Source organism: Monomorium pharaonis, chromosome 4, assembly GCF_013373865.1.
Source record: "Monomorium pharaonis isolate MP-MQ-018 chromosome 4, ASM1337386v2, whole genome shotgun sequence".
NCBI classification, from domain to species: domain Eukaryota; kingdom Metazoa; phylum Arthropoda; class Insecta; order Hymenoptera; family Formicidae; genus Monomorium; species Monomorium pharaonis.
In genome coordinates, this window is record NC_050470.1 from 15,526,050 (window position 1) to 15,669,109 (window position 143,060).

General features: G+C 37.2%; 4 protein-coding genes and 3 long non-coding RNA genes across 7 annotated transcripts; 3 read left to right on the top strand and 4 right to left on the bottom strand.

Moving 5' to 3' along the window:
- Positions 1-16,652: 16,652 nt before the first annotated feature.
- Positions 16,653-23,621, bottom strand: LOC118645298. Its single transcript, XR_004963050.1, has 2 exons — positions 23,391-23,621; positions 16,653-20,700 (listed from the first exon to the last, which is right to left on the bottom strand). It is a non-coding gene; the product is annotated as an uncharacterized LOC118645298 (long non-coding RNA).
- A 5,413-nt stretch (positions 23,622-29,034) lies between these two features.
- Positions 29,035-106,138, bottom strand: LOC105839577 (general odorant-binding protein 72). Its single transcript, XM_012685993.3, has 6 exons — positions 105,687-106,138; positions 103,700-103,778; positions 75,457-75,548; positions 67,312-67,423; positions 54,190-54,324; positions 29,035-29,308 (listed from the first exon to the last, which is right to left on the bottom strand). Exons 1-5 carry the CDS (start codon positions 105,750-105,752, stop codon positions 54,239-54,241), a joined length of 435 nt encoding a protein of 144 aa, XP_012541447.1. The 5' UTR covers positions 105,753-106,138; the 3' UTR covers positions 29,035-29,308; positions 54,190-54,238.
- On the top strand, positions 40,346-41,809 carry LOC105835165. Its single transcript, XR_003626562.2, has 2 exons — positions 40,346-40,807; positions 40,871-41,809. It is a non-coding gene; the product is annotated as a putative nuclease HARBI1 (long non-coding RNA).
- Positions 43,200-44,029, bottom strand: LOC105835162. The gene is made up of 2 exons (XM_036285731.1): positions 43,612-44,029; positions 43,200-43,527 (listed from the first exon to the last, which is right to left on the bottom strand). The coding sequence occupies exons 1-2, from the start codon at positions 43,742-43,744 to the stop codon at positions 43,358-43,360; spliced, it is 303 nt and encodes a 100-aa protein (XP_036141624.1). The 5' UTR covers positions 43,745-44,029; the 3' UTR covers positions 43,200-43,357.
- On the top strand, positions 49,445-53,132 carry LOC105839579. The gene is made up of 3 exons (XR_001139309.3): positions 49,445-52,106; positions 52,208-52,440; positions 52,535-53,132. It is a non-coding gene; the product is annotated as an uncharacterized LOC105839579 (long non-coding RNA).
- Positions 68,603-75,431, bottom strand: LOC114255262. Its single transcript, XM_028193536.2, has 4 exons — positions 74,927-75,431; positions 72,817-72,827; positions 71,010-71,029; positions 68,603-68,825 (listed from the first exon to the last, which is right to left on the bottom strand). Exons 1-4 carry the CDS (start codon positions 75,005-75,007, stop codon positions 68,626-68,628), a joined length of 312 nt encoding a protein of 103 aa, XP_028049337.1. The 5' UTR covers positions 75,008-75,431; the 3' UTR covers positions 68,603-68,625.
- LOC118645166 lies at positions 72,978-74,609 on the top strand. Its single transcript, XM_036285730.1, has one exon. It carries the CDS (start codon positions 73,684-73,686, stop codon positions 74,491-74,493), a length of 810 nt encoding a protein of 269 aa, XP_036141623.1. The 5' UTR covers positions 72,978-73,683; the 3' UTR covers positions 74,494-74,609.
- Positions 106,139-143,060: the final 36,922 nt, after the last annotated feature.

A 143,060-nucleotide genomic window follows, 5' to 3' on the forward strand; every position in this document is an offset into this window, starting at 1 on the left:
AAAGGCTGTCATCGGTCGGCTGTCGGTGTAGAGGGGTATTTGCCAATACCCGTTTTTAAGGTCGATCGTGGATAGGTACCTCGCCTCCCGTAGTTGGTCTAATATGTGCTGTACCGGTGGGAGTGGATATGCGTCTCTTTCGGTTACCTCGTTCACTTTCCGGAAATCTATGCAGAATCTGTAGCGGCCGTCTTTCTTTTTGGCTAGTACGATCCCGGAGTTCCATGGGCTGCTTGTTGCCTCTATGCAGCCTTCCTGGATCATGTTGTCGATTTCTTCATCGATGATCTTCTGCATTGCCGGGTTGTAGGTGCGGTATCGTTGGCGAATCGGCTCTTGTCCTGGTTTTAAGCGGATGTGGTGTTCCGTCAATGGAGTCGTTCCTCGGCATTGTGCGAATTTCGGCAGGTATTCTTGTAACAGGTCTTGTAGCTTCCGTTGTTGGTCCTTCGAGCATTGTGAAAGTCCCGTTGTCGCGGTTTCCGGTGTGTGTGGCTCTATGCTTGCTGCTTCCGGCATCGACCAATGGAAGCCTGCCTTGCGTAGTAGTATTATGCCGGCTATCACGTCCAGGGCCATCCCGGGTAGCACGTGGAACGTCTGCCGGCCTTTATACTGTCCCAGACGGATCGGAATGTTAATTTCTTCTATTATCTTATTTGTTCGTCCGTCGGCCAGGAATACGGATGCGGTGATGGGCCGGCTGTGTCCGTGTGGTCTGACTTTGTCTGCCGTCTCTTCGGAGATGTAGGATAGAACGGCTCCGCAGTCCAGGAGCGCGGTGTGGGGCTGTCCTGCCAGGCTGATCATTCCCCGCGGTCGTGGGTCGTTCGGATTGTGGCGGGGGTCTACGCTCGGAAGGTGCGGTATTAGGCGGTTTCTTCTTCCGTGGCGGTTGCCGGCCGTGGTGCCCCCTTTGCTTCCTCGGCCCTGGTAGCGTTTCCCGGTGTCCCATGGCAGTTTCTTGTCAGAACGCCTTCTTTCCCGCACTGGGAGCAGAAAAGTTTCGGTGGTCTCTTGCAGAAACGGCGTGTGTGGCCGCGCTGGCCGCAGCCCCAGCAGCAGTCTTGCGGACTGTACCCTGGCGATATGGCGGCGGTGGGGTTGGCGGTGGCTTTTGGCTTCTCCTTCCCTGGTCGGGCTGGTGGTTGATAGGTTGCCTCATATCGGCGGGCCCGCTCGTAGTCGTCAGCGAGTTGTAATAGCCCTGGAAGGTCGGTGAAGTCGGCCCTCCGGATGTACAGGTGATATTCCGGCCGTAGATTCTGGTAAGTCCGCTCGAGCCGGTCTTCCGGGGGCATACGTCCGTGCCGGCGCATCAGCGTTTGTAGCGCGGTGACGTATTCCCGTGCTGTCTCGCTCGGGCCCTGGGTGCGTCTGGCGATGTCTGCTTCGAGCTCGAATCGTGTTCTGGAGGGTACAAAGTATCGCCGGAAGTCTTCCTCGAATTCGGCCCATCCTTGCCACTCGTCTCGGTTATTGCGGTACCATAAAAGCGCTTGGTCCTTGAACAGCAGTGGGAGGCATCGTTGTAGTTGCGCGTGTGTCAGTGCGTAACTCAGGCGGAGGTCTTCGAGCCTCTCCAGGAAGGCGAGTCCGTCCTTCCCATCGAATTGACACCCCCATTTGCGGACGGTGTCAGCTGTTCGCGCGGCCGGTGATCATCCCGCGAGGATGATCTTCGCGGTGCCGGTTATCCCCTCACTCCGGGGTCCCCGGCGGTGGTGCGGGACCACTCACCTCGTGGTCGGGACGAGGATCGTGTCGGTGTGTCGTCGCTCACTTCGCGACTCGGGAGACACTCACTTCGTGTCGACGGAATTTCAGGTTAGGTTCGCACTCACTCCGTGCTCTGGGAGGCCAGGTTCAATTCACCTGGAGGAAACGATCAGCTCAGTCCGCTGATCGGGAAGATCTGCCTTCTCTCGATCGGTGGAGGGCTTTTATACCCTCCACACGATGACGAGAGGGGCAGGAAAGTAAGGAGCGGGGTGCCTACACGAGGTAGAGGGTAACGACCTCGTATGTTTTCACCTCGGTTATCTCGATCGCGGATAACGGCTCGTTACAAAGGTTACCGTTTAATTGGGCGTAGCCCTTTCTGACCTGGCGGTTCCCGAAAGAAAGCTGCATCGCAAACGACACGGCACCTTCGCCGCAAGTGTAAAGTACTGCCTTGTAACTACAGAGAATAAACACTTCTTTTGTTAAATACTAATAACAAGTGTGTTGGTAACTCGAGGATCCTGCCAACGAAAGCCTCCTTTCACGAGTTTCTACTCCTAAGGCAGCAACGAATCCAATAAGATCATTTGTCGCACCGCAAGGTACGGCAAAATCATTTTGTTGCACCGCAAGGTACAACAAAATTGGAGGCACACAAATAATTAATTCATATATTATCATTGAAACCACATACCTAATAATAAACAGTTGGAAAAATGATTTGTTTCAAACAGCATTCTTAAATTACTATTTTGAAATATTGTTGAATCATGTACTGAGCCTGGCCATTGAGCTACAATACTAATTATTTCTTTATTCGCATTTGCCACAACTTGTTCAATCTGTTCCAATATATTTATAACAGATTGCTTTCGTAAACAAAACCTTCTAAAAAAATTTAATTCATTGTATTCTTCAAAATAGTTGGCACGCACATGTATATTTCGTAGTATATAAACAATTATATTGAATGCATCTAATTCATCATCTTCTAATTCATCGAAATTTAAGTCCATTTTTCTGGTTCAATAAAATCTTTAATAACTCGTGCACGAAAAGTTTTTGGTCGACTTATAGTATATCAAAATGATAACACGATACACAATCAATGCTAATAACCTTTCTGTCCCTTAACTCTTTAAGTGGTACTGAAATCATCGCTTAAGATAAGCTCAAATTAAAGTTATAGGTGTCACTTATACTTTGGTGCAACAAACTTAAAATTTCAAGTATTGCTTAAAGCCAAAATAACGTTGGTGCAACCGGGCCCTAATGCACTATATAAAGCTTAGATCACAGGCGATTAAAGTATTATATATAATAATAATATCGCTAAGTAAAAATAATATGATAAACAGGTCAATGTATCGAGCCAAGACAAAGTTTTTTAATACATTATAATTTATAAGATAAACATTATATAATTATAACCGCGACTAATAACACTGTGTTAAAAATTGTTAAATTTCGAAACGTTTCGACTATACTAGTCCTCTTCAGTCATAATAAATTACCAATATGTATGAACTTAAACATGAATGAAATAATGGACACAAAAATATAATTAAAACAGTTAAAAATGATGATTATTGAACAACCATAAAACAGCGCATTGCGTATCAAAACGTGTCATAATAATTAAAACCGTGAACCAATAAAAAATACAATTAAATGAATAATAAAATAAAAAGTTATAAAATTTTTTTTTCCGTAAATCGGTTTTCATATTAAAATAAATCTATAAAATCAACAACGATAGAAACCGTGTTATGAATATAATGCAATATGATCGACAATTAGTGCAAAGGAACAATCGCAAATCAACGTATCGAAACAAGCAAACACAATGGATGAGACAGATAATGTATCAGGTAATTACATATAATACATTGCATACATTGTTTTAATCAATATAAAAAGTTATATTATTTTTGCAAAAAGCTAACGTTTTTTTCAAGTGTTACGTCCGGCTAAGTAACTCGCGCCGTCCGTCACGAACGTACGAAGCGTCGTGCCGCGAGACGCGTTGCCATGGTGGCCGGGCGCTGACATGTTCACGCGCTTTCACTGCCGGGCCCAGGGTATCACATGCCCCGAGCATGCGGTCCGCACTGGCGGCACGCATGCGTTAATCAAAAGCATTAATTGCCAGCGAACCATTATAGATAGCGTAAAAATTCCAAAAGGGGAGTAATCCTTCCCTTAGCCAGGTCTTTTCCGAGGCGCCTCGGCCCCAGATTGTTAATGGTAACCACGAAGATTAATTAATTAGTTTAATTCGTTAATGACTCGTTATAGAGGAGGCGGGCCTCTACTCTCGCGTGCGCCGGTGCATCTGCAATCGCGCAGGAATGCTTGGCGCGGGGCAACGGGGCCCGAACACCCTTAATTAATTAATAAACGGCTTCGATGGATTTCGGACACGAGGAGGAGCACGCGGTACCTCCATGGTTGCGAAATCTCATATCCCGAAATCCATTGTGAAAACCGCGAATCAGGAATGCGGTTGATTAAAAAGAGCGGGCGATAGTTACACGCCGCGCGAGTGAGGAATATGAGCGCGGGGACAGAATCTCATTTGACAAAAGTAGAATCAAACACAATAGTTAACTAATTACCGAAATAGTTGACAGGCGTCAAGTGATTTAGGACCCGCTCATAGCCCTTTACCCCCGATCATCCTCATTTTTGCGTATATAAGGCGGGATTTTCGAGCGAAATCCAGATTTGCTTCCTCGATTTCGTTAGAGTACGTAGTGAGTCGCAGAGATAAATTTACGTTTTCGGACTTAGATTATTTTCAAGAGAAATAAATTCGCGCTTTTCGGACTTTGATTATTTCGGAGTGATTTCACACTTCGAACTTAGCCGTTTGAGTGAAAATCAGCTTGTGCTTTCGGGTTTTCATTACTTCGGAGTGACTTCACATTTCGAATTTAGCTGTTGAGTGAAAATTTACTTGCGCATTGAGTTTAGATTATTTCCGAGTGAAAATTAATTCACGCTATTGAACTGAGACAATTTTCGAAAGAAATTGAATTCGCGTATTCGGACTTAGTTTCTCTGTGAATTCAAAATATATTAATTTATGTAAATCGAGGTGGCAATTTCCGTACCTAATTATTTCATACCTTTTTGTTTAATTTAGATTTGGTTGCGAGAGAACGCGATAATACTTGTAAAGGTGCTAGTTCTAGAGTAATCTTTTTTTTTATATAAAGTGAGTAGTTTATTTCTACATCCGAGCGAACTATCTTATTTTAATTTTTTTTTCTTTCTTTTTTCTTTTCTTCACTTCTCGGAAAGTTATACGGAGGAGAGGGAAGTTCATTAGCGCATCCACGCCGATCACCATTGCATGAGCGCTCCCTAGCGCTCCCTCAGAAGGATCGGGTGCAAGCTCTCTCTCTCTCTCTCTCGTTTCTTTTTTTCTTTTACTTGTCTAAGCGTTTCTCCGTATCGAGGCGATCTTTTTCGCGATAGCGTTGTACTGAGGAGAGGAGAATCAATTGCGCGTCGGGAGGGACCGCGACGCCCGCGTTCCTTCTCCGATAGCGCAGCCACTCCGGTCACCCCTGCGCGAAGATTTTCAGTGACTTATAATGTATTAACGATAGAAGAAATTCGAAGTTCTCTATCATATACAAGAGAAAATCATTTCTAGTTAACCATACTAACGATACTTGACATAACATTGATCTCTAATTACCTATAATTACCGTAGAATTTGCATCGAATAATTTATCCTGAAGTCGTTAGATCAAACGTGAATATTTTTCTATCGTGTTATTTTACAAAGAGTGCATATTAGGGATAGTATTTCGTGCATTTCGTAATTTTCTAATAAGATGGTTACGAAAGGAGAATGTATAAAGAATCAATCGTGATAAATCTTCGTTAATTTAATATTCCATAAACAACGATGAGAGAATTTGATGCGGCAAATATTATATTATTTGCAGGTTCCATACGTTTCCATCGCTTTCTCTCTTTCGACTTTCTTATTTACAAAAGTTTATTACGATTTAAATTTGTCCTATTTTTATTAATAATTCATAATCTCGTCATGTAATCGCGAGTGTGCGTAGCAGCCATCGACGCGAGCTTAGGCGCGGTACGGCGAGACGTGGGAACGGCGACGACGCCACGCTTCTTCTTCGTTCCCCCGCCGCCGCTGGCAGCCAATGCTTGAAACAGTAGGCCGTGCTATGGCTCGAGCGGCTCGAGCTCTTCCTTCGGCGCGCAAGGCGCGTTCTCATTCGCATAATTTAAAAAATTTATATCTCGATTATTAGCAGACCAAACCCGCAACAATATTGAACTTTTATGTTCATCTCGATCCTATCTACCTTTTTATGAACAGTGACCAGTATGCTCTGGGACTCCCTGTATATATATATAGGGTGTAATGTAATCGGAAGCCATCCCGTAATGGAAAAATAGACGGGATCGAGATGAACATAAAAGTCCAATATTGTCTTGGGTTAGGTCTATCAATAATCGAGATATAAATTTTTCAAATTGTACGAATGAGAGCGCGCCGTGTGAAGAGCCGAGACGCTCGAGCTGTAGCGCGGCCCACTGTGTCGAGCATTGGCTGCCGGCGGCGGGGGGAAGAAGGAGAAGCGGTGCCGCTGCCTGTGCTTCGCCGCCCTCGCGTCTCACTGCACTGCGCCAATACTCGTGGCAATGGCAGCTATGCACATTCGCGATTACTTGACAAATTAGGACAGTTAGCAAAGATATGACAAATTAAAACCGTAATAAACTGCTGTGATTAAGAAAGTCGAAAGAGCGAAAGCGATAGATACTTATGGAATCTACAAATAATCTAATTTCTATCGTAATTGTGAATAAGTAAATTAATAAAAGTTTTTCGTACATTCACGAAAGATTCTTTCTTTTTCTTAAATATCTTATTTACAGTATCATACAATTTTAACTTTGTTTCTTATCGAATTGTGTCGTACTGTTAAATCCTTGATAAAAACATTAATAAAAAATTAACATAAATTTACAATTGATTCTTAAAGTGATAATTTTCTTTTATAAGTGTATTATAATATTTGCCGCATCAAATTCTCTCATCGTTTCTTATTGTTTTTTTTCCATGGAATGTTAAATTAACAAAGGTTTACAATTAATATCTACGATTAATATCTACGATTGATTCTTCATACATTCTCATTTCGTAAATATTTAATTAGAAAATTATAAAATGCGCGATATATCCATATAATATGTTACACTCATTGTTCATAACACGATAGAAAAATATCTCTTGATGTAACGATTTCACAATAGATTATGCCTTCTACGATAATTATGCTTAGAGATGTTCAATATCAAATGTTATTAATATAACGAAGAGTTTTTCTTTCATAACGATAGGGAACTCGGAATTTCTTTTATCTTTAATTACATTATTAATTACGACAGATTTTTACTGATTGATTCAGAATAGATATCAAGAAAAATACAAAAATCTAATTGGTTTCTCTTTCGTAATCCATTACTTGTCTGAAAAAAAAGAATTTCAAGAAGTGATATCATTGTCTATCGTTCTCTCGTTTCCTGTTAGGAAAGTATATTTTCTCGTTGGAATATGACAAAATATCTACGGAGACATCGTGTTTAATAGTTCTGTTGGAATATTTCGTAAACTTAAGTTCTCTATTGTATAATAACGAAAGAAAACGCTGTGTTGTTAACCATACTGGTGACATTAACATCTCCAAGTATAATTACGATCGTATCGTATAATTTAATCACGAAATCGTTAGATCAGGCATGATACAAGATATTTAAGGAAAAGAAAGAATCTTTCGTGAATGAACGAAAAACTTTTATTAATTTACTTATTCACAATTACGATAGAAATTAGATTATTTGTAGATTCCATAAGTATCTATCGCTTTCGCTCTTTCGACTTTCTTAATGACAGCAGGTTTTAATTTGTCATATCTTTGTTAACTCCTAATTTGTCAAGTAATCGCGAATGTGCATAGCTGCTATCGCCACGAGTGTTAGCGCGGTGCGATGAGACGTGAAGGCGGCGAAGCACAGGCAGCGGCACCGCTTCTCCTTCTTCCCCCCGCCGCCGGCAGCCAATGCTCGACACAGTGGGCCGCGCTACAGCTCGAGCGTCTCGGCTCTTCACACGGCGCGCTCTCATTCGTACAATTTGAAAAATTTATATCTCGATTATTGATAGACCTAACCCAAGACAATATTGGACTTTTATGTTCATCTCGATCCCATATATCTTTCCATTACGGGATGGCTTCCGATTACATTACACCCTGTATATATATATATATTTTTTTTTGCATCAATTACACTTTTATATAGGACAATATAAGATATTATTACATTATATAATTTTGTTTCAGCATCGACACAATCAAAAAAGGCGTCAATTTTAATAAGCAACCAAACAAATGATAAGACAATAATAAAAAAAAATGTACCAGAATTTTTAAAATCTTTATTTGAGACCTCAACTATTCGGAATAGAGCAGATCTCACCTGGTGGCCGGGTGTCTGAAAAAGGCGCACGGAGAGAGAGAAGAGAGGGCAGTAACTCCCCCTTCTCCCTTTTAAGTCTAGCAATCGGTTGCGTCATGTGCCGTGCACGAACGCGTTAAGACCTGCGTTTTTGGCGACAGGACGACGCCAGACGCTTTCTCTTTCTATCCGTAGGTTCATCGGTCTTTTTCACTCTTTCTTCCATCCCCTCCTACGTGGCGATGGGACCACGCGGGGGGCTTGAGATTCCGGTTTTTTGACTCAGTACAGTTTTGTCCTTCACTCGAGAATAGCATATACAGGCGCTAGTGACAATTGAGAGCGAATACAGTGACGTGGATCTGTACTCACAGAGAAGCAGCGGAGGGCTGTGATCACTTTCAAGGCGGTTATCACTATCTTTCACTCAAGAGTGATCCCAGTTCCCTCTCCACATCGCCTTCACGAGCGTCCCTTCAGTAAATTGAAGACACGCGCCGATCCACGTGTGGCCCCGTTAGTGCGCACTGGAGAGGGGACATTTCGTGGGCCGACTTGAAGAGCAAGGCGGCACACCCCCCTGGACGGGATTACGACTTTTACAGACTCTTACAGATTCTGCAAGGTATCTCATCTGGCTTTAACCAAAGAGCGGCGTCCTGCACGTGGCGATGACCTGCTCATTCGCTCACGTGCGCGCCACGGATCACGGCATTATAAAGAGCGGCTGCAGTGTGTGGCGGCGATCAAGCGGCGATCGAGCCGCTACCACATGTAAGCCACGGCGCTAAACGCCTTGCTAGCATAGCCATCGCACACTTCATCTCGAGTGTGCCTGCGCATGCGGCGGCAAATTCGCCATATTGTCGAGCGCGGTGGCATTACCGCGTGACCCCACGCGGCGAGCGTTACTGCACAAATACCCATATCGAATACGCATCGGGCAGAGAGGGGTCCCACCCCCCCTTTTTGTTATGATTTTCATAATACGAATTTCTCTTTCCAAACAACAATATTTCTTCTACGCCGCCGCGCAATGTAACGGACCGTATTTCCCACGCGGGCTTAGTCTGCTAGGATCGGGTGTGAGAAGGTCCCTGAGACAATAGACGCAGTTTTTCTTCCGAAAATAAAGAATAGATATATTTCAATGTTTCGTAATTATGTACAGGTGATTTACAGACGATGGTGTGTCGGTATGTATAACGAGTCGTGTGACGAAGTGTGCTATTTACAAGTGTGGTGTGTGTGTGTGTGTGTGTGTGTGTGTGTGTGTATGTAGGTTCTCGTGTCGCGGGCAAAACAGCTGTTTTGCCGTTGTGTGTGCGTTTCGCTCGGTGGTGATCGCGGTGTGCGGTGTCCGGGCCGGTGGGCAATGCCCTGGCGCGCGAAACGGTGCTTCGTGGCGCGGTGAGGTGAGCGGTATGGCGGGCGGTAACTGCCGGTGCCTCGAGACCGGTGGTGCGCGGTGTGCGGCGCGAAGCGCGGGGTGTTCACGCTGCGTGATGATTTCTTTGCGATTTTTGAGGAAACACCTGGTCGATCTCGAGATCTCTCGAGGGAGGCGGAGAGCTCTCCACCCCCGTTGTGTTCGAACCTGGTGATCGGGCGATTAAGGAAAGTCCGTAGCCGAGAACTCTCGGCGAAGGCGGAGTACGCTCTACCCTCTGCTACGGAGACGACTAGGATCTGGAGTGCGAGCGGTACCGAGAGCTCTCGGTTAAGGCGGAGAACACTCTACCCTATTTGCCGGTCGCAGGAAGCTTCTCAGGATCGTACTCTGGTCGGAATCGGGACCCAGCGTACGGTTGGAGCGAGAAGTGTCGCAGCCTCCACCGGAGCGGCTTTTTATACCCGCTCGGGTGGAGGATCGGGGATCCTCGCGGATCTTCAGGTCTCTCCGCACTTGCTCCCTCCCCCGTGGAGGTTGGGAGCGTGCGGGGAAATACGCGGAGCGGAGACGAGATCTCGTCTCGACGCTTTTAATGCGGATGATTAGGACGGGCCGGTGCCCGTTTGTGCGGTCCGGCGGATGTTCGGCCGGACCGCGCGCGGTCGGTGGTGCCGGCGGACGGGAGGTTCGTTACATCACCCCCCCCCCCCGCTAGATAGCGCCTGCATTCGAGGCGCCTATGGCCCCGCTGTGGAGGCATAAGATTTCTCCTTACAGGAGCGTAGTCGGCCTACGCGGTCGAAGCGTAGATGCCAGTGACGGTTGCCTAGGCGGGCTTTATACTGGCGGCTGACGTGAACTGCAAAGTGCGGTACGTCCACGGTGATCCCCGGTGCTACCTCGACGAGGATGGGCGGTGGAGGAGCCGGACCATACACCCGCACAGGCTCCAGGGTCGGACGCGGAGGTGGTGGCGTGGTTGCTGGTGGTCGCCGTGGCCTGGTCGGTGGTGGTTCGGTGAGCCAGGCGTTTTTCTCCGTATTCCGCCGGTCCGACGGCTGTACTAACCGTCCCTTCCGGTAGCCTACCAGTGCGACCTTAGGTGCCGGTGGTTCTGGTGGCGGTGGTGCGGTGTTGGCGCTGAGTCGGTCAAATCCGGGTTGCGCCGGATCGTATCCCTCAGGCTCCTCCAGGAATGCATTTATCGCAGCGAGGATCTCGTCTCGGTCCATTGTTTCGAGCGAAGTGAGATGCTCTCTGTTTCGCGCCTCTGGTACAGCTCTGCGGGGCCCCCTCTTTTCTTTCTTTTTCGGTCGTTTTTGTTATTGGGTCGTTGTCTCTTATTCCTCAGATGTGTTTACATCTTCGGTGACGGCTGCTTGCGGAGGGTCGGCGACCTTTAAATCCTGTGTATGTATGTGCCGGTACCATTTTCTGTTCGATCCTCGCAGATCAACTATAACGGGGGAGACGATGCGACGCACCTCCAAGGGTCCAATGAATTTTGGCGCTAATTTGGCATTAAACGCGTCCGCGCGTTTGGAGAGGGGGTGGTCACGCTTCCACACCCACTCTCCTATTTTCGGTCGCCAGTCGCGGCGGCGTAGATTGTAATATTTTTCCTGATGTTGGAAGGCGCGTGCGGTCTTGATTCGCACGAGCTCGTACGCTTCCTGCAGGCGTTGCTGCAGGGAGTGTCGCGAAGTTCGCCCCTCGGTGGTGGGCTCGGTGGGTCGCCGTAATTCGCGCCCGTAGAGAAGGAACGCGGGCGAGTAGCCCGTGGCGTCGTGTCGTGCGGTGTTATACGCGAACTGGAATTCCCCGATATGCTCATCCCACGCACGGTGATTCCGACGGACGTATTGCGCCATCATCGTTTTAATGATACGGTTCGTGCGTTCGACGGGGTTGCAGTGAGGAGCGTACGCCGGGGCCAGTCGGTGGCGGATGCCGCTCCTCACGAGTAACTGCTCAAATAATGACGACCGCAGCTGCGTCCCGTTATCGGAGAGGATCTCCTCAGGGCACCCGTGGCGGAGGATAATGGCCTCGGAAAGGCTAGAAACGACACTGCTCGCGGAAGCGCGTCGAAGTGTGCGTACCTCGAGCCACCGGGTGAAGCGGTCCTGCATCGTCAGCACCCAGGTGTTCCCTCGCGTTGTGCGGGGCAGCGGGCCAATCAGGTCGATGGTCACCTGCTGCCAGGGTCGCGTGACCGTCGTGGGGTGTAACAGGCCGGCGGGACGTGTTTGAGCGGGCTTATGCGCCAGGCATTCGCGGCAGCGGCGGACGTATCGCGAGATTTCGCCGAACATACCCGGCCAGTAATAGTGCTCCGCGATGCGCGCGATCGTTTTCGCGACCCCCAGGTGTCCCGCGGTCGGTTCGTCGTGGTACCGCCGCAGTAGTTCGCCGCGTTCTTTCGTGGGTACGCATTCCTTCCACTGGGTTTCCGGTGGGGTGTCTCGAAAGTCCAGCGTGTGGAGCAGGTGCTTGCGAAGGCGGTTGCCCTCGATCCGGAGGTCGGGATGTTCGCGGGGTGCGTTTCTTACGGCTCGCCATGTGCGACGGTACCACGCGCAGTCTGGTAGGGTAACAGCGTGCGTAGCAGGTCGGCGAGAGAGCGCGTCTGCCACTCGGTTCAGCGTGCCCTTACGGTATTGAATTTCGAAATCGTATTGCTGGAGCTCGAATGCCCAGCGCCCGAGTCTCCCAGTCGGTGAATCGATGTGACTCAACCACCGCAAGGATTGGTGGTCGGTGATGACTTTGAACCGGTACCCCTCCAAGTAGCAGCGCATTCTCCGTATGCCCCAAACGACCGCGAGACATTCCAGTTCGGTCGCGCTATAATTCCGTTCGGCGGAATTTAACGTGCGGCTAGCGTATGCAATGACTCGCTCCCCCTCGGGAAAGTTCTGCGTCAGCACGGCGCCCAGCCCTGTTGTGCTCGCGTCGGTCTGTAGGACGAACTGTCGGGAGAAATCGGGGCAGGCGAGTACCGGGGCGGTGGTCAGGGTGCGTTTGAGGTCGTTAAAGGCTTCCTGATGCTTCGCGCCCCACTCCCATGGTGCGTTTTTTTTCGTCAGGGCGGTCAGGGGTGCCGCGACGGAGGCGAAGTTCTTCACAAACCGACGGTACCATGACGCGATCCCGAGGAACTGACGTACTTGTTTTACGTTCCTCGGGGGTTCCCATTCTGCGATGGCCTTGGTCTTGTCGGGGTCGGTGCGTATTCCCTCGCGGTCTACCACATGCCCCAAGTACGTGAGCTGGTCGACGCAGAACTTACATTTATCGGGGTTCAGGCGGAGGCGCGCCTCGCGGAGACGGCGGAACACTTCCTGTATCGTCCGGATATGTTCGTCGAACGTGCTGTTGACGATGATAATATCGTCTAGATATACGAAGACGTGCGGCTCGAGTTCGGGCCCCAGGACCGCGTCCAACAGGCGTTGGAAGGTCGCGGGGGCGGAGTGTAGGCCGAACGGCATCACTCGAAATTGGAATAGGCCTTTTCCGGGAACGGTGAACGCGGTCACCGGGCGGCTGGCGGTGTCGAGCGGTACCTGCCAGTACCCGCTTTTTAGGTCTAACGTGGTCAGATACTTTGCCCCCCGGAGCTTGTCGAGAGTGGCTGCAATCTGTGGCAGTGGGTAGGCATCTGGTTCGGTGACCTCGTTCACGCGGCGGAAGTCCACGCAGAAGCGAGGTTTGCCGTCCTTTTTCTTGACGATCACGATCGGGGAGCTCCACGCGCTGTGAGAGGGCTCAATTACCCCTTCGCGGAGCATCCCCTCTACTTCGGTGTCGATGATGGTCTGCATGGCCGGGTTGCGCGGTCGGTACCGTTGCTTGATCGGTGGGTGACCATGTACGCGGATTGTGTGCTGGACGCGGTCGGTGGGTCCGCGCACGTCTTCGAAAAGCGGTAATTCCGTGTCTAGGAATTCGCGGAGGCGCCGCTGCTCGTTTGGGGTGAGGTTCCCGCGGCACGCCCCCGCCACTCGCCGCGGTGTGGCAGCGTAAGCGCGCTTGATCGGCGGCGGAGGGATGGCTCGGCGCAGCCGTGCCCAGAAGTCGACGCCGGCCAAGATTTCGGCGTCGAGGCCCGGCATGATTTGAAAATCGTGCCAGATCTCGGGGCCGGACGTCGAAACCGGCAGGGTCATGTAGCCCGTGATGTGGGTGCTTGACCCGTTGGCCAGGTGGACGCGACCGGTGGCCGATTTTGTCGGGAATCCGTCGGTTTCTAGTATGGCGGCGGTCTGGGGGCTGACGAAAGAGGCCTCTGAGCCGGTGTCCAGGAGCGCGAGGAACGGACGGCCGCGGATCCGTAGCGGTAGGTGCGGTCGCGGTTTATAACTTATTCGGAGGGACGGGGCGCGACCGCGCTTCCCTCGGCCCTGGTGGCGGTTCCCGGTGGCGGATGACAGTCCCTTGTTAATACCCCGTCTTTCCCACACTGTGAACAAAATTTCCGCGGTATGCGTCGGCAGTCGAATCTGGTGTGTCCGCGTTGCTTGCATCGCCAGCAGCATTCATTTTTGTCGTAGCTCGTCGCGGCGGCGACGATTTCCTTCTGCGGGGTCTGTCGCGCTTTGCACTGCTCTTCGAGTGTCTCGAAATTCTCGGCGCGTGTCAATAAGTCATTTGGACGGTGAATTTCCTCGCGGCGTACGTAGAGTTTGTATCGCGGCTCCATATTCTCGTACAACATGTCGAGCTGCTCGATGGTAGAATAGCCCCCCGCGCGTCGCATCATCGTAAGTATTTCAGTCGCGAATTTTCGGTATTTTTCTCCCGGTTTCTGTGTACGCGCCTGTATTTCGCGGCGGAGTTGTGTGATGTAGCGGTGGGGCAGATAGTAGTCGCGGAATTCGCGTACGAAATCGTCCTAGGCCCCCCAGTTTTGCCGGTTGTTTCTGTACCAGAGGAGAGCCTCTCCTTTGAGTAGTTCCGGGAGTCCGCGGAGCAGCTGGCGGTCGTCGTATTCGTACCCGGTCTTTAATTCGTCTATTCGTTCTAGGAAAGACATCGGATCCTTTCCGTCGAAGTGGCATCCCCACTTACGGATCTGATTTATGGCTTTAGCGGTAGATTCGCGGGTGCTTTCGGTCGCGGGCGTGTCGATTATAATGCGTGGCGCGTCCGTCGATGTTCCCGGCGGTAATGACATGGCGGGGAATTCCCCCGGGTGTTGGGTGACATAGTCGCTCAGGCGACGACGGATTTCGTCGAGCGTTCCGCTCGTATCGAGGCCGAGCCGGCGTAGCGTGGCGATTAGTTCGTCTTTCGGTGTGAGGTAGATCCACGTTTTCGGCATGGCTGGTCTATTGTCTCACGGCACGTGTTTCCTCGAGTCCCTGTTCGGGCGCCAATGTAACGGACCGTATTTCCCACGCGGGCTTAGTCTGCTAGGATCGGGTGTGAGAAGGTCCCTGAGACAATAGACGCAGTTTTTCTTCCGAAAATAAAGAATAGATATATTTCAATGTTTCGTAATTATGTACAGGTGATTTACAGACGATGGTGTGTCGGTATGTATAACGAGTCGTGTGACGAAGTGTGCTATTTACAAGTGTGGTGTGTGTGTGTGTGTGTGTGTGTGTGTGTGTGTATGTAGGTTCTCGTGTCGCGGGCAAAACAGCTGTTTTGCCGTTGTGTGTGCGTTTCGCTCGGTGGTGATCGCGGTGTGCGGTGTCCGGGCCGGTGGGCAATGCCCTGGCGCGCGAAACGGTGCTTCGTGGCGCGGTGAGGTGAGCGGTATGGCGGGCGGTAACTGCCGGTGCCTCGAGACCGGTGGTGCGCGGTGTGCGGCGCGAAGCGCGGGGTGTTTACGCTGCGTGATGATTTCTTTGCGATTTTTGAGGAAACACCTGGTCGATCTCGAGATCTCTCGAGGGAGGCGGAGAGCTCTCCACCCCCGTTGTGTTCGAACCTGGTGATCGGGCGATTAAGGAAAGTCCGTAGCCGAGAACTCTCGGCGAAGGCGGAGTACGCTCTACCCTCTGCTACGGAGACGACTAGGATCTGGAGTGCGAGCGGTACCGAGAGCTCTCGGTTAAGGCGGAGAACACTCTACCCTATTTGCCGGTCGCAGGAAGCTTCTCAGGATCGTACTCTGGTTGGAATCGGGACCCAGCGTACGGTTGGAGCGAGAAGTGTCGCAGCCTCCACCGGAGCGGCTTTTTATACCCGCTCGGGTGGAGGATCGGGGATCCTCGCGGATCTTCGGGTCTCCCCGCACTTGCTCCCTCCCCCGTGGAGGTTGGGAGCGTGCGGGGAAATACGCGGAGCGGAGACGAGATCTCGTCTCGACGCTTTTAATGCGGATGATTAGAACGGGCCGGTGCCCGTTTGTGCGGTCCGGCGGATGTTCGGCCGGACCGCGCGCGGTCAGTGGTGCCGGTGGACGGGAGGTTCGTTACACGAGTAAAATAAGCTATAATTAATATTTTGAGAAGCCGATAGTTAGATAGTTCTCTCTTTCTTTTTTTTTGGTTTTGTTTCCTTTAATTTTATAGATTTTAACCACGGAGCTCTTTCAGCCAATTACTTTAGCTTTTCCTTTTTGTTGTTATGTTTTATTATCAGTAAATGTTATCTTACTTGGCATTAATTACTAAGTGAATCTTAATGTTTTTTAATCTGAATTCTCTCGTTATGAATTAATTTATGTTATTAACCTTGGCTTGATCTATTTATGATGAAATAAGTATTGAGATTAATTTAAATGAAATTCCACGTGGCCTTCTTTCGCATGACCTTACCTCTTATTATTATTCCTACTAGCAATTCACTTGGGTAAGCAACGAAATACAGTCCTTACTAAATTAAAAATACAAAACATCAACAAATAAAGGTGCACTATCGGAAGCAGAACTTTCTAACGGTAATTTATCTACATCTTCAAAATCAAGATCTTTAAAACAACACAACATTGAAAATATAACATGTAAGTTTACTTTAAAAATTTTGACATGCGTTAATTTGTTATTTGCTTTTTTATTTTATTTCATTACGATTTATAAAATCATTTGATTTGGATTTTTAAAAATATAAAGCTAAACTTCCGAAAGCCAATTTTAATAAAGAACCTTTGCCTGGATCTTTACTTGCATGTTTGAAATCAAAACCTTCAAAACAGCCTAGCATTAAAAGTATAACATGTAAGTTTAAAAATCTTTACATACGTTAATTCTTTACATATGTGTTTTTATTTTATTACGGTTTATTATTTAATTTATTCCATCAATTTGTTTCTTGAATTTAATTTGAATAACAATTGTACGGTCAGCCCAGTTTTTTTAAGCATAAAATGACAAAATGTGATTGTCTTAAAAATAAAGCATTTTTTTAACTCGTAACTACAAAGTTTTACAAACTTTATAAAAAATTAAAAAACATTATAAAAATGACATTAATTGTGACAACTATATACAATTCGACATTTTGGTTGCACAAGTGTGCTTGGCTGTATAATTATTATGCAATAGATTTTAAGTTTATGTAGATTGAGTTTTAGTCTTTGGATTTTCATATAGGATAAGTTAGAACACTACCACAATTATTAAATTTTAATATCATGTATATTGTTTCATTCTTACTTAAGATTATATTTTTGATATTATTTTGTGTATTGTTTAAAATAAATTTTAACGCAAATATTAGGCACAAAAATCTAGTTGGACGTAGAATTAGTTTTATTATTTGTGTTAAAAACTAGATTTTAAATTGTGTTAAAAAAAATTGTTTAAGAATACAATCAAGAATATACCTTTTGAAGGACAAATTGTTTAAAATTATTCTACACATTAATAGTATTCTAAAGTTTCTAAAATTAAAGAATAAGTTTATTTAAAGTGTCATTTATGAATTATATTAAAAATTGTGAATATTATTTTATTTAAAGCACATACAGAATAAGTTAAGCTATTAATTAAAGTTGTGATTTGATTCTTAGTTTGATTTTTAAATTAAAAAAAATTTATATTTTTGTAGCCACAAATGCTAATGAAAATGTTAACCCGACATATCAAGTGGAAGTGAAAAATCGCAGCTATAGATGTAGTAAGTTATTATTTGTTACTGAACAATTGTACTGAATAACTGAATTGTTCGAAAAAATTTAAGACAAATTAACAATAGAAAATCACTTTAATAATTTTTTTATAATGTCACTGACTTTGAATCTCACTGACCGAAGAGCGATTTCTAAAGTATTATAAATTGATAAACACGAAGTTAAATCACCTTATTAATATAACGAAAAATAGTAAAGGAATATCTGAAATGATAAATGAAAAGGAGAGTCTTTTGCCAAACTTACCTTTAAAAACTGTCCAAGATTTTGAAGAATTTGAACAAAATCTCAAGTTTTTAGAAGTACAAAAATCATATGTAAGCAGATTATTAACCATATTTTTTTTAATTACCTTCTTTAAATGCATTGTGAATAAGAATGATATATATTTTTTTATGTTAACAGATTCGCGAAATAAAAATGATTGGAGGATTTGACTCTGCCAAATTATATAAATAAAATGTTATGTGTTGCAGAAACTATATCAAAAATAAAAAACGTCCCTAAGAATGAGGTTGAAATGATTATTAAAAGGTGGTTGCAGCACACTACTGATCGAATAAAAAATCGTACTTAGATTTAAAAAAATATAATAAATATTATGTCGGGATCGCTAGAATGACGGACTCTAGCTCCGGCATAGCTGAGGTGGCGGGTTTGCTCCCAGTGATTAAACAGTAAAAGATTAAAACATTTTTAGATAGAATATTAAAAGAATAAGACTGGGTCCTGTCTTCTATCTATAGGTATTGATACGAATAAAAAGATTAAAGCTCTATTTTTCATTCTCCGGTTAAAGCTTAACCTAAGATTTGAAATTATTTCTATCTTTATCGTATCTCTTGGTAAGATAAAGAAAGAAATAATTTTAAACCTTAGGTTGTAACCGATCATCACCTCGTTGGGTAACAAATTCGCTTCGGAAAATCAAGAAAACAAACCTTTAGAAGACTCTCGTCCACGTCCTATTGATCGCCAGCTCCTTTTACCACCAAGAAGCAAGGAATCTCCGTCCGTCGCTCGCTGCGTTAACCGCCTGTCGTTTGCCGTCGGATAAATAATATATGCGCTGGTATAATAACTCAGCACAACACTTTCACCAAATGTTAATTTTAGCACTCTACGCTTTCACGAGCGTATCTACTTTGCTATTGGTTCGAATAATCTTTATTTTTCTTTGTTTCAGGAAATGCTGCTTTTGCCGTCGGATCGCCGCTGACTCTCCGGATCGCCTCGTCCCTCCAAGGATGTGCTCAGGTACGTTGGTATATACTTTTCGCATGAACAGGATACCCCGGATGTTTAATATTCAGGACTTTATTTTCAGGAACCCCTCGGATTCGTCGTAGGATCTCATGCAGGTAAGAAACAGGTAAGTATTCACTACACTGTGTATTTGGTTTTATATTCACAAAAATAAATTATTTATTAAAACGTAACACTTATCCTATTAACAGCACTCCCGTACGCGTCGCCTTATCACATTCGTTTCGCAACTTACTTATGCGCTGTCGCGCTATGAACACTCGCCCGAACGCGTCGCTTTTTCACAAACGTTTCGTTATGAGCGCGTTTTATTCGTTCGGTGCTAGGCTTTGTATATCCTAGTTCCCCGTCGCCTACTCGCATTCGGCGAACGGTCGTGACTCTATTGTTAACGCGGTTGCGCTTCCGCGGAACTTGTCTGATTGCACTAAGCTAATCTTTTTTCGCGAGTTAAAACTACGCGGGATGTTACCCGTGACGATCTCGGGCTCCAACAAGCTGGAGGGATGCCGCTGCGTCCCGATTTATACCGGCGTGCCCCTCCAGTAACGCTCGACCAATCAGCGCTCAGGTTTTCATTCCCCCGACATCTCGGCCAATAGCGTGCTGTGGTGTGTAGCGGATGGTGAGATGTCCCCTCCAGGTCGTCTCCGCCAATCCTGGCACGAGTGGCAGTGCCGCTGCTGAAGCTCCCCACTCCTTACTCGCGGACCAATGAGGTTATTCCATCTTTGACTGTGGCGCTTGCCACATCTGCTGTCCGATTTTCACACAAAGTGTATTCAGAGCATCTGAGGATGCGTATCGATATATGCCATATGTTTAAAAGCACGCCGCCTCTCAAATACAGGTGCACTTTTCGGTGCCACCGCCTGCACTTTTTCTGTTTTCACGCAGGAGCTGTTTTATCACTTAAAACTACCTTATATGCTATGTTTATACTAGGTTACTATAAAATACATGCAAAAAGCATAAGAAATAAGAAACGTAATATTCAAAATAAACTTTATGACAATAAACAACAAAAAATAGTATTTCTGCAATTCTTTCTGCAGTTCGCGCATTACTTGTAAATAATAAGAAAAGAATAAATCAACGCGAGCACTCGTAGCTCGATTCGCACAATAAACAAAATTCGACTTGTTTGCGTGAGTCGCGCTAACTCACTAATTTTATGCGCTTTATGATGATTATGTATAACGCCAAAGTCTATCGTCTAGTGACTTTCCTTTACAAAGCCTTGTGTGTAACAGGCAAGAATAATCTGTCGCGATCTTATCTTTACACCGCGATTTCTGTTGAACAAAAAACATGCTTTACACTTAACCTCTAAATTCGTACGCAATTCACGTATCGACAACAAAACACTAAAATTATATATTAAATGAAAAACATGAACTTATACTATAATAACGAAAAGTTAAGCAAGATAGAATATTAAAACTAATGAATACAAAAAAAAATAAACTAAAAAAAAATACTTTGAGAAATAATCTCTTAGCTCTATGTAGCTTGTTCCCATTCGTCTGGTCTCTCGGCGTAAGGTTTTTCCCCCTGCATCCGCTGGAGCCTGACGCTAGTCGCTCTGAGGCCGCTCCACTCCTTTCCCGGTGTCACTGCGAACGCGGGAACTGCACTCACGATCTGCGCTGCGCCTGCAGTTGTTGTTGGCGTCGGTTCGGCTTGGGCGTCCCCTCTAGGCGGTTTCAAGGTTAAGCCTTAACTGGGGAATGAAAAATTGAGTCTAACCCAGCCAAGCGAGATTAAGCATATCGAGCAAATTAATGCACTGCATGTATGTTGTGAACTTGCCCACAATTTGCTGTCATTATAATTTAATGTGGAACGAAGTTAACATCAGGAGAGCAAATAACCTTCATGAGTTTATAAAATTATAAGTGCATGCATTGAGGAATAATAAACTTGTCACATTGACAGCAATTGTGCATGCATGTTGACAACTTACCGTCAGTTTGTTGAATTCTAATGTAGAATTTTACATGATGTCAGAACGACAGACAGTTTGAGGAAACACCTTGGCTTTAGTTTGATAAAATTAATAGGGAATAAGTGACAGCAAAATAACAACACGTTGCCTTTATTTGGCTATCTGGGAATGTTCAGTTTCACAACTTATTTTAACCGGAGTTTAACTATTTGTCTCTTTTTGAAAAAACTTACTTAAAAAGACAGATAGTTTAACTCCGGTTAAAGTAAGTTGTGAAACTGAGCTTAAGAAAACTAGAATTGACCAAAGTGCCAACATAATTTAAAATATTCTCCTAAGGCTCGGATTGATGACACATTAAACTTCGGCAAATAAATAATAAATATTGTGATTTCTCTAATGTTTAAAGGCGGGATCCCACGGCACGTCAAACCTTGGCGATGAGCCATGGCTTGGCGAGCATAATTCGTTGCTTGCCATTCGTCGCATAGCAGATAGCTTACCATAGGACCTCGCCTTAAGATAGTTTGTAAGAGTTGCGTATTGTATAAGTGTAACATCTGTTTTTTTATCCTTGTTTTAGAGCGCCCTGGCGAAAAAAATTTCTACAAATTTCTAAAAAACTACAAAAATTTACAAAAGTGTTCTAATTCTAGCATTTTTTTGTAGTTTTTAGAAAAATGCTAGAATTGGAACACTTGTAAATTTTTGTAGTTTTTTAGAATTTTGTAGAAAATTGTTCCGCCAGGGCAGGGCGATTAATAACAGGATGAATCTATTACGAAAAAAATTACGCAAAACTACAACAAATTATGCGTTATTATTACTTATTATGCTAAAGTGTGAGAATTGGAACACTATTATAGATATTCACAAAATATTGTAGAAATCCGTTGCTTTATTTGAACACGTGTTTTTATTAAAAACTACGATTAATTACTATCTAGTTCTAAAAAAATGTTAGAAGTTATAATTGTATTAAAAAATCTACAATAAATTACAACTTATTATGTAATTAAAAAGTGTAGTTATCGTATATTTGCACGTAAATGTTCTATGAATATCTACGAGTGTTCCAATTTTTGCACTTTAGTATAAGAAGTAATAATTTCTTGTGGAATTAGCGTTGTTTCTTGTAAATATTTTTCCGCCAGGATTATTTTATGTTTTTATTGTTTGTTACCTGACATTATGCAAGAGGTTTTAATCTCGGCGTTTCTCAATATTTAATAAATTTTTTAAATATTTAAGATAGTCAACCTGTAAGAGTTGTGCAATTTAGTTTATAAGTCTGACATCTGCTTAATTGTTTTTATCTTTCTGTTTTAAAGTAGTATATTCTTAACTTTTTTTATTTTTAACTGTGATTTATACGTAATTAAAAAAATGTGATTGAAAAAAAGGTTTTGGTTTACAGACCAAAGAAATGGGTCTGTTTTTTTCAGCTGCACTGTTGAACTGGTGCAATAAATTAGAGTGAAAAACATATATGTTTTCCCATTCTAACTTATTGCACTAGTTCAACAGTGTAGCTGAGAAAAACAGACCCAATATCTACAAATATATATATATATATATATATATATATATATATATATATAAAACAGAGAGAAACCTAAAAGCGACCACTGCGGCCTTTTTCGCGCGACCAATATTTGACTAGCATTAACAAAAAGCAAAAATGGTAATCCTAATGGCGATTTCCTCAATCAGACTTCTCTCTGCATATGCATAAATGCATTTCCCTGTTTCCTTCTGTCTAGCGCCAACTTTCCGCTTATCTTTCATTGCACTTTCATCATTGTATCCTCTATACATAAAATAAGAAATACGTATTAAACGTATTTTTAGAGATGAAACATCAGATTTCGCTTCAGTTTCAGCAACGTTATCGAGATAGCTTTGACGAGATCCTGAAGTTCTCGCGCTGCTAAGCGTAATAATATCATGGTGCAATGTACGTGTATGAATGTTTTAATATTATGTGTGCAATGTGTTAATATTGTTTCTTTAGCTTATGTGTGCAATAATATCATGTGTATGAGCGAAATAATATCATGTGTGCAATCGTACGTAAAGAAATATATAAATTTATTTTATTTTCAAGTCACGAATGATTTACATATGATTTATTTACTTTTTTATAAATATAAATATTATACCATTTGTACGCTTTGATAGAACTTTGATCATCATAGATTTAATTTCGTACATTTATTTAATTTCAGAGGTAATCGAAATTTAACATAACAATAAAACCATAATCTACTATAGCAATAAAACGAATCAAATTGATGCAAAAAAAATAAATAATGCTAACACGCTGACAAAACGTATAACTGGACTATACAAATAAGGGTTTCTGTAAAAAAATGGAAGAAAAAAAACATTTATAATGTTGTTTCAATTAAGTCATAATATTGTTTCAATTAAACTAGTATAAAGTAATTGTGCATGATACATACCCAATTAGTGTTATCAATGTTGTGATGAAAATGTCCAAATTCAGGCTAATATAGAAGGTGGTGAAAACATACAATGTTGTCAGATTGTTTAATAAATTCAACTGGATGTTATATCCTAGCAACTGCAAGTTCACACAAATTTAATTAACATTTTTATAATAACTGTGCAGTTAGATACATTAAATATCAATCTGTTTACTCACGTTTAACATTAAAAGAAAATTAGTGATCAGGTGCCCAAAAGTGAAAATTAAAATAGACCCAAGTATCGCTGTACATATATTAATTTAGTTAGAATTAAATTTTATAATTATAAATAAAATAAATTAACAAAAAAAATAATGCAAAGTTATTACAAAACATCCGAGTCGAAATATGGACCCTCCGAATGTCCTGCGTTCACTCGAAGTCCTTTGAAAAAGCGTATGCCGCGCGCCGTACTGCGCATCCTGTTTATAACCTACACTGGCGCAAAAAAAAAACGAAACAAAATTTTTGACCGATTTTTAGGCAATCTTCAAAGTGATGCAACTTTGCGAAAAATTATCCAAATTACATGTACTCTTTTTTAAATTAAAGGACAAAGACTCTACTTTGAGAATCCGTACGCGAAAGTTTGATTTGTTAAGTGTAAACCTTTTGTATCGCATGAAAACCAAACATGTGTTTTTTAATTGAAAAAAGTAAAAGTTTGTTATCATTTTGCACAAGTTTCTCGTTAAAATCTTGCTAATATTAATTCATATTCTTAAAGTTCATTCTTTTCTAAGCAATTTAAAAAAAAAATACATGTCGATACGATGTTTTTTGTTGATTGCACGCGAGTTTGAAATTTGCACTGCATTTGAAGGTATTTTAGCGAATAAATACGGTATTTTTTGAATATCATGAATTTTGAGTATCAATATTGCACATTGATTTTATTCGTGTTGAACTCAATCATACCGCTGTCATCAAAGTGACCCGATCTACACTACGTGGAGAATGACGATCGGATTTTGTACATCATGTGGCTCTGAAATTCATCGGTGGAAATTTGTACTTACTGATCTGAATATAACGGATAGCTGACGCACCAATTTTACTGAAGTCAACAGAAGATCACATTCATCTATACTCATAAACCCACACATACACGTAAACATACATATACACATACTCATACATAAAAAATAAAAGTTTAAATTTTATTTTTAAAAATCAGCCTTTTCGGGGCCACATGATGTACAAAATCCGATCGTCATTCTCCACGTAGTGTAGATCGGGTCACTTTGATGACAGCGGTATGATTGAGTTCAACACGAATAAAATCAATGTGCAATATTGATACTCAAAATTCATGATATTCAAAAAATACCGTATTTATTCGCTAAAATACCTTAAAATGCAGTGCAAATTTCAAACTCGTGTGCAATCAACAAAAAACATCGTATCGACATGTTTTTTTTTAAATTGCTTAGAAAAGAATGAACTTTAAGAATCTGAATTAATATTAGCAAGATTTTAACGAGAAACTTGTGCAAAATAATAACAAACTTTTACTTTTTTCAATTAAACAACACATGTTTGGTTTTCATGCGATACAAAAAGTTCGCACTTAACAAATCAAACTTTTGCGTAGGGATTCTCAAAGTAGAATTTTTGCCCTTTAATTTAAAAAAAAGTACATGTAATTTGGATGATTTTTCGCAAAGTTGCATCACTTTGAAAATTACCTAAAAATCGGCCAAAAATTTTGGTTTTTTTTGCGCCAATGTATTTGGACTCTACTTCGAGGTTTTGTTATTTCAAGATTAGTATATATAAACTGCCATGTAACTGGGTAACGGAGGTTTGGCAACATACGCAAATGGTTATTACGTGACCCTCCGTTTATTCTCCGTAACTCTCGAGAAGAGTGCGACATCTATATTTCGACTCGGGATTTAAGAAATGATTTAAGTTTAAATAGATTATCATATAATAGATTATCATATAAACAATATGCAATAATATAAACAATATATGCAAAACTTACGTAGAAATGGCGTAACTTTCAAAAGTATAAAACAGCAAAAAGTGAGGATTATTTCATCGATGACATCAAAACGTGAAACTGTTCTAAATCGTATCCCGAACAGAATACAGAGTATTAGGTAACATATACATACCACGTTTATTGCTATATACGCTTTTAATATATTTTTATATAAATAGAGACTCCTAAAAAAAAACTCGAGGTTAAAATGTTTGTGAAAATAGGTGTCGTTTTAAGGTGCGGTCGACTTGCCGCTACGAATACTTCGAAGCATTCTTTGATTGATTAATTTATAAAATTTATTCTTTTGATTGGTTAGGCGGCGTCTACAATGGGATCTTAAAACGTAAGATTTAAGAAATTGACCAATCACAGTCGAATTTTATAAGAATACTCAATTGTGATTGGTCAATTTCTTAAATCTTACGTCTTAAGATCCCATTGTAGACGCCGCCCTAATCTTCGACGCTTCGAAGCATTTGTAGCGGCAACTCGATCGCAGCCTATAAAAGGTCTCATAAAAATAGAGTCCCTATATATATATATATACAGAGAGTCATGCCATCTCGGTCATTGTCTTGATTGGTCTCGACAAAACATGGCGTCACCAATAGAAGAAACGAAAATAAAACATTGAAAAAATACGTAATGAGAAAATAAGATCATGAGAATAAAAGAGTATAAAAGTGGAAGCATATAAAATTACAGGAGCCATAAGGCAGAATGCAGAAGCCATAGCGCATGCGCTATAGTATTACTTTATCTGTCCATGGCAAAATGTAATACTGCATTCTGCCTTATGGCTCCTGTAATTTTATGTGCTTCCACCTTTAGAATACAAGAATGTGAAAGCATCTGCGCGAAAGTATGAAAAAGCAAGAGAACATATGAAAGTATGAAAGGATGAAATCGCAAGAATGCGGGAATAACAACATAAGCGAGAGATAAAAAGCATAACAAAATTTAAAATATAATACTCACATTTGTGACTTTTATTTTATTAAAATTATATTTTTTTTATCTTTTTTCCTTCTTTTTTCTTTCCAATTAAATTAAAGTCTTTAAAATATATTTTGAATTAATTTAACTTTTTTTTATTACACATTCTAATGCGTAATTAATATTTAGATTCTAAATATTAATTACGCAATCTGTTTTTTATAATACAGATTCTTCTATTGGATAACAACGCGCTAACATTTTTGTTAGCGCGTTCTGAATACGGGCCAAGGCCGATCGAGTTGCCGCTACAAATGCTTCGAAGCGTCGAAGATTAGGGCGGCGTCTACAATGGGATCTTAAGACGTAAGATTTAAGAAATTGACCAATCACAATTGAGTATTCTTATAAAATTCGACTGTGATTGGTCAATTTCTTAAATCTTACGTTTTAAGATCCCATTGTAGACGCCGCCTAACCAATCAAAAGAATAAATTTTATAAATTAATCAATCAAAGAATGCTTCGAAGTATTCGTAGCGGCAAGTCGACCGCACCTTAAAACGACACCTATTTTCACAAACATTTTAACCTCGAGTTTTTTTTTAGGAGTCTCTATTTATATAAAAATATATTAAAAGCGTATATAGCAATAAACGTGGTATGTATATGTTACCTAATACTCTGTATTCTGTTCGGGATACGATTTAGAACAGTTTCACGTTTTGATGTCATCGATGAAATAATCCTCACTTTTTGCTGTTTTATACTTTTGAAAGTTACGCCATTTCTACGTAAGTTTTGCATATATTGTTTATATTATTGCATATTGTTTATATGATAATCTATTATATGATAATCTATTTAAACTTAAATCATTTCTTAAATCCCGAGTCGAAATATAGATGTCGCACTCTTCTCGAGAGTTACGGAGAATAAACGGAGGGTCACGTAATAAGTATAAGTATACTGTGGCCAAGGTCTATAGGCAGAATACAGAAGCTATAGCGTATGCGCTATAGTATTACATTCTGCCATGGACAGATAAAATAAAATCTTAATACAAATTAAAATTTAAAATAGACTGATATAAACTACTTGATATAAATGGAGTAAATGTATAATGTCATCATATAAATTCTGTTGAGGAGTTGTATTAATAATTCAAGTGAATTTCTATTATAATAGTTGATCAACAAAGTATAAAATCCTCTAGCTTCGTTTCTTCTGCCGTTTAGCATCTTGAAAGCTGGAAAAAGAAAAAAAATATAAAAAAACAATTTAAAATATAAAAAAGAGTTCGAGAATGCCGAGAAACAACTTAACAGATGCGTCGAGAGTTCGAGAATGCCGAATACAAAGTAACAATGAATCTAATTGGGCTGTTCTTTTTCGCTGCACTGCTGCACTGATGCGATAAGTTGGAATGAGAAAACGTTTATCTGTCTTACTCTAATTATTAGAGTCTAATATATTGTACCAGTGCAGCAGTGTAGCAAAAAAAACAAGCTCTTTTTTTCAGTTTTCTCTCTTTATATCTACGAACAAGTATTGTTTTGATTCTGTATGTTTTTTTAATAAGCCAAGTGATTATTTAATATTTTATGACATATTTTACATTTAGACAGCAGTCCTCCTGTTGATTCTACTGCTATCAACCGATCTTTTAAAAGAAGATCCTGAAGCCACTCATGACGGAACTTTTGGGTATATTGTGGCTTAGGCATCTAAAAATAACATTAAGTTGATATACAATCAAATCCCTGCGTACATTTTGGCTCAGAAGTTATTTGATTTACTTACTGCTGTAATAATAATAAATAAAATTTTATGATGGCAGACTATAATGATAATAATAACTTTAACTTTTTTTCCTATGCAACTAATTAATTTATAAACAGCTTTACTTAACATTTGATAACTGCATGTACTGATATGTGATAATCTGAAGAATCTCAAGATAGGCGCCAACAAATCACGTGACAACGCCCTCCGATGGCTCTGATTGGCTGGCATCAATTAGGGCTGCATTCCAAAATTCAATTTAATCGATAACTAAATAGCTAAGTACGTAACGTAAATTTTAATTACCAAGGTAGAATTTTTGAACGCAGTCCTGCATTGCTGTCACGTGACACGTAACGTTGTGGCGCTTTTTGAACTTATTGACGTATTTTTTGTACAAAAATTATAATTAAATTTTCCTACTAAAATTATACTGTTTCACAAAGCAAATATATACCAGATTTTATACTAGATACTAAAACAATTTTTGGACACTAAATGTTTTTAATTATACTAGATCTGTTATAATTATACTAAGTTGGCAATACTGCCGCGCATCATCACGGACGAAATATAGACAAAGTCCTTGCCCCGTTTAGTCCTGAATGGCAGGACCACCCCTCGAATTACTAAAGCGAGCCTAAGATTTTTTAGGCGCCTCCAGAACCAATGCAATCGACAATCGCGAAAATAAATATTGTTTCTCATTCAATTATGGTTTTTTTAATCTCGCGAAGGCGTTCCCTTCCCTTTGTTTCATATTCCTCGCTATTACAACTCCACTCACAAGTTATGGTCCTGAAGAACGGCTTCCGCTCGGCCTCCACGCCCTCTAGGACGTAACAGTTATACTTATTTAAATTCTTCTGATACCTTCTCTCATAGTAAATGGCATCTTACTATATACATTGAGCATTATTATTTATTTTTTACTAAAAATTAGACATTAGACATACAGATGCGCCCATCACGAACAATATTTAATTTTTTACTTTCTACTTTTTACTTTTCACAAATAAATTGTAACAATAACCATTTATATAAATTATTTGTTAACTCCGCGATGACAGCCGTTTACAAAGTTAGTGCAGTAAGAGAACCAATCAGCGTCGTGAAAAAGAGATGACAATATTTTGATAGTTGCGAGTATCGACTTTATGCCTTTTTTAGGAGTGAATCTGAAATATATAATTACTGTATTTGTATAAATAAATAAAAATCTCGAAAAATAGTTGATACTAGGAGCGATCTAACTCGGGAGCTCCGAGGGGGAAGAAGGTGTAGGCAGGGGATATGATGTCACGCGGATTGGACAGTCTCGCGGCGCGGGGAAATTGCTGACACAGGATTTTCGGGGTCCGCGACCGTCCCCGGTAAACAACTGAATGAGAGAGGGGGGAATGGGGATCCGCGCCCGCCGTCACCGCCGCTGCCGCCACCGCAGCCATCGCCGCGGTGCTCACGCTCTTCCTCTATTGCGAATCTGTGTCTCTCGCCCGTACGCGATATCTCCAACTGTACGCCTATACAGTCTCATCATTCCGACTCTTTTCTCTTTCATCCGTTGCGCTCACTCTTTCATACACAGTCTCCCATTAACATATATGCGTTCCGACTTATCGTACTTTATCTATGTACCTCCTACTCAGTTCTGCACATGTCATTATACCGCAAAGGAATAGGAAAGAGAGAAAATAAGTTAGAATAATTATTTATAATTTTTTTTCATTTATTTATTTTGTAACGCATCGTATACAATATTGTCTGATGCATAAACCATCAGTTCGCAATTTACGAGCAAAGTTTTTATACATATTTCATTTAATAATTTGACTGCATCGCACTCGTTATGAATATTATTTCGCTGCAAACAGTTTACAAATTGATTATATTTTTGTTTTCGTACAGCTATCGAACCGCGTTGTATATCTATACCCACAAAACAATTCGATATACAATGTATATGTATATTATTTATATACATTTATGTATATTGTATATATTATGTATATGGTTTTATATTACACCGTACATCTATTGCATATAAAATATATATGCAAATTTTATTATACAAGGAAAATATCCATTGCAGATCGGAAGTATATACACATGTACATTATTCTCATATTACATGTATATACATTATATATGTCCATTTATCATTCATTACATATACATTTGTTAATATGAACAAATAAGAGGTATTTTTTCCCGGGATTATGAACAAAGAGTGTAAAATATTATATGGATATATCCCGCATTTTGTAATTTTTTAACTAAATATTTACGAAAAGAGAATGTATGAAGTATCAATCGTAGATATGAATCATGATAAACTTTAATTTAACATTTTATAGAAAAAAAACGATGAGAGAATTTGATGCGGCAAATATTATAATACACTTATAAAAGAAAATCATCAATTTGAGAATCAATCGTGAATTTATAGTAAATTTTTATCAATGTTATCATCAAGGATTTATTAGTACGATACAATTCGATAAGAAACAAAGTTAGAATTGTATGATACTGTAAATAAGATATTTCAAAAAAAGAAAGACTCTATCGTAAATATACGAAAAACTTTTATTAATTTACTTATTCACAATTACGATAGAAATTAGATTATTTGTAGATTCTATAAGTTTCTATCGCTTTCCTCTCTTTCGACTTTCTTAATCACAGAAGTTTATTACGGTTTTAATTTGTCCTATATTTGCTAACTCCTAATTTGTCAAGTAATCGCGAATGTGCGTAACGGTCATCGCCACAAGTGTCGGCGCGGTACGGCGAGACGCGAGGGCGGCGAAGCACAGGGAGCGGTGCCGCTTCTTCTCCTTCCCCCCGCCGCCGGCAGCCAATGCTCGACACAGTGGGTCGCGCTACAGCTCGAGCGTCTCGGCTCTTCGCACGGCGCGCTCTCATTCGTAGAATTTGAAAAATTAATATCTCGATTATTGGTAGACCTAACCCAAGACAATATTAGACTTTTATGTTTATTTCGATCCCGTCTATTACGGGATGACGGTCACATTTCACCCTGTATACATTTAACATACAAGATTTTTTTTTCACATTATGAAAAAAAATGCATATACATAGAATGTCCGATGTTATGTGAGTATTGAACCGTTATCAAACCGCATCGCACAGATAAAGACCCCTATTAAATTTCTTCATTCATCTATCGAACCACGGACGAACTGCTATCGAATTACATCATACAGCTATTGAACCACTATTGAATCGCTGTCAAACCACATCATATAGCTATTGCATCATATTAAACCGCTATCGAACCGCACCATACAGCTATTGAACCACTATTAAACCGATATTAAACCGCTATCAATCTGCTATCGCTATTAAACTAGCATTAAACTACATCAAACATCTACAGGGAAAGGATACAAATAAACATTTTACTGCGTTTATATTTTCTTTATTTTAAAAAAGTTTCGCATTTATTTTCGTGTTGCAACCACCAGTTAAATATTTTAAATACATTTTGTAAAGCGCAATTCTTAACATGTTTTTTCACATCGTATAGTATTACTAACATCTAGATTATTCAAAGATTCAATATCTTCGTAATCCGCATCCAACGTCTTGATGTATACATTATTATCGATATCGAGTATGTCCGCCAATCATTCTCGTTTCTGAAGTCCCTTAACGTATACGATAGCATTGTCGTTATCCTCTTCCGATTATACACAGCAGATGTAATCAGACGTTTCGCCATACTGTACGGGATTATCCCGTCTTTCCATCACAATCCATGATGATAGGCAATCAGCCAAGAAACGCAAGACTTGTCGGATTTTATAAGAACATGCCATGGGATTCGCAGAAATGTAATGCGGCTCCTTTTGTCCGTACCGCCACTTTCTTTACAATAAATTTTTTATTGACAATGAATCCCTGCAGATCCACAAATGTCGGTACAATCATAACAAGTAACTTTTCAAGACTGTAAAGGTGCTTCCGCGACCTACACATAAGTCGGGTTGCTTATGGGGCATGCTTTACCGGTAAGGGTAATATCGGCAGGATAAGATTAAATCGCAAGTCCAGCGGAAAATGAGGCAAAAGAAATTAAATTTTACTATTTCTGATATAATGTATAACTAATAATATGATAAAAATCTATATTTAATGATACAAATATTTGCCTTAACCTAACATAAATAAAATTTAATAAATATTTAAAATTATAATTATAAAACAAATATTTTGAAAAATATGCTTATATAATAAATATTTGTAACCACAATTTTTTAACGCAATCTTACACATTAAATAGTTTCTTTTGTTTAATTATAAGAAGAGTAATCTCTGAAAAATAAGTTACGATTTCTATTATTAAAAATATATTTTCCAAAAATTGATACTTTAGTTCGTAAAAGGGTAAATAAGTTTTGTTTCTTTTGTAGAACGTGATTGGACCTGGATTTAAAAGATTATCCATTTGTTTTCATAAAAGAAAGTCTTTTACAAAGATAATAAAAGAAACCGTAGTCTGGATGTCTCGAAAATTTTGGAGCGCAAAATGCTGTCACTATGTTTGATTTTTTCTATTCGATATAGATAAGGATCATGTTCGTTAACTGCATTTGAATTTTAATAGACGCTATATGTTGTTTATTCGATTGTTTCTCTCCCTGCACTTCTTGCGTCGTAGCCCCCCGATCGTTTTCTGTTTGACAGACATTGGCGTGAGTGACAGAGGTTAAAACGCGTTAAAATTCAAGATATATCATAATGGAACCGGAACGAAATCATTATTCGTTCAAAAAATTAACAGACATGATTCTTATTTACGGCGAGTGTCGAAAGAATCAAAGGCAAGCAGCTGCACTTTACACCTAAAGGTTTTCGGACTGACGACACCTAGACCACGGTTTTTTTCATCGTCTTTATCAACGGCTAGAAACAAATGGGCATTTCTATAAATCAAACAAGTCGATCCATGTTCCACAAAGAAACCAAGAGGCAATTGAAGCTGTTCAACAAGCTCTTGAGGCAAATCCTCATACAAGCACAAGAGCAATTGCCACAGATTTGAACATGCATCATGTTACGGTTTATAAAATAATTAAACATTCGCTGGGTTTGCATCCATTCAAACAACATACAACACAAACTTAAACGTGGTGATATGCAACGACGTTTAAATCTTTGTGAATGGATTATTGATCACGTAAATTTCAATTTTCTATTTTTTTATTATTTTATAATACCAGACATATTATACCAGACACGTTGTTACCATTTATCGACTTGCATCGTCAATTTTATACTAAATTATTCAGTTTTTACAGGTAGATTTCAAGATGCTGGAAATGATATATTTTTAAAAAATATTTTTTGGAGTGATGAAGCAATTTTCAGAAGTGATGGATGCATAAACCGTCATAATGAACATCATTATGCACAGCACAATCTACATTGTATAAAAGAAAAAAATATTCAAGGCACTCTAAATATGTAGCTTGGAGTCATAGAAAACCACGTACTTAGCTTTGAATTTATTAACGAAATGTGGATGCACATTATTATTCACAATTTCTTCTCCACCGGCTTGATGAGCTTTTGGAAGCTGTTCCACTAGCTAATAGGCTAGAAATGATTTTTTAACAAGATGGACATCCCGCCCACACTTCTCTTTTGGTGAAAAGAGTTTTAAAATTTCCTAGAAAAATGGATCGGACTTCATGGTCCTCAGGAATGACCACCACGTTCTTCGGATCTTACGCCCATGGATTTTTTGTGTGGAGTAGAGTCCGACCGAAACCACTTTTTTTTGTTTCGGCCGAAACCGAAAACGAATATTCGGTCTTCTCTGAATTTCGGCCGAAACCGAAACCGAAAACCAAAACTTTTGAAAAAATTTATAAAATATTATATATATAACTTAAGAGATTGTTGGAAAAATGTATATTTAATATTTAAGTATTCTGTTATCGAATAAGCTTTTTATCAGTTATTAAATAAGCTTTTATTTAAGAATGTATTAATACTTTATTATTTATTATATTTTATTACAATATAAATGTATTTTTTAGAAAAAACAAAAACATCTTTTAAAAAGTCAACTCTTTAATAAAAATTATATTAGATACATTGCAGTATAACGATAAAGTTATACATCACAGTTTTATTATTTAACATTATATTAAAACTTAATAATCAAAATTAAATAATTTTATGTTGTAACATAAAAATAAAAGTTTCTCGGCATTTTTTCCCAATAAATTACTGCGTCTATCTACATAAATCTGCTCAATAAAGCTGAATAGTTGTTCGCTTACTACAGAAGTCAGCGGAGCTGATAAATATTTATTTGCAGCCTTTTGTAATTGTTTGAATGAAAACGGATAAGAGATAAGAGATGGTGCAACCGCTGGCGGCACCGAATTTCGGCTGACACCGAAATTTACTCTTAATTTCGGCCGAAACCGAAACCGAAAACCAATGCTAAATATGCGCAGAGTCGCGTTATATTTAGAAGAAGATGGTGGTTACATTGAGCACTTATTATAAGAATATTTTAGTATAAAAATATTAATATTTAACCTTTTTTCGTATTAAATTGTATTATTTGTTCAATAATCATTCAATGTTTATTAATTTTATTATTACGTTATTATCAATATTTGTATCATTAAACATATTTTTTATCTGTATTATTGAATTATACTTAAAGGAGTGTTTCCATTAAACATTTACTATAAACATATTTTTAAATAAAAAATATTTAACTTTATTTTATAAATTTGTTGTATTATATGTTCAATGGTTGTTTAATATTTATTAATTTTATTATTAATATTTGTATTATTAAACACATCTATATTATTAAACATATCTTTCATCTATATTATTGAACTATACCTGAGTAAAAATCGATTTCCCTTGCTTCAGCGTTGCAATCTGAGATTTCCTACGAAAAATGATTCCTACGAAAAATTTTCGCATACGAAAGTGATGCTGCGCGTTTACTGATAATGACAACTAAAAGTATCAATTAATAAAAGTTATAGCGCCTCTTTCGTATGCGAAAATCTTTCGATCGAAAATATATCAAAAAGATATCGAAAATATAAATTCGAAAATAGAACTCAGATTGCAAGTCCGACGGTGAGTGAAACAAGGGGAATCGAATTTTACTCAAGTATAGTTCAATAATATAGATGAAAGATATGTTTAATAATATAGATGTGTTTAATAATATAAATATTAATAATGCCGTAATAATAAAATTAATAAACATTAAAAAATTAAAATTAATAAACATTAAACAAATGATACTACAAATTTATAAAACAAAGTTAAATATTTTTTATTTAAGAATATGCTTATAATAAATGTTTAATGTAACCACTTCTTCCAAACACAACACAATTCTGTGCATAAAACTTTCTCTCAGCGTGCAGGAGTACTTTCTGCACATTTTAGAAATTTCATTTTTTAAGAATCTTAATTTTTCAGCAATGTTTCATATACTTCGTTTTTTAAGAAGTCCCACAAAAAGTTCATAGATATGAATTCTAGAGAATAATGAGCACTTCTGAATACCATGCAGTTCGATCTCCCACTCTAAAAAAATTTTTTAATTGAAATGATTCTAGCCAAAAACGAAGGGCAGGATATCCATTCTGTTGAAATATCATTTCTAGTCTATTCGCGGCACATCTTCAAAAAGTTTATTGAAACGATGGAAAAGAAATTCTGAATAATAAACATGCATCCACATTTTCTTGAACAAATTCGAGATCGATAATGTAATAAGTTTCTAGCCACGTATTCGTCCATCGGCCTTAAATATTTTTTTATACAGTACGGATTGCAAGTATTATAAATGTGTAAAATTGTTTTACACTTAGAAGAAATTGATTACATATCAAATATTTATTATATAAGCATTTCAGATAAGAAACATTTTTTGTTCAAATATGTTTATCAAATTTTATGTTAGATTAGGTCAGGTATTATTATTATTTAATTAGTAAATATATATTCCATATCATATTATTGAATTTTACACTATAACAAGTTATACAATTCAATTTCTTTTGCCTCATTCCCCGCTAGACTTGCGATTTAATCTTATCCTGCCGATATTACTTTACCGGTAAAGCATGCCCCTCCCGATAGGCAACCCGACTTAGGGTAGGTTGTTCCACCTTCAGGTATCCGATAATTTAACTGACAGTTAAAAGTCTGACTTGCGTTGTTCCACTTTTCGGCAAAATTTATCTTCCTCCCAATCAGCAAAACAATATTTAAAAAATGTTTTTAATAGTATTTAAAAAACATTTGAAAAAACATTTCTAAAAACGTTAAAAATAATGAGATAAGTTCCCTTATTTAAATTAAAAAACGTTTTTTTAAATGTTTGGACAATATTTTTTTAATTTAATAAATATTTGTTTTAAAATTTAAGAAAATGTTTTTTTGACATTTGTTAAATGATTTTTTAAATATTTACTAAACATATTTACAACAAAAGCAAAAAATTGATTGCATTATTAAATAATTTTGATAAATTCAACGTAACCTCATCAATCTAATAAATTTCTACGATAATTTTGTAAAGGGGAGAAGACTATACAGTGGCGCTCAAAAAAATAGAGCCACCTCTAACGGAAACAGAATGAATCATATTATTACCAGTTATTCTTATTTACACATGAGGCACAGCAATTTGTGGCCGTTAGACGAGTGTAGAGAAGACATTGATGCTAGTTTATTGTCGTGGAAAAGTGTTGTGTGATACGAAAAGTTGAACGTAACCTAAAGGTCAGTATTAATTGGGTCAATATAATAGAGCCATCTTATTTCACATTTATTTAAAATATATTATTCATACTATATTATTATTAATAAATGAATAATATGTACTAAATATATTATTCATTTATTTAAAATATATTATTCGTACTTTTAAATGGGAAGAGCAAAGCATACAAGTAATGATGAACGCGAACAAATATTTCAAATGTGGAAAATGGTTCAATAATGAATAAGATTGCAAAACAGTTAAATGTTTCTCGAAAACGCGTTCAGAATGCAATTAAGAAAGCGAAACAAACAAAACCAACACCTGAAAATCGAGGAAGGCCTCGAAAAACTTCTGCGCGCTTTGACCGAGAAATTATATTACAAGTTAAAAGGGACCTTTCTTGAGTGTGCCACGCTTGAAAGAGATGATATCCAGTCAATATAATATTAAACTATCAACATCAACTATAAAAAGAAGACTGTGTGATGCAAAACTTAATGGTCGCATTGCTAAGAAAAAATCACATGTGCATAAACGAAATATTGCAAAAAGATTAACTTTTGCTAAAAGCCACAGAGAAAAAGACGACAAATGGTGGCATAATGTATTGTGGTCCGATGAATCAAAGTTTAATAGGTTCTCTTCGGATGGAAAAGTAGATGTGCGACGACCACCAAATCAAGAAAACAATCCTAAGTACACTTTAAAAACTGTGAAACATGGTGGCGGCAATGTTACTGTCTGGGGATGTTTCTCCTGGTATGGCGTTGGTCCATTATTTCGAATCAATGGCATTATGAATGCAGAAATGTACAAACACATTCTTAAAGATGTTATGTTACCGTATGCCAGAAGTGAGATGCCCTTGATACGGAAATTTATGCACGACAACGATCCGAAACATACTGCTAATATAATAAAAAAGTTTATTGAGACGGAAAAAATTTCCATTTTGGAATGGCCACCGCAGAGTCCGGATCTAAATCCGATAGAAAACCTGTGGAATACAATTGATAAAAGAATCGATCGTTCGAAAGCTACAAATCTTGACAACCTTTGGGAGGAAATCCAAAAAGCTTGGTATTCAATTTCTGAAGAAGAATGTAGATGTTTAGTAGGCTCTATGGGTAGAAGATGTCGAGCTGTTTTGAAAAACAAAGGGTTCCCTACAAAGTATTAGAGCACCAAAATAACAAAAAATATTTTTGTTAATTAGTTAAACCTAATAAACAAGTGAACTTATTAAGTGGCTCTATTATTTTGGCCTAATTAATTAAAAGCAAAAGATTTGCATTAGAATTATTTTATCTTGTTCGCGTCAGTAGAGATAAAATGTGATAAAATTCTGGTCAATAGTCATTCCTTATAATATGTAAAATTGCTTATTCTATAATAAAAATATATTTTGCTTTAAAATTTTAAGTTATTTCCCTAATATTGCACTGGCTCTATTTTTTTGAGCGCCACTGTACATGTTTCAGCCAAGCCACAGTACCTGTTAAAACATATTTAATTTCTACGCCTGAAAAAACGGTCACCCATTCAAGTGTCAACCACTCCCGACGTTGCTTGACTTCGAAGATCGTACGCATCCTAATGCTTCGTGATGATCCATGAATACTTTATGTTAATGTATACATATTTGTTATACATTATTTCAATAGATGTTGTCAGAAGGATGAAACATGTATAGTTAACTTATATTTTTATAAATAAATATAAAGTATTACAATTTTATACTGATTTTTATATATGTAAAATAGTATGTGAAATATGAAATCTATTTTTGCTCTGTTCGTAAAAAAATAAAAAATAAATGTCATTTCTTATAATTTTTGAGTATTGTTAATATGCCATATTGTTTCAATAAGTGCAATGTTGTCTTAATCTCCACTTTCTTTAAGTTCCGATGTTTCAATCTGTGCAGAGGTTTTATTTATACGCTTTTGATGAGACTTTTTTATTACATAGATTCACTTCCTCTTTATACTTGATTTACGCTACATAATTAGTGAAGCTCCCCAACCATAATTTAAATATTTTTTAAAATATTATTTTAAACAACTTTTTAAATGGAAAATATTTATTACATAAACATTAAATAAATGTTACGTAAATATTATTTTAAACAATTTATTAAAATATTAATTAATAATAATAAACATTAATTAAATATTATATAAATATTTGTTCTAAATTATTATAATTATTGTAACTTAAATATTAAATTAATATTCGATAAATAAATATAAAATATTATTTAAAATAATTTTTTAAAGATAAAGTAAATATATAACGTAAACATTAAATAAATGTTATATAAATATTATTTTAAACGATTTATTAAATTGTTAAATTAATATTAAATAAATATGAATTAAACATTATATAAATATTTGTTCTAAATTATTATTTTAAATAATTAATCAATGTAACATAAATATTATATTAATATTTAAAAAATATTTTTAAAGTATTATACTTTAAATATTATTTTAAAGATGAAATAAATATTACATAAATATTAAATAAATAATGTTACGTAAATATTATTTTAAACGATTTATTAAAATGTAAAGTCAATATATTAAATAAATATTAATTAATATGTGTCCTAAATCATTATTTTAAATAATTAATGATTAAAATATAAATATCAAATTAATATTAAATAAATATATTTTTAAGTTTTATTTGAGATATTTTTTTAATATAAAATAAATATTAAATAAACATTAAATAAATATTGCGTAAATAATTTTCTTAAACTATTATTTTTAATAAAAAATTAATTATTTTTAAATATTAAATGAACATTAAATAAACATTTTATAAATATTTTTTCAAAATCGTTATTTAAAATGAATAATTTATGTAAAATAAATATTAAATAAATATTAAATAAATATTATTTGTACCATATAAACATTAATAATGTAAAAATAATTAAAAGTAAATATTTGAAAAACATTTAAAAAATATTGCTTGCTGAGTGGGCTGGTAAATGGCCAATACCGACAGATAAATTACTCGGTGCTCTGACTACCGTGTAAGCCACTTAATCAACAGATAAGTGTACATACTACGGTGGAAACAGAAAAATGGAAGATTGAAGCACAGTAGAGCACTGTATTACTGTGGATTGGAGTGTAGGTTAGATTGTCCGAAATTTTATATTATTATATAAAAAATGGAACCAGAATTGTGTGAAAATCCATTAGTTTATGAAGACGAAGATGATAATGAAACTGATGAAGAAATAATAATAGTGATTCGTAAACGATACACAGTTCGTCCGCGTCCAGATTTTATTAACGAATATGATGATATAGAATTTAGAAGACGATTTCGATTTCACAAAGGCTGTTCAGATGATTTTAGGTCTCATCGAAGAAAGAATAAGGAGCAAAATTGACAGGTAAATATTAAACTTTTTTTTTTAAGGTTAATTTGTGTAATTTATACATATGCTTTATATGTAAGCAAAGTTATTCATGCAGCTATATTTTTATAATATCATGTCAATAAATAATATATTTTATAATATATTAGTAAATATACATAATATACATAATATATACATAATATATTTTTATTTTAAAAACCATGCTGTATCACCATTACACCAGCTATTACTTACTTAAGATTCTATGCAACTGGAACCTTTCAAGTTGCAATTGGTGATTTTGGTGATATTCATAAATCCACCATGTGCAGGATTATAAAAAAGGTTTCAGAAGTTATAGTTTTTCTTTACGTCCACAATATGTCAATTGTCCTAATTCTAATCAAGATTTAAGGCGTACGAAAGAAAATTTCTACAATATTGCTCGTTTCCCTAAGGTTATAGGAGCTATTGACTGTACTCATGTTAAAATACAATCGCCAGGTATGTATCAAGTAAAATAATAAATAGCAAATTTATAGTATTATATCTTGCTTATATTTGCAGGTGGAAAAGAGGCAGAAGTATATAGAAATAGAAAAGGAATATTTTCTATAAATATACAGGCTGTTTGCGACAGAACTTTAAAATTTTTAGATATTGTAGCACGGTAGCCTGGTTTAACCCATGATTCTACCCATGATATTTAATGCTAGCAGAATATGTGCAAGATTTCTTAATGGTGAAATGGAAGATGCTTTTTTACTTGGAGACAGTGGCTATGCTTGTTCCAATTTTTTGTTGACACCACTGCTTGGAACACATACTCAAGGTGAGCAAATACATATATAATGAATCCCAAATACGAACACGAAATGTTGTTGAACGAAGTTTTGGAGTATGGAAACGAAGATTTGCTGCACTGGCATTTGATTTTGGAATGCAACCCTTAACTACAAAAACTGTAATAGTAGCTACTGCAGTACTACATAATATTGTAAGATGTAGGAGAGCCTGATCCTCGATTTGATGAAGATATTGAAGCTGTAATTGAGGAATTGGAAATCCAAAATGTACAATACCATAATGACATCAATAATGCTAATGCACGGCTATCATTAATTGATGTATATTTTGCACGGTAACATTTTCTATATAATAAATTATAAAATATAATAAAAAATATTTTTTAATGACTATTTTTACTAATTTTTGTTTACAATTTTGTTCGTTAAAATGTATCATGGTTAAAATTAATTTATTCGAGATTGGAATCATGATTAGAAATTAAAAATTAATATCAGAAATGGAAAATTGTAAATATAATTTTTATTTACGAATGATTTATCATGATTAGAAATGGAAAATTAATATCAAAAATGGAAAATTGTAAATATAATTTTTATTTAAGAATGATTTATGTTTAAGAATGATGATCATGAAAATTTATTTGTAGTTAATGTAACTGTATTTTATAATTTTATTTTTTATTAATAACTCAGTTTTTACATGTTTTATTACATAATGTATTGTAATATAGTAAATAAAAAAATTGTATTATTATATTTATAGTATAACTTCCAATTTATATCTAAATATATGAACAATATAGTAAATAAAATATATAATAAAATAAAATATTTTATATGTAACTTACAAGGGAACTTCGTGAACCCGTAAATTCTGATTTTAACGAAATTTGGCATAAATGTAGAGGGGTGAATACATGAATTTAGAAATTTTTAGTTGGTGCCTAAAAACGGTTTGAAAGGGTGAAACCACCCTTCAAAGTTAAGGCATTTTTGCGGTTTTTCGATATATCTCGTAAACTAAACAAAATATTGTTATGAGTGACACACTCATAACGATAAAAAAGGTGTCAGTAGCACGATGACGTAAGTCGATCAGCTGCAGCAGTCAGCATCGAGCGCATTGCACGAGGTTTCGCGCAATCCGCTCGACAATTGGCGCAATGCTCCTTAGACAGCACTTGCTGTCTAAGCAAGAATTTGGAATACTGACCGATTTATGCCCTCACGCAATTCTCCCCTTTTTTCGATCCAACTACCGAATTATCGGATATATAAACCGGCGAAAGAAAGTGAGGGACGGATCAATCCAAAGTAGACAAACTAAGATAACACACGACACTCTGCTTTGCGGGGGTCGTGTATCGCCGAGATAAATCATTGTAAATACACAACCACGACACTCTGCCTTGCGGGGTCGCTATTCATTTTTTGAAAAAAATTTTTTTTTTTTATAAATAGCATAGTTAAATAAAGGTATTTATACTGTAAAACTTTCATATGAAACATTTTTTTATATTTTGTTTAATTTACGAGATATATCGAAAAACCGCAAAAATCGTCTCAACTTTGGAGGGTGATTTCACCGTTTTTGGGCACCAACTAAAAATTTCTAAATTCATGTATTCATCCCCTCTACATTTATGCTAAGTTTCATTAAAATCTGAATTTTCGAGTTCGCGAGGTTCCCTTGTCAGTTTTTACCTTGCAGTTTTTTATTTAAAAAAATATTTTATATGTAACTCAGACTTTTTGCAGTTTTTTTAATTCAGCTTCTTTGATCTTTTTATGTAAATCCTTCATTTCACTCTCAAACTTGGCAGCCTTTAATTGTTCTGTATTTATTTCAAGTTCTGACAATAATTGGTTTTCTTTAATTTCTAACTCTTTTTTTTAATATCTTTATCTTCATTTGATGAAGTTCTTTCTTCATTTCTTGATCTCGTTCTGAGGTTTGCGTGATCTGTTGTGATTTCTTTAACCTTTTGTTAATATGTAGTTCTGGCGTTATTGTCTTTCTTAACATAGAAACACCACCGTCTTTAAAAATATTTCTTTTTTTGCTAATCTTTACATTAAGATTTTTATTTTCAGGCATTTTACTTTCTTCATTGTTCTCTTCATTGTTTTCATCATTTATTAAGAATTCTTCATCTGTTTTTTTGTTAAATGATCTTATAAAATTATTCTGTTAAAAAGTGTTATTAGTTATTTTATTTCTACATTAAAATGCGTATCTATATATTTACAACATACATACCATTTCCATATTAATGTATATAGTGTCATCTGTATTTATAGTATTTATAGTATCATTTGTATTTGTGTCATTTGTGTTTGTAGTGTCTGTAAAATGTTCTGTATGCATTTCTCTATGTAGGTTTGCATTTTCTTTGTAGGTTTCTGCTAAAAATCCTATAAAATATTTTCAAAATTATATTAAATAAAAAAATATACATTTTGTACATAATATAATGTTGTAAAATAATATACAAGTACCTGATGATTGATCACTATTCCATACAGATGGTAGACCTTCTGTAGATGATGGCAGAATTGCAAGAATTGTTTTTTCAATACCAGTTGAAGGTCGAATTTCTGGTTTATCTCCGCCAGTTTTAAATTGTTCCATTCTATTATGAGCTAATTTCTTTTTAATATTTTTTTTATATCTTTATACTTTGCTTTTAAAGTTTTTTTTGATCGAAAGACTTCACCAGAACTAGAATTAAATGCTTTAGCTACATTTTCCCATGCAGCATCTTTTTCTCGTCAAATTGTAGCATCTGTTTTTTTACCTTCTATTATATTTTAAAAATCCTGTACTATTAAAGTTAATATTTCAATTTCTTTATTGGAGAAATTTGAACTTCTTTCTCTCTTTTTTAGTTCGGCCATCAATTTAATATAAATTATTAATATTTATAGGATATTTTAAGTTTATAATTTATTTGTTACACTTTACTTACATTTTATTACTATTTTCAAAAATTAATTAGTCCGCCAGAAAATAAAATGATTAATTATATGCTTCCAATGAGTCAGGTTATAATACTGTTTATGCATATGGTTGCTAACAAACGTGACAATAGCTCTATACAGACGTGACAATAGCTCACTTACCTGTAGTCAACTACCAATAGGATAAATAATGATAAAACAACGCTCATGTAAAAGCTACTGGTAAACTGTCCGGTAAGATTTATCCTAAAGGTAGTAACCTGCCGAGTAAGCTGAAATTTATCGAAAGATGGAACAACCTACCCTTACTGACGTATAGGTCGCGGAAGAACTCTACATTAACGTCAAATATCTCAGCTTTATCAGTTTAATGTTACATAATTTTACGCACTACGTTGGACGACGGACAGTATTCAATCACAAGATTATGTAAGATGAGAAAATAAGATAGTGTTCGCGGGAATATTCTCTTTGCAATTAAATTCTATGCGCACATCTACGCTAGCACTCTTGACGGATTTGTTTTGTCAATGACCGCAAAGGTCCTTTTCCAGGAATGTGATTACATTGAGCACCGTTTCACCCTTATGTCCATAATAAGATTTACAAAACGTCGATGTATGTCATACAGAATGGCATATCTACACAGAAAAAAATGAATCCTTACTGCAAGTAAATTTTTATTCTTGCTATATACTTTGACATAAGCATGAAATGCTATCATCAACTAGAAATATTTATTTATATCCATAACAAATAAATTTAGGTAAAGTATATTTTATTGTTAAGATGGTATTTTTTTTCTAAAATCGTACATGATTAAAACCAACTTAGGTACATATAATAATTTGAAAGTTATTTATTCTTGGATTAAAAATAACATGCTATATTGCGTTAGCAATTAAGCTTGTATGGAGTATATTTTATTCTTAAGATGGTATTCTTTTTACTGCCAACCGCTACCTGGCGTGTTATCTCGTGAACAAAATACAATTTCTTATAAATAAAAGGGGTTCGCCAAGAGCGCGGAAGGAAGTAAGATTTCGCCATCCACATATAAAATTGGCTAAAATTTGTCAGTCTATAAAAAGGATCGAGAAAAATGAAAAGGATAGAATTGTGAAAACTTTTATTTCAGAAAAATAATATGTTTAAATTAAATTAAATTTATTTGGAATAAAGTTGACAAAAAGACTCATTGAGAGAAAAATTATAATTAATAAAAGCCCATTTAGTATTGAACTAATGTGATTATATTCACTAATTAAAGCAAATTTTGTTTTCAATAAAAAATTTTTTTAATGTTAATTAAGACTAATTTATTCTTAATTGAAGAATATTTATTCTTGGCGCTATTTTAAGTATAAAATATTCTTAAATTAAGGCATTTTTGCATTTTTTTAAGAATATATTTTTTTGTGTGTAGATTTATGAAAGTCTAAATTCAAAATTCATCGTATGGATAAAATACAAAGTTTAGATAAAGTTTTACGTTGGTCAAATCACAGTCATCAAAGATTATTGCATCTTCAGACATGATATTTTTTTCGACCAGTCTGCAGTGCAAAGATAACGAAGCGCATTTTCTCGAGTTGAATTGCAGTTTTGACAGCCCATGAATGTTTCGTCGTACTCTGCAACAAGAGGTACTCGTACAGATCCCAAGAGCGAAAACACATACTTAGACATTGCCCACTCTCCAAAGCTCGCAGCAAAGATAATTTGTTGACCTCATTTAACGTAACATGTGGTATTCGCCACTGTGCTTTGAATAATTCAATTTCCGGTTGAGCCATAGAATTTCCAACGATAGAATTGTTATCGTTACGCGCTTGTATCAAAATCAATTTGTGACGAGCAATAACAATCACACGTTTGTAATCCTCGCAAAAGCTCAATAATAATACACTAAGCGATATGCAAAAGTTGAAGTATCCTTCCGATAGATTATACAAAAATTGTCATCCTGTATTTTGAATAATTACTGCTTTGTCATATGATAACGATACATAGTTCTTGAGGGTGCTGGTTATTTCACGTTTCTGTTGCGATCAATTTCCACATTGTTAAATTCGTATCAAATTTCATCAAACATGAATGCCACGCAATTATTTCTGAGATTTGTCTCATCCTTATTCTTGTCCTTATTGTTTTTCTTCTTCATCACCAACCTTCTTTCGATGTAGAAAAAATTTTCACATGGCAACGTGTATAAATCTTGCTGTTGTATGGGTATTCTTATTTCATCACTGTACCCAAACGTGGTGTTGGCGGATTGTACGTGTGAGTCAATCTTGACGATGCTATCGTCAAAGATAGGGTCACCTCCAATGTTCAAGATGTTAGATATTTTAAATATTTCGTACGACGAATCCCAATGATTTTAAAAATTCAACGTTTGATGCGGTAAGTTTTTTTTTTTATCAAACAATCAAATATTTTTAATTTATGTAAAATTTATGTCACATCGTCGAATATTCTTGATTGGTGTAAAAATCGTGTCTTGCACCTGCTCACTCAACACGAGCATCTCACGTTATCATCTTCGTACGTGTAATCTAATGGTAATCGTCTCTCTGTGAAAATCGAGTAATCGACTGTCCTGATTCACAATGCGAATCGTCATATCAGTAATGCTCCGTGCAACAATTGGAAGATAATGATCTGTGCAGGCGTTTCCGATATCCTGGTGGTACCCTCGGTAAAAACTCGTGTATCGTGTGTACACACTTGTCGTTGCTGTATGCACCTGCAGTCACGTTACATTCTATGCAAATATTGTTTACGTTTATGATATTTATATGTGCATCCGATTCATGCCACAATCGTGATTCAAGAATGGGGCTCAATAAAAATCGCAACAGCGATCCAATATTGTTAGATTTAATGAAATTTATCCGATAAACACACATAATCTCGCTCTTCATTGTATTATTGTTGGCACGAATCACCAGCGGATGCTCACTCTCTTCTTCATCTTCCTTGCGAAACGTCCTCTTTTCCACAACATCAGATGATATTGGAAAATTGTTCGTTTCAAATATCTATCTATATAATGCAATTCATATGATCCTTTGGGAATCGTAATTTTCTTGTCGTCTTTGCCGTAGTAAAATTTGTTATTCGACGAATTTACATTAGGTATGGTATAATATGTTTCAAAATCTATAAGGCCAAGCTCTTAATCGTTATCGCTCAAATCTACAACTGGAAAATAGTTTACCGCGATTATATGGAAATAGAATACCGCATTATTCATTTATTTATACAAGTTTTTTTCGAAATCATTTTTGGCGAGGGTCCGGAATTGGGTGTTTAACTCTATGTATTTACAGAGCCATGGAGATTGTGCGAATTTAAACACGCGGTGGATATGTATTTTAACATAGCGTCCCACATGTATCCAGGGAAAGTGTAATAATGCGTGGGATTGAGATCATAACTTTCGATACATTTATCGCGGAAATTTTCAAAAATGTCGGCTAACAACAACATATCCGTTTTCAAATATAGATCGCTGTATTCACCTAATGTTTGAACGGAGAACCACTTCCAGACATTCTCAGCTTGCGCGTAATCGCTCTCGGATACTATGTTAGAGATCAGGGAATTGTAAAATGATTCGCTCAGTGGTAAACACGTGTCCTTTAGCTTGTCCACACAATTCGCATACTCATACGGAAATACACTTTTTCATGTCAGTAAATCGAAGATAAGTGTAGAAATTCGGAACGTACAATTTTTAATCGTTAGATAAGTGTAAAAATTCGGAACGTACAATTTTTAAATTTTTTTTTGCCTAGAAATGATGCCAATTTTTTAAGACTAATATTTAAAAATTTATACAAATCAATAAACCGTAGTTTTATATAATTGCGTGGGTCTAATTTATCAGTTATGTCTATGACATGTTTTATGAAAAAAATGTACTTTTCTTTTGTGATGGGGAATATGTCGGTCTTCCCTTTAAACGTCGTGACTATTTCCTTAATAATAAAATGCGAATTGTACCCAGATAAATTATGAAAAATAACCGGCATATATGCATTTTGGTAATTTAGATTACAGGGAGAATGCGCGGAACCGCGATAACGACCGGTCAAGTGGCAATGATTCGCGCACCCGCGTATCATCCGACGCGAACGACTTATCGTAGATATGACACCGCGTTGCGCTATGGTATGCATCCAATTGTTCCTTCGATAACGTTTCCATGGGAACATTAGTGGATAAACGAGTTTTAACATTATACACTAATTCTTCGAGTTGTTTTGTGAACCATGCGACGCAATGTTTATCGCGACGAAATCGATGGATAACGCGTCGTCGTATAAGGATCGCACGTAGTATCCGATGCTAAATACTTCATGTTGCTGATACGTGTACTGTTGCGAAGCGGGATCACTCCGCGGAAACTGATACGCTCTTTGCAACAAACCGAAAAGAACCGGGAATGGAGTAGGGCGAGGTACAAAGAACGTACTGATCCTTTCTTTAATTAAAGGGACCGTTTACATTAGAGGGTAAAAAAAATCGATTTTTTTTCTTGCTTAAATCGATTGTATTTCATCCGCAGAACATGCTCCTGAAATCCCAAGTATAGATTCAAATTGTATCAGGCCGAAATGAGCACGTGCAGTGCGCACGTCCCGAGCGCTCCGAACGGGACAGCAAGTAAAAATCCCTAACGGTCTTTGAAAAGGTACATTGCCTACTCGGAAAGAATTACTTGAGAGGTGTTTAGGTGGGTATACACAAAATGCCAATGAAAGTTTTAATGCGATGATTTGGCAACTGGTCTCAAAACACTTCCATTGCGGCCGCAAAATCATTGAAATTGCTGCCTACATAGCTGCTGGAATTTTCAATGAAGGCTATTTGTCGGTTCTAAGAATCATGTCATGCATGGAAATAATTATTGGACCAGTATGCAGAGATGTTGCGGATAGAATAAACGAAAATCGCACGATTAGCCAAAATCGTCGTAGCAGATCTGTTGCGCAGAAAACGCGTACTTACTACAAACAATGGCTGTTGGAGAAGAATGAATTGTATGAGGACACTGAAGACATTTATATGGAGCAGGGATAGTAGATTAATCGAAAAGTACGGATGAACAATCATTAGCAAGCTTTTACCAACCTTTTTCTTTGATTGGAAACTTTAAACGCGTTTTTCTCGAAACCACTTTTTTCGAAACTGCGTACACGGTTTTAAAAAAACTAATCGACGGATCCACTTCTATTTTTTTTTAATTAAAGGTTATTAAATTATCTTCTGTGTGAACCTAAAATATAAATTAAAAGTCGTGTAAAAAAAAGTTATTTTAAAAAAGTCAAAAATTTTTCACAAAAAATCAATTTTTTTTTCAAAATGCCATTTTTATAAATTTTTTGTAATAAATGTATGGCTTTTTTAAGTTCACTTAGAAGCTATACTCATAAACTTTACAAAAAACTTTGGTTTTTTCCTTTCAGTCAATTCTATTGGATGTTATCGTGTACGCAGTGTGGAAGGAATTTTTTAAGGCAGTTGTGCATTTTTGCTTACAACTTATAATTAAATAAATAAAATTTTATAATAAAAATTGTTTTGAGTACCTAAAGACATGCATAATAAGTGAAAAAAATCGCAAAAAGATCCATTGCTTAGTTTCATTAGAAAAAAAATCATAAATAAATGCTTAATTTTGGCCTCCTAATATAGACGGCCCCCTTAAACACGCGGCTTTATTAATTATTTTCGGAGCCGAGCGGTGGTCACATTGACTGGATATCGAATAATCGCGACGAATATACGGTTACACCGATAGCGATTCTCGTGCAATGTACGAAATGGATGATCGTCACGTTTGGACGTTCGCACGAAGAGTGGTGTCAGGAGAACACCAGGTTTCGGAATGCCGGAAAACGAAATTCGCAAATTTTCGCCGATGTTCGAAGCTCGGCGTGAACGACGCATGATGGGCGCGTAGCTTGCTGTGCGAAGCGCGGATCTCGTCAATTCGAGGCAAATTCTTATGATTGTTACAATACTCATTCCGCAACATGTACTACGCTTGCTCTGCATCATGTTGTGTCTTACGCAGCACTCGAGGTTTGCGTAGACGACGAAGAGCACTCATTCCTTTGTTTATATTCCAGAAATTCAACTATTTGTCGTCTTCAGTGGCAATATGATAGCGCAGCCGTTCATTTTCTGATAGTCCACAGCGTGTGATTGCAGCCTCTTTCGTACAAAGAAAAATAGTGCAAGCACCTATAAAAATAAAGAAAAAAGTTTTAATTACTTTTTTGCTGGAACATTGGCTTGAAGAATATTCTTTTCTATGTAGTATACATACCGATCGCAAATGGTTTTTTTTTTTCCCCATTATGTTTGCTCAGTTGTGAGCTGATGAGGCAGGGCAGATTTTTTATCCAGGCAAAGTGACTCACGCTGTCTTCGCGCGAATTTTGCACGTATAATAAGTTAACGTGCTTCTTTTTTTGTCGTTGTTGACACATTGTTGAGTCTCCCAAATTTCTCAATACCCTTTAGTGTAACGGGAAACTCGATGTTATCGAACTTTAGAATCGTCGTATAATGAGTGTATGACTCTGTTTCTGAATTTTTTTCAGCAGGGTGCAGAGCGGCGACCACTGACCACGCGAAGCATGCATTGTCTTTCAAATTAACGTTAACAACTGCACGCTTCATCATTATTTCTTGCGGTAATGTCACGTAACATCTCACATGTAGAGTATTGTACTTATTTATATTTATAGTCAAATTTAAGATTCGCGAAAACGCCCACCCGCTATCGCGTTCCTGAAACTCTTCGAGCGACGTCAATGTGGGCTCGAAAATGCGTTGCTCGTACTACTTGTCTAAATCTGACATTTGGAATAGTTTACTGTTTTTCGTGTTTATACTTTTGTTGGCACGTTTTTTGTCTGTTACAAACACACCGTTAAATGCAGTGTTTACTTTCGCACCGTTGTGTTTTTCTAGAGCGTCCCACACTCGCTCGAACACTGTACCCTCTGCGTCTTCTGAAAACGTTCACGGTTTGATGTAATTTACATTATTTATCACACCGGTTAGAATGGGATTTTCAAATGCTGTATCTATCTTTCGCCACACGAGTCTGTCCGCGTTATTACTAGTGCTTGCGTAATTACCACCTACATGCACAAAACGTCTCTCTACTCGACCTTTTTCACCCTCGAGTCGGGCGATCCTCGCCACCAATGATTGTCTTTGTTCGACGGCAAATCAAGGACGCTTGACGCTATATTCCTCGAGCTGTTGTATAAATTCGTCACATCGCTGCAACCATGTAAAGCATTCGCCCAAAGTAGTAACCCTGTCGGCTTGGTCCAACAGCTTGCGTTTCTCCTGCTTGAAATTATTCTCCATTTTTTTATGTCTTCACTTTTTTTTTTAAAACAAAACCACACAATCTTTAATTGAACACTTGCATGTAATTCGGTAGCACCAAATGCAACATTTATATATTGTCTTTAATTTCAAAGTGCATTAGTCTTTTTTTCACGCACAATAAAAATGCGCACTTCCTTCTCTTGCTCAGATATCTTCATCTATGTTGTATAATTTTATACTAAGAAAGTGTTTACGCACATTGGACACATGTTGTCTGGAATTATTACCCGGGTTGACGACAGTTTCAAGTGCGTTAATTCACATTCACTCGAATTATTTTTTCATGTTGCGCTCGGATCATAAACTTTGCATCAAATGTGATACCATGCGCTTCCTGATCAGTTATATATAATCTCTTCATTTCTTTGTTTTAATTAAAGCATTGTCATATTAACATTTACTATCTATTGTTGCAGCAGTTGTACATCTACGCTCTGCAAGATTTGCCTTCTTCTAATGCGCGATTTTTGAATGATCTCATCAGAAGGTGTCAAATGATTTATGTATGTGTCTAAAACGTATTTTTGTCACAGCAGCGGCGCTTGACTTTTGCAAGATTCTTCGAATGTACGTGCGATTTTTGATCTCATCAGAAGGTATCAAATGATGTACGTGTCTAAAACGTATTTTGTCACAGCTGCACATCGGCGCTTGACTTTTGCAAGATTTACATTCTTTGAATATATGATTTTTTTAATGATCTTATCAGAAAATATGTATCAAATGGAGACTATGGGATTTGTTCCCAATACTATTAGTGGGGTATGTCGAGGGGTATGCAATATAAAGAGAGTTCCGATTTTGTTATTGCATCACCCGTTTGCTAAAAGACGGACAGCAAAGGTTTCTGAAACATTACAGCTCAGTCAATCGGTGAAAGACGAACTTCTCAAAGATAAGCTATTACGTTCCGATCCAGCAAAATAAAGCGTTTAATAAACCGTAAGTAATTTTACTTTTTAAATTTTTGTTTTCTATATTTCCTTCTACATTTATCCGCATTTTATTTCTAATTCCCCCTGTATTCTTTTTACAGAATATTATCGTAACCGCGTTATAATCCACGCATCTTGGGAAGGAGATATGCCTTGACTGCTAAAGCATATAAATATTTGGATATAGGAATCGGCGTGGGGCTTGAGCCTTTTGTGGAAATGGTTCTTGGTGACAACAAAGGCAATGAAACACTGCTGTCATATCACACATGGATAATAATGATTGAAAAACGTATGGATGTCAAGCGACTCCTGCAGTCAGCCACCACTACATCGCTATGGATTAATAACGTTCTTATAGAACTTGTCAAAATACGTAACGAGAGTGCCGTAAAATTCAATGCCTTAAATAACAAAATTATATACACGAAACCATCGACTGTACAATTTTTACTAAACTTGAAGATGTTATCAATAATGCATATTTTAAGTTGTCGCAAGATATGTATGTAGTAAAAGAACGATATAATCAATTTGTAAATTGTTTGTAGCGAAATAATATTCATAGCGAGTGCGATGCAGTCAAATTATTAAATGAAATATGTTTAAAAACTTCGTTCGTAGATTACGAACTGATGGCTTATGCATCAGATAATATTGTATACAATGCGTTACGAAATGAAAAAAATTTGTAAATAATTGTTCTAACATATTTTCTCTCTTTCCTATTCCTTTGCGGTACAATGGCGTGTGTAAAACTGAGTAAGAGGTACATAGATAAGGTGCGATGGGTGAGAACACAACATTAATGGGAGATGTGTATGAAAGAGTGAACGCAACGGATGAAAGAGAAAGTGCCGGAATGATAAGACTGTATGGGCGTACGATTGGTGATATCGCGTACGGACGAAAGAGACAGATACACAATAGAGAAAGAGCATGAGCACCGCGGCAATGGCGGCGGCGGGCGCGGATCCCGAAAATTCTGTGTCAGTAATTTCCTGCGCCGCGAGACCCACTGATCCGTGTGACGTCGTGCTCCCCGCGCGCCTACAAGTTTGCCCCGCACCCCCGCTTCTTCCTCGGAGCTTCCGAGTTAAATCGCTCTTAGTATCGATTACTTTGAAAATATATTAATTTTGTGCAACTTAATTTTATAACATGATAAAGTTATTCTTTTAATAACCTTAAGGGGATGCTAAAGTGTCCGTCAAACTTAATCGGGGCTGATAATGTAGAGTCATTCGTGCATATCATTAACAAAATATGTATATCGTATTTTTTTTATAGATTTGGAAATCTTTTTCCAGAATTAAAGAACACGTATTAATATTATCTTATGAACCAGATTTTATACCGAAAATAAACAAAATGTTTCTCAGACTGCTCTTTTTTTAACTGATATCTGAATTTTCAGTTTATAAAACTAATATTTTTTTCTACACTTTTAATCTTAGTTTGAATTGCACAATATTGTTTGTATATGTTATCCCTAATGGAATGCGGTTTTATTTTGTACATAGATTTTATATACTATGCAAATATTGTCATCAACAGCTCTACGTATAAAAAACAATTTTTTTTCGTTTTTGATATCAAATCGACGGTATTCCTACAGATTTTGGTGCGTACTTTAATTCTGTAAAAGAGTTTTGTGATTCTATAAAGCCAATTAAAAGATGAGTTTAATTTAAAAATGTCGGTAAAACAGACGACTTTAAGATCCCCTTAAATGTAACATCTTCCTTCAGCTCACCTTATAGCTTCTTGTTGAACGCAATCACATTTTCTGCGTTTGGTTTTAATTAAGGAAATAAGAAGTGATTTGGATCCGTTTGATAGCTGCACTTCACAAATTGATAAGTAGTATCACAATCATCAACACCAGATGCTGTAAAAACAAAAAAATTATTTACACATAATATATTCCTTTTTTATATTGCAATCTAACTTTGTATTAACCCATTTCGGCCCAAATATCCATTATTTCTTCTCCACGTTCAATGCTCAAGCTTTTTACATATACGTCGTAAAAAAAAAACTCGACATAGAGTTTTCGATAGTCTGAAACTCCTCTTTCAAATGCCGGCGTCAGAATTGACCTACAAAGTGAGTAAAAAGAGTTATGGCCTGTTATTCCAAAAAAGAACAATATTTTTCGACATTTTTTTCTGAAAATTCCATATTTGGGATGCGAAAATGTTTTGCAGAATTATTGCAATAAGCATAAATTGTGGAATAGATGCAAATTTGCGATGGTATTTTCTTCGACCCGTCAGCAACTTCGTCGTGATTCTACTTACTCTATCTTAATTTTCTCAATTGTTGGGCGCCAAGCGCGACACTTCGCGCCGCAAAAAATTCACAAATTTATTAATCGCAACGGCTAATTGCCCAATAGCCCGCTCGAAATGGTAGAGGGGCGGAGTTCTTAATTTAAGAGGTTTTCTTGGAGAGTGAAAGATATCTGCTCTTTAAAATCCCATTACAAATTCAAAAATTCAACATCGCAGATTTAATATTACGGATCAAAGATGGAAAATAATCAAAAGATGGAAAAACTGTATATAACCGAAATATTTTCGATTTTCTTGTTTTTCTCATAAAATTTTCTCAAAATACTTTAAATACTTAAAAATACATAAGCTTGTTATTTTATGTGAGTCGAAATTATAATAATACATAATCAATACAAATAGTGACGGTTTCTTTCAAAAAATGTGAAATAAAAGTCATATATCATCAAATAATGTAGAAAAGCCATAAGCAAGTGCTGGTATTTCATCATGCTCATATCTACGCATACACCTATGTACATTATATTTATATACAGGGTGAATTTTAATGGATGTCCCGGTCTTTTACCATCAGAGATTTACCGACGATAACTTATCGACTGCATCTCTAAAGATTCGGACGACCCATCCCAGTGAATACATTTTATAGCGGCAATATAACATGGTTACAAGTAATTTAACATTGTTATTCTTGTGATATGTAGGTGCTATATGACATGGAAATAACCTGTTACGTAATATTTGTTATACGCAAGTGATATAGCTGTTATACATCGTTTTGGCGTTACAGTTATTCAACCAAAATTGTATAATCGTAACATAACACGTTCGTATCAATATTATTACGGGACGATGCGTCGCAGTTGACAGAAATCAGACAACATTATATCATCCTGAATGATAGATCTATTTGATAATAAAAAAAATTATTATAAAGATAATGTTTTCAAAAATAACGGTTTGTCTACAATTACTGCGCACAAAAAATGCACAAAATCGAAATTCATCATGTGCTGAACAAAAACAGAATAATAAATGTATACTATTCAATTTTTTCTTAGAATTACGATCTATATAGTTAATCATTTAATTAATCATTTGAACGCTTCAAAGATTAGTGCTAAATAGATCGCAATTTCCATCAAATTAATTATTAAGGTTATGGAAAAAGATAAATTTAACAATGAAATTAATAAGTAAATAAATTAATGCTATTTATTTTTAATATGTTTTGCAAAAGTTAATTGCTTTTATAAAAAATAATATAGTTGCGTCAGTTTATAACATTTAAGTATATGTAGACAATAACAAGTACCCATATCGATGAGTCAACTTGGCGTAGCAGGTAGAGTACAAGGTTCTTCATCCTAAGGTCCCGGGTTCAAACCTAGCAGCGGCAAGTAAGAATAAAATAAAAAATTACATAATTTAAATTTAATTAATTAATAAAAATTTATTTTAAATGTAGTATGTGCTGTTGATAAAAATAATTTAAAAAAAATGAAATTTTTATTTTATTTTATTTTTCTTTGTAACTGTTGTGTAACGGTTAGATAACATGTAATTATAACATGTTATATTGCTGAGTCGGAAATTGTAACTTACATGTAAGTTACGTGTAATTTCAGAGTAACGTAACCTGTTATATTCGGTTACATTGCTGTTACACTGTTGCTATATTACTGTGTTCACTGGGATAGGTGACAGTGAGTGGGTATTATTAGTTTTCCTTAATATAAAATATTTAAATACTTTTTAACTTGTCGTCGACCCAAGGAGTTGTCACCGAGATGCAGTCTTTAGAGATACAGTCGGTAAGTTTTACCATCGATAAATCTTTGATGGTAAAAGGCCGGGACATCCATTAAAATTCACCCTGTATATACATAAATATATATGACTTTCTTCTTTTTTTAAAGAATATTTTTGCAATTTTTGTTTCAAGAAATTTTATGGCTTATAAATTTTGTAATCTATTAAAATCACATAGAAATTGTTTAAAAAAATAAAAAATACAAAAAAATTAAAATTTAAAAAAATACAAAAAAATTTTTTAAGTACAAAAAATTAAAAAAAAAAGATTGTTTAATTCACATTTACTTCTTCAGATGAAAGTCGGGCAACGGCAATACATTTTGACGGTTAAAGAATGTGAAAAAAGAAAAAATCATATATATGTATGTATATACATATATATGTACATATATATGAAGTACATAGGTGTATGCGTAGATGAGCATGATGAAATATCAGCAATGAAAATTTGTTTATGACTTTTCTACATTATTTGACGTTAAATCATGTTTTTTCGCACTTTTTGAAAGAAACCGCCATTATTTGTATTGATTATTTATTGTTATAATCTCGATTCACATAAAATAACAAGTTTATGTATTTTTAAAATATTTTAAGAAGATTTTGCGAGAAAAAAGCAAGAAAATAAAAAATATTTCGGTTATATGGTTTTTTTATCTTTTGACCGCCATGTTAAATTTTGGAAAAATTGCAATAGGATTTAAAAGAGCAGATATCCATTTTACGATCCCTATTGCAATGGTCTTGCATAACATTTTTACATCTAAAATATAGAATTTTCGGAAAAAAGTGTCGAAAAGTATTCCTGTTTTTTGGAAAAATGGACCATAATTTTTTTTACCCGCTTTGTAGGTCAATTCTGATTCGGTCTGATGCCGCCATTCGAAAGAGAAGATTTCAGACTATCAAAAACTCTATGTCGAGTATCTTTTCTACGACTATGTAAAAAGTTTGAGCGTTGAACGCAGAGAAAAAATAATGGACATTTGGGCCGAAATGGGTTAACCTATGGCTTCTGTTAACCCATTATAACCCATTGTTAACTCAGCAGTGATATCATCTAAGTAACATATAAAATCTTATAGTGTCGTAAAAAAAGCATTTTCTGAATAAAAGAGTTGAAAAAATTATTTGTTTATAACAAAATTGGGGAATTATTCAGTTTAGAAAAAGCAGCTCCGATGATTTTAACCTTGACATATGTTATCAAGATCACCCTTCTGACAAGGGAACGGACAGAACTGTCCCTCACCGATTTTAGTGAGCTTTGGATATGTTGTAGAACATAAAAAAATATTAGACCCATATTTTTTTTAGCGGCGTATCTCAACGTTTAGGGGTTGAAACCACCCCTTGAAAATAATGCGTTTTTGGCGAATATCTTTGAAAATATAAGGTTTATGAAAAAATGATTTATGCAAAAGTTTTATGGTATTTTATATTCTTTATAATAGTATATTTAAATTTTCCAAAAATGTCAAACTTTTAATTTATCCCACCCTCACGGCTTTTTTTAAATTTTGAAAATTTTGTAAGGACAAAAATTAAAGAGCATGAAAAGCCAAATCCATCCAAATGTAATAATATATGGGTTCCATCGTTCTCAATTATTGGCAAAACGAGATGATAATCTCGTGCTATAGGCGCCGTGTTAGAAGTTGCGTTATTTCTTTAGTCGCGTCACATTCAATAACTGTTTCTCCTGCGTATATTTTTATATTAGAACATAAAAATCTTAATTACATAATACTCAACGTATTACACGATATAAAGTATAAATGCATATATATAACAAAAGTAGCATATATATACGTATGTGCGTACGTACATTTTCATTGTTACAAATGCGAATATAGATTAATATAAAGCAAAATATTATTTTAATATTTAAAACTGCAAATACAATATAACAAAATATATAATATTAAGAGAAAAGTATAAAATATAAACTGCAATAACTATTTGCATAATTATATTATTTACACTATATGCACATAGCACACTCTGATAATAAAGATAATATAATTATATAATTTAATTTAATTTTTAACATAAATTAAGGAATTAAAAATAATTTGCATTTAATAATAATAATCAACTTAAAAACAAAAAAAAGGTTTGTTCCAAAAAATTTTTGGAATAAAACATATTTAAATTGAAATAAAATATTTTATTTGGCGGAACTTATACAGAATACCGACATTGGTCACAAGGCTAAGAAAAAACCGCCAAAAAATCTTATCAGTATTAATCAAATACGATATTTATAAATTATTCTATTTAATACTAGAAAATATACATGCATATTTAATATATAAAAAGTGTTAACGTTTTTATAAATTTACAAAAAAATTATGTGGGGACTATATATGTATGGGGACTAAAAATCTCCTTTTTATTAAAAAGATCTTCCTTTTAATGAAAATATACGTACGCACTAACGTATATACACACATATATATACAGGGTGAGTTTTAATGGCTGTCCCAACTTTTTACCATAAGACATGGAATTACCGACTGCAATCTTAGTATACACATGTACGACATATGCATGTGCAAATGCCGTACATGTGTGTACTAAGATGCAATCGGTAATTCCATCTCTAATGGTAAAAAGTTGGGACAGCCATAAAAACTCACCTTGTATATATATATATGTATTATATTTGCCACTTTTTTTTTGTAATATTAAGAAACAGTCAAATATGAAAACAAACTTTTTTTATGTTTCTAAAGGATATCAGAAAAATTGCATTTGCAATTTTATAAAAACATGAAGCAAATACATTTCTAAAATATTTAAGATGAAAAGTTATAATTAAAATGTTAATGAAATATTTCTATACTATCCGATCCTTACAATATTTCACCAATGTTACATCCCGTGTGGGATGCTACTTTTGTTATATATATGCATTTATGCTTTATACCGTGTAATACGTTGAGTATTATGTAATTAAGATTAATCCGTTTTTGTGTTCTAATATAAAAATATACGCGAGGGAGGCAGTGATTGAATGTGACGCGACTAAAGAAATAACGCAACTTCTAGCGCGGCGCCTATATCACAAGATTATCATCTCGTTTTGTCAATAATTGAGAATAATGGAATTAATATATTATTATATTTGGAAGGATTTGACTTTTAATGCTCTTTAATTTCTGTTCTTACAAAATTTTCAAAATTTTGAAAAAAGGGGTGGGAGTGGGGTAAATTAAAAAGTTTGAAATTTTTAGAAAATCTAAATATACTATTGGAAAGAGTATAAAATACCATAAAACTTGTATAAATCATTTTTTCATAAACTTTATATTTTCAAAGATATTCGCCAAAAACGAAAAAACGCGTTATTTTCGAAAGGTGATTTCAACCCCTAAACGTCGAGATACGCCGCTAAAAAAAATATGGGTCTAATATTTTTTCATGTTCTACAACATATCTAAAGCTCATTAAAATCGGTGAGGGACAGTTCTGTCCGTTCCCTTGTGAGTGACCTTCCAAAGATTTTAGCCGTCGCTCGTGATTTGTTAAGAAGTTATTAACAAAAAAGTTTTATAAATACGACACATAATTATTCAGTATAGAGGTATATCAGACGAGTTTGCAACTTTCCACGTGTAGCGAGGTCCACACTCCCCCCTGCTTACAAGAATACGAAGAATAAGGATCCGTCTAAATCAAGTTTCAGGAAGACATGGTTACGGCTTTCTCATTCGGAGAACAAGATAAAATCAAGAGAAATGCAGAAAAATAACTAGTTATAAACAAGTGGATATAATTTGCTCACGTTCAAAATGGCTACGCGTAAATTTGCCCACGTTCAAAATGGCCACGCGTAAATTTGACCACGTTTGAAATGGCCACGTTCGAAATGACCACGGGAAATATTGCACCTAGTTCAATTTGCCCACGTTCAGAACAGCCATTTTCGAAATGGCCACGTATGTTTTACTTAAGCATACGCAGCGATCATATCCTCATGTTTTTTAGTCAAAAGCGCATGCTCTGTCTAGCACAAACCATACAAAAAAATACGTAAATATTAATTAAGAAACCCAGCGAGAAACGATAATGAATTCGATACCAATTCAACATCAAATCGACATCGAAATGATTTCGATGTCGATTCGATGTACTATTTCTCACTGGGTCCAGCGAGAAACAATAATAAATTCGACATCAATTTGACGTCGAATCGACATAGAAATAATGATTTCGATTCGATGTACTATTTCTCTCTGTAGATATTTAAATATCTACATACATATTTTAACGAGCACCTTGTTTTGCGTGGAAAGTCGCAAACCCATGTGGTGCAGAGAATGCTTTGCAAACACACACACACACACACACACACACACACACACACACACACACACACACACACACACACACACACACACACACACACACACACACACACAAGAGGTGCAAAGGGGGGCCTTCGGCTCACCGTCCCGAACCCACCCCGTCCAAATCGCTAACCCATGTGCATTGTATTGGAAATCAAGTAAAGCATACGTGGCCGTTTTGGACGTGGCCGTTTCAAAGGGAGCGGTGCACTTGCAGACGGTTCAAATGGACACATTTGGGGCATTTGGATACTGTGCTTTTAGACACGATATCTTGCGCACGTTTCAAATGACCACGGTGTATCTGCACACGGTACATTTGCACACTGTGCATTTGGACACAAAAGAAATTTTATTAAAAATTTACACCAGTTACATGTACACGTAAAATTTGGCCACCAGATATTTGCACACAAAAAAATGCCCACCGTTCACTTGGACACGTAAAAGTTGCACACCATTCATTTGCACACCGCTTACTTGCGCACCATTAACTTGCACATTGTTCACTTGCCCACCATTAATTTGCATTCCAAGAAATACGCACCGATCATTTGTACGTTGAAAGATGCATACCGATCATTTGCACACAAAAAGATGCGTACTGATCATTTGCACACGGAAAGATGCGCACTGATCATTTGCACACGGAAAGATGCACACTGATCATTTGCACACCGTTCAATTGCACACTGTTCAATGAAACGTATATTAAATATTTATACATTATGGCTGCGTTTGCAATGTGTACATGGGTTAGCGACTTGGATGGGGTGGGTGCGGGAGGGAGGCCTTCAGCAGTTGCCGCTGGTCGACGACGAAAGTAGTAAATAGTAAAATAATTCTCGAACAATACTAATCAGTGACATGTATAACTCATAATAACAATAAACGTTATTTATTATTTTATTATAATAATAACATTCGTACATTTATTATTTCAGAGGATAATTTTGCAAATCAATAAACAAAACATTAAAATTCTACTTTAATATTAAATGACGTAAAACTATATAATGCACTGATAGCCTTGTTTAACTTTCTGATTTACATAGTGCGGATATGTTTAACTATTTTGTAAATTATGGATTATAATTTGTACAATAATGATAATCTTCATAAAAATATTTAAAACAGAAATATTCGTCGCACCATGCACAGCGCATAAAAGCAGCCATTCCACAAATACTACATTTGGGTACATGCTTTTCATTTTATAAGTAATAGAACTCTACAGGATTTTGAAATTCGCCAGGATGTATTTCTACATCCGCTTTTAAACCTAGCATATTGGAAAAGATTTTTGAATCTAGGTAAAGAAAGTTGATTATGGGTTAATGATTGCAAATTAATTATTTCGTTATGGGAGTGCAAATTGACATCTCTCTCTTAAAGAATTATATTATCTGAAAATGTTCGCACAAAATTTTTCCAAATCCGGAATCCAAACACATCTAAAGGCTGAATGAGTCGTTTTTTTTTGGAATGGTTAAAAGTTGTACCACTTTGTCTTGTGGAATCAACTGCTGTAGCTGACTCGGGCAGTGTCCCGTCAATAAATCGAGTAGTAGCATGCTTTTACGACCAGTATTCGATAAATACACTTCGCTGAACCAAGTTTTGAAATGTTCAGATGTAAGTTTTCCTGATTTTGAAGTTTGGATGTAATCATTAATTGGACGAAAAAGAGTTTTTTGCACTCTAGGACCAAATGTTCCCGTGGATTTCTTTAAAACCATGTACAGTGGTGAAAGAAAACGTCTGCTTGCCGAAATAATCGGCATTATAGTGTCGTAGAAGATACCGATTTAACCGTTGCTTCAACTATTTTTGCACCCAATTGCGTTAATGTTCGTCCAGAATGTATTTCAAAGTTGAAGCCACTCTTATCTGCATTATAAACTTCTTTAACTCCGATGGCTGGGATGTTAGATTCTACATTTGAAACAAACGATTCTGCGATATCTTATAGATTATTAATATTTTTAAGCATAAATCGCGTTCTGAATGTTGTTATTTTGCGAGAAACAATTCCATGCACATTCTTGAATTTCCAAATCTAATATTTACTTGCCTTAAATTCAAGTAGATATCTATTTGGCTTTTTGCTTCCAAGGCCCATGATCTTAAATTCATGTCATGAACATAGATCTTCTTTCACGAGCTTCTTCGAATTTTTGCAGTATGTATTCCGTAATAAATACAACTTTATCTGCATTTGTTCCACCTTTCTTTATACTCGCTTCCTACCTGTATAGTTGATATATGAATTTAACCTTGCAAAAACGGTTTTATACAGTAGTTAAAAGTCGACTTGCTTTCTTTCTGGCTTTCCCAAACTCCACAGCTTTTCTCTTATAATTAAAGTTGACCTTCCCACCTTCATCATCAACAATGCCTTCTTCAAATTCAAAACTGTCTTCTTTTTCTGCAGGCGTAATATATTCTACAACTTGTGCTTCATACTTCTGATAAATCGTCAAAATCAAGTACATAATCATGTTCAAATAATGATACCGATCGTACGTTTTGACATTTTTGTAGAATATCGTGAATTTTATTATGCACTTCAATTTCAAACGATGTTATAGGTGTCTGTGTTATATTTGCAATTTGAAACGTAGTCACTAACATGTTTATTACGTTTGCGACATTTAACGGCGTTATTTTGAAAAGAATTATATGAAGTAGGATATTATATGAATCACAAACTAAAATAATTGATTGCCGCCGCAAGTAAAAGTGAAAATAATATTTTCTCGAGCATATTTATATGATTCAAAAAACGTAATTATATATTATATAATTTTTTGCAATAGTAGTTTAATTTGTCACTTATAAAACATTAATCTTATCTCATTTTTCGTGTAATAAATAAATAAGATATTACATGAAATTCTATTTTGATGTTAAATGACGCAAAATCATATGTTGCGATGATGATCTTGTCGACTTTTCTGATTGATATAAAGCGGATGTGTCTAGTTATTTTTGCAATAATATTTATTAAATAATTTTAAACGGCACGATAAATAAGATATTAGATGAAACTCTACTTTGATATTAAATGACGCAAAATCACAAGTTGCGCCGATAATCTTATCGACCTTCCGATTTATATATAAAGTGGATCCGATTTATATGTGTCTAATAGTTTCTAACAAATAAACAAAAATTATTTTTAATAAAAAAAACATGATGCAAGTGCGTGAGAAAGTACGTCAGATCCCTTTATCAAGAAACCAGAAAAGGTATTCTCTTTTAAAATTAAAATTGTTAACAAATTTTAATTTAATTGTTTTAAAAGATGAATCTACCAACTGACAATGAGGAAAGGACGGAGGAGTGGAAAATGGAAAACTACGGACCCATCGATGGGGTACGACCCATCGATTACCCGGAGACATATAAAATACTCTTGAGAAGTATTTGTGCAAAAATGCTGAAAAAATGTTGGTCGGAAATTATATATAATATCTTTGGCGCCACCAGTATATGAGGTCTCCAGGAAGATTTTCAAACGACCTTAAGAATATTAGATCTCACGCTTTCTGCAATTATTTAACTGAAGACGAAGGATTCGAGACTGTGGTAGAATGTTTCTTATGTAACGAAGAACTCACGTGGGTGCGACCGGCCAAAGATTGTTGAGATTGCGTGGAAGAATTTATTTTATCAAAAGATAGAATTCTTGAGAAGATAGAGGATTTGAAAAGCATCGAAATATTTGGACTGATTCGTAGTTATGAGTAGACTAGTGTTAGTAAAATAAAAAATAAATAAATAAATTTTTAATTATAAGTTTTTTGTTGTTGATTAAATACATCTTTAACATAAAATATACATGTTACTACCTTATAATATCTATGGCCATTCTATTCAGCTTATCATATTTAAAATACATAACTCTATTTTGTTCGCATATGGCAATATACATATATATATATATATATATATATATATATATATACACTCACTCGAAAAAAAAGCGGTACACCTAAAATTTGTCAAAAAATCACTAAACTTCCAATGACGATAACTACGCGAGTAATAAAGATAGAAATGTTTTTAAAAAAAGAAATTAAAGCTTCAAATGTCTACTTTAAGAATTGATTTAGTAAAATTTTGCGTAATAATTTTTTGCAAAATGGCGTATGACAAAGCGAGAGCATGCGAAATTGAAAAATATTGGTCCGATTTTGGGACGATCCGTGGCATGAGGCAAGTATCGCAACTTAATGGGATAAAAAGCATGCGATAGTACAGAGTTTTCCCTTCAAAATGCTTTTTTACTCGTCTTGATACGATGATTTTTCGCTGAGATATGCGCATTTGAATAAAAAGGCAGTTTTTTACTTTAAATGCGCATATCTCAGTGAAAAATCATCCTATGTCCATTTGAAACGTGTACATTATTTTGTGTCCAATTGTACTGTGTCCAAGTGAAGGCCACTCGGCAGGACTGAGAGAAGTGACGGCGGTAGCGTGTTTGAGAACGCTACGGTCTCTGGCACGTGGTCCGCCAGGGAAAAGGGATACGGGGAAGTAGAGAGGGAGAGGTGAAACACGGCGATCAAAAGTATTAAAGTGGAGGTAAAAAAACAGAAGAGTTGATACGAGGGAAGACGGAAAGGACGGTTTGGCAGAAGAGGATAGTATGGAGAGCAGAATTAGAAGTGGATCGTGCGATCGATACGTTGATGCGCAACGAAAAAAGAGATAGAAAGAGGAGCAGGAGGAAGGAGAGAAAGGGAGCAAGGAAACTAGAAGGTGTCAAGGGGGAGGAGGGGTAGGAGGAGAGGACCAGGAGGAGGAAAGAAGCCGAGGAGAAAGCCAGGAAAAGAGTGATGTTTAAGGGAGATGGCGGCGATGTGGAAAGAAAGGTGTGTGGAGAGAGAAGGAAGGAGGAACGGAGGAGAGAGGATGGTGGCGAGTCTGGAGAGAAAGGATGCACGAGAGGGCAGAGAGAGCGACAAGAGGAGGATAGAAGGAGAGAGGTCGCACGGAGGAATAGGTGAGCAGAGGGAGGTTAAGGACGAAATTGGAGGAGGAGACAGGTGGCAGGGAGGAGAAACAAAGGGAGAAGCGGAAGAAAAAGAGAAGGAAGAAACGAGCGGGGAAGAGATAGAGAGAAGGCTAGAGAAGGAGAGGATGCGCAACTGAGAGAGAATGCGTACGAGCGAAGGAAGAAATTGTTATAACGTGAGTCTGGAAAAGAAGGAGGAGAGGAGAAAGAAGGTGCAAGAGAGGGCGGAAATGGAGACGGGAGGAGGAGAAAAGGAGGAGAGAGGTTGCGTGAAGAAGCGGGGGCGCAGGAAAAGGTCGGGGAGAAATTGGAAAAATAGACAGGCGGTAAGGAGGAGAAGCGGAAGGAGAGGAGGAGGAGGAATGAACAAGGAGGAGAATAGGAGGAGGCCAGAGGAGGAAAAGAAGCGCGATTGAGAGAGTGGGAGGTTGAGAGGATGCGTACGAGCGAAGGAAGAAATTGTTATATATATTGTTACGTGCGTCGCCCGGTATACTCCTCCTCCCTCCGCGCTTGACTAACGCGCAACAGCCGCATCTCCTCCAGGAGGGCTTTCAAAGTTCTTGACTCACGCTCCGAATTCTATGCACCCGAGCAGACATCTTCCGTGGCAGCAGAAGCGTGAGACCGAGTCACAACTGGAGAATGGAGAATAGACATTTTCTTTTTCCGAGATGTTCAACCTCTTGTTCTCCTCACTTCGAGCACTTCGTAACACACAAACTCGCGCGCGTTTCGCAGGATCCGTAGAACGGATCCTGAACGAGACCCCAAAATGTTACGCGCGCACTCGCGGAAAAAAAAGAAACACTTTTAAACTCAAAACGGTTAATTTTATTAAGCAATTACAAACAAGTCCGTTCAGACACGAGACCGAAATTCAACTCTCTGTTTACATCCGTTGTCAAGATAGTAACAGCTGACAGCACTCTTCCAAGAAATCAATAAATTGATCGGGTTTTTGACAGTTGAGTCGCGGCCGAGAAGTATACCGAGCGACGCACGTAACAATATGTATTGTAAAAAGGAGTAAAGAATGTAGAACATGTAAGAGAGCAGAAGGAGGAATGATGTACGGGGTTTGCTACACCCCACAAAACACCCCGGCACTCCGTTTGAGAAGTCCGGAATAAACTCTATCTATCTAATACATTTTATAAAACTGGAAAAATAATTTATTAAGTTCTTCTTTTAAATATTTATTTTAAAAATATTGATTTACTTTAAGAATACTGCTAAATATTTTTAAAATTAAAATTTAAAAAAAATTTTTAATTTTTAATTTATTATTTTCTTTCTCTTTTTTATTCTTAATCTTTGTTTATTTTTATTTAATTTCTTCATTTTTAAATTTATTTTAATTTTTATTTTATAAAATTACTTACGTATCGTTGCACATTCAGTTGCAGTTACTTTCATAGCACTCGCCATGTCAGCTGGCAGCATTAGATCCATTTGTTTAATCATCATTTCGTAATCTATACGTCCATTTTTGAACTTAATTATGGAAAAATATGTTTCAATAACTGTATCTTAATATTAAATAAGAATAAATATAACTTATATTATAGAAATTCTTGAATAATTAAAATTAATAGTAGCACAAGTGCATTTACGAGGGTGGTTTGACAAGTCCACGCAAAAATAAAAACTATTTAATTTATGGAGATAAACCTTTTTTATTTTTCAACATAGTGTCCTTTTAGATTTATACACTTCGTCCAACGCATGGTGGAAAAATACAAGGTGTGCTCATACGCATATGCTTTCTAACAGCCAATGAAAAGTTGTTTCCAGATACCGCCATCTTGCCGCGGTATTTTCTATTTGTTATATCATAATAATACCTCAATATCATCTAGACCAGAGTATTCAGACTCCAATTTTCATAATTCGGAAAAAGCCTTTATTCTAAATAATTACAAATTATTAGAGCTGAAAATAATTGAAGGTGACAGTTAGGATAAAAATAAAGAAACTTTTTCATAATAGGGCCTAAACGCAATGCCAGGCAACAAGCAATAAGAACAGAAATAATGAAAGAGAGAAAGAGAGAAAGGATTTTCTTCTTTCTTTCTCTCTTTCTTTAAAATGGCCGCACCTGGAATCTGCGCAGAACTGTACCGAAATTCGTCTTGAGTATGAGCACACCTTGTATTCTTCCACCATGGTCCAACGCTCTGATTTGTTGATCCCTTCCGAATAATAGGATTTGTCCAAGTTTGTAAAATAGGCATTCGTTTTTGCAATCGCTTCTTCGTTTAAATAAAATCTTTTTCCCGCCAGCCATTTCTTCATATTGGGGAACAAGTAGTAGTCCGAAGGAGTCAAGTCTGGAGAATAAGGGGGCTGTGAAACGAATTGGAACCTTATTTCCATCAATTTTGCGGCCACAACTGCTGAGGCGTGAGCTGATGCGTTGTCGTGATGGAAAAGAACTTTTTTGTGGGCTAATCGTGGACGTTTTTTTTTGCAGCTCGGTTTTCAACCGGTCCAATAACGATAAATAATATGCGCCTGTAATAATTTTACCATTTTTCATATAGTTAATGAGGATTATTCCTTGCAAATCCCAGTCGCCATAACTTTTTCGGCCGAAGGAACGGTCTTCGCCTTTTTTGATGCAGATTCCCCCTTGGCAACACATTGTTTGGATTGTTCTTTGGTCTCAGGAGTGTAGTGGTGTATCCATATTTCATCTATAGTGATGAAACGACGCTTAAGTCCTGTGAATTCCGCTGCAACAACTGCAAACCGTCCTTGCAATACCTTACACGATTTCGTTTTCGGTCAATCGTGAGCAATCGCGGCACCCATCTTGTGGATAGCTTTTTCATGCTCAAATGTTGGTGCAAAATATTATGTGTTTGTTCATTCGAGATGCCCACAGCACTGACATCTCACACACCTTCACTCCTTTGTCATCCATCACTGTTCAAACTTTATTTCTCTTCCTAATCTTTTCACTTTAAATCACGCTGTTATTGTTCGCGTGCTTTGCTTGTATCATTCCGTTACCGTGTTTTCGTTTTCCCCACCTCTACGCTTAGATCGTCGCGCCTGCCTCGCCGGTTCTACCAAGAATCGATTTGATTTTTCCGCCGAAGACAGTCTGCGAGAACCGTTCATACTGTAAACCGGCAGTGAGCTTTAAAATATATCTAAATATATCTCCTTTCGCAATTCCTTACTTCTTATTTAAAACCAAATAAAACATCTAGAAAACATTGGTCCTTCGAGCCGGATATCTATCATAAGCTCATTGCCATCACTTTCGTTCTCCACCCGCGCTGAGCGAACAACGCGTGTGCTCGTTCAACTCATTATCTCCAGCTACGAAATTTACGTGCTCGCATCATGGTCTTCGAAGCTGCCGTTCAAAAGGAACTCGAACTTCGATATCGCATTAACCAAACCGTGGATAATCTCAAAAAGCTCGGTAAGGAAAACATAACGATTCTCAGCATCAATACGCGATTAGAAACTCTCGAACATTATTGGCGATCCTTTCAATCAATTCATACGCAACTCGTAGCTGATCTGAATGATGAAACTAAAGAACACGATTACTTCTCCAAGGATTGTTTTGAGTCCTGCGAAACGGCATAGTTTGCTAGTAAAGATGAACTCTTCGCGCTTTGTCAGCGTTTAGCTCCTACGACGCCGACAAGCGAAGTTTTAGATATTTCATCAAGCGCCTCGCGCAACTCAAATGCTCGCGCGTTCCCAAAGATTTCAGTGCCAAAGTTCTCCGGAGAATACAACGCTCGTTCCGTGACCTTTTCACCTCGATGGTCATCAACAATCCAGACATCCCGCCGGTCGAGAAAATGCACTACCTGAAGATTCACGTCCACGGAGAAGCAGCTCGCCAAATCGCTAATTTTGCCGTAACGGCCGATAACTTTTCTCAGGCGTGGAACGTCCTTGTCGGTCGTTATGAAAACAAGCGTGTCCTTGTCCGCGCTTATTTAGATCAACTCTTTGCTGTGGCCACAATAACTAAGAAATCAGCCGAAGAACTCAAGGATCTCATTTTCATCGTCAAGGAATCTCTCAGCGGACTTAAAATTCTAGAGCTCTGATCGAATCGTAGGATTATTTCATAGTTTATTTCGTTACAAAAAAGTTGGACCCGGACACTCGCAAAGCTTGGGAGCTGCACCAAGGTAATAACACTGAGCCGGCTTCCTTTTTCGAATTCGATGAATTCTTAGACGGGCGAACTCGTGTCTTCGAGATGTCCTCGCCTGAATCACCATCACAATCTTCGAAATCGAAATCAAAATCAGCTCGCGTCAACGCCGCCACAACTTCTCGCAAGTTCTCGCTGCTCTTGTTGTGATGATTTGCATTACATATCACGCTGTCCGACCTTTACCGCCAAATCACTTGCAGAGCGGAAAGAACTTGTCAATGCGAGGCGTTTGTGTCTTAATTGCCTCGGACCACACAAACTAAGTGACTGTCGTACAATTAAGCGCTGCCGCGTGTGTCAAGGCCAACATCACACCCTTCTTCATCACACCGGGCCAACCTCTTCCGTTGCAACTTCCGGCGCTCGCACCAATGCTCCAGCCGTCAATCTCGTTTCCAACGTAAGCGAGTTGTCCGGCACTGCCTCCAATGCCCTTCATGCGGAAGCGCAGTCTCATTCCACGCGCGCTTTCACGTTACTCGCGACCGCTTTCGCATATATAATCACCGCAAATGGGCATCGCATTCCTACACGCCTTCTCCTCGATCAAAGTTCCGAGCTTTCATTCATTCGTGAATAGTTGGCTCAAACTCTCAACCTTCCTCGGAAACACGCGCACATTCCTATTATCGGCATCGGTTCGCGCTCTGCTGGATCAACCCGCGGAGCTCTCTCTCTCTCTCTTTCTCTCTCTCTCTCTCTCTCTCTCTCTCTCTTCGTCTAAGATCGTGCATTGAAGCGTCCCACGAGCTTGACGTAACCGCTTACATCATGCCGACACTCACGGGACGAATTCCGTTGGAACTCCTCAACAACGATGCTTGGACACACCTCCAGGGTTTGCCTCTCGCCGACCCGACTTTCGCGATATCCAGTAAAATCGACATGACCGTAGGCGCAGACGTCTACGCGCGCTTACTGCGATCCGATATAATTCGAGGCTCGCCGGAGCATCCCATAGCTCAGGACACTCTATTCGGCTGGACGATTTTTGGACCCGCTGGCAACGAAGCCACCATTACAAGGTCGATCATGCGCGAACACAATTCATTTAACGGAACTCCCGACCTCGATCTGCATGAAATGCTCACTCGCTTTTGGGCTCAGGAGGAAGTTCCGTCTCAACCCGCGAAGCGACTTACCGCGGACGAAGAAATCTGCGAACACCACTTTATCACCACTCATACTCGTGACCCATCAGGACGCTACGTTGTTCGCTTACCGTTCAAGTCAACCATCTCGCAGCTGGGATCATCATACACCGCAGCTCTTTGCGCCTTGCAGAGGATCCAGCGACGCTTCTCGACCAACTCTTTGTTCGCGGATTGCTATGCCGGCTTTTTCCTCGAGTACGAAGCACTTCAGCACATGACTCATGTGCGTGATTCAATTTCAGACTTCGAACCTGGATACTTCCTCCCTCATCATGGCATTCTTCGTGAAAGCAGCTCGACAACCAAGCTTCGTGTCGTTTTCAACGGCTCTTGTAAAACATCGTCAGGACTCTCACTCAACGACTGCCTGCTTGTCGGACCTAAACTCCAATCAGACCTGGCGCTTACTGTTCTCAGATGGCGTCGCTATGGCTTCAGCGCAGACATTGAGAAAATGTACCGTCAAATTCTCGTGCACCCGGATGATTGACGGTATCAGCGCATCTTATGGAGCCCATCTGACAAACCAGCGGTCTTCCAACTCAACACCGTCACTTACGGACTTGCCTGCGCACCATACCTCGCGCTTCGCATCCTTCAACAGCTCGCACACGACGAAAGAGATAAACATCCAGACGGATCTAACGTCGTTCTCAACGACATGTACGTCGACGACGTTCTTTCCGGAGCTGATACAATCCCTCTCGCTCGTTCCAAGGCCGCGCACGTCGACAGTCTCCTCATGGCGGGCGGCTTTCACCTGCAAAAGTGGGCAACCAACGACCCGCGGGATTTAGCCGCAACTGAATCTCAACGCTGCACTACCACTTCTTCGCTCGAGTTGACGCCCGAGTCGGTCACTCGAGCTCTCGGACTTTCTTGGAATCCATCAAGCGATACTTTCACGATCGCACCACGTCTTTCCATGTCTACCTTCAATCGGATAAAACGGTCGGTGCTCTCGTTAATATCGCAAATTTTTTACCCTCTTGGATGGATTTCACCAGTCATCATCACCGCGAACATCTTTCTCCAGGGACTTTAGCTTCTCAAGATTGGGTGGGACGATCCCTTGCCCGATGAAGTTAGTCAGCGCTAGTGTGACTTTGCGGACGCTCTAAACAACGCGCAATTCTCCATTCTCCGTTGGCTCGGACTGTCTACGGCTTCCACCAACGTTGAATTACACGGCTTTTCAGACCCTTCAAGAACAGCGCTTAGAGCAGTCATCTACGTAAGGGTTGTAAGCGACTCTTCAACATTAGTCTTGCAGCCGCCAAAACGAAGGTCGCGCCAATCAAACCTATGACGATCCCGCGACTCGAGTTGTGCGCCGCGGTTCTTCTTGTTCGCCTGCTTCAGCAGGTCCAGACTGCCTTAGAACTCAAAGATAGCGTGGTTCACTTGTGGACGAATTCCAGCGTAAGCCTCACTTAGATTCAAGGTCACCCGTCGCGCTGGAAGGAATTGGTGGTCAATCGAGTTTCTCTTATTCACGATCTTGCTCCTCTTGCGCGTTAGCATCATGTTTCAGGTACCGAAAATCCAGCTAATTCAGCCTCTCGAGGACTGTCCCCGGCTAGGCTTTCACTCACTTTGGTGGACCGGACCACGGTGGTTGTCGGAGCCCCGCCGATCCTGGCCGACCACGGTTCCGCCGGTGGATTCAACTCACGACCTTGAAGAGCGTCCACTCCACTCGGCGGTTGCAATCGCTCGGCCTCACGGTTTGTGGGATCTTTTTGAACGATACTCCACGCTTGATCGGCTTCTGAGAACAACGATGTGGCTTAGCCGCGCTATTTCACATTTCCGGCGCCAGGCCATCCTTCCACCTCCGTGGGCGGCCATGGCCTCCGAACTTTACGATGCTTAAAACTTCTGGATCAGACACGTTTAAGGAGCACATTTCTCTTTGGAGCTCTCTTCGCTTCGACGCGGTGCCGACCTTCCTCGTTTTCATCCACTTCAGCGACTTACGCCATTCATCGATGGTGATGGAATTCTTCGAATAGGCGGGCGCCTCCGCAACTCGTTACTCGATCCTGACACCAAGCATCCGATCCTTTTGCCTCGTGACTCTAAATTTACCTTTCTTCTCATTCAGAAAGTGCACCTAAAAACTCTACACGGAGGTGTTCAAGTGATGCTCGCAGTACTTCGACAACGAGGTTCTGGATCCTCGGTGGCCGTGCTCCAATCAGCTCCTTCGTCCGACGTTGTGTCCGCTGCGTCCGATACCGAGCAGTCTCCGCCCAGCAACTTATGGGTCAACTTCCATCCACGCGAGTCACACCGTCTCGTCCTTTCCTGCACACCGGAATGGACTACGCGGGACCATTCTCCCTCCGCACTTGGCGCGGACGATCCACGCGAATCTATAAGAGCTTCTTGATCATTTTCGTATGCTTCTCGACGTCCGCAGTTCACCTCGAGATGGCCACGGATTACTCTGCTCAGGGTTTCCTCGCCTCAAACGGTTCACTGATCGACGGGGTCTCTGTGCCTCTCTCACCAGCGATTGCGGTACAAATTTTGTCGGGGCCGATGCAGAGTTGCGCCGGATGTTCACCGCCGCTTCTCGAGAACTTGAAGAGATCGAAAATGCTATGGCGACTCATGGAGTTACATGGCATTTTAATCCACTTGCGGCTCCTCATTTCGGCGGAAAGTGGGAGGCCGCGGTCAAATCTGTGAAGTTTCACCTCCGGCGTCTCATCGGGGAGTCAATACTGACGTACAAGGAGTTCTCGACTCTTCTTATTCAAATCGAGGCAATCTTAAATTCCCGTCCCTTCTGTCCTCTATCCGATGATCTATCGGACCTTGAGGCGCTCACACCCGTTCATTTTCTAATTGGCTGTTCTATGTGCATGATTCCGGAGCCATCGTTGAAGAACAAGCGCAAGTCTAGATTATCCCGGTGGCAATTAGTACAACATGTAAGAAATCATTTCTGGAAACGTTGGTCGCAAGAATATCTACAGCGTCTACAAGCTATATCGAAGTGGCAACATCCATCACACTCAATTTCAATCGGTTCGCTAGTCCTCATCAAGAACGAACGCTATCCACCGTCACGTTGGCCGCTAGCGCGCGTCATCGACACTCACGCAGGATCCGACGGACTCATTCGAGTTGCTACTGTTCGCACCGCCACTTCAAGTTTCAAACGTCCGATTGTAAAATTATGCCCGCTGCCGGTCGCGACCTAAATTCTGTCTCATTAAACTCTCGCAATAATTAAATTAAGTTAATGTCAATAAGTTTGCGACTCAAATTTCGTTGCTCTTATGAGCGCATCTGCTCCTCCGTTTCAGGCTTTCCCTCAAGCCCGAGGCGGGCGGAATGTTCAAACTTTATTTCTTTTCTTAATCTTTCTACTTTAAATCACGCTGTTATTGTTCGCGTACCTTGCTTGTATCATCCCGTTACCGTGTTTTCGTTTTCCCCATCTCTACGCTTAGATCGTCGCGCCTGCCTCGTCGGTCCTACCAAGAATTGATCTGATTTTTCCGTCGAAGAGTCTGCGAGAACCATTCATACTGTAAACCGACAGTGAGCTTTAAAGTATATCTAAATATATCTCCTTTTGCAATTCCTTACTTCTTATTTGAAACCAAGTGAAAATCTCTACAAAACAATCACCATATCATAAATTTTATCAATGATTTCTGGAGTAGTGACCTCAACAAGGCGTCCAGAACGTTTAGCGTTACTTGTGCCCATATGGCCACTCCGAAAATTTTGAAATTACTTATAAACTGTTCTAATTGCAGGTGCAGAGTCACCATAATGTTTATCAAGCTTCTCTTTAGTCTCCTGAGACGATTTGCCTTTCATAAAATAATGTTTAATCAACACACAAAATTCTTTTTCGTCCATTTTTTGAAAATCACTCAACTTCCTCAATTCAAACGAATGCCAAACACAAAGAAATAGTCCGATCTGGCTGAAACTTGGTGTGTGTTTTTCCAAGAGATGCTACTAATTGAAAATAACCTCGATACGCACCAGTAGTGCTATCTTTTTGACTTTGCACGGACTTTTCAAACTACCCTCGTAAATATTTTTTTCATAAAACACATGTTAATGTGATCAATTTTTAATGATATTGAATACCTTTTATATAATCATATTTTTTCATTTATTATAGTCAGTGTATATTCTTTTCTTACCGTTCGCATTGTCTTCATTACACATAAGGTATAACATTTTAAAGTTTGATTGTCATCTGGAAATTTTCCTTTTTGTATTCCTGCGATAGCTCCTATAAGAGAACATAAAAAAATCAAATTAATCGAGTAGAAAGGACGGTCAATGTGAATCTTAATGCTTAATGTGTGATTTATACATGTTCTAGTTTATAACGGTCGACCGTTTTATAGTCGTCTGGATTGGCTCGCAAATGTTAGGGTCCGAAAAAGGAAGGAATACCGATTTAAGAAAATATTAATAAGTTAATTCTGTTTTAATTACAAAGTTTTAGTTTGGCATGATAATAAAATAATATACACCTACGAACTCAGTGCCCCGGGACATTAAATATTCGCGTGAACTTAAATCTAATAGATTTGCATCGCCGAAAACACCGGAACGAGTGAACTTAAAACTAAATATTTGCTCACAAAAATGCGTGAACTGAAATCTAAATGATCCGGAGTGGAGCTAAACGGCAATTGATTAATCGTAAAAGAAATAACAAGATGGATAAAGGAATGATCTGGACAGGGGGAGAACTAGAGAGTGGTAATTCCCCAATATTTTATTATTCAAGATGGACCGTAACAAACAAAATAAAACAAATTAACAATTAAGGTAGCGATTATGAATCTTTGTCACTTTTTCCTGGTAAATGAAAAGTTAAGTATGAAAAAAGGAAAAATGAAAAATAATATTTCTATTATATTTATAAATTACTAATATAAAAATTTAATTACAATATATAAAATGTTATGTCTAGTATATTAGTATATAACAAACAACCGAAATTTACAGTTGTAATGTAAAGTAATAATATATAATACATTTAAATATAATGAATGATTGAAAGGTTAACGGTCAGTATAAATTCTTCAAACGTGAAATATTTTATGTGAACTTTCGATTTGCTTGAAAATAGTATCAATTTTCATGAAAATATTTAATCTTCAAAGAATGTGATTAAAAGCATCGACTTAGAATATAGACTGAACCATCCCTATATTATTCATATGCAAAACTTGATTCAGAAAAAAATGAGAACAATGGCCGCCAATTCGCTTTGTCTTCATTTTTTTATGACTAGAAAAAGACAGAATTGATTGACAATTCGTGCTGTCCTTCTTCCACAGTTAAACTCACGATACGCGTTCCGCAATCAATGCTTTATGTCGATGATTAAAAGTGAAAAATGTGAATACCATTTCTTCTAATGACTTTAATCTTACTAGTTATATGATTGGTAAAAATAAAACACGGAAGAATGTAAAAATTAAGAAAGATCTAGAGAAAAGTAAGACGTAAATTATTTAGAACGTGGATATAATATGACAATCTTTTTCTTTACCTTTTTTAATTTATTATTTAAAATATAGCAAACAAAATACAAGTAATAATAAGTAGTAATTTATAATATAATATAATACAATAGTGTACTACTAATTGCAATATTTTTATATATGTATTAATGTAATGATAAAATATAAAATATTGTATAAATTATTATTCTCACACACACACACACGCGCGCGCGCGTGCGCGCGCGCGCGATCGGTGCATCTACACATCTTAAATATATATATATTTAAAAAATGTATATATATGTATAATAATTGCAATATTTTGTGTGTGTGTGTGTGTGTGTGTGTGTGTTGTGTGTGTGTTGTGTGTGTGGACACATGCAATTATTATTTGCATGTTAGTTAATATATGTACATATAATTTTAAAAATATGCTTATATATAAATAAATACAAAATAATATTATTATAATTTTATAATAATGCATTTATGAAAGATAATTTATAAAACATAAAATTAATAAAAAATGTAACAAAATGAAAAACGTACAACAATCTTTCGTTGACGAAAGATTGTTTGACGTTTTTTAAATTACAATAGAAGTATTCATCACATAAAGTTCTTTAATTTACAAAGAAAGTTAGACAACCTTTTTGTCAAGAAGTATCCAATAATACATGAATTCCTATTACCTGTACAAATGTTGAAACATTTTTTTTGGAATATCGATATTGCCGTAGTAAAAAGCTACTGGCTTTTCCAGTATACTGTAGAGCAGGCATGTCAAACACGCGGCCCGCCAATACATAGGTTGCGCCGAGAGTTTTTAAAAATTTTTTGAAAAAAGTATTAATTAATTATTTTAAAGTAAATTTTATTTTTATTTGTATGCAGTTTAGTTTAATGCAGTTGCAGTATGCAGTTTAAATTTTGCGTTTCAATAATTTTTAATTTAGTGATTGAAAAAGAAAGAAAATATAGAATTAAATTAAATCGAACATACATAAATCTCATATTATGTGCATTTACGATTGGGCAAACACTTTGCGGGGACGATGGTGCGGAGGAAAGTGCGAAGATACCTTTTCATTTGATGCTTGACACTGGTTTTCGAGAGATTGCGTGGCCACACGTGACGCCAGCGTCAACCAGAAAAAAGTTCAAATTTTTCAACTTTAGGTGTCAAAGTTTGATACTAATTAGATAAATATGGGTTATTAACTAAATAACCTTTTATAATTTACATTAAAAAAATTGTAAAATGGATTCTGGAAATAAATTAAAAAATTCTGAAAATGTAAATTAATTTAATTGCAAGTTATTATATTCCTCTATTTTGTATAATACGAGTGAATTTTTTTGTGTAGGATTTTATGTGATGATTTATGTTTTATTATGATTATGTTTGATATAAAATATTTAGGGGAAGTGCGCCGGTTGTGGGCACGCTCTAGTTGTGGACACCCCTACGTAAATTTGGACAGCAAGCATACGCTACTGATCTGAGTACTGAAAAACGTGTATGTTGACGGTACGCAGTTTTCGTGTTGATACCGAAACGAATACACGCATTTGCGTAGTAGCTGTGAGCATAGTAAAAATTATTTACAATAAATAAATAGAAAAGTGATTTTCTACTCTTTTCGAAGTGCGATAAATCGGTGTGAATTCTTTCAAAAAGGTGAGTGTTTCATTGTGTTTGCAGTGTTGTTATTGTATTTTGTGATTTCATTTCGTATTCAACCAAAATTTTTGCACCACATAATTTGTTAGTCTTTTGGAAAAATAGCTGCCATTCCCGGTTATGAGCACCTTCATGTAACCGGTTGTGGGCACCCTTGTTTTTTTTTTCATTTAATGCGTGTTTGGTTGAGAAACTGCGTAATATCATTCTTTATGTTGACGTAACGTATTTTATCACGTTTTTATGCATTTCACGCATTTTTAGCCACGTCAACCTCGGAAAAATCATTTGATAAAAAAATGGATTTTAATGCGCTGTTGCAAGCCATTAAGTGTTGCTTAGCGGACACTAAACCATCAACTAAGCGCACCAAGGGAACACTATCTAGACCATCGGCTAAGCGCATCAAGACAAAAGAGTCTCCACCATCTGACGATGATGTGGACTTCTGTCTCATCTGTCTGGACCTACTGGCATGGAAATTGACCGCCGCAAACTCCATTAAATGCAATGAATGCAGTCGTCCGGTGCATTTAAAGTGCGCTGATATGCGTGCCAGCTACTTCACATGCAAGCATTGTGTTTCTGATTTCGAAGATGAAGAAGGCGATGAGTAATGTGAAAACGTGTCATCCTTTTTTGTTCTTTTTGCCAGTAAAGGCTTCTAAAATAAATAAATTTTTATTTTCCCTTTATTTGTGGTGGTTTTCCTTCATATTTTCCATTTTTAGCGGATTTTTCAAGGGTGTCCACAACCGGGTACAAATTTTTTTTTGTCCAAAAATTGTCACTTCACTAAATTTTTAATAAAATTTTTCTAGTTAAAGAAATCAATTTAATTCCTTCACTGACAGTTAGCTAAGGCCTCTAGCTGTCCACTGGTACACATATGTCTGCATAATATGCATTTAGTCAAAAGTTATGAGCTAAAAACAAAACGGTGCCCACAACCGGCGCACTTCCCTTATAGTTTAAGTTTAAAAAATATGAAATATAAAATGACTATGTATGTATATTGTATAATATACAATAAAATGTAAAATATTTTTAGTTAAAAAAATGACATGAAATATGAAACGACTATGTATGTATAATATACAATACATTGAGCTTGACATTGTGTATAATAAATACATAATACATAATATAATCATTCTAAAAATCGTATTTTATTAATTTTTTGAACATTGAAAACATGCGGCCTCCAACTTAACACAAAATAGATCATGTGGCCCGTAAGATCATATGAGTTTGACATGCCTGCTGTAGAGTGAGTCCCAGATGAGCATAGATCGAAACGAACACCACCAATGAAATTGTATAAATTGATCCTAATTTTAACTAAAGCAGTAATCTGATTGGTGGTGTCCGTTTTGACCTGTGCGCATCTGGAACACTCTCGCACCGCATTTAAAGACGCAATATTTGTATCGTAACGATATTCTATTCTCATATGTTTCTTAGCAGCGTTTTATAGTTAATTTAATAATGTATTCAATATTGTGATATTACTAATCTAGTTTCACTTCAAACTCCGCCTGAGGCCTGGAGACAAAGGATCTTCAGCCTCTGCCGGTTCCAAGCTTGGAGAAAGAGGAGGGTTGGTGGATCAGGTGGCCAGCCTACCCACCGAAAAAAACAACGCAACATTCAAAATACTAGTACTAGCTTCGGACCAGGACGGATTACATGAAATAGAATTAAGCAACAACTAAGGACTAAGCGATTTAGGAAAAAGAATATTTCTAGATTAGTAACATGGAATATTAGATTTTGGAACTTCAGAGACCAGGAAATAACAAACGCACTGACCGAAAAACAAATCGACATCTACGTCTTATCGGAGATAAAAAAAAGCAAGGAAATCCAGACCTACAAAGACTACATATTGGTATATAGCGGTAAAAGTAGAAACGAGCGAGGAAAAGAGAAAGTGGGCATACTGATTCACAGGAGATGGCAGACCGACATCGAGGGTATATTGTACTTAACAATACAATAATGACGGTAACGATTAAGTAGCTCAGCAGCGTTGTAAAGATAATTAGCGTATATGTTCCAGTAGACATTAGCAAGCCTAGAACCCAGCGAGAATAGTTTTATGATCAACTTCAGGATATAGTAAATGACATACCTCCAAATGAGCACCTAATAATAATGGCTAACTTGAATGCGAGACAGTATTATACCAGGCATAAAACAACGATTCAACGAAGTATCAGAGAACAATAATGGGGGATTTCTGCATACAGCATAATCAGCGAATTAATAACACTTTCTTCAGATACGATGATAAGTACGAAATAACATGGCAGGGTTTAGACAAAACATCAATATTGGACTACATTATTAAAAACCGCAGCACATAACAAATGCAAATACTGGATGTCAAAACGTTAAACTCTGCGAATGTAGGAAGCAACCACAAACTCATCCTGTGCAGGCTCAGACTGAGACGGGCAAAAAGGAAACTGCAGATACTAGAAAAGGAATATAAGAAGCTAAACATAGAAAGAGCTGGAAGCACGCGTGATTTATATTCAAAAAAACTTGTGGAAAACATCAACGTCAACAAAATTAAAGAAAAGGGCTAAGTAGAGGCAGTATGGCTTAAAATAAAAGAAAACATCAGCGAAGGAAGTATGTAGATAGTAAAGAAAGAAAGAAGCAGGAAAACGTCATAATTTACTGATAAGGTTAAAAAGTTACGTCTTAGAAAGAAAGAAGCATACTTTAAATATAAATCAACAGGGTTACTATCATACTAGTTACAGAAAAACAAGAAATCTTACAACCACCAGACACGCCGACGGTACCACAGATTTGAGAGGTCACGATACGACTCGATCAACTGGAGCAAACCGGAGAGATGGGTGACGGAAAGTAACCGGCGGAACAAATGGAGACTGAAAGACGGTCAACGGACAAACAGGAGGACGAATGGACAGAACGAGCGAAGGACTCGCCACCGACCAGACCAGCATCACCGGAGGACGACCACGTCTCTTTTGAGAAGATTACAGAGATCCCGATGACACCAAGGAGATTCCGCCCCTGACAAACGCGCAAAAGCATAAAACGCGGTGAATATTGGACCCGAAAAGATAACACATATCATTATATATTTTATATTATGCTACTCAGATTTCTAAATTTTCTTGAATATTTTATATACCCATATAGATTATAAGAAACCCTAACGGATAAGTTAGAAGCTCTTCGTTTATTTCTTTGGACGCGAGTCATTTTGTTTATTTCATTTTATGTTCAACACGCAAGCAAGTTACCCCGACAGTAAAAGGCGCGATAAGCATATTTTAATTTTATTTATATTCTGACGTTTAATTTGGGCATGCAATAAAAAACATGCAAGACATACCTGAAATATTGTAAAATTGACACTTACCTAGCCTGAATAATTCATGAGACAAGCAGATAGAGGAAAATGTAATTGTACGCACCTTCTGCCTCGTACTATTTAGTTTTACCATCATAACCAATATATTTATTTGGATGACACCAAAATGGCCACATCCATCGATTGGTTAATTAAAAATATAATGTTGTAACGAGCCGTTCCCCCGCTACCGCTAGAACGGAGATAAAGCCGTTACCCCTACCTCGCTCGCTCCCTCCGCTCTTCTCTGTTTCCCTCACCACCGAGTGGAGGGTATATAAACCCTCCACTCGCGACGAGAGCCAGAACTTCCCCGGTCCGCGCACTGAGCAGACCGAGCCTCCTGGTGAAGTGAGCCAGGCTTCCTAGCGCGCACATTGAGCGCCATAATCTAACACTTGATCCTTCCCGGCATGCAGTGAGTGCCTTCCTGGCCGCGTACCGAGCGGCAACTCACTAGCACGTCCCGTACTTAAGCTCTCGACCGCGCATTGAATGGTCGCACGCGTCGTCTCACCCGGATGCCCCGCACTGAGGGGGAAATCGGCACCGCGATCTGTCACCCACGCGAGGTGACCGAGCGATAGCGTCGACCGATCAGCTGATGCGTCGAGCAGCTAATACCGGGCACCGTGCCGACGTCCGCGCCGATTCACAGCGCCGCTAGCGTCAGGCCTTAGGGCCACAGCGTACCACCGCACCGCTGCCGCCGATACCGCACCCGCCGCCAATCGCCGCGCCGACCGACCGGCGCGCACACCGCTGTAGCCAACCGAGGCAGTACGCCAACACCGATCGCACGCACCGCCGCCATAGCCAATCAGGGCACCGCACCGATCACGCGCAGACACACGAGCGCATGCCGCGACATAGTCGCCAGCACATAACACACGAACATCTCGCATTTCGAGGACCACACTGTATATATTAGCGCAGGGAATTGTACATATTAGCATAGGCTTATTATTAATTAATAAATCATAGTATTAGACCGAACACACCGTCTTCTCACTTATTCGAGCCCGCCGCCCGGACCCTGAATTCCGCGGCTATCCGCAGCCAAAAAGGACACAGGATTCACGGTTACAATGTTTTCACTGGTGAATACAAGATAAAAAATATAGCAGCAATTATCTGTGAATGGCTGTGGTCAATCCGAATGTGGCATTCTGAACGCTCTCCCGGTTTATTTATTTCATTATAATCATTTTTATATATTAACCAAGAATTATCCGAAGATATAGTGATTCTATACGAGATATATGCAAGTAGCCGATCGTATCGTTAAGGATCCGATAAAGCGAGATCCGCCTAATTTATTTATTACTTCCGTTTGAATTATTTGACACGCCATGTGCATAAAGTATTTACCAGATTCATGTACTAAAATAATATTCGTTAATCACAAAATACCGGGTGGCACTCACTTGGACACGGTTCAAATGGACACGATGCTTTTAGACACAATATCTTGCACACGATTTAAATGGTCACGGTGCATTTGGACACTGTGCATTTGGACACAAAAGAAATTTTATTAAAATTTCTTTACCAGTTATATGCACACGTAAAATTTGATTACCGGATATTTGCATACAAAAAAATGCGCACCATTCACTTGGATACATAAAAGTTGCACACCATTCACTTGCACACCGCTCACTTGCACACCATTCACTTGCACACCGTTCACTTGCCCACCACTCATTTGCACACCAAGAAATGCGCACCGATCATTTGCACATGGAGAGATGCACACCGATCATTTGCACACGAAAAGATGCGCACCAATCATTTGCACATGGAAAGATGCGCACTGATCATTTGCATACGGAAAGATACGCACCGATCATTTGCACACGGAAAGATGCACACTGATCATTTGCACACCGTTCAGTTGCACACCGTTCAATTGCACACTGTTCAATCAAACGCATATTAAGGGGATGCTGGATTGCTTCTCAAACTTGATTGGGGTCGATAATGTAGAGTCATTCGTGCACATCATTAATGAGATTTCGTATATATTTCTTTTATAGATTTGGAAATTCTTTTCTAGAATTAAAGTACACATATTAATATCAATCTGTGAATTGGATTTTATATCGAGAAACAAAAATTTTTTTTCATATTACTCTACTTACCGACTTTTTCCGAATCCGCACTCACACATACATACAAGATTTTCATTAAAAGAAATCATTATACTGAAGCGTCTAGGTTCATTTCTAAAAGCACAGAATTGTTCTTTCTTTTAATGCAATGTGCGAGGCACGCTTGTTTTGAACGTACAAAGTCTAAAACTTTTATACGCAGCAAATGTTTTCACGAGTCGACTACAGGAGTCGATCACAAAACTGTAATTTTTTAATTTTTGTTCGTTTTTCATATAAACTTGTGTACTGCGCACTCCGTTAGTGTCTATATTTTAATTCTGGAGAAGGATTTTTAATTCTGTGTAATCAACAAAAAGGTTTTTTTGAAAAACAATAATCGCGTTTAATCGGTAAAACAGACCCATCTCCAGCATCCCCTTAAATATTCATACATTATAACTACATTTGCGATGTGTACATGGGTTAGCGACTTGGACAGGGTGGGTGCAGGAGGGGGGCCCGAAAACCCCCCTTGTATCCCCCCCCCGTGTGTGTGTGTGTGTGTGTGTGTGTGTGTGTGTGCGCGTGCGTGCGTGTGTGTGTAAAGCATTCACTGCACCACATGAGTTTGCTACTTAAATGGTGTGCAATTGAACGGTGTGCAATTGAACGGTGTGCAACTGAGCGGTGTGCAAATAAACGGTGTCCAAAAGCACCGTGTCCAAATGAACGGCGTGCAAATGATCGGTGTGCATCTTTCCGTGTGCAAATGATCAGCGCGCATCTTTCCGTGTGCAAATGATTGGTGCGCATTTTTTGGTGTGCAAATGAGTGGTGGGCAAGTAAACGGTGTGCAAGTGAATGGTGTGCAAGTGAGCGGTGTGCAAATGAATGGTGTGCAACTTTTACGTGTCCAAAAAATGACATTTTTTCGTGTCTAAATATTTGGTGGTCAATTTTTACGTGTGCATATAACTGGTGTATAATTTTATAAAAATTTCTTTTGTGTCCAAATGCACCGTGAACATTAGCACGATTTTCAGCAAAGTAAACCTACTGTGCTTATACTGTGTATAATTGGTAAGGAGGTGCAACATTTACTACGCAAGAAACGAACTTAAAAATCAGTTTTGTTTGTAAATTGAATTACCCCATATTCTTTTCTTCAAATTGATCATATAATTTAATACATCTTAATAATTAAAATAAAATATTACTTCAAATACATTTAATTACGACACCATTCTAGTTTTTCTTTTAATATACTTTTACAAGTAATACTACTCAGTTGTTAATAGCTAATTTTTCCGAAACTGTGCACAATTATAATATATTTAAAAAACACGTGTCTTTTTTTCGGTCCATAAGTCATTTTGAGCGTAAAAATCACCTTACAACTCTTTGAGTCTCGAATTATTCTAGCAATTAGTTTTTAATCAAAATCAGTATATAAGTGTCTCTGCTTACGAATCTGTTAGGTTTTCGAAATTTATAATAGCAGATCTAATATGCCGGCCAAAAATTTCAAAAAATATTCAATTTTTATGAAAGTAGTTATATAAGAATTTTATGCGGGAGAAAGTGAATTTCAGATGCTCACAGTGTAAAACGGACATCATCTATCAGATTACTGCTTTAGTTAAAGTTAAAATAAATTTATAGAATTTGATTAGTAGTGTCCGTTTTACACTGTGCGCATCCGAGACACATCTGAGACGCTCCCGCGGAAGAAGCAGGTGCACGCGTAGTGCGAGAGGAGTTGAGAGTGAAAATTTAGCTCGACACTTTTTTTGACGACTCGGCGCCATTGCGAGAATTCCTCTCGCAATTTAATCTAGTCGCGCACGCGAATCGTTGGAATAACGTGTTGAAAGCGGTCATTCTAGACTCGTGCGTGCGGAGAAAACCACGCTCTGTACTAGAATCTGCCGATTTGGAAAATTGGAGTTTTCTGAACTCGAATCTAAACTAGAATTGTGTTACGGGAAAGGAAAACTTATTTATTTGCAATTTACCAGTTGAAAATAAGAGAGCGTCACGATTGATAATGTCTCAATTGACCACAACTTTTCTAATTGGCGGTCCAATAGAAAAACTCTAAGCATTTATTGATGTAAATGGTTGTGGTCAATTACAACATGATCGATCGAGGCACTCCCGAAAATAAAGAACGAAGATTTTGTGACTTACGGCTCAGAGTTGGAGAGAGAGAGTTTCTCGTTTAGCTTACGACGAGTATTCTTTCGACGTACGGGACAGGATAGCGTGCAGGCAATTCATTTTTTCTCTCTGCAATGATTTTGTAAACAAAAATTTACAGTTGGAGGGAGCGTTTCATTTGATCACGTTGCAAATGACCACAGCCATTCACAGGTGATTGCTGCTATCGTTTTTCTCTTGCACCCACCAATTAGAATATTTTATTTTAAATTAGCTAATTGCTGACGTAGTCATTCGAACCTTACTCATAGAGAAATTTCAAAGTCTTTGGGTATCCCCTGATGTCCTAGTAAAGAAGAAGGATGGATCGTTGCGATTCTACATGGACTATAGGAACCTGAACGCTGTTCATAAGAAAAATTTTTATCCACTATCGTATAGACGACATCCTCGATCAGATTTCTGGTAAGTCATGGTTTTCTATTCTAGATCTAAAAAGCGGTTATTAGCAGCCCGGACAGCACGCATGTCTAAAAGACATCGAAAAGACGTCTTAAAAGAGACGTTTTTAAGACATTGCCAAAAAGACATCTTTAAGACAACTTTTACTATTTCTGAAAGACATCCTCTTTTAAGATATCGAAAAGACATCTTAAAAAAAAATGTCTTTAAAATGTTACCGAAAAAACGTCTTTAAGATGACTTTTAATAAAAAATCTAACGGACATCCTTTTTTTAAGATCCTAAGATAATAGGTTAATTTTGTGACAGCTGTCAATATGACATATACGTATTGTGTAACGTCTAATTATACATTTATTACATATTTCATTATAATTATAGTTGTGTAACTGTGCAAATAATGAGCACGTAATTTGCGTGTATTAATTACCGATAATGCCGTGATGTCAATTACGCTGCTGTGTATTTGGTCTCTTTTTTGCTGCTGTGTATATGGTTTGAACCCTCTGACCGCACACTGAGTTAGCCACACCCAGGCCGATTTTCATATGTGCGCCATTTTATAACGAGCAGTAATGGGGAGATGGAACATAGGGGAGAAAGAAGTTAGGTGTCCCTTTTATCTTATGCGTGCTTGATCCGATTATTACTCGCGTAGTGCCTGCAGCAGCGTGAACGGAAGTTCGATTCCGGGTGTGATACAGTGTGTGGCGAACGTTATACAAAATTGTGCAGAGCGGAAATTTGAAATGCAAGTAAAAGTGATTGCATTCAACTATAAATTACTTTTTTTAATAAACCAAGTAAAAAAATTATTGAACTAACATTAGTGAAGTATATTTTCGTGTATGACAAATTAATTTTTTTGCACGGAAAAAAATTACTCTCAAATTGAAACTTATGTATTCAAATTAACGCGATTCTTGTTTCATATATAAGCAACAATATATAATCTTCTTAGAAGTATTTGAAAATCTTGAATTTCAAAATATTATAGTTTTATTTCAATACTATAAATATTATTTTTAAAATATGAAATAATTGTTTTAATAATTTTATTCTAAAAAAATTATAATCTTCAATTTAAACATGTAGTATTTTTTATCCAATATTTTTTCTTTTCCATCCAAGAAAATTTTTCTTAAATAATAAGAATATTATTTTATTGGTTAAATTATTTAAAAATTAGAAATAAATTTTCATTCAAGTAAATCTTTTTGATTTAACAAAAATATTCTCTTTTTTTCTGTATATGTTTCCAGAGAAGTGAATACACGGAAAAGTGGATAGTTGAACTTTTATTTCTTTATATTTGAGTTAAATAAACAATAAATAATCATGAAAACAATAATTGTTATCGTTTTATTCACAAATATTTCGATGATTTCAATTTTTATTGAATATTGACGGTATTAACCGTCAGATCGAAAAATAGTGAATATTCATATGTTTAAAAAAATATACTTTTTAGTACAAATAAAAAAATTGGTAATAGATTCTTAAAATATAACTCTTCAGCTTTCCAATTATTATATTTTGAAGTATTTTTTTCTTACAAAATTGCAAGCACTGTAAGCACCGCAGTAATAGAAGACGAGAAGTGCGCACGAATACCACCAGAGCCTCGGTGCTCTCAGGAGTAAAGTAACGACTCCCAGACGATATAAGGAGCGCGAGAAGACGACCGAATTACTCTTTGCGCTACTCGCACTCGAGTCACTTTTTAGAGGATAGAACTTTGTCCTACGTCTTATTTTAGTTTCGTGAGCACGCTAGCCACTAAAGAACAACGGTGGAATCCCGCAATTGTGGTAATCTCACCACCTCGACGTATCAGGCCTCTGAGAGTGCTGTTGGGAGCCGACGATCCCCGAATCTGGCGATACACCTCGCCGAGGTACCTGCTTCCGGATCTGTTGGAGAGCGTGGCTAAGGATACTGCGACCAAGAGCACACAGACGGAGCAGGACGATACTCGGGCGGGTAAAGGAACGCAGACCACCGAACGGACGACCAGCAGAGACCAGGACACCCAGGCCGAAGGAAACTCTTCGCAAAGACTTGATCCAGCCGACAGCCAGGAACGACCCGAGGACTACAAAAGACAGCCTAGTCCGTGGCAAGCCTAAGGAAAAGGCTAAGAAAGAACTTACCCGCAAGGAGAGACGAATGACTAAAAGAAGAAAAAAGGATTGTCACTTAAAGGAAAGAAACAGAAGTAAGACCACTGCACAGGATCCCGAGATTTCATCCACCTTCTCTTTAGACGAGAACAATAACCTGGGACGATTACCGGATGACTCAAGCGAAACAACCAATCGCCTGGAAACCGCGAAATTAAATAGCGCCTGATTCAAACGGCATTTAAACAACAAACATTTAAATTAAAAAAAGAACTTAGTGCAATTAATAGTTTGTGACGTGGTAGCTTAGCTGCCACGGGTAGCAGCATCCCTCCCCCGCCACAGGCTGCGAATTCGCGCCGTACGGGGAAAATAGGCGAGAGGCGAGAGGAGATCTCCAGTGGGAACCGCGACGGACCTAGCGAGCGTATTATTAATGTTACATATTTTTGGTTTCTTTGCGCGGCGACCGCCTCTCGATGGAATTCGGCGAGAAAGCGAGAGAGGAAGAGAGAGAGCGACGACGATGCGGGGAAGGAGGAAGGACGCCACCGGTGCCCGGGAGAGACGAGCACGCGGCCCGCACGGGAACTCGGCGTGGCCCGGGAAAGCCACGGCCGGAGCCTAAAGCGGCGGTGCCCGCCAACACCACGACGGGACATCTCGGAGGGCTGTGGAGGAGCCCGGATGGGACCCAAACGCATCGGGGGAAGCGTCGAGTCCTTTCGCGGGGAGCGGGGATCACCGCGTGCGCTGCCCAGGCTCGGACAGTGGCCCAGCGGAAGAAGGAAAATTTTGCGGGGCCTGCGAGGCCCCCGGAAGGATTACGGCGCGCACGTCCCTGCGGTCGCAGGACTGCGTGCCTTGCAGCAATTGGGTCGCGGCGCGGAAACAATGCGCATGACTGAACGGGGGGTCGCGGCGTCGATCCGGGATCGACCGCGATCCACCCCGCTTTTGCGTGCGAGCGGTCTAGGCGTAAGGTCGCGTATCGTGCCTCGAAGGGCTAATTATCGGTGGCTTGTGCGAGGCCTCAGCGAGAGCCAAGGGACGAGCCTAGAGACGAGGGAGGACATCGCCTGGGACGTTATCGGTGAGGTGGCCTGCCAGGATAATTTAGTGTGAGCGGTTGCCGGCCGGCGAGGTGTCTCCGGGCCCGTTCTGCATCCGTTTTTGTGTTGGTGCGTGATTCGCGTGAGCCGCAGGGCGGTCATACGTTCGCGTAAGTAATTGGGGATTTATCGGATGCAAGCGGGCGGGACGCCAACGCGCCGAGCCACGGGGAGGACGGTTGTGAGGACGCTCGGGTTCCGTCGGAGATTCCCCTCGACCGTGTGCGCCGCAAAGCCCTCGCGCGAGCGAGTAGCGTGTCGCGAATAGCGGGTGGACGGGACTTCCGGTTTCGCGACGGGGTAGGGTGCGGCAGCGACCGCCGCTTACTTTGTGACCCCCGTGAGCCACGCGGTCGTGTTCTATAGTTGCCGGGAGTGTCGGCACGTTTGAACGCCCGAAATTCATTGTGCGCAGAAGATTCCGTCACCCGTCCTTGTCGGCCGCGTGCCTACCGCGGGAGCTTCCCGCGTATCGTTCGCGTTTCTTTTTGGTTTAATTCGCGCCGTGGCGCCGCATTGTCGGAACGCCGCATGCTGCGTCCCGCGATATTATCGTTTCTGTCTGGCATTTATTTTTAATAAAGTTCGTTATTTGTTAAGCTCGGAGTCTAATTTTCTGGTGTGTCGTCCGCCCTTTCGTGCTGCGGCAGTCGCCTGCTCCCTCGCAATTCACCCCGCCCCTCTACCGTTAGGCAGAGCTGGTCGAGATTGTCGCGCGAGGATCGAGGACACTTTGGCAAAATTCCGCGAATTGACGCGTCGTCGAACGCGTCTGGCGCCCAACAATTTCTCGCGATAGCGTGTGGCCGAGATTCGAGCGCGACAAACGCGAAAAGGGGGTATCGGTTACCCTATCGGTCTTGCTGCTTTTGCTCGCGGCTTTTCCGATCAGGAAAAGACGTGACAAGTTATATAACTAAAACATTCGTTTCTTTTTTTAATTTAAATGTTCGTTAATTGCACTAAATTATGCCAAAAAATATAAAACGTACACATTTCTTGCAATAAAAGTAATAAAAAAATTATATTATATTAACTTAGAGCATATGCACACGCCGTATAGGTAAATAAATTATTTATACATATTTAACGCATCAAATAAATAATGTAAAAAAGGAAAAAATTAATTAGAACATTTATTTAAGGAGATATAAGAAAATGGTTTAGCTCATTAGTCTTGTCTCGTCGAGATAGCTCAGTTTAAAAAAATTCGTCTTTCTAAGGCGTTTAGTTCCCGAGATATTAACGATTGAAATAATTTGAACGCGCCAGATCCATTTTGTACGCGGGCGTTTGGCCACGCGCTAGCGGACGACGTGCACGCGCGCGCTTGTCGCCGGCCACCGCTCTCGAGTGATACTGCTTTTGTTAACACGTTTACAGTGATCAATCTTCATGAATCACTTTGAACTTTTGGGAAAGATTACTTTAACTATTTAATAAGACGCTGTCAAAATTTCAGCTCTTAATATTCATAACTATAGCAACAGCGATTTTTCAAAAAAAAAAATTATCTTGGCTTTTAAGCAAGCTAGGACAATGTTTATTTTTTTGAAATTTAAAGAAAAATCGCACCTTTCAAATGCATTTTACCCCATGTTGATAGCGTTAATATTTTAAAAATTATATAATTGTTAATAAGACTTATTTTTTACACGTTTATTTGAGGCACTTAATTGCATTGCACACATTTCGCAATACCGATATATAATAGTGCGACTTTTTAAGAACAGAAAAAACTGGTTCAGGTTTGTGCATGGTCTCAAAAATGGAGAAATTAAATTTTAGTGGGGCGCGTTTTGGATAAACACTTGACATTACTTAAAAAGTTGTTAATATTTTTTGATGACATTTAGTACACTTTTTTATCGTCATAAAAGCTAAATTTTTCTACAATTTTAAATGCTTGAGTTAATTTTTAAGAAAGTTATAAACAATTTAAAAAATGGCCATTTTTCATGGTTTTTTTCAACTTTACAACCAAACTAATTGACCGATTTTAATCAACCAAATTTATTATTGTAGATCTACTTAATACCTACAACTTTTATTCGAAACTTTTTTCGATTCCGTTTTTAGTTTACGAAGTGCAAGCAAAAAACTACTTTTTTCTCACTTCAACCCGTAATTTTGCAATAATCCCCAGCTTTTTGCGAGTGGCAAACGTGCTTATCTTAATCTACGCACATTAGTTATGCTTTATGCGCAGTCAAATCTGAGTCACCAATTTTTTCCCCCAAAAATGCTAATTCTACTGGACTAATGTACAGAACCAGCTTTTCTAGGTTGATTATGTGTAGGTCAGATTTTTGAAATTTTAAAATGGAAAATTTTAAATAATGGGTGATAATATTTTTTTTTAAGATTTTATATTTTTTTATTTTTTCAACAATGGTACATAGAACATAAACTGTATACCAATTTCCATAAAAAACCGATAAAAAATACTCAAAATCGTGACTTGCCATATTGAATCCGCCATTTTGAAAAAGAATCGTTGAAATCTGATGGTAGATTTGTCAGCGATCCTAAAAACCTTTTTATACATTTTAATAAAAATTTAAATACATTTTAATATACATTTTAATAAATTTTCATAAAAATCTGATTAATAGAAAAATGTGCCGCACAGGGTTAAAGGGTTAATAATGTAATAGTAACCATATAATATTAAAATTAAATAGCGCGCGCGAAGTAAATTACAAAACATAACTAACATTGTTATAATTAACAATGACTATCAAGCAATTTATAATTTAAATAAAACTATAAATGTGAATATATGTTCCTGCCTCAACATTAAACCAAACACAACGTACGCGCGGTCGCGCGGTTGTGCAGTAACGCACGCAGTTGCGTGCAGCGTAATTTGTTGTCGCGGTGTAATTCAGTCACAATCTTCAGTCTAACTTCTATCTTCTTAGCGAAAGTAAACAAACATCGTATATACGTGCTCTTATTTTTTGCGCACTCTAGATTTTGCATTCGAGTGATTTCTATTCTGTTGTTTCCTTACATTTTTTGAAGATGTCTTTTTTAATATCCGAAAGTGAAGACAGTAATAATTCTGTGGATATCATAATGGATATCATAACGGCTCATCTAACTTTCTAAGTCACTTAAAAAAGAAACATGGCGAAGATTGCGTCGAGAAATATAAAAATTTGAGAAATAAAAAAAAGAGAAATAAAAATGGAAGCAGCGGAACTAGTAGCGACAAAGTATTTAAAACTGGGAAATTGAAGAAACAAGCAGTTGCAGTTGACCCTGGAGCAATTTAATGAAAACATTGTTAAATACCTTACCAATTCTATGATACCACTAAGAGCTATAGAAGATTCATATTTTTTTAACATATTTACAGACTTAAATTTATCAAATATTGGCCTCAAAGTAATAAGTCGACGAACTTTGGGACATCATATAAAAGATTATTATACAAATGAAATAGCAGAAATAAAGTCCAAACTACATAAAACTGATAATGTTGGCACAATAGTAGACATTTAGTCTGATCGAAAACGGAGTTTTATTAGAGTTACAGCACACTGGATTACTAAGGATTTGTGCAAGATGTCAATGGCATTAGCTTCTCGTAGGTTTAAAGGCGCGCATAGTTATGATTGCATATCTAAACTAGTACAAGAAATCAATTCTGAGTTTAATTTTACGGTAAACAAGATTGTTGCCACCACTGATAATGGCAGTAATTTTTTAGGCGTTCAAGGTGTTTAAAATGTTTGGAGTAAAATTAACAAATATTAAAATGGTTGACGATTATGACAAAGATGTATTCAAAGCGATTTTATCTGATTCCGATGATTTTGAAAAGGAAGAAATCGATAATTCTTCAATCGTGGATGACGAAGTTTTATGTTCATTCAAACAAAGTGTACGAAAACATACGTGGTTTCATAGAAGCAAGATTTCGATTGAAAATATCTGTCGATTTGTAGCGTACTTTATAATGTTAAAGCCACCACGACAAGAATTTTTTAAAAATGAATTAGATTTATCTAATCCTACAATAGTTGATTGGTAAAGTTTTTGTCGTGAGGTATGAATATCTTTATTTAAAAAATTCATAATATATTGTAACGAACCGTATTTCCTACGCGGACTTTTAATTCGCCGGAATCGGGTGTAGGAAAGGTGAGACAATAGACGTGGTTTTGGTAAAAGAAATAAAATAATATATTTAAGTCTTGAGATCTATGTACAATATTTACAGGCGAATATATATATACAATGCGTCGCGCGGTTGAAAACAGCTGTTCCCGATCGCGTGAATCGTTTAGTGGCAACCGCAGTGTACGGCGACGAGCCGGCGGGCAATGAGGCGCGAAGCAATGTTTCGAGACGCGGTGAGGTGAGCGGTGTGGCGGGCGGCAGCTGCCGAAGCTTTGAGATCGGTGGTGCGCGGTACGCGGCGTGAGACGCGGGGTATTTGCGCGATGATTATGACTTGCGTCTGGTGATCGAGGAAACGCCGGTCGATCTCGAGATCTCTCCAGGGAGACAGAGAACACTCCACTCCCTTTGTGTTCGAGCCGGGTGATCGGACGTTAAGGAATATCCGAAGCCGAGAACTCTCGGCGAAGGCGAAGTACGCTCTACCCTCTACTACGGATGCGAAAACTAGGAATTCGGATGCGATACCGAGAGCTCTCGGTTAAGGCGGAGAACACTCTACCCTAATAACCGTGTCGCAGGAGGCTTCTCTTGGTCGTACTCTGGTCGGGATCGGAGTACCAGAGCACGGTCGGATCGAGAAGTGTCGTATCCTCCACCGGAGCGGCTTTTTATACCCGCTCGGGGGAGGATCGGAGATCCTCGTGGATCCTCAGGTTTCCCCGCGCTCGCTCCTTCCCGTGGAGGCTGGGTGAGCGCGGGGAGATACGCGGAGCGGAGACAAGGATCGTCTCGACGCTTTTGTGTGACGTTTAGGACGGGCCGGTGCCCGTTTTCGCGGCCCGGCGGGTGTTTGACCGGTCGGTGATGCCGGCGGACGGGAGGTTTGTTACAATATTAAATATAATTAATAAACTATATAATATATAATTAAATTAATTGTATAATTATTAGGTATGTATATATTTTGGGTTGAAAAACACTCTGAAAAAATTGGAGGTAAAAACATTATCGTGGAAATTAATGAAGCAAAAGTTGGAAAAAGAAAATATAATAGAGGGCGATTGATTGACGGAAAATGGATTTTTGGTGGTTACGAGCGAGAAAGTGATCGCGTATTTATGGTTCCTGTTCCTGAACGATCGAAAGAATGTTTACTAAATGTAATAAAAGAATGGATATTACCTGGCACCACTATCAGATTGCTGGAAAGCATATAATTGTTTACAAAATGAAGCTTTTCTACATTTAACTGTTAATCACTCGATACATTTTGTAGATCCAGATACGGGTATGAAATTTAAAACATTAAATAAAAAAATTAATAATATATTTGTAACGAGCCGTTCCTCCGCCACGTTAAGGCATATAGCTACGAGGCCGTTACCCTCGTGTAGTCCCCTCCGCTTATCTCGGTCTCCCCGCACATCTCCGCTCCTCTTGTCACCAAACGGGGGCTATAAAAGCCCTCCGCTGGTGATAAGAAGGCAGATCTCCCCGGTCTAGCGTACTGAGCCGACCGATCCTCTCAGCGAATTGAGCTGAGTATCCAAAGCACGCACTGAGTGCCAAACTTAACCTCAAACCGGCTTCCTAACTAGCGCGCACTGAGCGCTTCCTCGCGTCACGCTGTGAGTGGCAAAACACCGCCCCGCTCGACACCCGGATCCCGGTACGCGTATTGAGCTACCGATCCCGACCGCACACGGGAACCCCGTACTGAGGGGAAACCGCCGACGCGGAGGACCATCCACGCGGGATGGTCCTCGACGATAATAACAGCTGATCGTCGAACAGCTGATCACCGTGGCTGTCGAGCCGAGCCCCGCGTCGCACCGCGCAGTCGCGCACCGCCGCGACCAGTCATAACGCCGCACCGACCGACTCGGCGAATGAGAACGCCGCACCGTACCGTGCAGCCGCGACCGTAACGCCGCAGCCAATCCGGCTACCGCCGCGACCGACACGAACGCCGCCACACATTACACCGCCGCGATTATACCGCCACGAGCATCGTAGTTCGTAAGACCGGCCGCTACCGCCGATCGACACACCGACCGACCGATACACGGGCCGTGCGCCCACCGCAGCCAATCCGGCACCGAATACTCTACGCGCACATGCGCCCCGCGACACACGTCGCCACAGCGAATCACCCACGACTCGCATAGCGAGATATTAGAGATAAGTGTACATACTAGAGTAGGGACTTTGTATATATTAGATAGGACTATATTAAGAATAAATCATAGTTGTAAATATATACCGCTTGCCTCCGTTATTCATTCAACCAGCCCGCCGCCCGAACCCTGAATTACCCGCGGCTATCCGTAGCACGTCATAATTTGAAAATTCACGGTTACATATTAATTAAAAGTATATTTTGAAACTATTGTTAGGTGCACATACTCACAGTATAGAGAGGCTCTGGCATGAAGTTCGTGCAAACATTCCAAGATATGGCACAGGAGATGCTCACTTAATTGGCTATTTGGCCGAATTTCAATTAAAAAAAAAATTTAATCTAAGTGAACATATTCCGGAATTTTTTTAAATAATTGGTAAATTATGTCCTTGTATAATTGATTAATATATATGTATTATAAAATCAAAAACTTTTTGTGGGAATAGTAATTTTAATATATTTAAGATTTTATGTTACAAAACATTTCCTGCTTTAATAACAATCACAAACTGTTTTGTTTTCTTTCTTTTTTAAATGAATTAAAATTTAAATCTAGCATTTCTTTAAAATAAACGCTGTAACTATAAACACGACTGCGTCAAATTTTTCCAAGTTCCTACAAAATATAGAAAACATATAATTATTTATAATATAATTATCAATTAAATTTAAAAAAAAACCTTGTGATTTAAATAGCGAAATCTATCTTTAATATTGCGCTTTCTCTCTTTTGTATATGCTTTTTTTAGAATAAAAGTTAAAAATATCATGTAGAAGCTCTTCTGAAATTGCATTCAAATATGAAAAATTTACAAGTATCATACGATTATGATCCGTTAAATTCTTGTTCCAAAACATTTTTCGAATAAATTTTGGCCACGTATTTGCATTACTAACAACGTTTTGAACTACAAGCTAAGGATTATTGTTAATTTGTTCTATTGAATACATCGTCATATATTAGATATTCAAACAGCTCTTAATATACAAGCTATAACAAGGTAAACTTGTATTATGAAGTAAGGTCTATTATTTGAAGTAAAGTGCAAATAAAAGACTTATTGAAGATTGCCGCAAGAATACTGCCCATGCGCATTAATGCACAATATTATAAATTATTTTTTATCATTTTCTGACTTACCGACATAAAAGCAGAGAATAGGTCATATTTCGAACAGTATTTATATACATAGAATATTTATAAACAAAATACAATTTATCGATGTACTAAACTAACAGAAGTTTCAGTTGTATTACACACACTCTCTCTCTCTCTCTCTCTCTCTCTCTCTCTCTCTCTCTCTCTCTCTCTCTCTCTCTCTCTCTCTCTCTCTCTTTCGCTCGCTTGTTCGAAAAATGTTTATTATTTTTACTATTTTATTATTTAACACTCAAAGCTCATATTGCTCGCACGCGTGAGTGCCGCATGTATGCGAGCGATATGAGTCTCAGTTAGAACACTCACATGAGGCACTATCGCCTGCACGCGTGCGGCACTCACGTGTGCGAGCGATATGAGTCTCAAAGGAGGATGCATCTGCATGATGCTGTGCAATCACACTGTGACGATTATTAAGCACAGATGCAAGCACTGTGCAGTCACTGTGCAGACATTTTGTTATCTGGGAACTGTCAACTTTAGTGCTTAATAACTTTTTTTCTAGTTGAGACCGACAATTTTTACTTGCAGATTCGTGTTTTACACACCGAAATATACAAAATAGTAAAGTTACAGCCAAATCGATGAGGTCACTCTTATACTAAACAATGACCAAAAATAGATAAGGATTGACTAGTCTGGTCCACCGGACCAACCACTTTATTATTTCTGCGTGCCTGTGTTATTTATTGTATTAAAATTTTAATTTTAATAAAACTTGGTATAAATATAAAAAGAATAAATACATAAATTTAGAAATTTTTAGTTAGTGCTATAAAATAATAAATCCTTTAAAAGTAGATATTTTTGTCTTTTTTTCGATATATCTCGTAAACCAAACGATACAAAATTTAAATATCTTTATTTAACTACGTTGTTTAATTAAAAAAAAGATTTATTTAGAAATAATTTTCAATTAAATTGATTTCTTATGTATCTAATATTTATAAAGGAATAATAAAATTAACATGTTTTTGTTTTACAATGTATTTAATAGCTATGTTTTATTTATATTATCTATGTGTATAACCTTGTATCTAATAATGTGTAATATTATGCTTTGCTTGATTAAAAATTTAAACAATCTAATCAAATAATAAAGCATGTTAAACTTGTCACTTCATACTGACGTGACGTGTAACATCACTTATATAGGTACTAATCTTCTATTAATGCGCTCTTTTCACGTATACAACATATATGACGCATATCGTAATATAATGAATATAAAACATGAATATGAAACATATGACGTAGATAGAATCAATATTCTGTGAAAATAACGTGACTACTGCGTAGTTAAATAGAGTTAAATCACGTAAAATGTAACTTATACAATAATGTAGATAATGAAACTTTTTTTCAAAAAATGAATAGCGTAGTTAAATAGAGATATTTATATTGTACTTTTATATAAAACTATAATTATATAAAACATTTTTTGATATTTCGTTTAATTTACGAAATATATTGAAAAAAAGACAAAAGTCCTTACCTTTGAAGAGAGCTTTCACCCCTTCAAATTGTTTTGTAGCATCAACTGAAAATTTCTAAATTCAGGTATTTATCCCGTCTATATTTATTAACAGTGTTTCATATCCCTCTATAGATTCCATAATCACAATCGTTTTTCCCTCTTTAGTAAATTATTAATTATGTTTGTTACGTATATCCGACGAACGTTTGCTTATAACATGATTAGTAGAACTTTATGGGTAACAAATTTGTATCGCCAAAAATAATATACAAATATATACATACACAATATGTACATACATAAATATTTATGAGTTATTTAAATAAAACAAAATGTTAGTTCATAGTTCTTTTCCCCTAATAAAACTTAATAAGTGTTGACACATATATCTTTAATACAATAACATAATCTTTATTTCGAACAAGATTCTTATCACTTTCATATAAACATTTGAATTTGTTCTATTATTTTCATGTTATTATTGACATATTGTGTTCATAATTTTTATTTTTTAATATTCCAATCTTTAATAAAATAAACGTATATTTACACAATTTAAAACTAAAATTTGTATTTAGAAATCTCTTTACTTTTAGAAAAAAAATCTAAATTTTTTCTGTTTTTTCACAAGTCTATCTGTATATTAGGCCTCTGTCATTTTCATTTCTAAAAGCATCAATAAAAATGAACTTATGTATCTTTAATCCAAAATTTATATTTAAACTTGATATATTTTAATGTTACGTCCGGCAGACTTCACGATTTCCCTTCGTCAGAGGAACAAATAATTTTACAAAAGAAATTCCGTTTCAACGGTCTCCAATAATTTTTTATGCGTCTTGGACTATAAGTCTGTTAGAAACGTAATGATAAACATAGATGGACGAAACGGCCAAGTAGATAATTCTGACTCCTTTTGAATATTGAGTCAACAAATAATAAATTCTGAAGATAGAAATTAAAAAACAAACATGGGATCTAAGCAACGTTTCACGTTTCCTCACAAAAAAATGAGCAATAAAGTATCTAAACATAAGCAAAAAATAAATAACCGTTTCCTCCATCTGCAATCCATACCGTAGCACGTCTAGCACGATAGAAAAAATTATTTATCTCTTAAACCCAAAGGGAAGATAACCTAGGTTTCCGCGATAGGTCGGATCCCTTCGATAAAATTAAAGGAATGTGGGAGGAAACAGAGAAACTTTCGACAGAGTACTCAACGTATGATTGGTCAAAAGAGAAAACTATTTCTCCAATAAGAAAACTTAGAATTTACCCACCACACAATCCTGAAAAAGAGTCCTACCAGTTAGAATATTTGAACCACCCACATTTGGATCCTCCCTTTGTAAGACTCTGTATATATAATACCAATCTTGAAGAAAATCAGTTAGTTATAGTCAGTAATAAAAGAGTAATAGTCAGTAATAGTCAGTAATGGTCAGTAATAGTCAGTTGAGAGTAGTTAGTTGTGAGTTCAGTTACGTTTAAAGTTTTAGAGTTACGTTTTTAGAGTTAGTTAGTTAGTTAGTAATCATGTAGAATCAGTACGCAAGTAAACTTTAGTATCGTTCCATCCGGTCAAGAAATCCCTTTGATTCCGACAGATTTGCTCGAGAACCAACAATGAGTAAGTCCCACAATCATAATTTCTTTTGTTTTTACGTTACTCATCTGCTCCCTTCCGTTTTGATTCTTTAAGACACCCTCCTATTATTTATCAATAATTCCCTCACACTCACACGAACCTGAGGCTCCCGTGTGCGAATCTCAAGTTTACACACACTTATACCAACTTGAGGCTCCCGTGTGCGAATCTCAAGTTTACACACACTTACACGAACTTGAGGCTCCCGTGTGCGAATCTCAAGTTCTCGACACCACCTCACAACCTTGAGGAACCTTCGTGTGATCCTCAGGATATCCCGTCACCATACCATAACCCTGAAGAATCCTTGTGTGATCCTCAGATATCCCGACACCATGCCACAATCTCGAGGAACCCCCGTGTGATCCTCGAAACGTCCCCGCTCCTCCTGTTTCTTTTACTTATTTCTCGATCAGTTCCCCAAAACTCGAAGATGTTCCACCCCACTCTCTCCTACGTTATTCTTTATCCTCTTACAATTTCAAGCATCTATGTTTTCCCCATCTAACGATTTTAATAAACCCTTCGTCTATTTCTTTGCTCCGCGTTTACTGTTAATACCATAGAAAAAGAAAAAAAAACAATAATCTCTTGTTTCTCTTTCTCCGCCCACCACATACTTATTTAATATTTGTACAACTATATACATACTCACTATGCATTTTAAATTCGATTATACCGTTATTACGAATTGTCAAACCACGACTTCAGCGCTTATTTATATTTCTTTTTATTTTCATTTTTACTTGTTATTATTATATTAGAATAAATACTTTTGTTAATTTTATCTGAAACTTTATCATTTATTTTAATTAATAACGACCTCGCCTATCCCGAACAAAGATTGCATCTGGTCCGATCCCGAGTTAAAGCGATTCAATTCGTTGACTCGAAACTTGGACCGACGGACGTACGACTCGAAACGGGTTATAGCGGGCCTATCGGCACGTTAACCTATATTTTTGAGTCATAAAAAGTGCGTTCGACCCGAGGCACATACCCTCTCTTAAACTGTGTGCCTACGGAAATTCTACACGTTTTGTTACGTTTTTCCCTGCCTTACCTGCTCTCCCTGAAATATCCTTCCTACCGAATAAAGAGTAAAATCCCAGGCTGGACGTAACAATAAGAACAATATTTAAAAACTCGTCAATTTTAGTCCAAGCGAGAAACCTGAATTTCCACCCTTTTTCTATAGATTTTGACATACTGAATACGATTCTGCTATTATTTTTGGGCATAATGAAGGAAACATATTTTTCAGACTAATGGACGATGTTATTACCTTGTCGTAAGACCCAGTTGCCACAGGACCTTATATAAAAACGTTAATTAATTCATTGAAGGAAGGTAAATAGTAGAGAGAGGAAAGTGAAGTTTGCAAGAGAAATTCGTAGAGCGCGAAGATCGTGCGTCATGTACGGTAGAAGTGGTGTCCCTTGGTGTAAAAATTGGGGATCACGCCGGTGCTGTATCATTTACCAACGCCGCACGCTCAAGAAAGATTAAATTATGATGAGTGAGAAAACGTGATATCGATTTGCCAGTATCCAATATCCGTTTCACTCGCACTCAAGCGAGAGTCATTAGTATCTGCAAGTAACGCCTTCCCCGACATTGTTTTTGTGCAAAAAATAACCCATCCACAACTCCAACTTTCCTCCAAATATATATTGTATAAAGTATATATGTATATAATAAATATAATATAAACACATATATTTTACGTATATTTGCCTGCTTGAATCTCAATAGATTAGAACTTACTTGAATAAGTACCGTCTTTACAAAAGACCCTATGACTTTACAACAAAATAAAACTATCGTATATTAGTCTGAAAAAACATAACGTTGCCTTCACTTTGTCAAAAATTAATAGCAAAATCGTGTTCAGTAGGTCAAAGTCTATAGGAAATTGGTGAAAATTTAGGTTTTCCGTTTGAGTTAAAATTGACAGTTTTTTAACATTGTTTTTTAAGTATATTATCTCATTTAAGTAAAAAAAAAACACTAGTTTTTAGTATATACTATAGTTATTTTTAATTTTAAAAAATATCAATGTTAATGAATGTTAATGTCATAATCAAATGTTAATGAAAAAAATATAAATAGGTGCAATTTAAAACTGGAAAAATTTTTTCATCAGTACTTTCATAAGATTCTTGTAAAGAAAATAATTTATTTTACTATTCTTGATTCATGGTGCTACATTAAATCCATACTAAATTTTTGAAAAAGGTCACATGTTTGTAAAACTAGACTTGTTTGATTACAATTTAATAATAATCTAATAATACTAGACGTATTTAATTACAATTTAAGTCTCACCAAAATTTTTTAGTTCAAATAAATTTTGGGCAGGAGGAAAATGTTTGTTTCATAGAGAATGCCCCATATATGCATACATACAGTGTGTGTGTGTGTGTGTGTGTGTGTGTGTGTGTGTGTGCGTGCGTGCGTGTGTGTGTGCGTGCGTGCGTGTATGTGTGTGTGTGCGTGCGTGTGCGTGTGCGTGCGTGCGTGTGCGTGCGTGCGTGCGTGCGTGCGTGCGTGCGTGCGTGCGTGCGTGCGTGCGTGCGTGTGTGTGTGTGTGTGTGGTTCAGAAAGGATATAATATATCGTCGCTTCCGAATAAAAGGACGTTAACTGAGAAGCCGGTTGAAAAGGGTGTTAACTCGAAAGCCGGTTGAAAAAGGCGTTAATTCGGAACCCGATTGAAAAGAGCGTTAACTCTGAAGCCGATTGAAAGGTGCGTTAATTCTGATGCCAGTTGGAAAAAGCATTAATTGGGAATCCAGTTGAAGAAGCGTTAACTCGCGCCCTCAAATTTTTCGCTTCAATTTAAGTTTTGACAGCATTGCCAAAATAATTTTGGTGCTCTACCTATATATGCATATTCATTTTCGTTTAAATCAAGCACCAAAATTATTTTGGCAGTGCTGCAAAAGTAAAATAAAGCGTAAAATTTTAGTAGGCGAATTAACGCTTTTTTCGACCAGCTTCCCAGTTAACGCCTTTTCTAACCGGCTTCAGAATTAATACCCTTTTCAATCGACTTCCGAATTAACGCTCTTTTCAATTGGCTTCCGAGTTAACGCCTTTTTCAACCGGTTTCCCAGTTAACACCCTTTTCAAATGGCTTCTGAGTTAACGCTCTTTTATTCAAAAGCGACGATATGATAGTTTTTTATATACTATACTTAGCATAAACTTTTTTTACGGTTAGGTTAGGTTATATATTAATGAGACATTACAAAATAAAATGTGACATATTATAACTTACCAGGGTCTGCACGAGATTTTGACGTACAAGTATTTCGTACATTTTTCGCAGCTTTTTCGAGTTGTTCCATTGACATTGCCTATGACAGTAAAATTTAATTTGTTATATAGAGGAAAAAAGGCAGTTATGAATTAGATATGGGGTTATGGAATTTACAATATCTCATATACTTTATTTTGAGTTCTGGAGATAACTGTCCGAATTACTTCTTTATATACTGTTTAAACATTATAACATAGCTACTGGTTATTAGTGTTTGTTTTATTGTTCTAAAAGTTGCATTTCAGTATCGCAAGTAGCTGAAAGTTCTACAGGTATCTATTCTTTATCTCATTTTGAGAAATGTGTCGGGTATCAATTTTTTAACACTAGTGTAATGTAAAGGGCTTGAATATAGCTTTTAAATAACGTAATTGAATTTAATATTTGACTAATGTATGCATGCATTTGACGTGTAAAATTATACTGCTTGCGTTTAGGATTATGGACCATTGCGATTGTCCGAATCCCGTAATCTCTTCTCTTGTAATATTTTTTGCAACATTTTTAGGGTACTTAGCTAATATTGTTTGTTATAACATTTTCATAGTATTTCTAGAATACGCAAAGTTGCAAAAACCAAAGATTTTATATTTATACTTTTGATTTTTTTGTATCATACTATGTACAAGATATTGATACCTTTGTGATATTCATATGTAAGATCCGCCAAGCAGCATTAATTTTTTATTTTTTAGAAACAAAAATAATTTTGAGAATATTTATTGGTAATGTTCCATATTCCGCTACACTCTACAGGTTCCACAACCGCAATCTTTTTTCCTTTTCAGTAAAATGTTAATTATGTTCGTTATGTATATCCGAAGAACTTCTGCTTATAATGATTAGTAGAACTCTATGGGTAACAAACTTGTACCAACAAGAATTGTGTCATACAAATTTTTATTGAGTTATTTAAATAAAACGAAATGGTAACTCATAACCCCCTTTTCTCCTCTACGTATTTACTTGTTTATTTTTTATATGGTATAACATACGTGTAACGAATAACAGAAAAATTATGTAAATATCTGTAAAGGTGTTTTTATTTCTAAATAAAAAAGTTTTTATTAATAATAACAAAGTATTATTAATTTTAATTTGTTTTTAGTATATTACTTTTTAAAATATTTCTAATACACACTAAAAATTTTGTTTTTCCTGAAATCATATGTCGCAAGATCCATTAAATTTCCGTTAAAATATTTTTATAGTTTGATGTTAATTATATACAGCAATATCTTTTTGTATATAAAATTTAATAATTTTCTATGAGAGATATTTTAATTTCAACAATAATGATGACGTGATAGGAAATTCTTTCTTTCTTCGCCAGTGGTTTAATAAATTTAAGACAATATGGTATTTTTTGACTTGATCTGGCTATTTATTACCAATGAATTATATGCTACGTTTCGACCACGATTTTATGTCCTCTTCAGGCAATTGTTCTGTGCTTGTATGCAAGCTTTAATGCATTGTGGCAGCAATAATCTAAAATCGAATGCTTCGGTGAGTTTTATGACATATAAAATTCTTAGTAAATTAAAGACTATCGAGATGACAGTTATTACTTTAAAACTAAAACACGTCTGCTCAGCATGGCGACAAACAAAGCAATCTGCTTTGTTTGTCGCCATGCTGAGCGGACGTGTTTTAGTTTTAAAGTAATAACTGTCATCTCGATAGTCTTTAATTTACTAAGAATTTTATATGTCATGAAACTCACCGAAGCATTCGATTTTAGATTATTGCTGCCACAATGCATTAAAGCTTGCATACAAGCACAGAACAATTGCCTGGAGAAATATATATTTTTTAAATATCTTATAAATTAATTTATATAATTTTTTTAAAAATTGTTACATATGAATTTCAAACTTTCTTTTACTTGAAAGATGCCTATTTATTAGGTACAATGAATTATTTAATAAATCATATAACTTACAGCATTTGTTATATTTACTGCGAGCTGTGCAAATATAATCATGCAAATTAGTAAACGCACACACATTTTACAGTATTTTGAATTACACAAAGAGACTAACAAATTTAATTCAAAATATTCCCTTGAAAATACCGACGCACCGTAACTAGCTTTTGCTCTTTTATAAAGACTATAGTCGTCAAATTGTTCGATTTATAATCTCGTTTGGAAGTTTAATTCGTAGCATTTATCCATATAAAATGTATACTTTATGTCGAGATAACGTCGAAATTGGGTAGTAAGCTACTGCGATTTGTCATGTCAAAAAAGGAATAGAAGACTTGCATAATAATAGATTATTAGACGGTTTCAACTACAAATTTTTGTAGATGACTTTCGTTTTAATAATCATATAATGATTCAAAAACAAATACTTAATGTTTGGAAATCAAATAAAATATACAAAGATTCGGGATTTAATTATATTTGTGCATATAACAAAAGTACAAGCAGTATAATCATAGAAATATAAGAATGATAAGAAAGTCACAGGAAAAGGCAATAAAGATGAGAGGAAACAATGTACAATAAAAATGTATTAATCTGCCACCGAGACTGTTGATATAATGCACGTATGCCACGAATGGAGATAATTAAAAATAAAGTTTGTTTCAAGAGTGCCTCTACTGTGACACAAAAATAGAAAAATGTCACTTATACTGAACTAATTGCCTTAAGTAAATTTTTATTATTTCGTAAAAATTAAATCAAAACCAAATCACCTGTTTAAAAAAGTTTAAAAAAGCGCGCTAAGTGTGTGATTTTCCTTTAAGGAAAAAAATCACAAAATCCAAGAATACGTTTGATAAATTCAACCTAAGTGATATTTTTTTATAACGAAAAAAAATCACAAATTCAAGATAAAACTTTTGATCAAATTCAACCTAAGTAATTCCTAAGAAATGCTATAACTTTGATTATTAAAGTGATAATTATTTTAAATAAAAAGTTACTGTATTTACACACACAAATTAATTCATCTACAAAAATAATGATATGTAAATATTTTGCGCCAATTAAGAATAAACACCACAAAATGAGTGTATTAAATTTTTTCTCCGCAAAAATAATGATATGAAAAAATATCCGCCAATCTATAAAAATAGATGTTTAGTCTTTGGCTGACATTCATAGTTGGATTTTTCATTAAGCCTGTATTAGATTAAAGATTGATATTGGGATTGAATTGAAATGTAACCAATTAGAAACAAAACCAATATTTCTTAACTTTGCTTTGAATGGTCAAATTTCAATTTAATCTCAATCTCAGTCTCTAGTCTGATATGACTTTAAGATTGTCTTAAATTTGTCTTTAGACACAATTTCGTTAACTACAAAGGTTATCTAATTATAAATTTAAGAAAATCTTAAATACAAGACTAAACTATAAATGTCAGCCTTTTGTATTAAATTATTGGCTGCTGTGCGCCGATGTGAGGCTGCTGCACGCCTGTAAAAAAAAAATTGTCAGGAAGCATGTTAGCAAAAAATAAAGGACACAATATTGAGCTGGCAAATAAATATTTTAATACAAATAAGTTACAAATATTACAAACAAATATTTTAATACAAATAAATATTTTACTACAAAAATTTGGCGCCGCTAAACCGAAAAATTGGTTTTAATACAAAATCGCTTTTTTACAAACTAATTTATATATTAAAATAATACATATAACATTATACACCACGCTTAGGAGAAAGAAAGACATTTGAACGTACGCACGCATAAAAGACTAAGATATTAAAAATCGCTTCCTTATAAACTAAGTTATATATTAAACACACACACACACACACACACACACACACACACACACACACACACACAACACACACACACACAGACACAGACACACTCAGATGCACGCACAAAAGAAAAAGAAAGAGAGCCGGCAAATGCTTTCTGACAATTGTTTTTTTACAGGCGCGCAGCAGCCTCACATCGGCGCACAGCAGCCAATAATTTAATACAAAAGGCTGACATTTATAGTTTAATCTTGTATTTAAGATTTTCTTAAATTTATAATTAGATAACCTTTGTAGTTAACGAAATTGTGTCTAAAGACAAATTTAAGACAATCTTAAAGTCATATCAGACTAGAGACTGAGATTGAGATTAAATTGAAATTTGACCATTCAAAGCAAAGTTAAGAAATATTGGTTTTGTTTCTAATTGGTTACATTTCAATTCAATCCCAATATCAATCTTTAATCTAATACAGGCTTAATGAAAAATCCAACTATGAATGTCAGCCAAAGACTAAACATCTATTTTTATAGATTGGCGGATATTTCTTCATATCATTATTTTTGCGGAGAAAAAATTTAATACACTCATTTTGTAGTGTTTATTCTTAATTGGCGCAAAATATTTACATATCATTATTTTTGTAGATGAATTAATTTGTGTGTGTAAATGTAAATACAATAATTTTTTATTTAAAATAGTTGTCACTTTAATAATCAAAGTTATAGCATTTCAGGAACTACTTAAGTTGAATTTGATCAAAAGTTTTATCTTGAATTTGTGATTTTTTTCGTTAGAAAAAAATATCATTTATGTTGAATTTATCAAAAATATTCTTGGATTTTGTAATCTTTTTTTTTAGAGGAAAACCACACACTTGGCGGGCTTTTTTTACCTTTTTTAAAAAAGTAATTTAGTTTAGATATCATGCATTTTGTAGTATTTATAGAATATATATCACTCAGATTGAATTTGATATGATAAAAAGGAATATTTTAAATTTTGTAATTTTTTACTTTAAAGAAAAACCTCACACCTGGCGTGCTTTTTTTATCTTTTTTAAAAAGGTAATTTAATTTGGATATCGTGCATTTTATAGAATTTATAGATTATATATCACTCAGGTTTAATATGATATGATCAAAAGTATTATCTTGGATTTTGTAATTTTTTTCCTTAAAGAAAATCACTTGGCGCTTTTTTTACCTTTTTTAAAAAGATAATTTGTTCTTAATTTTACTTTGGTGTTGATGATTAAATAGATGAGGTGTGATGTATAGAGTTGTGCATTGATTAAATATTGATAACGTTGTAAGAATAAGGACCATCTTTTGTCAGCAAGATACTAGCAGTTATATGTGCCACTAGTAAACCAAAGAATAAAAATTACTGTTATTAAAAACGTTTATTTAAAGTTTTATTCGAGTTAATTAATAGTCATTACTGATTGACAATTACAGCAACATTTAACTAATCACAATTCTATATCACACAACATCTTATTTATCTCATTGACACCAGTGTAAAATCTGAGCCTGTTACTCATTAATTAATTTTACATTTGGTGTTGATGATTAAATAAATCAAGTGTGACGTAGAGTTGTACATCTGTTAAATATTAATAACGTTGTAACGATAAGAACCATCTTTTTAAAGTTTTCTTAAAGCTAAATAAAAGCTGTTAATATTGATTGACAATTACAACAACATTTAACTGATGCACACATTTTATCTCATCGACACAAGTATAAAATTGAATCAAAGAGTAACATAGCTCAGTTTACTACATTTGTATCACAATAAAATAATAATATAAAAACATTTAGCATAAAAATTTTATATATTTCATATATTTTCAATAAAAATTTGTATTATAACCTTACGTTGCACGACACTTATTGCGAGCCACTGGCAACTCACGTGACTCAAATCTCGATTCTCTGTCATTGATTAACTCACAGTTTTTTATTATAATTATAAATAATAAACACACACAATACACAAACAATACACATAATGACGCGATGCATACCTTCACGCAACTATATTATACTTTACGAAACTTACAACAAACCACTATTGTTTTTCGAAAATTTTTATCACAATTTTGATACAAAATTTATTGAAAAACACAGCAGACATAACAATATATAAAAAAAATGCACCTCACGATAATCTTGCACTCACTTGCGTTGCGTGTACTGGTGCAATATATTGTACTGGCAGCACCAACAGACCTAAAGGCCATCATAAGGGCCATCTAGTGTCGAATTCATGTACTGGACAAAGGACGACATATCTTAAATGAAAAGTTTACATTTTGGACTTTGCATCACGATATCTGCACTCATTGAGCACATAGAGAAAAAATTAAAACAGTTTTTTAATATAAATCAAACCCAAACTTTCGATTGAGCCTAGTTAGAACTCAATCAGTTTAGCCGTTTCTGAGATCTAATAATCTCAAGTGCTCGCAAGTCGCGTACTCGTGTGAGATCACGGTCAAGCCCGCGCTGCATGTTCACTTGGCACGAGCCACTACGTGTCTCTTGACATTACACTGTATGAATACTGTTAAAAATAATAATTTTAATACATAATTAAAGAAATAAAAACTCATAGTTTATATATTTACGGCTTCCTTCTACAAATTCTTTCTAAAATTTGCTAAAAACAAAATCTTCGAAAAAGAGAAAATTTGCACAATATTCTTGCAAGTTGCATAGTTTAAACAATAGCGAGTACATTATTCATATGTAAGTATATTCTTATATATTTTTGTAGATTCCAAAAATTGTTTTGTTTATATTTTTCTCTTTCGAATTTTTTTTGGAATATGATATACGCTGAGCAACAAAATTAACGCAACAAAAATATATACCAAAACGGAATAGTAGGATAAGAATGCGTGTGGTGCACCCGCACGGATTTGATTAAGATTTTTACAAAACGTTGGCATTGATGTGAGATTAAATTTTCACAAGTATTATATCTGAAAAGTAATTTTTATGGGAATTATGGGGAAAAGAAGAAAAACCCCCAAAAATTTTTTTTTGAAGACGGCTAAACCGATTTTAATAAAAAAAATATGTTATGGGTTTTAATTCCACAATGTTATGAAAAAATTACGGAATATCTTTTCAAAAAATACGGGTCAAAAAAATTGTCAAAATCTTTTTGAATTTTTTTCTATGGAATTCAGATGGGATACTATTACCAATTTTTATAGAAAAAATTTCTAACTTTTTTTGTATAATATATTTAAGTTTCAAAACGATTGGAAGTGTACTACATATATAAACTTAAATATATATTTGAGTTTATATATGTAGTAATGTAAATTAAATTAAATTAAGTTAAATAAAATAAAATAAAATTAAATTAAATTAAATTAAATATATATATTTAAGTTTATATGTATATATAGTACACTTCTCATGAAATGAAGAAGAATAATTTATTGATATTTGTTAATTAAATTTTATCCAAAGTATCATTTTAGATTTTTGTAATATACATATATGTATATATATGTGTGTATATATATATATATATATATATATATATATATATATATATATATACAGGGTGTCCCAAACATACTGGTCAACGCTCGTAAAAAAGTAGAAGGGATTGAGATAAACATAAAAGTCCAATATTGTCTCGGATTACCAATAATCCGGTTATACAGGGTGTAATGTAATCGGAAGCCATCTTGTAATGGAAAGATAGACGGGAACGAGATGAACATAAAAGTCCAATATTGTCTTGGGTTAGGTCTATCAATAATCGAGATATAAATTTTTCAAATTGTACGAATGAGAGCGCACCGTGTGAAGAGCCGAGACGCTCGAGCTGTAGCGCGGCCCACTGTGTCGAGCATTGGCTGCCGGCGGTGGGGGGAAGAAGGAGAAGCGGTGCCGCTGCCTGTGCTTCGCCGCCCTCGCGTCTCACCGCACCGCGCTAACACTCGTGGCGATGGCAGCTATATGCACATTCGCGATTACTTGACAAATTAGGAGTTAGCAAAGATATGACAAATTAAAACCGTAATAAATTGCTGTGATTAAGAAAGTCGAAAGAGCGAAAGCGATAGATACTTATGGAATCTACAAATAATCTAATTTCTATCGTAATTGTGAATAAGTAAATTAATAAAAGTTTTTCGTACATTCACGAAAGATTCTTTCTTTTTCTTAAATATCTTATTTACAGTATCATACAATTCTAACTTTGTTTCTTATCGAATTGTGTCGTACTGTTAAATCCTTGATGAAAACATTAATAAAAAATTACCATAAATTCACGATTGATTCTTAAAGTGATAATTTTCTTTTATAAGTGTATTATAATATTTGCCGCATCAAATTCTCTCATCGTTTCTTGTTTTTTTTCCATGGAATGTTAAATTAACGAAGGTTTATCACGATTAATATCTACGTTTGATTCTTCATATATTCTCATTTCGTAAATATTTAATTAGAAAACTATAAAATGCGCGATATATCCATATAATATGTTACACTCATTGTTCATAACACGATAGAAAAATATCTCTTGATGTAACGATTTCACAATAGATTATGCCTTCTACGATAATTATGCTTAGAGATGTTCAATATCAAATATTATTAATATAACGAAGAATTTTTTTTTCATAACGATAGGGAACTCGGAATTTCTTTTATCTTTAATTACATTATTAATTACAAAAGATTTTCACTGATTGATTTAGAATAAATACCAACAAAAATACGAGAATCTAATTGATTTCTCTTTCGTAATCCATTACTTGTCTGAAATTAAAAAAAAAAAGAATTTCAAGAAGTGATATCATTGTCTATCGTTCTCTCGTTTCCTGTTAGGAAAGTATATTTTCTCGTTGGAATATGACAAAATATCTACGGAGACATCGTGTTTAATAGTTCTGTTGGAATATTTCGTAAACTTAAGTTCTCTATTGTATAATTACGAAAGAAAACGCTTTGTTGTTAATCATACTAGTGACATTAACATCTCCAAGTATAATTACAATCGTATCGTATAATTTATCACGAAATCGTTAGATCAGACATGAATACTTTTCTATCGTGTTACGAAGAGTATTATATTATGGATAAATATTTCGTGCATTTCGTAATTTTCTAGTAAGATACTTACGAAAAGAGAATGTATACAGAATCAATCGTGACAGACGATTCGTTAATTTACCATTGTATGAAAAAAAAGATAAGAGACGACGAATAAATTTGATGTGGCAAATACTACCCAGTAAACACTGATTCGTAACATTTATGTGATCATTATGGAACAATGTTCCACTGTTCTCGTAATAGTTACGTCATTTTCCAGTTACAATTTGGTCAAAATGTCAGCACATTCTGGGCAACAAAATCGGAAAAAGAGAGAGGGAACATATACATAATGGTTTCGTATAAAATAACATTACGTATATGAAGTCACATTTACGTATAAAATAACGTTACTTTTACGTATAAGCTGACTTTTATAAATTAATGTAAAATGCTCGTATAAAATTACGTACCAGAAAGATTCTTCTTGTAACTATTATGTCGTTTTTACTTTATTTTTCTTAAAAAGGATTTCTTACCAAAGCTAAAATTTAGCCATAACAGCTAAGATGTGTTTTTAAGACGTAATAAAAAATACATATGCCCCGAAAGCTCACTATGATAACATAGATTGATCCGGTTTCTGTCACCGTTGGTGGTCTGTTTATGTAGCCTTTGGAGTGTAAATTGCATTAGGAGAAAGATGCCGCGTGCGTCGTCTAGCGGCAATCCGCGAACTACATACTTTTTAAATTTATATAATATAGAATAAGTTCTAATCGGCTGATATGTAAATAGATTTTACCTGGTTCAAGTAGAATGTTATTGATTTTAATAGATTGCGTATATACTAACTACAAAACTATTTTACTAAATGCAGTATGTAAACTAAAAAGATATAATAATTACAAGAGGCTATAATCAAAATTTCCGCATAATTGTAAATTATTTATTATTTAACAAATTATTATTTTTATTTTTATTTAATAAAATTATATTTCTTCTTATGCTTAGTAAATAATTAATAAGTAATAATAGTAACAGTGGGAAGTCCAGAATGGATTACAGTGATTCACGTGGCACGGAAGGTGTTAAAGATATATGATGTCGTAATAACATTATCACATTTATGCTACATTAACAAAACTTTTATGTTAAGCTCATTGAAGTCATCAAAATTACATAATTGTTACGTATTAAACATGATGTCACAATAACATTATCACATTTATGCTGCATTTACAAAATTTTTATATTACGCTCATTGACGTCATCAAAATTACGTAATTGTTATGTATTAAACATGATGTCACAATAACATTATTACATTTATGCTGCATTTACGAAATTTTTATGTTACGTTCATTGACGTTATCAAAATTACGTAATTGTTATGTATTAAACATGATGGCGCAATAACATTATAATAGTAACATCACATTTACGAAACATTAACATTTGGCTTATTGACGTCAACAAAATTATGTAAATGTTACGTAACTATGCAACGAAAAAGTGACAACACAGACATACGTAACAGTTATAGTCTCGTTACGTCAATGACATACTTGTCACATTATTAGTTCGTTGTGCTGGTCTGTAACATTTATGTGCAATATGTTTTATAAATGTTCCGTAAATGCTCACAGCGTGTTCATTGGGTATAATATACTGACAAGAAGAAACTATCAATCGCAAATTCACGGTCGTCCTTTGTCAATGTAGAATTTGTAAGTACTAGAACACAACATTGCGCGCGCTTCGCGCGCGCTACTTAGCATTTTTATATTGAACATTGCACTTTTTTTTCTTCTGTAATATTACTCTCACACACTTTATCATATTTAATGCTTTTCTCTATCTCACGCTCCTTCTCCCCCTCTCTAAATTATTAATTATATTATTAATGATATTAATTATATTATTTTCATATTGTTCAATATTACTCTTACACTTTACTTTCTTATTTAATCCTCTTTTTTATCTCTCACGCTCTCCCACTCTCTCCACTCCCCCCCTCTCTCTCTCTCTAAACACAAATTAGTAATTATATTATATTTTCATGTTTCTTAATATCACTCTTACATACTTTATCTCCATACTTAATCCCCTTTAAATAAATTAAAAATTATAATATATTATATGTAATGTTACCTGTTAATTTTCAATCAATTTTCAAAACTTTCACTTTCTGGCTTTCTTGTTTAATCTCTCTCAATAACAATTTCCTTTTATCTAATCTCTTTCCTTTTCTAATCTCTTTCGACAAAACTCACTGTCTCTCTCTGACCATTTCAACAACTTCTAATAATAAGCATTCAACAACTTTAAGATTAAATTTTTTTAATCTTATGCCTTAATAATACATTATTAAAATTAAATTTTTTAATAAATTAAAATTTATTATTAATATTACATGTATTGTTACCTGATAATTTTCAATCAAATTTCAACACTTTCACTTTCTAGATTTCTTTTTAAACTCTCTGGATCTCAATTCTTTCTCTCTAATCTCATTCCTTTTCTTCTATTAAAATACACAAAATGTCAAAATAATTAAAACGCAAATGATACTTAATGAAAATAATAATTAATAAAAAATAATTATTAAGAATGATAATTAATAAGAAATGAGAATTAAGAGTTTAAGATTCCTTTTTTTCAAAATATTTAAAACGCAAATGTTACCTTCCCGAAATCTCTCTTTCTCTCTCTCTCTCTTTCCTTCTCTCTCTCTCTCTCTCTCTCTCTCTCTCTCTCTATTTCCTTCTACCTATCACTTAATTCTTGTAATTTTTTTAAACTTTTTTTTTTTATAGATATTTATGTATATATACACTGGCGCAAAATAAAACGAGCCAAAAATTTTGACCGAATTTTAGGCAATCTTCAAAGTGATGCAACTTTGCGAAAAATCATCTAAATTACATGTACTTTTTTTTAAATTAAAGGGCAAAGACTCTACTTTGAGAATCTCTAGGCGAAAGTTTGATTTGTTAAGTGCGAATACAATGCTCTGTGTATTGTAAAAATTCGATATTTTCTGCAATTGTCAGCCTATTGCAGAAATTAGTATTTACAATGCTCTGTGTATTGTAAAAACTCGATAGTTTCTGCAATTGTCAGCCTATTGCAGAAACTTAGTTTTTACAATGCTCTGTGTATTGTAAAAACTCGATAGTTTCTGCAATTGTCAGCCTATTGCAGAAACTTAGTTTTTACAATGCTCTGTGTATTGTAAAAACTCGATAGTTTCTGCAATTGTCAGCCTATTGCAGAAACTTAGTTTTTACAATGCTCTGTGTATTGTAAAAACTCGATAGTTTCTGCAATTGTCAGCCTATTGCAGAAATTAATTTTTACAATGCTCTGTGTATTGTAAAAATTCGATATTTTCTGCAATTGTCAGCCTAATGCAGAAATTATTTTTTACAATGCTCTGTGTATTGTAAAAATTTGATATTTTAAAGATAAACATAAATATATATACATGCATATGGATATGTACATTTATATATATATACAGGGTGTTTGGTAAAAATTTATGCAATTTTTATAAACAGGTAGAGCGCATTAAATTGAACAGAAAAGTTCTTTAACATTTTGCGTTTTTCGCAATAGTTAATAGTTGTTGATTACACAGGCACACAAAAAAGTGGTTGGTTCGGCGGACCAAATTAATTAATCCTTATGTATTTTGACTCGCTGAATTCAAATCCAAGATCAGAATTGCTGAATTGGCCTATTTTTTTTTTAATTTCAATAGGAAACACCATTTTTTTGTGTACCTGTGTAATCAATAACTCCCCAGACAACACGCGTGTCAGAATGAAAACTTTAAGAGAACTTTTTTAAGAAAACATTTAGATATCTTGGAAATGATGTCAAAATGGTAACATTTACCAGAGACGTCTACTAAGAGAGGTCTTTAAGATATCTCATTGAAGAGTCTTACTTAAGTTTCTTGAAAATGTTATCCTTATGACATCAGTTAAATGATATCAGCTTGATATCTCATAAAAGATATCACAATGCTGTCCGATTTTTGAGCCGTCCATGCGCGTCGTAGTTGACTCAGAAATCAGACAACACTAAGAGGTCTTTGAGATATCTGATTGAAGAGTCTCATTTAAGTTTCTTGAAAATGTTATCCTTATAACATTAGCTAAGTGATATCAGCTTGATGTCTCATAAAAGATATCACAATACTGTCCGATTTTTGAGCCGTCCATGCGCGTTGTAGTTGACTTATAAATTAGATAACGTTATAATATCTTGAATGAGAAATCCATTTGATATTATTTAAAAATTATTATAAAGATAATGTTTTCAAAAATAATGGTTTGCCTACAATTACTGTGCACAAAAAATGCACAAAATCTAAATTTATCATGTACTAAACAAAAACAGAATAATAAAAACCATCTAATTAACCATTTGAACGAATAATTCAAATTATTAATGCTAAAAATAGATCACAATTTCCATTAATTAAATTATTAAGGCTATGGAAAAAGATAAATTTAACAATATGAAATTAATAAGTAAATAAATTAATGCTATTTATTTCTAATGTTTTGCAAAATTTAATTGCTTTTATAAAAAATAATATAATTGCGTCAGTTTATAACATATTGATATTATATGTGTAAGACAATAACAAGTACCCATATCGATAAGTCAAATTGGCGTAGCAGATAGAGTACAAGGTTCGTCATCCTAAGGTTCCGGGTTCAAACCTACCAGCGGCAAATAAGAATAAAATAAAATAATTTAATTTAAATTTAATTAATCAATAAAAATTTGTCCTAAATTTAGTATGTTACTGTTGATAAAAATAATTTTTAAAAAATAAATTTTTATTTTATTTTTTTATCTTTAGTTGCAGTTTAAAAATATCCGATTTAAGAAATCTTTTAGATATCCGATTTAAGAAATTTTTTAGATATCCGATTTAAGAAAATTTTTAGATATCCGATTTAAGAAATCTTTTAGATATCAGTTTTATGATATCTTTCTGTTCTCAAAAAACGGCGCATTGGTTAACATTCTGACATCATTATGTTATCTTTTAGAAGTCTCTTTATGTTATCATTTTCAGAAACAAGATATCTTTTAGAGATCTTTTTGACAACATATTGTTCACTGGGTCGTTAACTGTTGCGAAAATGGAAAAACGGTAAAGGACTTTTCTGTTCAGTTTAATGCGCTCTACCTGTTTATAAAGATTGCATAAATCTTTACCACACATCCTGTATATAGATATTTATAAAAAATAAAAAACATTTAAATAAATAATATTTATTTTCTAATAAAATCTATTCTTATATAATATTATAAAAAGGTACATAATATTAATAATCATTAAGTTGAGTCAAGTATAAAAAATCCATATATCGTTCGGTTGTAATTAACGTTGACTCCAAACGGATAGATATATCGATTTTTTTATAGCTGTCTCAAAATCCGATGGAATGTACTCCATGATTTTTTGTTTCTATGTTCTTTTGTTTTCTATTTTACCATGTCTTCTATAAATAATAATATATTGGACTTTATTTTTATTTTTTAAATTGATTTTAATACCTAAAATATCCAGATTATTTAAAATGTTTTTTTCATTAGTAATATGTAATGTATCCTTCTCATAAAAAAATGTAACTCCTCCTGCACAACCATCACCTAATCTATAATTATTATATATCTTTCTTGTCTTTCTTTTTCTCCCTCCGTTTTTATAAGAAAATGTCTTAATCTTTACTAATTTAAAAGAATTATGCTTTCTTGAATCTTCTCTCTCTTTTCCTATTCTTCTTTCTTTTCTTTATCTCTTTCCCTTTCTTTAATCTATCCTTTATTTTTTGCAATTTTGAATAAAAAAGTGTAAGTGTAATTTTATAAATAACTACATAATATTATATAAAAACATATTTTATTAAAAATTATTATTTACTTAATTATTTAACTTTTTGTGAATAAATACATACACACATATATGTGTGTGTATTATATAAAAACATGTTTTTATATAATATTATGTACAATAATTATTTATAAATTTACATAATTTTACACACATACACACACAAGCGCGTGCGCATGCACACATAAAAAAATACACACACAGAAAAAAAAATATAACCAATAACATTTGTAATTGCGGGCTGCCAACTACATAAAATACTTAATACAATATTTACCGTTAACGCAAGTACAATACTGCAATAACATATGGTATTGCATTGAGTAGGCAGTTTTCAATTACATATCTTATTAGATACATTACATTTTTTGCAGTGTATATATAATTTTAGATCCGTATCAGCTATATTAATTGATTTTGAAACAGCTATAAAAAAATCAATATATCTACCAGTTTGGCGTCAATATTAACTACAAACCGAATAATATATTGATTTTCTACACCTGACTCATTAATATTATGTATCTTTTTTATTTCTGTTCTCTGTTTATACCTTTTTAATGTTTCTTTTCTTACTCTCTGCTCCTTCTATTTCTTTCTTTCTTTTTTTAATATAATGCTTATTTTCTTTAACCTTAAATAAAAAACATTTAAATATATTAATAATAAAAACGCAACTAAATCAAATTAAAAATTCTAATTTTGACAAAACAAACTTTATGTTGTAAAAGGAAAGAAGAAAAGCAAAAAACATTCAAAGAAAAAAATTATTTTCAAAAATTATACATATATATATATAAATATTATTGTTTTCAGAAATAAAATACTTAATGTGTTATAAAAAATTAAACTTTTTCTTACTTCTCCTCCCCCTTCTCACTCTCTCTCTCTCTTTCTCTTCCTCTCGTATATTTTTTATTTGGCTCTTTTTTCTTTTTCCCTGATTTTTTGTAATTATTTCAATCAACTATCAAAAGTGACAGTTTGACAGCTGAAAATGACACGAAGTAGTTTGACAGCTGGAAATGACACGAAGTGAAGAAAGTCACAACGCACTTAACAACGAGATAGCGAGACAGCCAATCAGCATCTCGGAAAAGCGGCAACAATAAATTCGATTCGATTTAACATCTCCTTTTTTAGATACTAGAACAACACAGACGCGCGCTACGCGCGCGCTATTTAGTTTTTTACTTTTTAAAAATAACAATTGCAATAATAATTATATAAATAAATAATTATATACAAAAAGAAAGGAAAAAAAAATAGAGAAAGAGAGAGAGAGAGAAAGCATACTTACATACATTAATTTATTATCTAATTATCTTTCTTCTTTAAAAATATTATACACATAAAAAAAGGAAAAAAGAAATACAATATACTGAATATACACAACATACATAAATCTTCTTTAAAGTAATATGATATTGACACTGAAATGTAACAAAATGTTGTCAGCTCTGATTCTTTTTCTTCTTGTTTTTTTTCTTTAATTAGCATTAGAGATTGACTACATAATTTGAAAAACAAAATTACAATTGTTAATAAATTATTAAATACTTTGACATTACATGTATCTTTCTATATAAAATAAGATCAACATTTTTTGGAACTTTATATACATTAATTAATTAACTATTATTGCTAGTTATAAAATAATATTGTGACATATGCATGCACACGTACGCGTACACATATAGAAATTAATAAATTAAAAAAATAACCAAATAAAAAAATAATCAATAGAGAAAACTAACTTTCGAAAATCTTTCGTTTGAGTAAAATACTCCACAGTGTACACACGCACGGATGCACGCACTTCTCTCCCCCCCCCCTCTCTCTCTTTTTCTCTCTCTCACCGTCTCTCCCGGTCTCTCCCCATCTCTCTCCGTCTCTCCCGGTCTCTCCCCGTCTCTCCCGTCCTCTCCCGTCTCTCCGGGTCTCTCCCGGTCTCTCCCCGTCTCTCCCGGTCTCTATCCGTCTCTCCCGGTCTCTCCCCGTCTCTCCCGGTCTCTCTCCGTCTCTCCCGGTCTCTCCCCGTCTCTCCCGGTCTCTCCCGTCTCTCCCGGTCTCTCCCCGTCTCTCCCGGTCTCTCCCCGTCTCTCCCGGTTTCTCCCCGTCTCTCCCGGTCTCTCCCGATCTCTCCCCGTCTCTTCCGGTCTCTCTCCGTCTCTGCCCGTCTCTCCCCGTCTCTCCCGGTCTCTCCCCGTCTCTCCCCGTCTCTTCCGGTATAAATAACCATTTATACAAATTTGACAGCTGTCAAAATTCAATCGCAATGATTAACTCTCGCAACACGAAGTAAGCGCAACGAGAGAACCAATTGGCATCGCGGAAAAGCGACAACAATACTTCGAGAGATGCGAGTATCGATGCCATGCCCTTTTTTAGAAAGGATAGGAGGATGATAAAACGCAAAATATTACGAGAAACAAAACTATACCTGTGGATGTTTCGAGGAAACAAAGTTAGAATTGTATGATACTGTAAATAAGATATTTAAGAAAAAGAAAGAATCTTTCGTGAATGTACGAAAAACTTTTATTAATTTACTTATTCACAATTACGATAGAAATTAGATTATTTGTAGATTCCATAAGTATCTATCGCTTTCGCTCTTTCGATTTTCTTAATCACAGCAGTTTATTACGGTTTTAATTTGTCATATTTTTGCTAACTCCTAATTTGTCAAGTAATCGCGAATGTGCATATAGCTGCCATCGCCACGAGTGTTGGCGCGGTGCGGTGAGACGCGAGGGCGGCGAAGCACAGGCAGCGGCACCGCTTCTCCTTCTTCCCCCCACCGCCGGCAGCCAATGCTCGACACAGTGGGCCGCGCTACAGCTCGAGCGTCTCGGCTCTTCACACGCGCTCTCATTCGTACAATTTGAAAAATTTATATCTCGATTATTGATAGACCTAATCCAAGACAATATTGGACATTTATGTTCATCTCGATCCCGTCTATCTTTCCATTACGGGATGGCTTCCGATTACATTACACCCTGTATAAGTCGCGATGTATATATCCGTAACTCCTCGGACAGCTTCGTCATTTGTGATCCGATCTTAACGCCACTGGTGTCAAAATTTAGCAAATTTTTCGGAGAATGCTATCATGGGCTCGAATTTAAAAAAAAAACAGGTTGTTTCAAGAATGATGGGCAAAAATATACGTTTTTATGACTAAAGTTTGTATTCCAGCGAACTCCTCCGTTATTTGTAATCCCATCCTCTTGCAACTGGTCTCAAAATTTAGCATTTTTTCCGGGGATGGTTACTATGGACTCGAATTTTTCAAAAAAAGAGTGTTTCAAAAATAATAGGCCAAAATATACGTAAAAATAACTGAAGTCTGTTTGTCCGCAAACTACTCCGTCATTTGAGGGTCGATCCTCTTGCAATTGGTCACAAAATTTAGTATTTTTTCTGAGGATGGTTTGCAAATGGTCTTATTTTATTCCGAAATAATCGAGGATGGTTGCCCTGGGTTTGGATTTTCCATATACAGAGTGTTTCATAAATGACTGTAACTTTAAGTAATGTAGGTCCTTAAACGAAACAACCTGTATATGGATCCATTACATCCGGATTTTTATTATAGAGGGGGTTACATAACATGATCTTCATTATAAAAAGTTTGGTAAAAACATGTATAGGACAAGTTCACGCTTGAGTACGGCATGATGTACTGATGTAAACGGCACTACTAATGATTTTATATTATATGATAAGTACGCATGTTTGTTAGTTTGTATTTCCGCGAAATACTCACACGGGCGTGTATTTTTGATCAAAAAATGTAAAATTTGAATACCAAAAGCAAATGGATGGACATAGAAATAATTAAGCTTACATTTCAGTGTTATATAAGTACCGCGGACAAACAGACGCGGTACTTATATATGTGTGTGCATGAAGTAAGAGATTTGAGCCCGAAGTATTGATTTGAGCTCGATTTGAGCGCGAAGCGCGGGCGAAAAAGTTAGTATATATATATATAAGTCACGATGTCTGTAAGTCCGTATGTCCGCGAACTGCTTCGTCATTTGTGATCCGATCTTAATGCCACTAGTGTCAAAATTTAGCAAATTTTTCGGAGATTGCTACCATGGGCTTGAATTAAAAAAAAAACAGGTTGTTTCAAAAATGATGGGCAAAAATATACGTTTTTATGACTAAAGTTTGTATTCCCGCGAACTCCTCCGTCATTTGTGGTCCGATCCTCTTGCAACTAATCTCAAAATTTAGCATTTTTTCCATTGTTTAAAAAATGATAAACCAAAATATACGTATAAATGACTGAAGTCTGTATGCCCGCGAACTACTTCGTTATTTGTGGTCCGATCCTTTTGCAACTGGTGTCAAAATTTAGCATTTTTTCCGGGGATAGCTACTATGGGCTCGAATTTTTCAAAAACAGAGTGTTTAAAAAATGATCGGCCAAAATATACGTATGAATAATTGAAGTCTGTATGCCCGCGAACTACTCCGTCATTTGTGGTCCGATTCTAATGCAAAAGATCTTATTTTATTCCAAATTTTACGAGGATTGCAATATTTATATCAAAGATTATGGTAATTTTACTTTTTTATTAGAAAAATTGTACAATTTGCTGTTCTACTATAAATCTCAAAAATGCAATTAATTGACTATGTATAGTACATTTATGCGTCGCGTACATCTATGCGAATGATTATTACAACAATAGCAGATTTGCTGAGCTAGTTTGACGGCGTTGGTAATAATTTCGATACTTGGGAAAAGCAGTTGAGATTTTTACGTACTACCTATCGCTTAGATTCTAACATACTCATAACAACACCTTAACATACTCATCTTCTAAGCCTTAGAAGATGAGTATGTTAAGGTGTTAGTTGGAATGCGACTCAAGAAGAAGGCATTAGAATGGTTTCATTCAAGGCCGATATATTTAGATTTGCCGCTTGAAGAGATCTTGGACAAGTTACAAACGATGTTTCAACTCCGCGAAAGTAGAGTCGTATAAATTTCTTTTGTATAAATATTACGCGAGCAGCAAAACCACCCCGGCAGAAGAAAAGTATACAAACTACAAGTTAGAAGTCCTTGAGATAGTGAGAGCGTTTAGACGATTTTGTGTGTATCTGTTAGGCATTAAAATTGTATCCGACTGTCAGTCGTTCGCTTTGACAATGGCAAAGAGGGACTTATGCGTACGAGTGGTCCGGTGGGCACTGCTGTTGGAGGAATTCTAATACGTTGTGGAGCATCGGCCCGATAAGAGCATGACGCATGTCGACGCCTTGAATCGAAATCAACTACCATCTTGTTTAGTGATGAGCGAATGCATGGATATGGATGGATTGACAACGCGCTTGAGGAAGGGAAGATGCTCGTTTGGCTAAGATTTTTGAGGCGACTGAGCGAGGGGAGATGAAAGATCATATAATCCGCGGAGGAATTTTGTATAAAAAAATGGATGACAATATATGGATGATTATTCCCAAAACCATGTAAACGCAAGTAATTAGGAAGGTACACGAACAAAGCCGGTGTCAACAAGACAGATATGTTAGCGAGAGCTGATTACTATTGGATCCCAAATTTACGCTCGAAGCTTGAAAATGCTGTGGTGATTTGTATTGCCTGTATTCTGGCGAAGAGGAAGCAAGGAAAGCAAGAATGCTTTCTAAATCCTATCAAAAAGGGAATTATGCCAATGAATACATTTCATGTCAATCATCTGGGTTCTTTACCATCTAATAAGAAGAGTTACAATTACATTCTTGTAATCGTTGACGTATTTTCTAAATTTACGTGATTATATGCAATCAAATCAACAAGCGCAGCTGAAGTAATTAATCGTTTAAAGAGACAATCATCTATTTCTGGCAATGACGGACGATATCGGATAGAGGCTCGGCTTTCACATCGCAAAAATTCGAGGAATATTGTCGGACGGAGAACGTGCAGTATATTTTAACAACTACTGGAATGCCACGGTCTAACGGTCAAGTTAAGCGCGTTAATCGTACATTGATGCCATTACTAAATTAGCAGCCCCGAAACATAACAAATGGTATAAGTATTTTGACATTGCATAATTATATCTAAATACAACGCCACATCAAAGTATTAAAACAGCACCATTTCATGTATTATTTGCAGTTAATCTGCGTATTCGTGACGATTCTAATATTAGGGAATTGTTAGAAAGCGAACTTATTACTTTATTTGACGACAGTCAAGAGGAGCTTCGACGACAAGCTAGAGAAGGTATTATAATAATTCAAAAGGAAAATAAAGCTAATTTTGATAAAAAGAGGAAAGCGCTCCTTCGTTATCGGGAAGATCTTGTGGCCATTAAGCGCACGCAACAGATATCTGGTCTTAAGTTAGCATCTAAATACCTCGGACCATATGAAATTGTGAGAGTCCCGCGCAATAATTGTTACAATGTGCGCAAGATCGGCGAACATGAGAGTCCTCTTCAAACATTATCGGCAGCAGACTATATGAAGCCGTGGATCAGCAGTGAGAACAACCAAATATTCAATCAGAACGGCCGAATGTGGGACCAAATTTTACGATGGCACTGACAGTTGGATTGTGATAGAGAAGATCGGCTGTTTGTGAGAAGCGAGAGAAAAAAATCAGAACACATTGCGCCGTCGAGAGAATAACATAGTTTTGTTTGCGTTCTTCGCGCTAATATCTGTTTGAACTTTGCAATGGCTCCGCCAAAACCACAATATTGTACTTTATTTTTATACAATAAAATCGAATAAATTATAAAATACCACAATACACGGTCTGTCCCAAAAGTCCCCGAACTGATCACATAAAAGTGCAACCAGTGGCGCCATTTTCATGAAATTTCTAATAGCAATAGTTCTAATCTTCATTTACACGTGTACGAAGCTTCATTTGACTCGGTTGAATGGTTTTGACGTAGTGATCATTTGCGTACGTCGTGTTTTTGCGCGCAGTTGCAAAATGGATTTACAAAGAACAACAAATCGTAATAAAATTTTTTGTTAATTGCGGTTCTAACGCAACAGAAACGTAACAAAAAATTAACGAGAAAAAAAAATTAACAAAAAATTTATTACGATTCGTTGTTCTCTAATTGTTTGTAAATCCATTTTGCAATAGCGCACAAAAACACGACGTACGCAAACGATCACTACATCAAAACCATTCAACCGAGTCAAATGAAGCTTCGTACACGTGTAAATGAAGGTTAGAACTATGGCTATCAGAAATTTCATGAAAGTTGCGCCACTAGTTGCATTTTTATGCGATCAGTTCGGGGACTTTGGGACAGACCGTGTACTTACGTATTGTTGTGAGCGCTTGCTCGTTTCGGGAATCCTTTTCCGTAAGTAATTGGAATTTGTCCTGCCTTAAGGGTTAGGACCCAAAGGATGAAGGTTCGTCTCGGTGTATGAGAGAAAAGAAGACGCTTCTTACTTGCTTTTCGTTGTCTTTATTTCTTTCTCTTGCGCTTACAGTCAACTGTGATGGTGTCAGGTATCACTCGCGATAAGATGTATAGTACGCGACGTAGCTCGGACGTGGTTACGTTACTCTCCGCTCAGTCACGGTGTTGTCGCGCTTATATATGATGGTTTCTGGCGCAATTTCGGGGCCAGTGACCGGGCGTCGGTAGCTTCCGCAAGGCTAAGCGTTTCGACATCGAAACGCGGTAGCCTTGCGGTTTAATTGTGCAGCGTAGGGCTTATTTCTAGAGCGTGTGACGTGGCGCGTCCGGCGCGCGCGTCACAAGGGCATAGGACCGACCGAGGGGGTCGATCGGGGGCGACTCCTCGCCGAGCCGAGGGGGATGCGGCTGTTATTCTATTTTATTTTAGTTTTTGGCTTCCGCGATACCGTTTTGAGATTGTAGTTGACAATCATTAAAGTGGAGGCGCCGAGTGTGGGCTAATCGAAAGAGTGTACCAAGAGCGACGGAGGAGCAGCCGTCGTGGGGATTTTTGCCGGGGACACTCGACAGTGGAAGGAGCGCCCCTCAAGGAGTTTCCCCGCCGAGCCGTGCATCGGGCCCCGCCGAGCGTTGCCGTCCCTTAGTTGAGGATACCGACCGCGCCGAGTGACAGCGCGGAGACACGACGGCTCCCAGCAAGGATCACGCCGTGGGCACGCGTCACCGGGCTGCGGGCCGGAAGAGCGGCCACAGCCATGTAAACCGCCAGCCACCATGATCGGATTGGTCGCGGCCTGGCCAGCCAGACCTACCGAAACGGCGGAAAAATGGATCGCACTGTTGGAGCACGTGGTCATCACGGACATTTCGAGAGACGAAGCAGCGCGGCGCTGGATCGAGGATCACGCGAAGTCACGTGGATCCAGCAATGGGTAATCGAAGAGCGTCCACGCATGCGCGACGGCTCGAGCCGGCCGGCGCGGGACAGGGGCTCCTGACTGTTCGGTTGACGGTGCAATAAGGCATATCAAAGGACGAGCTCCTACGATCGACTTCGACGGACAAGGATCTGGAGATTGTTGTAAGGCCATCACTCGGCAGCCACGCGGAATTCCGTAAGATTCGGTAAGGCGGTCGACTTTCGTACGGGACCGGATAAGGGATACCGTTTGTCGTGTTACCGGTGATCCCGAATCCGATACCGTTTTGCTGTTGCCTATTTATTAGTGTAAAGGACTTGAAGTACAAAGTAGAGTCTCGTGGCCGCACGGAAGATCGGACCGACCGGCCCGAATATTTAGTTGTTAAGTAAGTCCCTCTCGGACCAAGCCGGCACCGACAGTCATCTTGTAATTAATCATTACATTCCTTAGTACCGCGAATACCGATCTAGACTGTATTATAATTATTGTGATTGACGAGCGGAGAGCCTCGACGGCCTCCCGCCTCGTAGAGAAAGAATAAAGTTTCCGCATTCTCTTAGTGCCGACTTCCGGCTTCCGTCGTAACCACATCTGTGAGTTTACGAAATTTTATCAAGTGGAGTAAGATCCACGATTGTCGTTGACACAGTATTTCCTTATCTCTTACGAAATATATTTTAAATTTGATATTTAATTAACAATTGAGTACCGATTCTTTTCTACGACCTGCCTCGATCCGAGCTCTCCATACCCCTCGATTAATAAAGAACCACGCCCCTCTACCACTTCGAGAAAAGAGCCACCGGCATTAGTGACGCTTCTTATCCGGCTACCGAATTATAGTTAATTGTTGTGCGGCGCGGAAATCCGCGCCTGGCGCCCAGAAAATTAGAGCATTTTTGGAGTTACCGTTCAAACAGGCTACCGTTTTCGGACGTTACCGATCTCGCGAGGAAGCGTTACCCGCGAACCGTTAGATAAACTATTGCTAATTGTTGTTAATTGGGCGTAGCCCCTCGGACCTGGCGGTTCCCGACGGAAAGTTACGTCGCAAGCGATACGGAACTGCTTCCGAGTGCGATGTTGAAATCTCACGGAAGTTACTTGGGACTTCCGTGAGCGCGGCGGATTCTTGTGCGTCTTTCGAAAGAGGTGCTTCTTGCAACGTCTTTCGAAAGATGCGTTTCGCAATTGCGATAGATACGGTTGTAATCGGCTTACAACAGTATTTTAACGCGCTGATTACGAATACGTTAGTGAAAATATGTGCAAATTTGGTTTTCAAAGTCAAAACTTGAAAAACTCATAAACATCATGGGTTTTCTTCATTTATTTCTGTAAATAATAAAAATTTCGAAAAACATTTCAGGTGTGCGTGCGTGCGCGCGCGCGAAGCATTTTATGCACCACATGAGTTTGCGACGTTCTACGCAAAATGAGATGCTCGTAAAAATACATATATAGACGTTGGAATTTCACATTTTTTTCTGGCAGAGCGACACTTTTTTCTGCCAGATATTTCTAAGGTTAGATAATCTGTCATGTGATATATATTAATGTTTTTCACTAGAAGACTGTGCGGTGTCCGATAATGCGGTGTCCAATCGTGTGGTGTCCAATCGTTACGTTTCCAAAAGGTCACCCGATTTCATCAAAATACACATTTTATGTTCCATTCTTTTTTGCTATGAAAATAATAGTTTTTGAAAAAAAATGTTAAATGCTCAAAACTTCATATAACTTATCCAATATGATGGCATCCTCCTACATTTCGTTCACGCGTTTCCTACGCCACATGGGTTTGCGACTTTCCATGTCAAACAAGATCCATGCTGTTTGTTTCCACATAATTTTACGCCACAAAGGTAGAATATGTTATAAACATTTAATATTGTTTTTCTCAAAAACCATTATCTTTATGACAAAAATTAATGAAACGTAAAATATATATTTCGATAAGATCTACAACTTTTATCTAAAATATTTTTCAAAATTTCCATTATTTACGGAAATAAATGGAAAGAAACTATGATTTTATGAATTTTTTTCAAATTTTGACCTTGAAAACCAAATTTACGCGTATTTTCATTATCATATTCGTAATCACCCCGTCAAAATACATAAATACACAGTTTCAAAAAAATTGGAGGTGAATAATCAACCAAAAATTGAACTTAACTTATTGTCTTCAGTAATTAAAACCAGGAATAAATAATTTTTTAGTCGACAAACTGGCAATTCTTTAGCTGACAAAGTTTTAGCTCACAACGTTTCGACCATAGGATTTGGTCTTTTTGAAGTGTAAATTCCAAATATAATTAATATTTGCGAGACAACAATTTACGAATTTGTGACAGCAAATTCATAAATATGTTCTAAAATATAAAGAAATGCGTATACAAGATGAATGTAATATATAATAAATTTGTATGGACTTACGTGTTTTATTGTCAGTCAAATACATGAATAAATAATATCTTATTGTTAGTCAGATTGGTTTAAACGGAGACGTCACAAATACAATTCAATTTTCCGTCAAGTGCATGCGAGAACAACAAACAGTCTGAGCTAAAACTTTAATAAAGAATTGCCAGTTTGTCGACTAAAAAATTATTTATTCCTAAAATTGGAGATATTCGCTTTTCGGAACTTTTTTATCCCAATATAAATATACATAGTTAATCACAATTTTTTAAAATACGGTTCTTCTGCCCACATTACTTGATTAATTATGATACGAAGCGTATATATACGCATTACTGGAAGCACCGAAAAGATCAAGGAATGAAAGGAAAAAGTATCAAGGACATGGTAGTGTCTCGCACCAAGTGAACGAGCAGGCTAGACTGCCCCGTTCATTATATTTCGATCCTCGCTATTACGCGACTTGCGAGCGCCTGAGATTATCAGATCTCAATAACGACTGAACCGATCGAGTTCTAGCTAAGCTCAGTTGAAAGTTTAACCTTTAGAGGTCCGGAAAAGCCGATATATCGGCTCAAACTAAAAACCATTTTCTCACAGATGTAAAACATATACAAGCATTCCAGCATATATAAACACATATTTATACACGCAGACGCATTATATCTTATACATACAAATACACATACACGTAATGCACACACACACACACACACACACACACACACACACACACACACACACATTTATAGGCATAAATTATAGAAAAAATTTGTACAAATCAGCTATGCTCAAAACTGAATAGACATTTTTATCAATAAAAAAAATAGATAATATAAAGTAAAAATAATTTTAAATTTCAAAAAAACTTAACAAAAATACAACAGTAACAAATGTAAAAAATGTGAAAATTTTTAAAATAAGTAAAAAACAAAGAACTATGTTTAAAAATTCATTTTTTTAAGAAAACGACTAGTCTCAATATTATACAAATCTCCTTGAAAGTATGCGCTGCTTAATACCTATACATAAGCCGGTTACATTGCCAGCAGGCCCCCGTCGGAATGCATGGATAGTGGGTGCTTATTTTTGGGGGCGATTTACTTATTTCAGGTAACCTTGTAATAATATTCAATATTACAATTGTATTCCACAGCGTTTCTTTGCATACATGTGTGCGACCGATTAACGCACTGTTTCTCTAACAAAAGAAAGCTGCCGCGATGGGGAGCGGTGCATTTGGACACCGTTCGCTTGGATAACGTTTAATTGGACACTGTTCATTTGGACACCGTTTACTTGGGCACCGTTCACTTAAGCACCGTTCACTTGGACACAATAAAAAATAACTATGTCTAGGGCACCTCTATCGGCGGAGTGGGTGTGGGAGGGAGCCTTCGGCTCCCCTTGTACCCCGTGTGTGTGTGTGTGTGTGTGTGTGTGTGTGTGTGTGTATGTGTGTGTGTGTGTGTGCGGGCGCGCGCGTGTGTGTTCGTTTCTTTTTGTGTCCAACTGAATGGTATCCAAGTGAACTGTGTCCAAGTAAAAGTCTCTCGCCGCGATGTAGGGAGGTCTTTCTCCCGCAACGAAAAAGAAAAAGAGCTCCGATTTTTTTCCGATCTGCAAACACGTCCCTCTGCAAGAAAGACAAGGAAAAGAAAAGAGATAAAAAGAAAGAAAGAGAGGTACACACACAGCTGACGCTAGGCTGGCGTCTAATCGTAGTCCACGTAGCCCACGCCGCACGTATCTTCACAGCAAGAGATCGAGAACGCGTTGTCGTAACCATGACCACACACACACACACACACACACACACACACACACACACACACACACACACACGGGGGTGCAAGGGGGCCTCCTGCACCCATCTCTACAAACGGGGTGGATGCGGGAGGCCCCCTTACACCCCCTTGTGTGTGTGTGTGTGTGTGTGTGTGTGTGGCCATGGTTACGGTGGAGAAATGTACAGTGTACAACTTTACGGTGTATAAATGTACGGTGTACATTATTTTGTGTCCATTTGTACTGTGTCCAAGTGAAGGCCACTCGTTATGACTACGATCGTATGTTTTTTATCCGTCGTTATTTCTCTCTTTCTCTCTCTCTCTCTCTTTCTCTCTCTCTCTCTCTCTCTCTCTCTCTCTCTCCCTCTCTCTCTCATTTTCAATCTCCGAAAAGACGAACATGTGACGCAATACTATAACTCCTTGGGATGGCTGTCAGCGGATGGTCGAAGAGTTTACCTGATCGATTGTCTACTCTTCACAATAATGCGTTCTGGCTGTCCTTCTTACCTGGCCAGCAACTTGCAGCCTCGCACAGTCTCACGTGCTGCATCGCGTGTGTTACCGACGGATCTAGCTATTCCACGCTGTAGGACTTCCACCTTCCAGCATTCTTTCCGGTATGCTGCATCCACTTTGTGGAACTCCCTTCCCGCTACACTCAGAACACTGGATTCAGCTGGATCTTTTTGGAGGGAACTCTTCGACCATCTGCTGCGCGATGTGCGGGGGCGGGTCTAGCTGCTAGATCTTTCTCTCTCTCTCTTTCTCACGCTTACCATATTTCAATGATATACTGCACTAAGGCGTTCGCATGTCTCATTCCTAAGCACGTGGTTTATGTCTCTGTTTGCCCAATTATCTGTATGCTTATTATATGTTTCTCACGCTTATTTTTGCCTTAATAATGTACTATACTATTGCGTTTCACTATAGTAATGTAAAATTATTTTCCTGCTTGTGACAATACGTCACTGAGTCCCGGGCCGACTATCCGCCCCACCAAGGGACTCGGCGTCCACGGACGCCCCTCCCGAAAGTCTAGTATCCCCGTCGGGAACCGATCTCACTACGCGGCTGGGAACGCGTGGGGATCGCTCCGACGGGTATAAAAGCCGAGCTCGATCCGGACCGAGCACCAGTCCCGTCCTGTCGACTGAGTAGGTCTCCGGACCACTCCGACGCCCGGTTCTCGCCGGCATTCGATTGTCCTTGTGTCCGCCGACAGAGCAGGCCACCTGGCCGTTCTGCTGCCCGGTTCTCGCCGGCATTCGGCTATCCTTGTTGCGCCAACAGAGCAGGCCACCTGGCCGTTCTGCCGCCCGGTTCTTGCCGACATTTGGCCATCCTTGTGTCCGCCGACGGAGCAGGCCACCTGGCCGTTCTGCCGCCCGGTTCTCGCCGGCATTCGGCTATCCTTGTATCCGCCGACGGAGCAGGCCACCTGGCCGTTCTGTCGCCCGGTTCTTGCCGGCATTCGGCCGTCCTTGTCATCTCCAACGGGGCAGGTTACCTGGCCGCCCTGCTCGCCGGTTCTCGCCGGCGACCACGGGTCGCAACCGCGTTCTAAGGTGCTGCGCACTAGCGCGCTCCCGTCCGACTGACGTCACTAGGTTAAGCTATACATTGCTGTATATACTCGCATAGACTAAGTAGTATATAAGGTAGCATAAGAAATATGTAAGTTAGGCTAAGGCTTCGAATAAAGACTTATTACTTTAACATCGGTGTGCGCAAGTTGGTTTCCCCCCTTCTCTCGAATCCTGGTACCCGGCGAGCCTGTCTGAGGCGTTCGGGAAAGGCGAACCGTCACGTGCTTACTACCTGTATGTTTATTTCTCAATTTTGTATGCCTACTTTACTTAAGTATCTTACTAATGCGCATTTATTTAATTATGTATATTCAGCTCTACTTATCACTTCTATGCGCAACGTTTCATGATTATATGCTACCCTCTATTCTACTAGTTTGTAAGTCTACTATTAATATTATTGCACGACTCAGATTATGTATACTAAACGACTGTTCTTAGAGGGTTATGCCCTAGAACATAAATAAACGCTCAGTCAGTGTCTCTCTCTCTCTCTCTCTCTCTCTCTCTCTCTCTCTCTTATTTAATTCATAAAGCTTAGTAATGGTTCCCCAAAAGACAATTCCCCAAAGTACTAAGATTTCTACAGAAACTGATCTCATCAAGTAAATTGTAATCACACAATCAGAAACATTGAGTATTAAACCGCAATGTTCAACTACTATTGTTTTTTCTTCCTACCCGTTACGTTCGCGGTATCTTCGCGGTACACATATCCGTCCGTTACTACTATCACTCATGTACGCTAGAAAGCGAACATTTCGAAATACAATATTAAAAAGTAAATAAACTTTTTATTGTATCAATATTTTTTATTCAAGGAATCGTAAGCATATAACAAACAATTATAAATTACAATAACCATATGGTAACAAACCATAAAGCCGGTCACGTCTTCTTTTATCAGATATTGATTTACATGTTTTATGTTGTGTATTTGTTACATTATGAAACTTTGTACGTTTAATAGCTATGAAATGAAGTATTATCGGAATGTCTCATTCATTTGTAACGAGAGACTTGACAGAAAGATAGTTGATTAATTTACTGTTTGCGAAATTAAGAGTTATATTTTTAGCTTTACAAATTCGATATTTTTGGACTACACTTGAAAATAAAAGATTCGATATAGCTACCCTCGCCATAACACGCTAATTCATTTGTCAAATCGCCCAACAACTTACCCGTTAATAGATCATATTCATTTGGAAAATTACTGCTTACATATTGTGACGTGACAGCTGCGGGCTGTCGTCCGTCACAAGGACCTTAATGGCCCTTACGCGTTTACATCACGCGGGTCCTGCGTCCTCCCGTTCGGGAGCGGACGCGGAAGCGTGACGCGTCGTATTTTCTGTGTGTGTCGTCCCGTGTGTTGTTCCTTTTTTTTAACCATTAAAATTTTTGCGAGCGTTGCCTCGCGGCGGAAATCGGTGACCAATAGGAACTTATCTTGTAACTTTCTCGTCTCGGCGGAAGACGTTTCCGGAAGCTGTCGATGAGGGATTTACGGAGACCCCTTTTGAGCGGGAGCCCGCAGGTCGTACCGCCCTTTATCTTGCTTGCAATTTTTCACCACGTTAAAAGATTTCATTACTGCTGCCGAATTACGATTGCAGGATTACGAGGAAGGTGAGCAGAACAGATGCCCTGACGGCGCGGCTCTAGAGCAAATCCTGCAAGAATCTCAGCAAGGGCCACGCGGATTGACTACATATTTTCCGCTCATGGAGAGGCGAGGACCACATCCTTGGAGATAGAGGATGCGCTCAGTTAAAAAAAGAGGAGCCACTGCCGACAAGGAAGTGCAAAATTCACGTGCGCAAGGCCCCGAATACTCGATTACTGCGCCTAGGATTATCCAGCAAGTAGTGGCAACGCACGTTACGCGTTGCGTGCAAATCAAACTGGAAAATCGCGGCCAATAAGGGCCCGACGTATTTGGGCAAGGTGAAGCGCGTCGCCGAGCGGGATCAAGGATCGAACTCTGGCTGCGGAAGTTGTACGAGCGTGTCGATCCCGAGGAAAAGGAAAAAAGTGTAAAAGGATGCAGGAGCCACAGCTCGAATCCCGTCGAGGCTCAGGGGGAGACGATTTGGTGAGGCGAACGTCGCTTAATTATTATAAAGCCGACGATTTCGCGATTGGGCGAGCTGCGAAAAGATCACGGATTTATTAGTCTTTCCGTTGTTAACATAGAGTTAACGTAGAGTTACGAGCTCGCGAATTTTCTACAATCTCATCGCCTCGCCCGATCACGCCTGTCTGCGCGAATTCAATACATTCAGTTCTTTCCGTTGTGTTTGCGTTACGTGCGTGTTCCAATCCGCAGCCGAGTCATTATTGTATTTGTACCGTATTCGTATCGCGAACTTTTGCACGATTGCGTTTTCATCGAAATAAATGTATTCGTTTCTTACCACCTCTCTAGCGACAGTTCTCTCTAGCGAGCGGTATAGTTGCCGCGCACATTATTCGCGGGATATTAGATTGTACGAGAGAGCACGAGTCCGTCGCATGTTGCGCGGACTTCGAGACATTGTTCGTCCCGATCTCCCTTGGCGAGATCGTTATCTTACCGGGAGTTCGGCGTTAACCAACGGCGCATAGTAGGGCATAGATGAATTGGAGAACCTCTGCATACGTGAAATAACACTCCTGATAATTATCCCGTGTTCGAGAGATTTGATTCTGAGCGATCGTCGCGCGCGTGAATTGTGGTCGCCGTTAAAATATCGCTAAAATATCAGATTAGCCGCCAGGTATGTTAAGCGTACCATCACTCTTTTTGTAAGTCGCGAGAAATTACCCTTAAATTAATAAAGTCGTGGAAAAAGGGCAGGCACTCGTAGGCGACCGAGGCGTCGGCGGCTCTGACAGCCAGCTACCCAGTCCTAAAATGGTAGAGGGGAAGATTTAGTACGGGCGGATGGGATCGAGAAGGCGAGAGAAATATCATGAACCCAATATTAATTGAACAAATAAAAATAACAATTATATTTCACGACTCAAATAATTACAGGCTCTTGACGCTCGGTCAAGAGCCTGTAATTATTTGAGTCGTGAAATATAATTGTTATTTTTATTTGTTCAATTAATATTGGGTTCATGATATTTCTCTCGCCTTCTCGATCCCATCCGCCCGTACTAAATCTTCCCCTCTACCATTTTAGGACTGGGTAGCTGGCTGTCAGAGCCGCCGACGCCTCGGTCGCCTACGAGTGCCTGCCCTTTTTCCACGACTTTATTAATTTAAGGGTAATTTCTCGCGACTTACAAAAAGAGTGATGGTACGCTTAACATACCTGGCGGCTAATCTGATATTTTAGCGATATTTTAGCGATATCTGATATTTAGCAAAAACTACGAGGAAACGGTCGCTCCGACACTCGGGCGACGCAGAACCGCGATCAGAGACGGAGGCGAAGTTGGCCGTCGTTCGCAAGCACGGTTACAATATATACAAGAATCTGTATCACTATATAGTGCCCGTTTTCCAAGACGCTCTGTTCAAGCAAAACCGAAAGATAGGAACGGGAGTGACATGGCAATAGAAAGCTATCAATTTAGAACAACACAAAATTTAATATACATTCGAAAAGTCCGAAGAAACTATTTACAATATATACAATCAAAGTTTAATAGCACGAATCAGGGCTACTCGCTCGGGTCGTCGAGGGTCCGCACTTGCAAACGGTCAAAAAACCTAGTCGCGCGATCGATACAATAGATTTGCCATTACTATTATTATCTCGAAGCCCGAGACTCAGCGCGCACCGCAGTCGGCGAGCACACGCGACTAAGCGAGGAGCAACCACGCGAATGAATACGAGTCGAAGTCAGCGATCAGATCCTTACAAATCTCGGCGACTATATAAGAGCTGTGTCCGCAGAGTCTGGGTTTTATATTAGTCAAAAACTTCTCGAATACTCGACAAGCAGGTAGGATTATACTAAAACGATAAGAACACTCTAGAACCTGGGAGAGGGAAAATACAGATTTAATCAAGATTTAACCGAAAAGATACGATGTTAGTACGCGAGCACTCGGAGCTTGAATTTGACGGCCGCTCAGCTGAACCAACTGTCACGGCCGCTGTGTTGTTATTTACGCTCGCTTCGCTATACCCGGGGAATCTGAGAGCGTCAACATCAACGATCGAATGCTCGAGATCGAGAAACAAGAGGTTGCCAAACTAAAGCGAAATACATGATTTATTCTGAGCATCGTCTCTCGCTCCCAAACACGCTCCAAATATTTATATACGTGCTTGAGCTGTTGTGTATGCGGCTATTACAACGTTTGTTATCGAAGATGGTAAATTTTCATCTGTACTTACACAACCAACATATAAAACGTTATCATTAACAGACAATATACTTCTAACGTCAAGTTTATTACTAGATAGTAACCGTATCAATTTGCTACGTTGTTACAATTTCAACTTTAAAAAGGTTCTCACGCTGCCCAAATTTACTCTAAAAAAAATTTGAGCATAATTTTGAAACAGCCCTGAGACCTGGATTGACGCATACTTTTTCTGAATCTAATTTAATACCTTCCGCTCGCTCATATTCCTCTATGTATCGCATTTTAAACAGCTCATCAGTGCAATCCGAAGCACCCTCCTTAATTTGAAAGTTATATTGCGTTATGTTGTTCCGTTGGAACACAACCAAACCCAATGATATTGAGCGAGCGCTGACTCGCCCGGGATTTGTCGATCGAAGAGACGTCAATCGGCAATCATTCGCGGGCGAGTCCCCTCTTCGTAGCGCACCCGATTTTTCCGAGCGTCACCGGCGGCGCTGCTGCGGGGAGATGGGAGCTTGTGGACCGGCCGGCCACGAGTTCTCACTCTCCTCCGGGCAACCGATAGATTCACCAGTCTTCTTAGATTCAGTGTTCATAGTACTCAGTGATACGACCGAATCCATTTAGAAAAACGTGCTTGTGCAGACCTTGGCTACGTAGCCGCGCTTACGTATTTCATGCGAGATTCGAATTCTCTTAGACTATCCACGCGCGGCCGTACTTATAGCCGGCCCGCGAGGAGGCCGAGCCTCCCCATTTGCGTTGCGATCTCCAAGATCCGACTCGTTGGGATCTGCGTATCCCATTCGCATAACGACTTTCAGATTCGATATCGTTTAATTTAAGCATTCGACGCTCGCACCTTAAACTCGTGTTCTTTTAGTCTTCTTTTTTATATCGAACTCAGTGTAGTGAATTTCTCTTCAATAAACATTCAAAGAGGGTTTTTGCCGGGCTCGCACTTGCGGGCTCGGATTTTCCTCCTTGGGTTCGCCCTAATCATTGTGTTTTATTACAATAAATTCAAAGGTTCCCATACCATTGCCCGTTCCAAACTATCTCGCCTATCGAAGGACTTCGAAAGGCGGGAACGCGATCACGCGCGATCGTAGTTGTATTGTTAAATTTCATAAATATTCGTGATTTTATAACCAACGCTTACGACTTTACGTATTTCGTGAACCACCCAAGTACCTGTAAATTTGGTAACATCCTCGTTTGATTGACACTTATTTTCGGGAGTATCCCGTTTGGACACGCACGATTGGACATCGCACGATTGGACACTGCACGATTGGACACCGCACGATTAGGCACTGCACGATTGGGCATTCGGATTGAATTTTCGCAACATGAACGACATAAAGCCAACATTAAGTGAGATTCCTAGATGCGCACAGTAATAAATGGACGCAACAGGTTGAGTGAAACGGACACAATAACAAACGAACACAGACCAAACGGACACAGTAACAAACGAACAGTGCGAAACGGACACAGTAACAAACAAACACAGTGCAAAAGAGACACAGATCAAATGCGCACAGATCAAACAGGTAGGTGCAGGAGGGGAGCGAAGCTGTGTGTATGTGTGTGTGTGTATGTGTGTGTGTGTGTGTGTGTGTGCGTGCGTGCATGCGTGCGTGTGCGTGCGCAAAACATTCTCTGCACCACATGGGTTTGCGACTGTGTCCGTTTCGCACTGTGTCCATTTGTTACTTTGTCCGTTTAGTCTGTGTGCATTTGGTCCGTGCGCATTTAGTCTGTGCGCATTTGGTTTGTGCGTATTTGGTCTGTGTTTGTTTCGCACTGTGTCGGTTTGTTACTGTGTCCGTTTTGTACTGTGTCTGTTTATTACTGTGTCCGTTTCGCACTGTGTCCGTTTGTTACTGTGTCCGTTTGGTCTGTGTTTGTTTGTCACTGTGTTCGTTTCAGTCAGCCTGCTGTCTCCGTTTATTACCGTACGCATCTAGAACGATCCCCATTAATTTACTATGCATTCGTACGAGTAATTAATACAAGGTGATAAAGAGTACACGGTGATAATATTGTACAGTAAACAAGGCCTTCTACTTTTTCGATTTAAACATTTGTAGGACCTGTTAATTCATGGCACTTTTTACCGACGTATATTTTCGGATGCCTTACAGGAAATTTATTTGTTTTACAAATATAAGGGTAAAGAGAACATACCAGATATGTAAATATAAAACCGGAATTTTTGTATAGAAAATACACGTTTATTGTATGAAAATGATAAAAATTATTTTATTCAAAGTATTGCCTATTGCTAGCTATACATTTTTCCCATCTCTCTGACAATTTGTGGATGCCTCGCCAAAAAAACTGTTCCTCTTTTGAGACAAACCAGTCATCGAGCCATTTTTAATAGATAAATAAAAATTAAAGTTTACCGAAATTAAAATTTTTAAATGAATAATCTATCATTTATTAAATAAATTATTTTATCTATAAAAAAAAATTAATAATTAATAAGTACCATGTATTAAAATTTTATTTTAAAATCATTAAAAAAAAATATTTAATTTATTTAAAATCTAATGTATAATCTATTTTTTAATAAAAATTATTAAAAAAAAATAATTTTCGTAAGATGTGAAGCGCTGCTCAGCAAGTTCGTGTCCCATCAATGCCAATAAGTAATAATCGGATAAAGCCGGTAATGCGACCAAGTCTGGTGAGTAAGCCGCATGCGAAATTATTTCCCAACTAAACGCCTCAATCGTTTCCTTGACCGGTTTTATTGTGTGTGATGGTTCATTATTATGAAGCAAAATCACTTTATGTTGCCTTTTTCGATATTCTGGTCGTTTTTCACGCAAAACTTGATTCAAATCCATCATTTGTTGTCGGTAGCGTTCAGTATTAACGGTTTCGCCAAGTTTTAGCAGCTCATAATAGATCATACCTTTCCAAAACACACCCCACCAAACACAAAGCATTGTCTTCCATCCATAGCGATTTGGTCTTGCAGTCGATGTCGATGGTTTGTCTGGAGTTATCCATAATCTTTTACGGTTAGGATTCTCAAGATATATCCACTTTTCATCGCCAGTCACAATTCGATGGAGAAATGACTTTCTTTTGTCCTTGGCGAGCAGCATTTCGCAAGTGGTTTTTCGGGTTTCCTGCTGTTTCTTTCGTTCAGTTCATGTGGAACCAACGACGCCAGTTCAGAAGCTTTCGCCAGCAAGCCTGCCTGCACGCAGCGTCCGTGGAGGGGACCCCCACTCTTCGGATTACGTCAAGCGGCGGAAACATCTGCCGTTTCCTTTGCTCCTAGCTCCGTCTCACTCGAACTGTCTTCTCAACGTAGTCCTAAGAGTGGGGGTCTCCTCCACGAGCGCTGCGTTGCAGGCGGAGCAGGCAGGCTTGCTAGTAAAAGCTGAACTGGCATCGTTGTGTGGAACCCATTTTCCCATCTTCTGGATCTTTCCCATGGCTTTCAAACATATAGAGACGGCTTCTCGTGTCACATTTAATTAATTTGCGAGTTGTTGTTGCGTTTGAGCGTCATCCTCATCCAAAAATACAATGCAATTCCTATTTTTAAACTTTTTTGGTGGTCTTCCACGTTCTTTGTTTCTCACGTCAAAATCGGCACTTTTGAAATTTTTAAACCACTCAAAGCACTGTGATTTACCAGAGTGAGGCCTGATTGCGCACATAAGCAATTGGACACAGTAGTATTTCCCGATTGGACACAGACCCGATAGCACACGGACCCGATTGCACACGGACCCGATTGCGCACCGACCCATTTGCACACGAAAGCGATTGCGCACTGACCCGATTGCACACGATCCGTTTGCACACGGACTCGATTGCACACGGACCCGATTGCGCACCGACCCGTTTGCACACGGAACCAATTGCGCACCGACCCGTTTGCACACGGAACCAATTGCGCACCGACCCGATTGCACACGACCCGATTGCACACGACCGGATTGCACACGACTCGTTTGCACACGGACCCGATTGGACACGGACTCGATTGGACACAGACCCGATTAGACACGGACCCGATTGGACACGGACTCGATTGCACACGGACCCGATTGCACACCGACTCGATTGCGCACCGACCCGTTTGCACACAGACCCGATACGATTCCGCATCGCAGAATAATGCAAAAACATTCTGTAGATAGCACAGAAAATTTAGAATAAATTTTTATAAATATTTTACGAATTTATTTTTAAAAAACATTTTTTAAGTTATATAATCGTTTTCATAAATTATTTAGAAATTATTATTAACAATATATAAAATATATTTTTAAAATGTACTAAAAAATATTCATGGTATATAAACTCGAAATATTTTTGTATTTTTAAATTATATAATAGCATAAACAAATATTTTTAATATTTTTATAAATATTTATCATAATTATTTTATACTTGGCAAACTCAGACATAAAAATACGTACAAAATATTTATTATATTTTTCTTTCTTATACATATTTTAGTCGCAAACCTATGTGGTGCAGAAAATGCTTTGTGCACACACACACACACACACGGGGGGGGGGGTGCAAGGGGGGCTTCGCCCCCCTCCCGCACCCACCCCGTCCAAGTCGCTAACCCATGTACTATCTGAAATGCGGAATCGTATCGTGTGCAATCGGGTCCGTGCGCAATCGGGTCTGTGTCCAATCGTCTCTGTGTCCAATTGAGTCCGTGTCCAATCGGGTCCGTGTCCAATCGGGTCTATGTCCAATCGGGAAATACTACTGTGTCCAATCGCTTATGTGCGCAATTGGGACAGTCCCGATTTACCAAGAGCATGCTTACCGTAAGCTTCGACAAGCATTCGATGCGATTCTGCAGCAGTTTTCTTCAAATGGTAACAAAAAATCAATGCTGTCCGTATATCGTAGTTTCCAGGCACAAAATTTAACATGTTCAACGCTATTAAAAACTGTGCTGTTGTATGAAATTTATATCGTTGTGAGATCTTTATCAGATCTCAAAACAAGAAAATAGCGTCAATGACACGGTTTGACGGTAACTATATTGACAGTTAGCGTCATCTATGGACAAATTCCGGTTTTATATTTACAGATCTGGTACATCGACATAATATATTTTCTCATTACCTTTGACATCATACAGAGATACCATGTTTTTTATACGACTGTCGTAAAGAACATCGCGCGGGTTTAATGTCTTCAGTGATAGAGAAAGATAGTTTTTTATAAATATACGCATATTTTCTTCAGATGCTAAAATACGATTATAGTTACACTCCCACATTTCTGTCAAAATATATTTTGCAGACACAATTTTTGCTGTATTAAACTGGATGCGTTTCAAACGGGCATCCATGGTATCACTGCTAATACCGCGATTTCTATTTACAGTACAGCATCGGAAACAATCATGCCAATAACAGTCGTGAAACTGTAAAACATGTTTAATCACTGTACCAGTTTCTTTTTTATATCCATCAACCAAGACACCTTTGGGTAATCGTGTTTCACGACCATGTCCCGCATAAATTATAATATGATCCAACTTATACTCCATCCAAATCAACCAAGAAATAGCTTTAGATGATTGATTTTGATCCCAACGATAACCGTCCGTAGGTATAATACATATATTATTTTTTTAAAGAAAATTTTTACAATAAACATGAAAACAGGCTGCTATTATTGTGCTCTTCTCAAAAGAACAAACCTTACCACATTCAATAAACAATTTTCGAAAAGCTAAACACTTAGCGTAGTATCGTTACATCGTTCTTGCAATATTGTACAATTTCTTTTGCAAAATCAAATATATAATTTAAATGTTTTGCCTTGTTATACTAAAGTAAAAAATGCTAGTGGTCATCGTTATGCATATAAAAAATTGAATAATATTTTATATTTGATAACGGTTCTATATAATTTTGGTTTTCAGATGTATTAAATGTGGGAATGTGCCTTTTGTAGTACAATTATCAAGCGCAAAAGCTTTTGGTGAAGCGCTTAACGGCATGTAAAAATAATTTAAACTATCAAGAAACGTGATGTGACCTATTGTCATTACAATGACATGTTTGTATCATTTAATATGATCGTTGGATATCTTATTCATATCA

Coding starts and splice junctions, on each gene's coding strand:
- LOC105835162 (XM_036285731.1), bottom strand. CDS start 43,744: ATGGAACAATTTAAAACTGGCGGAGATAAACCAGAAATTCGACCTTCA. Junction 43,528..43,611: donor GAATAGTGATCAATCATCAG/GTACTTGTATAT, acceptor AATATTTTATAG/GATTTTTAGCAGAAACCTAC.
- LOC118645166 (XM_036285730.1), top strand. CDS start 73,684: ATGCTTCTCGACGTCCGCAGTTCACCTCGAGATGGCCACGGATTACTC.
- LOC114255262 (XM_028193536.2), bottom strand. CDS start 75,007: ATGGGCACAAGTAACGCTAAACGTTCTGGACGCCTTGTTGAGGTCACT. Junction 68,826..71,009: donor ACGTCTGCGCCTACGGTCAT/GTCGATTTTACT, acceptor AAGGTGTGTGAG/ATGTCAGTGCTGTGGGCATC.
- LOC105839577 (XM_012685993.3), bottom strand. CDS start 105,752: ATGTGTGTGCGTTTACTAATTTGCATGATTATATTTGCACAGCTCGCA. Junction 67,424..75,456: donor TAATGAAGACAATGCGAACG/GTAAGAAAAGAA, acceptor TCCATAATTAAG/TTCAAAAATGGACGTATAGA. Junction 54,325..67,311: donor AACTGAATGTGCAACGATAC/GTAAGTAATTTT, acceptor TTGTTTTTACAG/CATCTGGTGTTGATGATTGT.